This window comes from Ranitomeya imitator, chromosome 3 (genome assembly GCF_032444005.1).
Source record: "Ranitomeya imitator isolate aRanImi1 chromosome 3, aRanImi1.pri, whole genome shotgun sequence".
NCBI lineage: Eukaryota > Metazoa > Chordata > Amphibia > Anura > Dendrobatidae > Ranitomeya > Ranitomeya imitator.
The window spans coordinates 473,064,261-473,208,259 of NC_091284.1; the positions used below are offsets into that span (position 1 = coordinate 473,064,261).

General features: G+C 45.7%; 1 protein-coding gene and 1 long non-coding RNA gene across 3 annotated transcripts; one reads left to right on the forward strand and one right to left on the reverse strand.

Annotated features, from left to right (window-relative positions):
• The first annotated feature begins 17,329 nt into the window (after positions 1-17,329).
• Positions 17,330-114,326, forward strand: NUP88 (nucleoporin 88). Of its 2 annotated transcripts, XM_069757486.1 has the most exons (17): positions 17,331-17,591; positions 18,789-18,958; positions 22,474-22,599; positions 28,815-28,901; positions 28,987-29,157; positions 31,024-31,210; positions 42,569-42,719; positions 44,510-44,608; positions 44,706-44,796; positions 81,075-81,179; positions 84,542-84,700; positions 93,472-93,597; positions 93,675-93,740; positions 98,812-98,892; positions 99,279-99,405; positions 99,491-99,609; positions 114,022-114,326. In XM_069757486.1, the coding sequence occupies exons 1-17, from the start codon at positions 17,373-17,375 to the stop codon at positions 114,083-114,085; spliced, it is 2,148 nt and encodes a 715-aa protein (XP_069613587.1). In that variant the 5' UTR covers positions 17,331-17,372; the 3' UTR covers positions 114,086-114,326. The 2 variants fall into 2 exon arrangements, with proteins under 2 accessions (XP_069613588.1, XP_069613587.1); XM_069757487.1 differs by lacking the exon at positions 93,472-93,597 and having other exon boundaries at positions 17,330-17,591.
• On the reverse strand, positions 48,195-55,521 carry LOC138670288 (uncharacterized). Its single transcript, XR_011319318.1, has 2 exons — positions 54,765-55,521; positions 48,195-52,422 (listed from the first exon to the last, which is right to left on the reverse strand). It is a non-coding gene; the product is annotated as an uncharacterized lncRNA (long non-coding RNA).
• Positions 114,327-143,999: the final 29,673 nt, after the last annotated feature.

A 143,999-nucleotide genomic window follows, 5' to 3' on the forward strand; every position in this document is an offset into this window, starting at 1 on the left:
CCAACTCTCCCTCAACCAACATCGGGGCAGGAGGGTCAACCGAGGGAACAACGGGCACCACATATCTCCGCAACAAAGATCTATGGAAAACATTATGAATGGCAAAAGAGGCTGGAAGAGCAAAACGAAAAGACACTGGATTAATAATTTCAGAAATTTTATAAGGACCAATAAACCGAGGCTTAAACTTAGGGGAAGAAACCTTCATAGGAACATGACGAGAGGACAACCAAACCAAATCTCCCACACGAAGCCGGGGACCAACACACCGACGGCGGTTAGCAAAACGTTGAGCCCTTTCCTGAGACAACGTCAAATTGTCCACCACATGAGTCCAAATCTGCTGCAGCCTGTCCACCACAGAATCAACACCAGGACAATCAGAAGGCTCAACCTGCCCAGAAGAAAAACAAGGATGAAAACCAAAATTACAAAAGAAAGGTGAAACCAAAGTAGCCGAACTAGCCCGATTATTAAGGGCAAACTCGGCCAACGGCAAGAAAGACACCCAATCATCCTGATCAGCAGACACAAAGCATCTCAAATAGGTCTCCAAGGTCTGATTAGTTCGCTCAGTTTGGCCATTAGTCTGAGGATGAAACGCCGAAGAAAAAGACAAATCAATGCCCATCCTAGCACAAAACTGAGACAAACTGAGAACCTCTGTCAGACACAATATTTTCCGGAATGCCATGCAAACGAACCACATGCTGAAAAAATAATGGAACCAGATCTGAGGAGGAAGGCAACTTAGGCAAAGGTACCAGATGGACCATTTTAGAGAACCGGTCACAAACAACCCAGATAACAGACATTTGCTGGGAAACAGGAAGATCCGAAATAAAATCCATGGAAATATGCGTCCAGGGCCTCTCAGGGACCAGCAAAGGCAAAAGCAACCCACTAGCGCGGGAACAGCAAGGCTTGGCCCGGGCGCAAGTCCCACAGGACTGCACAAAAGCACGCACATCCAAAAGGACCTAGCAACCAAATCTCTGGTACCAAAAATCCCAGGATGACCAGCCAACACTGAACAATGAACCTCAGAAATTACCTTACTTGTCCATCTATCAGGAACAAACAGCTTCCCCACTGGACAGCGGTCAGGCCTATCAGCCTGAAATTCCTGAAGCACCCGCCGCAAATCAGGGGAGATAGCAGAAAGAATCACCCCCTCCTTAAGAATGCCAACCGGCTCAAGGACCCCAGGAGAATCAGGCGAAAAACTCCTAGAGAGGGCATCAGCCTTAATATTCTTAGATCCTGGAAGATACGAGACCACAAAATCAAAACGGGAGAAAAACAGGGACCATCGAGCCTGTCTAGGATTCAGCCGCTTGGCCGACTCGAGCTAAATCAGATTCTTATGATCGGTCAGGACCACAACGCGGTGTTTAGCTCCCTCAAGCCAATGTCGCCACTCCTCCAACGCCCACTTCATAGCCAACAACTCCCGATTGCCGACATCATAATTGCGTTCCGCAGGCGAAAACTTTCTGGGAAAAAAAGCACACGGTTTCATCAAAGAACCATCAGACTCCCTCTGAGACAAAACGGCCCCTGCCCCAATCTCAGAAGCGTCGACCTCAACCTGAAAAGGAAGAGAAACATCCGGCTGACGCAACACAGGGGCAGAAGTAAATCGGCGTTTAAGCTCCTGAAAGGCCTCAACAGCCTCAGAGGACCAATTCGTCACATCAGCGCCTTTCTTCGTCAAATCAGTAAGGGGCTTAACCACACTGGAAAAGTTGGCAATGAAACGGCGATAGAAATTAGCAAAGCCCCAAAATTTTTGAAGGCCCTTCACAGATGTGGGTTGGATCCAGTCATGAATAGCTTGGACCTTAACAGGATCCATTTCTATAGACAAGGGAGAAAAAATAAAACCCAAAAAAGAGACCTTCTGAACTCCGAATAGGCACTTAGACCCCTTCACAAACAAAGCATTATCACGAAGGATCTGGGACACCATCCTGACCTGCTTCACATGAGACTCCCAATCATTGGAAAAAATCAAAATATCATCCAAATATACGACCATGAATTTATCAAGATAATTACGGAAAATATCATGCATGAAAGACTGGAACACAGATGGAGCATTAGAGAGCCCAAATGGCATCACAAGGTATTCATAATGGCCTTCGGGCGTATTAAATGCAGTTTTCCATTCGTCACCCTGTTTAATACGAACAAGATTATATGCCCCTCGGAGGTCAATCTTAGTAAACCAACTAGCCCCCTTAATCTGAGCAAACAAATCAGTAAGCAAAGGCAAGGGGTATTGGAATTTGACCGTGATCTTATTAAGAAGACGATAATCAATACAAGGTCTCAAGGAGCCATCCTTCTTAGCAACAAAAAAGAAACCCGCTCCCAATGGTGACGAAGAGGGCCGAATATGCCCCTTCTCCAAAGATTCCTTAACATAACTCCGCATGGCGGCATGCTCTGGCACAGACAGATTGAAAAGTCGGCCCTTAGGAAACTTGCAACCAGGAATCAAGTTAATAGCACAATCACAGTCCCTGTGCGGAGGAAGGGAACTGGACTTGGGCTCATCACATACATCCTGGAAATCCGACAAAAACTCAGGGACCTCAGAAGAGGGGGAAGAGGAAATTGACATCAAAGGAACGTCACTATGTACCCCTCGACAACCCCAACTAGTCACCGAAATATTTTTCCAATCCAGCACCGGATTATGTTCCTGTAACCATGGAAAACCCAGTACAACAACATCATGCAGGTTATGCAACATCAGAAAACGGCAATCTTCCTGATGCGCTGGAGCCATGTACATAGTCATCTGTGTCCAGTACTGAGGTTTATCCTTGGCCAAGAGTGTAGCATCAATACCCCTCAAAGGAATAGGGCTCTGCAAAGGCTGCAAGGAAAAACCACAGCGCCTGGCGAATTCAAAGTCCATTAAGTTCAGGGCAGCGCCTGAATCCACAAATGCCATGACAGAAAAGGACGACAATGAGCAAATCAGGGTCACAGATAAGAGAAATTTAGGCTGTATACTACTAATGGTAACAGACCTAGCGACTCTCTTAGTACGCTTAGGGCAATCAGAGATAACATGAGCCGAATCACCACAGTAAAAACACAGCCTATTCTGACGTCTGAATTCCTGCCGTTCGGTTCTAGTCAAAATCCTATCACATTGCATAGGTTCAGGACTCTGCTCAGAGGATACTGCCATATGGTGCACAGCTTTGCGCTCGAAGAAGCCGATCAATCTGAATGGCTAGAGACATAGATTCGCTCAAACCGGCAGGCGTAGGAAAGCCCACCATAACATCTTTAAGAGCTTCAGAAAGACCTTTTCTGAAAATAGCAGCCAGAGCCTGTTCATTCCATTTAGTGAGCACAGACCATTTTCTAAATTTCTGGCAGTATAACTCTGCCACTTCCTGACCTTGACACAAGGCCAACAGGGTTTTTTCTGCATAATCCACAGAATTAGGTTCGTCATACAATAATCTGAGCGCTTGAAAAAATGCATCTACATTCAATAATGCCGGATCCCCTGTTTCAAGAGAAAAAGCCCAGTCTTGAGGGTCACCATTCAGCAAGGATATGATGATTTTTACTTGCTGAATGGGATCACCAGAACAACGGGGTTTCAAAGCAAAAAACAATTTGCAGTTATTTTTAAAGTTCAAAAACTTGGATCTGTCTCCAAAAAACAAATCAGGAGTAGGAATTCTAGGCTCTAAAGCCGGAATCTGGACAACATAGTCCTGGATACTCTGTACTCTTGCAGCAAGTTGATCCACACGAGAAAACAAACCCTGAACATCCATGCCAAAGCATATATCCTGAACCACCCAGATATCAAGAGGAAAAAAAAGACAAACTAGAGCACAGAAAAAAAAATGGTTCAGAACTTTCTTTTCCTTCTTTTGAGATGCATTTAATTCATTTGCGGCCACTTGTACTGTTATGATACGGTGGTCTAGGAGCAACATGGAACGAGCTCTGAAGGAAGTGGTAACTGTACTGACCGCAGTCCCTAAGCTCAACACAACACTAGAAGTAGCCGTGGAATGCTCCTAACTCTCCCTAGGCATCTCGTCACAGCCTAAGAGCTAACTACCCCTAAAGATAGAAGCAGGAAAGCTATCTTGCCTCAGAGAAAATCCACAAAGGATAGATTAGCCCCCCACAAATAATGACTGTGAGTGGAGAGGGAAAAGACATACACAGAATGAAACCAGGATGAGCACAGGAGGCCAGTCTAGCTAAATAGATAGGACAGGATGGAATACTGTTCGGTCAGTAAAAACACTACAAAAAATCCACACAGAGTTTACAAAAAAATCTCCACACCTGACTAAAGGTGTGGAGGGTAAATCTGCTTCCCAGAGCTTCCAGCAAGACAGAATTAATTCATACTGATAAGCTGGACAAACATAGAAAGCACTGAATGGATAAGTCCAAAATCTATGGACAGAAAAGAGCAAGCAAAAACTTAGCTTTGCTGAACTGGTCAGGATAACAGGGAAATCCAAAGAGATGTGAATCCAACCAGGAACCATTTACAAGTGGCACTGGATAAAGGAAAGAGCCAGGCCTAAATAGTCGACAAGAAGAGACGATAAGTGGAGGCAGCTGAAGACAGCTAACTCCAAGGAGCAGCCATACCACTTGAAACCACAAGAGGGAGCCCAAGAGCAGAACTCACAAAAGTGCCACTTACAACCACCGGAGGGAGCCCAAGAGTGGAATTCACAACACTTTCTCTGGAGTTTGTGTAAACTGTACTAACCGCAAATCCTGAATTTAACACCGCAACAATTTGTGGGGTGTGCCTAACAAATCCTAGACACCTCGACACAGCCGGAGGACTAAATACCCCTATAGATGGAAATAGGAATTCTACCTTGCCTCAGAGCAGAACCCCAAAAGATAGGCAGCCCCCCACAAATATTGACTGTGAGTAGTAGAGGAAAAGACACACGCAGGCAGGAAACAGGATTTAGCAAAAGAGGCCACTCTAGCTAAAATAGGAAAGGATAGGACAGAATACTAAGCGGTCAGTATTAAAATCCTTCCAAAAATATCCACAGCAGAAAATACAAACAATTCCACCATCTAACTAAAGATGTGGAGCGTATATCTGCAACTCCAGAGAATCCAACAAGACTGAGAAAACACTGACACAGTCTAAGCTGGACAAGAGAAAACAAATGAATAGCACAGAATTATTAAGCACACAGCACGTGTGCTGTAAGGATCCGGTGACCTTGGAGCAGCATGAAAACTTTCACTGGAGTAGGTGGTAACTATACTGACCGCAAATCCTGATCTTAACACCGCAACTAGAAGTAGCCGTGTGGTGTACCTAACAAATCCTAGACACTTCGTCACAGCCGGAGGACTAAATACCCCTATAGATGGAAATAGGAATACTACCTTGCCTCAGAGCAGAACCTCAAAGGATAGGCAGCCCCCCACAAATATTGGCTGTGAGTAGGAGAGGAAAGACAAACACAGACAGAAAACAGGATTTAGCACAAGAGGCCACTCTAGCTAAAATAGGAAAGGATAGGACAGAGTTCTGTGCGGTCAGTATTAAAACCCTTCCAAAACTATCCACAGCAGATAATACAAAAAATTCCTCCATCTAACTAAAGACGTGGAACGTATATCTGCAACTCCAGAGACTCCTACACACAGAGCAGGAATACAATCAAAAAACAAGCACACAGCTTGTGTGCCACAGAAAAAGAAACAGACACTTATCTTTGCTGAATTGGCAGTTAAGCAGGAGAAGCCAGAAAGGGATCCAACACTTCCCAAGAAACATTGACAACTGGCAAGGACTAATGAGTCCTGCAAACCTAAATACCCCAGTCAGAATTGCAATCAGCAGATACACCTGTCCAAGACTGCAGCCCAGGGACAACTGCATTACCACCTACAACCACCGGAGGGAGCCCAAAAGCAGAATTCACAACAGTGTGCCACAGAAACAAAAACCATACACTTATCTTTGCTGAATTGGCAGCAAGGCAGGAGGAACCAGACAGAGATCCAAACCCTCCCAGAACCATGGACAACTGGCAAGGACTAATGAATCCTGCACACCTAAATACCCCAGTCAGAACTGCAATCAGCAGAAACACCTGACCAGGACTGCAACTCAGGTACAACTGCATTACTGTTAGGTTGAACAAATAATAATAAAATGTTCACTTCACTTAAGTTGCCTACTCCTGGCCTAATGGATATTGATCAGGTGCGCACCAAAGAAATAAACATATAACAACACACAGTCATATGTAAGTTTTCCATGATCAATCTATGGCCCAGCTCCAAGGGAAAAAGGAGCTTTATTCAGTCAGAACACATGGTTACATATCCCCTGTAAGGGGGGCTCGGTTAGCTTTAAAATGGTAGTGATCGGATGCATTTCATTGGTTAGTGGGTTGGGCAATGAGCAAGTCCTTGGGAGGATCCATGAGGTCATCAGGGTGGGTTGGTCCATGAGGTCATCAAGGTGGGCATCACTGTGGGTGGATCCATGAGGTCATCAGGGTGGGCATCATCTTGGATACCAGCCAGGCAGCCACATGGCTCTCTGATACAGGAAATGGCAGCCATCTTTAGTGTCTTACTTTCATCTAAAAAAACTTATGTAAGATCAAACAATACATGTTATGGGTCGCTTCTCTCAACCTCTTATGTCTTGAGGTTAATTAAGTATTTGATCTTATGGCTCTCCTCAACATTACCACCTACAACCACTGGAGGGAACCCAAAAGCAGAATTCACAACAGTACCTCCCCCTTGAGGAGGGGTCACCGAACCCTCACCAGTGCCCCCAGGACGATCAGGACGAGCCAGATGAAAGGCACGGACCAAATCAGCAGCATGGACATCAGAGGCAAAAACCCAAGAATTATCCTCCTGGCCATAACCCTTTCATTTGACAAGGTACTGAAGCCTCCGCCTCGAAAAACGAGAATCCAAAATCTTCTCAACCACATACTCCAACTCCCCATCAATTAACACAGGGGCCGGAGCATCAACAGAAGGAATAACGGGCACCACATATTTCCGCAATAAAGATCTATGGAAGACATTATGGATGGCAAAAGAAGCCGGAAGCGCCAATCGAAAAGACACCGGATTAATAATCTCAGAAATCCTATAAGGACCAATAAACTGAGGCTTAAACTTAGGGGAAGAAACCTTTATAGGAACATGACGGGAAGACAACTAGACCAGATCCCCAACCCGAAGCCGGGAACCAACACACCGATGACGGTTAGCAAAACGTTGAGCCTCCTCCTGAGACAACACCAAATTGTCCACCACATGAGCCCAAATCTGCTGCAACCTGTCAACCACAGAATCCACACCAGGACAGTCAGAAGGCTCAACCTGCCCAGAAGAAAAACGAGGATGAAAACCAAAATTACAAAAGAAAGGCGAAACCAAAGTAGCCGAACTAGCCCGATTATTAAGGGCAAACTCGGCCAATGGCAAGAAGGCCACCCAATCATCCTGATCAGCAGACACAAAGCATCTCAAATAAGTCTCCAAAGTCTGATTAGTTCGCTCGGTCTGGCCATTTGTCTGAGGATGAAATGCAGAAGAAAAAGACAAATCAATGCCCAGCCTAGCACAAAAGGCCCGCCAAAACCTAGAAACAAACTGGGAACCTCTGTCGGACACAATATTCTCCGGAATACCATGCACACGAACCACATGCTGAAAAAACAACGGAACCAAATCTGAAGAGGAAGGCAATTTAGGCAAAGGCGCCAAATGAACCATCTTAGAGAACCGGTCACAAACAACCCAGATAACAGACATCTTCTGGGAAACCGGAAGATCAGAAATAAAATCCATAGAAATATGCGTCCAGGGCTTCTCAGGGACTGGCAATGGCAAAAGCAACCCACTAGCACGGGAACAACAAGGCTTGGCCTGCGCACAAGTCCCACAGGACTGCACAAAAGAACGCACATCACGTGACAAAGAAGGCCACCAAAAGGACCTAGCAACCAAATCTCTGGTACCAAAAATACCAGGATGACCAGCCAACACAGAACAGTGAACCTCAGAAATCACTCTACTAGTCCATCTGTCCGGAACAAACAGTTTCCCCACTGGACAGTGGTCAGGTCTGTCAGCCTGAAATTCCTGAAGAACCCGTCGTAAATCAGGGGAAATGGCAGAAAGGACCACCCCTTCTTTCAGAATGCCGACCGGTTTAAGGACCTCAGGAGAATAAGACAAAAAACTCCTAGAGAGGGCATCAGCCTTAATATTCTTAGAACCCGGAAGATACGAAACTACGAAATCAAAACGGGAAAAAACCAAGGACCATCGAGCCTGTCTAGGATTCAGCCGTTTGGCAGATTCGAGGTAAATCAGATTCTTATGATCGGTCAAGACCACAATACGGTGCTTAGCTCCCTCAAGCCAATGTCGCCACTCCTCAAATGCCCACTTCATAGCCAACAACTCCCGATTGCCGACATCATAATTGCGTTCAGCAGGCGAAAACATATGGGAAAAGAAGGCACACGGTTTCATCAAGGAACCAACAGGCTCCCTCTGAGACAAAACGGCCCCTGCCCCAATCTCAGAAGCGTCAATCTCAACCTGAAACGGAAGAGAAACATCCGGTTGGAACAACACCGGAGCAGAAGTAAATCGGCGTTTAAGCTCCTGAAAGGCAGCGACAGCCGCAGAGGACCAATTCGCCACATCAGCGCCTTTCTTCGTCAAATCGGTCAAGGGCTTAACCACGCTAGAGAAGTTAGCAATGAAACGGCGATAAAAATTTGCAAAACCCAAAAATTTCTGAAGGCCCTTCACGGATGTGGGTTGAATCCAATCATGAATGGCCTGAACCTTAACCGGATCCATCTCCATAGGTGAGGGAGAAAAAATGAAGCCCAAAAAAGAAACCTTCTGAACCCCAAAGAGACACTTAGACCCCTTCACAAACAAAGCATTGTCACGAAGGATCTGAAATAACATCCTGACCTGTTGCACATGAGACTCCCAATCATCGGAAAAAATCAAAATATCGTCCAAATATACAATCAAGAATTTATCAAGATAAGTCCGGAAGATATCATGCATGAAGGACTGAAAAACAGATGGAGCATTAGTGAGCCCGAATGGCATCACAAGATATTCAAAATGACCTTCGGGCGTATTAAACGCAGTTTTCCATTCATCACCCTGCTTAATACAAACAAGATTATATGCCCCCCGAAGGTCAATCTTAGTAAACCAACTAGCCCCATTAATCCTAGCAAACAAATCAGAAAGCAAAGGTAAAGGATATTGAAACTTGACCGTGATCTTATTCAAGAGGCGATAATCAATACAGGGTCTCAAGGAGCCATCCTTCTTAGCAACAAAAAAAAATCCCGCTCCCAACGGTGAAGAAGATGGCCAAATATGCCCTTTCGCCAAAGACTCCTTAATATAATTCCGCATGGCGGTATGTTCAGGCACAGACAGGTTGAAAAGTCGGCCCTTAGGAAACTTACAGTCTGGAATCAAGTCAATAGCACAATCACAGTCCCTGTGCGGTGGAAGGGAACTGGACTTGGGCTCATCGAATACATCCTGAAAATCAGACAAAAACTTAGGAATTTCAGAAGAGGAAGAAGAGGAGATTGACATCAAAGGAACATCATTATGAATCCCCCGACAACCCCAACTAGTCACAGACATAGACTTCCAGTCCAACACAGGATTATGTACCTGCAACCACGGAAAACCCAGCACGATAGCATCATGCAAATTATGCAACACCAGAAATCGACAATCTTCCTGATGGGCTGGCGCCATGCGCATGGTCACCTGTGTCCAAAACTGGGGCTTATTTTTTGCCACAGGTGTAGCATCAATGTCCCTTAAAGGAATAGGGTTCTGCAAAGGCTGCAAGGGAAAACCACAACGCCTGGCAAACTCAAAGTACATTAAGTTCAAGGCGGCGCCTGAATCCACAAACGCCATGACAGAAAATGATGACAATGAGCAGATCAAGGACACAGATAACAGAAATTTAGGTTGTACAGTACTGATGGTAAATGAACTGGCGATCCTCTTTGTCCGCTTAGGGCAGACAGAAATGACATGAGAAGCGTCGCCACAATAATAACACTACCTATTCTGACGTCTGAAACCTTGTCGTTCCGTTCTAGACAGAATCCTATCACACTGCATTGGCTCAGGAATTTGCTCTGAGGACAACGCCACAGCGCGCACAGTTCTGCGCTCCCGCAAGCGCCGATCAATCTGAATGGCCAGAGACATAGAATCACTCAGACCGAAAGGCGTGGGAAACCCCACCATAACATCTTTAACGGATTCAGAAAGACCCTTTCTTAAAATTGCCGCCAAAGCATCATCATTCCATTTAGTCAACACAGACCATTTTCTAAATTTCTGACAATACATTTCTGCCGCCTCTTGACCCTGAGACAGGGCCAACAAGGTCTTCTCTGCTTGATCCACAGAATTAGGTTCATCATATAATAAACCTAAAGCCTGAAAAAAGGAGTCTACATTAAGCAAAGCCGGATTCCCAGATTCCAGGGAAAATGCCCAATCCTGTGGATCGCCACGCAGCAGGGAGATGATAATTTTAACCTGCTGAATGGAATCACCGGAGGATCGAGGTCTCAGAGCAAAAAACAGTTTACAGTTGTTTTTAAAACTCAAAAATTTGGACCTGTCACCAAAAAACAAATCAGGAGTAGGAATCTTCGGCTCTAAAACAGGAGTCTAAAAATATCTCGCTGAGGATCTGTTTATACCAAGGAAGGTGATGGGCACAAGGGGGCATTCTTTGCGTCTGGAGGAGAGAAGGTTTTTCCACCAACATAGAAGAGGATTCTTTACTGTTAGGGCAGTGAGAATCTGGAATTGCTTGCCTGAGGAGGTGGTGATGGTGAACTCAGTCGAGGGGTTCAAGAGAGGCCTGGATGTCTTTCTGGAGCAGAATAATATTGTATCATACAATTAGGTTCTGTAGAAGGACGTAGATCTGGGGATTTATTATGATGGAATATAGGCTGAACTGGATGGACAAATGTCTTTTTTCGGCCTTACTAACTATGTTACTATGTTACTATGAACAATATAATCAGAAATACCCTGTACCCTAGCAGCAAGCTGGTCCACACGAGAAGCTAATTCCTGAATAACCATGCTAGCACAATACTCCTCAGCCACCCAGAGAAAAAGAGGGAAGAGAAGACAAAACAGAGTGCAGAAAAAAAAATGGCTCAACACCTTTCTTCCCTTCTTCTGAGATGCATTTAACTCATTATCGGCCAGTTGTAGTGTTATGATCCGGTGACCTTGGAGCCGCATGGAACTTTCTCTGGAGTTGGTGTAAACTGTACTGACCGCAAATCCTGAACTTAACACCGCAACTAGAAGTAGCCGTGGGGTGTGCCTAACAAATCCTAGACACCTCGACACAGCCGGAGGACTAAATACCCCTATAGATGGAAATAGGAATTCTACCTTGCCTCAGAGCAGAACCCCAAAGGATAGGCAGCCCCCCACAAATATTGTCTGTGAGTAGTAGAGGAAAAGACACACGCAGGCAGGAAACAGGATTTAGCAAAAGAGGCCACTCTAGCTAAAATAGGAAAGGATAGGACAGGATACTAAGCTGTCAGTATTAAAATCCTTCCAAAAATATCCATAGCAGAAAATACAAAAAATTCCACCATCTAACTAAAGATGTGGAGCGTATATCTGCAACTCCAGAGAATCCAACAAGACTGAGAAAACACTGACACAGTCTAAGCTGGACAAGAGAAAGCAAATGAATAGCACAGAATTATTAAGCACACAGCATGTGTGCCACAGAAACAAAAACCAGACACTTATCTTTGCTGAATTGGCAGCAAGGCAGGAGGAACCAGACAAAGATCCAAAACCTCCCAGAACCATGGACAACTGGCAAGGACTAATGAATCCTGCACATCCAAATACCCCAGTCAGAACTGCAATCAGCAGAAACACCTGACCAGGACTGCAACTCAGGGACAACTGCATTACCACCTACAACCACTGGAGGGAAGCCAAAAGCAGAATTCACAACACTTCACCATTCACTACAGACCCGGCAAACAAAACGGTAACGCCGATGGACTAAGTCGACAAACGAAACTTGTGCCGACCCCATAAACTTTGGTCATCCCCAAACCGATCCGTTAAGGATCAGACTGTGTATGCCGATTGCGTCGCTGAAAAGGGGAGCCGTGTTACGGAACCACTCAGCACCCAGAATATGTTGTGCACTTATATGTATGATCCATTCAGTCCCACCATCCAACACAAGAGACGCTCTCACAAATCACTTAACCATCTGCTCACTCTTTCGATCCTCCTCCTCCTAGTTGCTGGAGACATCTCTCCAAACCCCGGCCCCCCATGTTATAGCCAGTCAAACCTCCCAATTGCTACACCCAGAAACCCCTCTAACCTTATTAATATTCCCTGCATGCCTTCTGTCTCTTTGAATTGTGCCCTTTGGAATTCTCGCTCTGTGTGTAATAAACTCTCCTTCATCCATGACTTCTTCCTTTCTAATTCTCTTAACCTCCTGGCTCTTACTGAAACCTGGATCCAGCAGTCAGACACCACCGCTGCTGCTGCTCTTTCATATGGTGCACTACACTTTTCTCATACCCCAAGATCGGACAACAGAGCAGGTGGAGGCGTTGGTCTGCTCCTTTCACCAAAATGTACTTTCCAAGTTATCCCCCAAGTACCCTCACTTGTCTTCCCTTCCTTTGAGGTCCATGTGGTCAGACTCTACGTCCCCTTCTCCATGCGAGTGGTGGTGGTGTATCGTCCTCCCGGCCCCTCTCATCAGTTCCTGGATCACTTTGCCACCTGGCTTCCACACTTTCTTTCCTGTGACACCCCCACCCTTATCATGGGTGATTTCAACATCCCTATTGCCTCTCCCCATCTGCTTCTCACCTTTTGGCTCTAACCTCCTCTTTCGGCCTCTCGCAGCATACTAACTCGCCAACACATGAAGATGGAAACTCCCTTGACTTGGTCTTCTCCCGGCTTTGCTCAGTGGATGATTTCACAAACTCCCCTCTCCCACTCTCTGACCACAACCTTCTTTCATTCTCTATCAAGAACTGCCATCCCGCTCAGGTCACCCCCACTTTCCACACTTATAGAAACATACAGGCCATTAACACCCAGGAACTTATGAAGAACTTGCAGTCCTCATTGGCCCCAATCTCCTCCATCTCATGTCCTGATTCTGCTCTGAAGCATTACAATGAAACCCTGCAAAGTGCCCTGGATGAAGCTGCTCCTCCTATACATAAAACAACTCGGCACAGACGGCAACAACCGTGGCACACGCTGCAAACACGTTTCCTGCAGCGGTGCTCCAGGTGCGCAGAACGTCTGTGGAGAAAATCTAATCTACCCGAAGATTTCATCCATTATAAGTTCATGCTAAAGACATACAATTCTGCCCTTCACCTCTCCAAACAAACCTACTTCAACACCCTCATCACCTCCCTGTCCAATAACCCTAAACGTCTCTTTGACACGTTCCAGTCCCTACTCAACCCAAGAGCGCAGGCCCCAACCACGGATCTCCGTGCTGACAATCTGGCCAATTACTTCAAAGAAAAAATTGACCATATTCGACAGGAAATCATCTCCCAATCTCTTCATACCATGCACTGTCCTCCCTCCCCCACTGCATCTAGTTCACTCTCTGACTTTGAACCAGTTACAGAAGAAGAAGTAAGCAGGCTCCTTGCATCTTCTCGCCCGACCACTTGCACCAGTGACCCCATTCCGTCACATTTCCTCCAGTCCCTTTCCCCGGCTGTCACCTCTCACCTAACAAAAATATTCAACCTTTCCCTCACTTCCGGTATTTTTCCCTCCTCATTTAAGCATGCCATCATACATCCATTACTTAAAAAACCATCCCTCGACCAAAACTGTGCCGCTAATTATAGACCTGTCTCTAATCTTCCCTTCATCTCTAAACTCCTCGAACGCCTGGTCCACTCCCGTCTTACCCGCTATCTCTCAGATAACTCTCTTCTCGACCCTCTTCAATCTGGTTTCCGCTCTTTACACTCTACTGAAACTGCCCTCACTAAAGTCTCTAATGACCTACTAACAGCTAAATCTAATGGTCACTACTCCATGCTAATTCTCTTGGATCTCTCTGCAGCATTTGATACTGTGGATCATCAGCTCCTCCTCACTATGCTCCGCTCCATCGGCCTCAAGGACACCGTTCTCTCCTGGTTCTCCTCCTATCTCTCTGACCGATCCTTCACTGTATGTTTCGCTGGTTCCTCCTCCTCTCACCTTCCCCTTACTGTTGGGGTTCCTCAAGGATCAGTCCTAGGCCCCCTCCTCTTCTCTTTGTATACTGCCCCTATTGGACAAACAATCAGTAGATTTGGCTTCCAGTACCATCTCTATGCTGACGACACCCAACTATACACTTCTTCTCCTGATCTCACGCCTGCCTTATTAGAAAACACCAGTGATTGTCTTACCGCTGTCTCTAGCATCATGTCCTCCCTCTATCTGAAACTAAACCTGTCAAAAACTGAACTCCTCGTGTTCTCTCCCTCTACTAACCTACCTTTGCCTGACATTGCCATCTCCGTTTGCGGTTCCACCATTACTCCAAAGCAACATGCCCGCTGCCTTGGGGTCATCCTTGATTCTGACCTTTCATTCACCCCCCACATCCGATCACTGGCTCGCTCTTCTTACCTGCATCTCAAAAACATTTCTAGAATTCGCCCTTTTCTTACTTTCGACTCTGCAAAAACTCTTACTGTTTCACTTATTCATTCTCGTCTGGACTATTGTAACTCTCTACTAATCGGCCTTCCTCTTACCAAACTCTCCCCGCTCCAATCTGTCCTGAATGCTGCTGCCAGGATCATATTCCTCACCAACCGTTACACCGATGCCTCTACCTTGTGCCAGTCATTACACTGGTTACCCATCCACTCAAGAATCCAGTACAAAACTACTACCCTCATCCACAAAGCACTCCATGGCTCAGCACCACCCTACATCTCCTCTCTGGTCTCAGTCTACCACCCTACCCGTGCCCTCCGCTCCGCTGATGACCTCAGGTTAGCATCCTCAATAATCAGAACCTCCCACTCCCGTCTCCAAGACTTTACACGTGCTGCGCCGATTCTTTGGAATGCACTACCTAGGATAATACGATTAATCCCCAATCCCCACAGTTTTAAGCGTGCCCTAAAAACTCATTTGTTCAGACTGGCCTACCGCCTCAATGCATTAACCTAACGATCCCTGTGTGGCCTATACTAAAAAAAAAAAAAAAAAATTAATTAACTGGTTCATGCAGCTTTACATGAACACCCAAGCCTTACACTATGGCTGGTCCGAATAACTATAGCAATTGTTACCATCCACCTCTCGTGTCTCCCCTTTTCCTCATAGTTTGTAAGCTTACGAGCAGGGCCCTCACTCCTCTTGGTATCTGTTTTGAACTGTATTTCTGTTATGCTGTAATGTCTATTGTATGTACAAGTCCCCTCTATAATTTGTAAAGCGCTGCGGAATATGTTGGCGCTATATAAATAAAATTATTATTATTATTATAATAGGTTCCATGTGAAATGCATGTCCCTAATGCATCAGCCCACAGGCTGCGCCCCTGGGCAGAGGGGACACGATATTCCCCTTTTGTCCACCCCCACCTTTGTAATTCCCACAGTAAATATCGGCAGGCTCCAGCCACCTGCGGCTACTGTAATGTATGTCTGGCCTGCCGCTTTTCTATTGGCCTGCCCCCTGTATCTGTGTGATATATTCTGTGTCCTGTGAGTAAAGCTTTGTCAGACTGGAAATACGTGGAGAAGCAGTGATCTTTTATATGCGCCCATGTAATCAAGGAATTCCAGCCAGCGTCCTTCATTCAGACTCCAGCCAAAGCAGAGTGGACCTCCGAAAACACGGGGTGCTACTGAAAGAGGTACCCCAGATTGGTAGACCCCGTTACACCCACTTTGATGCCAGTTCTCATGCGCAGAACCAATTTGGCCCAGGCTATAAGGACCTGGGTTTGATGCAGGGCTTCACTCTGTGTATTCTTAGTGTGACATCAGTGGCCCAAAGTCATTTAACCTCTTAAAAATATCAGTTACTTATTCAAATCTGAGTAAATGGGCTGTTTGCCCGATTTGATGCCAGTTCTGGTGCCCAGAACCCATTTGGGCCAGGTTAGAGGGACCTGAGTTTGTTGCAGGGTATCACTGCGTAGTCATAGTGTGAGATCAGTGGCTCAAAGTAATTTAACTCTTCGGTGCCCACTTTGATGCCAATTTTGGTGCCAGTTTTATAATTTTTATAGCTGTTTTTAAGTGTATTCCCATCAGGGCACCTCGTTGCATTGTATGTTATTATTGTGATGATTATTTTTTTTTTTTGTTAAACCTATAAAAAACAGAAAAGAACAAACTGCCGAATAAGAAAGTGACAAATAAGAAACCAACTTCAGCCTTGTAAATAAAACTGTAACTATAACCCTGCAGGTGTCTGTATCATTTGTGGGAACATCCTAGAGGCGCTCTAGTTTCCAGCAACTCCAAATTTCACCAGACAGGAACTTTAATTAGGGTATGCTGGGAATTGTAGTTCCGCAGGAGCTACCACCCCTGGTATGGTGTTATCTATAAGCAGGAACAGACGTGCGCTCCGGCTGCTGTTGGCGGCATTATTTGGGCGGGCAGGTTTATACTGGCGCGGCTCCATAGTCGCTTAGTAACCAGCGACACACGGTCACTGATGTGTATTAAAGTAACTAGAATGTGAGGCGGGACCGAAGCTGTCAGCGCACAGAGGCCTCCGCACCAATCACACAGCGGCCTCCCGCACCAATCACACAGCGGCCTCCCGCACCAATCACACGGCGGCCTCCAGCACCAATCACACAGCGGCCTCCCGCACCAATCACACGGCGGCCTCCAGCACCAATCACATGGCGGCCTCTCGCACCAATCACACGGCGGCCTCTCGCACCAATCACACGGAGGCCTCCAGCACCAATCACATGGCGGCCTCCCGCACCAATCACACGGCGGCCTCCAGCACCAATCACATGGCGGCCTCCCGCACCAATCACACGGCGGCCTCCAGCACCAATGATCACACGGCGGCCTCCCGCACCAATCACACCGCACCAATCACACGGCGGCTTCCAGTACCTCACCAATCACACGGCGGCCTCCCGCACCAATCACACGGCGGCCTCCCTCACCAGAACAGGCCGCGGTCGTCGGAAATTGACATCACAGCCGGGGCGGGCAGCTTGAAACATGGCGGCGGTGGGGAGCAGTGCGGAGGGATGGCAGAACGTGTTGAGTGAACACAAGCTTTTCTCCCAGCTGAAGGCACAGACTGGCAGCAGGAGCTGTGCACAGCTGAAGAACCTGCTGTGCTGTGTGGACGGTGACCTGCTGGTCTGGAACCAGGAGGACTGCGCCTTCCACTCTATCAGACTGCGGAGCCTCAGTGGGGACAGCGTCTGTGAGCAGGTGAGGACCCCTTAGGGTAGGTGCACACGGTCGGTAAACTCAGCGGCCAGATGTTACTGCATAGTGGATGGGATTTGAAGAAATCCCATGTCCATTATGCATGCACTGGCACTCGCGGGTTCCCTGCGGAGACGGACATGCGGCGCGTCTTTCCAGACCGCATCATGTCTGTTTATCTTGCGGAGACGCTCAGTCTCTGCAAGTTAATTATCACCCATCCAATGTATTGTGCGCGGTGATTCTGCACGGTTCAATGAACACATGCGGAATCACCTGCGTTCAGTTGCCGGCAGCGGACATGTGCTGTGTCCAAAGCGCTGCCAATTACTGACTGTGTGGAGGAGGACACATGTCCGATGAATGGAGACAAACGCTCCACAAATTTGTCCAAAAGAACTAAGAAGTGCGGGGGTCCGGAACAGCACGGACAGGGCACAGCGTCCCTAGAGGCACTGTGGGTCCAGCAGGGACGTGGGCCCAACGTGGGCAGCGGATGCGGTTTTCAGACGCATCCGCTGCCCATTATGAGTTGTGGGGAGGAGGGGGCGGAGTTTCGGCCACGCATGCATGGTTGAAAATGGCGAACGCTTCACACAAAAAAAAGTTACATTGAACGTTTTTTTGTGACGACGGTCCGCCAATTACCAATGCATCCAGTGCACGACGTATGGAACGTGTGTCAATACGTCGCGATGCGTCGGTAAGTCTATGTGCAAAAAACGCATCCTGCAGGCAACTTTGCAGGTCGCGTTTTTTACACAGAACGACGCATTGCAACATCTTTATAAAGACGGAAGTGTGAAAGTAGCCTAAAGAGACCGATTAACGCTGAGAAGGGGAGGGAAAATCTGGAGGGAGCCCCTCGGACACTTCTCCCTATGCCTGGCTTTTTTGTAAGGAGTGATCCTGTCTAGATTTAGCAGGGTTCAGGCAGCAGGAATCTGTCAGGTTCGCATTAGTTGCTGCAATTCAAAACTGTATTATGACAACCCTTGTGTCACTTGGTCACATTAGTATTTGGAGGTGTCAGCAGCTACGGGACCGGGCCTGAATGCTAGGTGTTGGGCAACAGTGGGTTGGGCATGGATCTTTCTGCTTGTTGATCCAATAAGACTTCGTGAATATAAACATTCATGTACTTTTCTGCAGTTTAGAGGTAGTAAAGCTTCAGTTATTTGTGATTTCTTAATTTTTCAGCAACTGCTGTGTATCAACCCTCCACTGTTCAATGTCACTGAAGTTCTGCTGAATCCTACTCAACAACATATTGCTTTGATTGGAAGCAAGGGCTTGATGGTACTGGATGTCCCTAAACGCTGGGGTAAAAACTCTGAGTTTGAAGGAGGCCAAAAGACAGTGAATTGCAGGTATGTGAAAATATTATGAATTGCTTAAAAGGGGTTGTCCTGTCTTGCACTCTGTGACTTCAGACTTGAGAATCCTCACTTTGTGCGCGCTGTGAGGATTTTCGAGTGGCGGTCATGCGACTTCAAGTATGTAATATGCGTACTCCCGGCCACATTCTGACTAGATGCCCACTCAATACACTTGTATACACTTGCACAATTTTTGAAGTTTTGCAAAAATGTAGTTATTTAATCCCTTAACGACAGCTAATACACCTTTTAACGGCGACAGTTAAGGTTACTTATTCCTCATTGCCGCTTTTCACCGGCGCTGAGAAATAATGGTATAGCTCCCCCCAGCATCGAAAATTCACCGAATAACAGCGATCACAAAAAAAAGTTCAACTTAGAATTTCTCTCTCCTCTGATTATAATCTAGCATATCAGGGAAAAGAGAAATTGGGTCCATCGATTTTTTTTTTTTTTTTTTTTTTTTTTTTTCCCCCCTTTCCTTTCCTTCTTCTCCCCTTCCCCCCCCCCCCCCCCCCCCCCCGGTATACCTGCCATCCCTAAACCCTCCTGCTCCGTTCCCCAGCCCTCCGTGTCATCTTCCTGGAAAAAAAACTGACAGGTGCATTCACAGGGGAAGTATTGGAGGCTCATACAGACCACCTCAGGGCCTGCTGTTTGCACATAGTCTAGCAATACAGATTTGGCGGGAAAGTACCATAAGTGTATCTTAAAGTTTTTCTGACCAGTTTGGAGAAACTTGGATATGGGACAATCCTGAATTTTTACATCTCCAGAATTTGCAAGACCCAGGCTTCTGGAGCCAATACGGTATAACAATGCTCAATCAGATCTTTGAAAATCAAATTTTATTATCATTCGAACAATTTCATATAAAATTTGGAATCCCTCATAGGGATTCTTATAGATACCTACAGCTGAGACATACTATAACGTATCAATTCCCACTTCCTAGAATGCGAATATCTAGATATCCACTAATAGTAATATTGTCAACTCGGGCACCTACTGGTGTGATTTCCTCTCTGTATACCTTTTTATTAAATTCCAAGATTGCCTCTACTCACTTGGCCGTGGAAGCGAAATGGATGTACCTTACCCCATCTATTACTGATAACCAGTGGACTGAAGCACTGGAAGCGCATACGATGGTGTCTCCAGCGTCAAATAATAAATTTATTCAATTATATGTACTCCACCAATCCTATTTAACCCTGAGTAGATTACATAAATTCAGTTGAAGAGTAATTGATGAATGTCATAAATGTGGGGAGGAGGGAGCGGATTTTTGGCATCTAATTTGGGATTGTAGTCTCATAAGAAGATATTGGAAGGATACTTGGGATACCTGTTGAATGTAGTCCGGAGTTGGGTGTGGTGGATGAAGAAATGAGGACTCATTATAATAGAATATTTCTCGGAGAGGCTCTATTCATGGCTAGGAAAGCGATTGCGCTCAGATTGACCGAAGGAGACTTTCCCCCCCATCAATCAGTGGAAAAAATTAGTAAATGGTATTATTCCATATGAGAACATACTATATAGGAACAGAGGTTGTCCCCCAAAATTTCATAAAATATGGGAAAGATGGTGCGATTCACCCTTGACACACCTGGCCCCTGATGCTGTGATTTCCTCAACTGCGAGATATAACCCCTAAGATTTTTCTTTTTCAGTGTATGAATGGGACGCTCTATGTGGACTTGGGAATATTTTACTTATTATCTGAATTGTTACATACCCTAAACCTTGATAAAGAACTTTCGGCTTGATGGTGCAATGCTGCTGAGAATACATTATGTTTAATGTTTTATTGTTCTCATTTTACTTGTTTTGTCATTGAAAGTATGAATCTATCTCTGACATTGTGGAAGGTGATTTTCTAGACTACTTTGATCTTGCAATGCAATGTCATATGTGTGCTGTATTATTTTGCAGTATCTTTCAATAAAGAGTTAAAAAAAAAAAAAAGTTAAGAGCACAGTGGCCTCCATATTCCTTAAATGGAAGAAGTTTGGGACCACCAGAAGTCTTCCTAGACCTGGCCGTCCAGCCAAACTGAGCAATTGTGGGAGAAGAGAGTAAAGAAAAACCCCAACATCACTGTGGCTGAGCTCCAGAGATGCAGTAGGGAGATGGGAGAAAGTTCCACAAAGTTAACTATCACTGCGCTCCTCCACCAATTGGGCCTTTATGGCAGAGTGGCCTGATGGAAGCCTCTCCTCAGTGCAAGACATATGAAAGCCCACGTATAGTTTGCTAAAAAAACACATGAAGGACTCCCAGACGATGAGAAATACGGTTCTCTGGTCTGATGAGAAGAAGAAAGACCTTTTTGTTGATAATTCTAAGTATGTGTGAAGAAAACCAGGCACTGCTCATGACGTGCCCAATACAATTCCAATTGGTGGCAGCATCATGCTATGGGGGTGTTTTTCAGCTGCAGGGACAGGACAACTGGTTGTCATTGAAGGAAACATGAATGCGGCCAAGTACAGAGATATCCAGGATGAAAACGTCTTTCAGAGTGGTGTGGACCTCAGACTTGGCCGAAGGTTCACCTTCCAACAAGACAATGACCCTAAGCACATGGCTAAAATAACAAAGTAGTGGCTTCAGAACAACTCTGTGACCATTCTTGACTGGCCCAGCCAGAGCCCTGACCTAAACCCAATTGAGCATCTCTGGAGAGACATGAAAGTGGCTGTCCACCAACGTTCACCATCCAACCTGACGGAACTGGAGAGGATCTGCAAGGAAGAATGGCAGAGGGTCCCCAAATCCAGATGTGAAAAACTTGTTGCATCATTCTCAAGAAGACTCATGACTGTACTAGCTCAAAAGGTGTTTCTACTCCATACTGAGCAAAGGGTCTGAATACTTATGACCATGTGATATTTCAGTTGTGTGTTTTTTTTTTTTTTGTTTTTTTTTCAGTCAAGATGGGGTGCAGAGTGTACATTAATGAGAAAAAAATTGACTTATTTGAATTTTCCAAATGGCTGCAATGAAACAGTGAAAGTATGAATAATTTCCGTGCCCACTGTATAATGCCCCCATTGATTTTAAAGTTTGTAAAGAAGTATCTTTGTAAATACCTCTTGTTGCCATGTGTCGGTGAGCAGTGCTATCGCTGACCGCTCGGTCCTCATCACGTGACTCCGTTGGCATCCACCGCTGGTGTCACACAAACTTCTGAATTTCCTTGATTTACCCAGGCATGACCCAGTTGCACGCACCGCCCCAATTGCCTGGGCTGTGAGCGATCGGAGTGGTGCGTGCAACTGGGTCATGCCTGGGTAAATCAAGGAAATTTGGAAGTTGACTTGACATCAGTGGCGAATCCCAATGGCGCCACATATGCTGACTGATCGGTCAGCGATAGCGCCACTCAGATAAACATATGGCAACAAGAGATACTTCTTTACAAGGTTTAAATCGATGGGGGCATTGTATATTGTAGTGGACTATCTTTTTTTAAATATTTGTTTTTATTTTCCATTTAGAACGATCCCTATTGCGGAGAGAATTTTCACTAGTTCCACCTCTTTGGTCCTGAAGCGGGCAGCATGGTACCCTAGTGAGACTCAAAATCCACATCTGATTCTGCTAACATCTGATAATACAATAAGGTAAAGTATTGCATCAGATCCCTTTTTCGCTTACTGTTCTGATCTACTGTTTTGGTGTAAAAGATACGGTTTCGCTTCACATGCCACCAAAAATTAAATTAATAGTTAACCAAAAGAAACCTTTAATTGGATGAAGATAAGAAAAGGAATGGGCGCGTCAGCTTGCTGACAAAAGGTGTCTGCTGACTTGGGTAATTCCCATGCGTTGACTTGTTATAGTGGCACTTGGAAACAATCTTGGGGATTGGGGACGAATCTGTGTCCAGCTGGTCAAATCATAGGCTAAAAACTTGCATCTTTATTATTGTGAAAAATCTATCGTGTCTCTGATCAGACGCAAGGAATATATTAGCAAACCTATGCTTTTTTTGTTCTTACATGGCCACCCACATTGCATGACTAGAAAATGTAAAATCTTGAGCAAAATAAAAAAAAACAAATCTACTTTTAGTAGGTTTTCTTAGGGCTGTAATGTGATTGTCGTCCCAGCTGGTATATGTGGTGATTGATCCCTACATAAGTAAACTGTGAGTAAAGAGTAATGCTGAAATGCGTTGGTTTACTAGTATTTCTGTGTATGTGAAGACAATGTATTATAAAATGTTAATCCGATAGTGTTTTTTTTTTTTTTTTTTCTCTTTAATTCTACAATCTTCCCAGCTGGGCATTTGGACTTTTCTTTATCGCTCCATTGGGAGACACAGGTAACAATGTTGGGTGTATGCTGCTGTCGCTAGGAGGCCGACACTATGCAAAAAAAAGGAAAATGGCTCCTCCACAGTATACACCCACCGACAGGCTCAAAGTACCTCAGTTTGTGCTTAGTGTCTGTAGGAGGTGGACCTGGATCTGTTCCCAGATCCGCAGCTAATTCTTTTTTCCTTACAGGTATTGTTGTTTTATTAACATATTCCCTTTGTCTTTCAGATACAGCTTCAGGGAAACAGGGTGTAATTTCTCACCCTGCCTTCCCATATTATGTGGCTGAGCGAGCAGTGTGGTGTCACCCACATTGCAACTCTCAGGCTTGCAGGCAGGACACTATTCCCTGTCACCTTCACAGGTGCTCCAGGGCTGATTACGGTGGCTAGTCCTTGCCATTTCCCTCCTCACCCCTCTCCTCGGAGAGGGCTGAGGAGAAGACTGAGGTCACCAGCGGTGGCCTCCCCCTTCTTGTAAGGGGTTGATGCCGTCTTCTGCACCGTCCGGAGATGGTGCGGGAAGGAGGATCCCGGTTTCCAGTGACCCTCGCCCTCCCTGCGGTATCCTGATGTGATTCTTGTCCGTGAAGAGGGATTTGGGACTCACCTTTTACAGGGATGTCCTTTTCTCTGTCCCTAGCAGCTACCATCTTGCCTCACTCTCTACCCACGGAATGCTGCACAGAACATGACGTCACTGAACAACAACGGTCATCTTTTCTTCAAGTACTTCGTTAACGCCCGCATTAAGCGCGTGTATTTTTTGCACACTTTTCTCTCTATCAAGGGGCCTCCTCTCCCTGCCCGGTGCACTCCTCTGGTGGCACAGTCAATAGGAGGGGCCCCTACTCCCACAAGACCGGGCTGGGACCTTCTTTAATGCCAATTTCCGGTCCTGTCATTGTGGGTGCCGAGGCTGCACATAATTGCATGTCCTTTGCTAATTTAGCCCCCGACTTTGGGGCCCCCACTACCTGACACTTTCAGACGTGACCACTTTTTCATACCGGACTAGGACCACTTTTTAATGCCAATTCTGGTCCTGTCACTGCGGGTGCGGAGGCTTTGCATAATTACATGTCCTCCGTTAATTTAGCCCCGGTGTTGGGACCTTCTCCTGGACTCTGTGTAGTCACGCCTGCTTACCGGGCCCCGGCCAATATGGGGTCGCCTTCCGCATACCCACGCCATCTCCTGGCCTAATGAGTGTTTTTCTCTATCCCTCTCTCCTGAGACCCGCCCCCCCCGCAGGGGGGCCGTAGTGTGTCTGTCTGCAGGTCGAGCGAAGATTCGAAACCGTATGAAGAATCGTGCAGCCACCATCATTTTCCAAAAGGCACAACAGGCGTCCATCATTAACCTACTGGTTCTGGGGACACTGCAGCCTGAACAATGACAGCTGTCTGTCATCAGGTAGGACCAGCTCAGACTGGTTATTTTCTCTCTTCACAAGGGCTTGGCTCTCCTCAGCTGTAGCTCTAGTCTATCACTTATGCGCAATCTCAGGGAGGCCCATTCTTGTCCCTTCAATCCGCGATGCTTGTGCCATCCGTAAAAGAGCAGTGGCATTCAGAGAATCCCTCTAACGCCCGGGATGAGAGCACTCCCCTCTCTCCGGAGTGGGCTGTTGCCAGGTCCCAGTCGGTCTCGGATCTGACCAAACTCTCAGTCCCTGGACCAGGTCCTGGAGCGTCCTCCATGTTTGTCTTCTGCCACCAGTGCTCCGAACACCTCTCACGGTGATTCGCACGAACCTGACCGTGACCTTCACAGGGACAAATCGGGTACAAAGCAAAGAACCGGCTGGTCCCTTTACTTTCTCCTGGACTGATTCCTTCCTTCCATGCCCCTCCTCGGAGGCGGTTTTTGGGTCGGATATCCCAGTCTGAGTCCGATACGGATCAGACCTGAAAGTTGCAAGATATGCTCAATAACCTCATCTTGGCAAATTACCAAATTTCTGAACCTACGGGAGCACGAGGCACCTGTTCAGGAGCACTCCGCTACTCTCAAATGGGTTAAAATGTCTTCCCCGGAGTTTTACCTGATCACAGGGAACTTGTCATGACTATGTCTAAACACCGGGAAAACCCAGAAAAGCACTTCCCAAGTAGGAAGAAGCTACACATCCTCTACCCCCTTAGCCCGACCTTCTTGATAAATGGGCAGAATCCCTAAGGTGGATCTGCCGGCTTCCTCACATTCCTGTTTGGGTTTAGCATCAGAGGTTCCTATGTTGTGCGATCCAGGAGGGTCCTTATCAGTTCATGGCTCTTCCCTTCGTCCTAGCCTCTGCTTCCAGACTATTAACGTAATGGCAGTGGTTGGGGACATCCTTCTCTCCAAGGGGTTTTTTCATATTTTCCTGCTTGAACAATCTTCTGATCAATGAGCCGTCCCGCCGAGACTGCAACCAGAGTCTTCAGTTTAGGGCTCCTTTTCACTTGCGAGACATACGTGCGAGTCTCGCATGTTAAAACCAAGCTCTGGCACCGGCACTCCAGAGCGGAGCGTGCAGCCGCATAGGAATACATGGAGCCGCACGCTCCGCTCTCAAGTGCCGGCGCCAGAGCTTGGTTTTAACATGCGAGACTCGCACGTATGTCCGCATGTGAGATTGAGTCCTTGCTCTACGTATCCGGGTCCATCTGAGCTGGATTATAAACAGAGAAAAGTTCTCTCTCACCTTCGCTCAGCACCTGGCATTTCTAGGTATGGGTTCGACCCGACCCAAGCCCGTATCTTCCTCCCAAAGGAGAAGGTTTTCATCCCTCTGCTAGGGGTTCTGTACTCTAAAGCGATCAGCTCCTACGGTCCTGCATAAGAGTTCTAGGGGAAATGGACTGTCGCCTCGGAAACCATTCCTTTTGCCCATTTCCATGCCCGTCCTTCAGCTGGCTCTCTGGTCGACTCCATGGATGATCCTGTGCTTCTTCCTTTCTGACTGAGGCAGTCCCTCACCTTGTGACGCCGTCGGCACCAGTCCTATCAAGGAAGTTCCTCCTTCCTCTCTAGTGGCAGGTTTTCACCAACAACGCCAGTCTCCTCCTTTTGCGGAGCTGCTTTTTCTTCATCACACAGCGCAGGGCCACCGGAACGCCCAAGAGGCGCCCAACTTGGCAGCGGATTTTCTCCCTGTCATTTTCCTGGAGATCAGGGCAATTTTCTCTGCTCTTCGCCACTGGCATTCTCTTTCCGAGCCAGCCGGTCTACATACAGTCAGACAATGCCACGGCCGAGGCTTATATAAACCGTTAAGGCGGTACTCACATCAAACTAGTTAAGGCAGTGGTAACAAGGATTCTGCGAGGGACAGAACCTAATGTTTCCACCATATCAGCCATGCACATTCCGAGGGTTGAAAACTTGGCAGCGGATTTTCTGGGTCTCGTTTCGGGCAGGCGATGGCTCAGCCCCGCTGTCCTCATCCATATATGCTGAAGTGGGGCTCTCCGGACGTCGTCCTCATGGCGCCTTGGATAAACCACGAGGTTCCTTGGTTCGTAGCCAGATCCCGGGACCCACTAGCCACCTGTTGAGATGCTCTAGTAAAATCGTGGTCATTCCATCTGCCCTATCTTTTTCCATCTCTCCCCTAGCGATAGTTATAAACTGGCAGTTATTTCTGTCTAAAGTTCTAGAGCAAGGCAACGGACCATAATACCATACCTTGGGACATAGTGTTCCTTATGTGCTGCTGTGTCCGTGAGACGCGCTGGCCTCGACGTGCTTTTCACCGCCTACGGCTTCGTCAGCCAGTTAATAACTATCGCTATTGCTGTATTACATTGGGTCCCTATTAGATACCAGAGATCCTTCACAGTGGGATACCAACTGGATTTCAGCTATTTTAACCCAGCTGATGACGTTAACCTGATCATATAATGGCATGTTTCCAATTGGAGATTACTATTTGGTCTATTGTCCTGGATACTATGTGTGGCTGTGCCCATTGAGACACATTAATGTAATTTTCTCACCTTTTGGCACCACATACTGTCATCTCTATGGTGCCAATAATCTTTTAGCTGTAGTTTACCAATTTATACCCTTTTTTGTATCCGTCTCATTTTTGATACATGTTTAATAAAAGTATGCTGTTTCATTATAATAACCCCTCTTTACTTTCTTTGGGAATCCTTGGTATAGATTTCTTATATTTACAGTGTTGATCACTGTCACTGCATAGTGTAATTATTACATGGACCCAAATTTAGTTTTGCTCTTGTTGAGCACTCTTTCGGTACACATGATTGGCCTAAGGAGTTAAATTCCGTTTTGGCCATGGAAATCTTTGTAGGTTGTATGGCTCCTCCTTATTGTCTTCCGATAGACCCATGTGATTTTAATCTTGTCTCTGGCGCGCCGCAGCACGCCCCTGTTTCGCCCATTCAACACATCACATTTTTTTTTCTCCTGTCTTGACAGTTGTCGTCTTTGTTAAATTATGTCCATCAGGAGTTTCCAAGTTAGCGGCATTGACCTGCTTTTTCCCGCTCATGATCCTATATCATAACAAGGTGGTTCTCAGGCCTGGTCCTTCCTTTCTTCCCGAGGTCGCCTTTTCCTTTCTCATTATCGAAAACATTCTGTCCTTCTGAGTCTCTCCAGTCCATCCCCTGGAGAAGTTCCTCTACAAGCTGAATTCCGTCACAGCCCTCCAAGTCAATCTGATGCCTTGCACGTCATCTCTGAAGGTTGCCTTAATGGGCTTCTAGCTTCTCCGTTGCCGTGAGGCAGTCCGCGTTCGGGACAAGCAGCCTCTTCCGACGGTGTAAGCTCCTTCGGGGGTGAAGGCTCACTCTGCCCTGCAGCGGAGGCCTCCTAGGCTGTTCGTTACCAGGATTTGGCTTTCCAGACTGTAAGGCCATAACCTGGTCATCTTTGCACTCTTTTGCGAGGTTTTTTTTTTACAGGGGTTCGTACCATGCCTCGTCTGATGCAGACCTGGGAAGGAAGGTGCTGCAGGCGGCGGTTTTTGCACCGACCGACCTGAGCCCATTTATTCCTTGAATCTTCCTGTTTCCCACCCTAGGGACTGCTTTGGGACGTCCCATGGTTAACTGTGTCCCCCAATGAAGTGATAAAGAAAGAGGGATTTTTGGTTATCACTGTAAAATCTTTCTTGGAGCCTTCATTGGAGGACACGGCACCCTCCCTAACTGTTTGTACCATTACTGTGCCTTCGTTGTTGGATCGGTCCATATGTTGAGTTTTGGTTGCTTCTCCTACTGCTTTAACACTGAGGTACTTTGTGCCTGTCGGTGGGTATATACTGCTGAGGAAAAGCTATTTTTCCTTTTTTTTTTTTTTTTTTTGTTTACATAGTGTCAGCTTCCTAGTGACAGCAGCATACACCCATGGTTACCTGTGTCCCCCAATGAAGGCTCCAAGAAAGAGATTTTACGGTGAATACCAAAAATCCCTCTTTTCTTTTTTGCAGACATTAATCAGAGGCGTGTGTGTAAATAAGGCCACAATGAAATTAACTTTAGAATATTGCTTTTTTTCCAGGATATACAAACTTCATGATCATTTAACTCCAGAAAAAGTGATCCCACTTTCAAATACAGATGAGGAGACCGCAATCCCTCAGAATAGGTATGTATGTACCATTGTCACCTTGTATAAAATCAGTATATTAGTGTTATCTGTTTAACCTGGCTGTTTTACCGATTGGTTATAGGCGCTCATACAGGGCATCACTTGGTGAGATTGCTGTTGCGTTTGATTTTGGCCCGTTGGTTACCGTGTCAAGGGGTGTTGGTCTGCACAGTAAGGAAAACACTGCCTATCCCCTCTACATACTATATGAGAATGGAGAGACGTTCCTCATGTACATTCAGTTACAGGGCAGGTGAGATGTATTGCTCTGTTTTTATCCACACTATACTAGTGGCACATCGTAAGTACAGAGTTAGTATGGCTGTTACAGAGGCTAAGTCCCCCTACAACACTGTATAACAGATTTGAAATGCATTTTGGGGGTGATGGACTCCCTTTAAGATCTTGGCTGAACCAGGCCTAAATATTTTTATACAGTTAGGTCCATACATATTTGGACATATACAACATTTTTCTAATTTTTGTTATAGACATTACCACAATGAATTTTAAGCAAAACAATTCAGATGCAGTTGAAGTTCAGACTTTCAGCTTTCATTTGAGGGTATCCACATTAAAATTGGATGAAGGGTTTCAGCTCCTTAACATGTGCCACCCTGTTTTTAAAGAGACCAAAAGTAATTGGACAGATTAAATAATTTTAAATAAAATGTTCATTTCTAGTACTTGGTTGAAAACCCTTTGTTGGCAATGACTGCCTGAAGTCTTGAACTCATGGACATCACCAGACAGTGTTTCCTCCTTTTTGATGCTCTGCCAGGCCTCCACTGCGGTGGTTTTCAGTTGCTGTTTGTTTGTGGGCCTTTCTGTCTGAAGTTTAGTCTTTAACAAGTGAAATGCATGCTCAATTGGGTTGAGATCAGGTGACTGACTTGGCCATTCAAGAATATTCCACTTCTTTGCTTTAATAAACTCCTGGGTTGCTTTGGCTTTATGTTTTGGGTCATTGTCCATCTGTAGTATGAAACGACGACCAATCAGTTTGGCTGGATCTGAGCACCAGTATGGCTCTGAATACCTCAGAATTCATTTGGCTGCTTCTGTCCTGTGTCACATCATCAATAAACACAAGTGACCCAGTGCCACTGGCAGCCATGCATGCCCAAGCCATCACACTGCCTCTGCCATGTTTTACAGATGATGTGGTATGCTTTGGATCATGAGCTGTACCACGCCTTTGCCATACTTTTCTCTTTCCATCATTCTGGTAGAGGTTGTTCTTGGTTTCATCTGTCCAAAGAATGTTCTTCCAGAACTGTGCTGGCTTTTTTAGATGTTTTTTAGCAAAGTCCAGTCGAGCCTTTTTATTCTTGATGCTTATGAGTGGCTTGCACCGTGCAGTGAACCCTCTGTATTTACTTTCCTGCAGTCTTCTCTTTATGGTAGATTTGGATATTGATACGCCGACCTCCTGGAGAGTGTTGTTCACTTGGTTGGCTGTTGTGAAGGGGTTTCTCTTCACCATGGAGATTATTCTGCGATCATCCACCTCTGTTGTATTCCGTGGGCGCCCAGGTCTTTTTGCATTGATGAGTTCACCAGTGCTTTCATTCTTTCTCAGGATGTACCAAACTGTAGATTTTGCCACTTCTAATATTGTAGCAATTTCTCGGATGGGTTTTTTCTGTTTTCGCAGCTTAAGGATGGCTTGTTTCACCTGCATGGAGAGCTCCTTTAACCGCATGTTTACTTCATAGCAAAACCTTCCAAATGCAAGCACCACACCTCAAACCAACTCCAGGCCTTTTATCTGCTTAATTGAGAATGACATAACGAAGGGATTGCCCACACCTGTCCATGAAATAGCCCTGGAGTCAATTGTCCAATTACTTTTGGTCCCTCTAAAAACAGGGTGGCACATGTTAAGGAGCTGAAACTCCTAAACCCTTCATCCAATTTTAATGTGGATACCCTCAAATGAAAGCTGAAAGTCTGAACTTCAACTGCATCTGAATTATTTTGTTTAAAATTCATTGTGGTAATGTCTGTAACCAAAATTAGAAAAATGTTGTCTCTGTCCAAATATATATATGGACCTAACTGTATATGGAGAGTTGTCAGCTTGGCTGATTCTTACAGCCTGTTTTTGTTCTTGCAGTAACAGCAATGTTGGCAGGCTGCTTGGCCCCCTGCTTATGCACCCTGCTGCCGAGGATAACTACGGATTTGATGCTTGCTCGGTGCTTTGCTTGTCCTGTGTCCCAAACATCCTTGTGATTGCAACTGAATCTGGACTCTTATATCACTGTGTGGTGTTGGAAGGTGAAGAGGATGATGAGCAGACTGTAAGTAATCCATCATCTGTTCATGGTGGCCTGCGTTGCGGTACTGTAGCTTTAAAGGTAATCTGTATAGCACTGGGCCATATATGACCTGTTAATATGGGCGTACAGGTAATAGAAATGTTAAACTAGTCCTACTTGTATGGCTCATATTAACAGCCTTGTTGTTGATAAATGTTATATTCTTTCTGTATGTTAATGATTTCTTCCAGGCTCCAGGGTGTGTTGGGCCTGGAAGAAATCCCTGCCTCCTGTCCTTATAATACTACTCCCCTCCCATGCATGTCAGTTATGACCCCGTAATCTTGCGTCTGTGCCCCCTCAAAAGTCCATACCTCTTCCTCTCTTCTATGGGCTGTGCATTCAGGGATCTTCTGCGCAGGCTCTGTCGAGTCACTGTGACCTCCAGCATGCACGCCGAAAAGGTGCTCTCCTCATTTCCTCCCTGCACAATCATCTCTAGGAACCATGTGTGGATAGCGATGACTATGTAGGGAGTAAGTGTGGAGAGTACCTTTTATAGGTGCACACTCCAGAGGTCACTGGAGCGGAAGTCGCCGACACCTGCACAGAAGATCCCTGAATGTAGCACCCACATAAGGGAGGAAGAATGGACCCATGGAAGTGTCAGGTTTTTACCTGCTCGCCTTGAACAATGATATCATGTTGAATAATGGACTTTCAATTCATAAGATATTGGTGAGTGATGCATTTCTATTCCTACTTCGTGAATTCATGCTATACTTTGAGCTGAGCACCACCCATATGCAGTCATGGCCTAAAGTATTGACACCCCTGCAATTCTGTCAGATAATACTCATTTTCCTCCTGAAAATGATTGCAAACACAAATTATTTGGTATTCATTTAATTTGTCTTAAATGAAAAAACACAAAAAAGAATTGTCCTAAAGCCAAATTGGATACAATTCCACACCAAACTTAAAAAAAGGGGATGGACAAAAGTATTGGCACTGTTTGAAAAATCATGTGATGCTTCTCTAATTTGGGTAATTAACAGCACCTGTAACTTACCTGTGGCCCCTAACAGGTGTTGGCAATAACTAAATCAAACTTGCAGCCAGTTGACATGGATTAAAGTTGACTCAACCTCTGTCCTGTGTCCTTGGGTGTACCACATTGAGCATGGAGAAAAGAAAGAAGAGCAAATAACTGTCTGAGGACTTGAGAAACCAAATTGTGAGGAAGCATGAGCAATCTCAAGGCTACAAGTCCATCTCCAAAGACCTGAATGTTCCTGTGTCTACCGTGCGCAGTGCCATCAAGAAGTTTAAAGCCCATGCCACTGTGGCTAACCTCCCTAGATGTGGACGGAAAAGAGAAATTGACAAGAGATTTCAACGCAAGATTGTGCAGATGTTGGATAAAGAACCTCGATTAACATCCAAACAAGTTCAAGCTGCCCTGCAGTTCGACGGTACAACAGTGTCAACCCGTACTATCCGTCGGCGTCTGAATGAAAAGGGACTGTATCGTAGAAGACCCAGAAAGACCCCACTTCTTACCCCGAGACATAAAAAAGCCAGGCTGGAGTTTGCCAAAACTTACCTGAGAAAGCCTAAAACGTTTTGGAAGAATGTTCTCTGGTCAGATGAGACAAAAGTAGAGCTTTTTGGGCAAAGGCATCAAAATAGAGTTTACAGGAGAAAAAAAGAGGCATTCAAAGAAAAGAACACGGTCCCTACAGCCAAACATGGTGGAGGTTCCATGATGTTTTGGGGCTGCTTTGCTGCCTCTGGCACTGGACTGCTTGACCGTGTGCATGGCATTATGAAGTCTGAAGACTACCAACAAATTTTGCAGCATAATGTAGGGCCCAGTATGAGAAAGCTGGGTCTCCCTCAGAGGTCATGGGTCTTCCAGCAGGACAATGACCCAAAACACACTTCAAAAGCACTAGAAAATGGTTTGAGAGAAAGCACTGGAGACTTCTAAGGTGGCCAGCAATGAGTCCAGACCTGAATCCCATAGATCACCTGTGGAGAAATCTAAAAATGGCAGTTTGGAGAAGGCAGCCTTCAAATATCAGGGACCTAGAGCAGTTTGCCAAAGAAGAATGGTCTAAAATTCCAGCAGAGCATTGTAAGAAACTCATTGATGGTTATCGGAAGCGGTTGGTCGCAGTTATTTTGGCTAAAGGTTGTGCAACCAAGTATTAGGCTGAGGGTGCCAATACTTTTGTCTGGCCCATTTTTTGGAGTTTTATGTGAAATGATAAATGTTTTGCTTCATTCTCGTGTTTTTTTTCATTTAAGACAAATTAAATGAAGATAATACCAAATAATTTGTGTTTGCAATCATTTTCAGGAAGAAAATGAGTATTATCTGACAGAATTGCAGGAGTGTCAATACTTTTGGCCATGACTGTATATCCTATAAGAATTTGTATATTGACGGCCATCCATACAAATATTTGCAGATCAAAAAGTTGGTGCCTCTTTACTCTTCTATGCACTTTAATGAAATGGTCATGCCGAGGCACCTGACCCACAAGTGACCCCTCAAGGAATGTATCTAGATGTGTGATGAGCAGGGCTGTGGATGGTACAAAATGGACCGACTGACTACTAAAATGTATAATAAATTGTGTCCTCTACTACAATGCAGGATGTGCAGTAAATGTTTTCTTAATAATTTGAGAAAATTATGAAATGACCTATAAATATCTGTTCTGTTCATGACCTAAGGATCTCTGCTTTTAGTGGAGATGAATCTGTGCTGCACTTTATGTACATGCTCAGTAGTGAGGCAGTGCTGTGGGGTCAGTTAGAGAAATTGACGAGTTTGAGTCTGTGGTTTGGCTTACCGACTCCACAACCCTTTGGAGTGGTTATTTTTCCCACAAAAATGTTTTAGCCCCAGTTTTTGTTTTTTTCATTTTCACAATGATAGCAGGAGAAATTGAACAACAAATTTCGGGGTCAATTTTCTGCTGAGTACACAGATCCATCATATGTGGTCACAAACTAATTTTGAGGCACAGTGCAAAGCTCAGAAGGGAAGAAGCACCATATTGGAGTTCAGGTTTTGCTGGAATGGTTTGAGGGTGCCACATCACATTGGTAGAGCCTAACTAATATGACAGTTTTATAGGTCGGGTTGTTCCGGATGACACCAAATATGTACTTTCTCCTTCGCCTCATTGGGGGACCCAGGACCATGGGACACAGGACCATGGGTTATGCTGCTGTCACTAGGAGGCTGACACTAAGCTGAGACAAAAAAAGGTTAGCTCCTCCCCTGCAGTATACACCCTCATGCTGGCTTGCAGAGACCCAGTTCAAGCTTAGTGTCCGTAGGAGGCACACTGATTTTTAATCTCACGGATTTTTTCTTTTTTATCTATTCCGGACGAAGGGGGCGACGGATTCTTCCAAGGTCCGATCTCCCCCGAACCAGCAACAGGCGAGCACGGGAGTTTCACCTCACCGTATCCTCTCCTGCGACGTGGGAGCCACTGCCTGAGCTGACCTTTTTTGGCGACGGTTTTTTCCCTAAAAGGGCGCCGATCTCCCCTCTTTATACAGACGAGCACTGGTGTTTTACCTCCAGTATCCTCCTCTGCAGCCAGGCTTTTTGTATTGCCGGACGTCTGCCCTGTCCACCAGGTTTTACCCTCGGCTGTACAGAGGCTCTTTCCCCGTGGCGTCCGTGCAGACCACACTGCATCACCAATGCTCTGCGTGACTCAGGTGGTGGACGGTTCCTCTCCACCCCCCGTCGGGGGCTGGTGGATAGAGGCTTCCCAACCCCTGCACCGTCCCTATTCCAAGGCACCCTCTCACCTCCTCGGGGTAAGTGTCTCGTGGGGGGATGAGGGGGGGTCGCCGGCGGTCCGGAGGACTCCTCTTAAGTAGCGGCACATCGGCGGGCTGAAGCCGCACATTCCCCTTTTTTTTTCTCGGCACTTGCGGCCGCGCGCCGGGCCGGGGCCGCAAATTTAGCCCCCGGCTTCGGCCTAGCCGCTGGTCGCTGCCGATAGGCTCCGCCCACTCCTGCGCGTCATCGGCGGCGCCGCCCCCCGGTCCTGGCGCCTCTCGCAGCCCCCGAGATCTCTCTCCTGATCTCGGCGGCCATCTTGGTCCCTCACTACACGCCGCAGCTCCAGCTCTGCCGCATCTCCTGTGTGTCACAGCGCCCACGTGCAGCCAGTTTTCTCTACTCAGAGGGGAATCCTTCGCAGTTCGTCTTCTCAGGACAGCGGGACACAGGACCGGGGTAAGGAGACATCGTTAGCTCTCCTCTGCAGCGCCGCCCTCTGCTTCCCAGGCACGGTCATAGTTTATAGTCCCTGTGGTTTTTTTGCATTAGAATCATGTCACAGTCAAGGTCTAAAAAATCCTCTAAGGTGCATACGACCTTTTTTTTTTTCTGCGTGTACCACCTGCCAGGCCCCACTTCCTAGGCCTCAAAGTTCTCCCCTCTGCTCTGCCTGCGATGCTCCATGTGCCCAGGAGCCCTCCACCGACTCTGGCGTACCTAGTCCCCCCCCCCCCCCCCGTGGGTCGCTTCACTTTCGCAGTCCCTGGATTTTTTAGCCAACGCCATCAAATCCATTCAAAATCCTCCCGGGGAACGGGGTAATCCGTTACAGGTGTTAAGAGATCCCTCCATAGCAGGGGAATCATCGGTCAGCAGGGGCCGCTCTCTCCACAAAGAAGCACGGCCATCCCGAAAACGGATCCGGACTACCTCTCCTGAGCGCTCACCTCGCCACTCAGACTCTGACAGCTCCACCTCTCGCTCACCCTCTTTGGGGGCTCACAGCGTTCACGACTCTGAACATGAGTCCGAGGTATCATTGGACCCGGAGGCTCCGGAGTTCAGAGCTACGGTTGACTCCCTCATTGTAGCAGTCAATCACGCACTTAAGGTGGATGACGACTCTAATTCCGCTCCTGAACACGCGGTCTCTTTTACCAGAACCAAACGTTCCCACAAATCTTTTGCCTCTCATCCAGCCTTTCTGGATATAGTCAGGCGTCACAGGGAGCGTCCAGATAAGCGTTTCACGGGTAAGAAGGACCTGGTATCGAAGTATCCCTTCTCAGCGGATCTCGTGAAAGACTGTCCCGGATGGCGCTTCAATTAAGAGTCCCACTGAACGCCAGCTAGACTCTCTCTAGCTCGGTCAGTGTATGAAGCCTCTGGCTCTTCCCTGTCCCCCTCCTTCGCCGCGGCTTGGGTGACCAAGGCAATGGTTTCCTGGGCGGATGCTCTAGCGAAATCCATTAATGAGCAGGACCTCCCGTCTGAGATGGCGGACCTAGCTAAGCAGTTAGCCATGGCCAGTGATTACGTGATGTTCGCATCCCTCGACGCGGCGAATTGCGCAGCATCGGCGGCTTCCAACGCCATCGCTATCAGAAGGGCTCTGTGGCTCAGAGAGTGGCGCGCAGATTCTTCCTCTAAAAAATCTCTGATCTCTCTCCCTTTTCAAAGCGGGCGTCTTTTCGGCGAAAAGCTTGACCAGCTTATTTCCGACGCCACAGGGGGAAAGAGCAAGTTCCTTCCCCAACAGAGGCCCAAGACGGCTTTCCAGCGCCAGCCTTACTTTCGTTTTCGTACCAGCCCAGCCTGGTCCAATCCCACCGGTCTTCCCAGATCGGACTGTTCCGCTCGCGCAGACAGAGACTCTCGTCCCTCCTTCAGGCCGAATCCTTCCTGGCGCGGGAAACCGAGGCAGCCCAGAACCCGAGGTTCCAGACCTCCCAGATTCCCGTCTCAATGACTCGGGAACGGCGCCAGTCGATACCATCAGAGTAGGCGGACGTCTACTCCTTTTTCAGCAAGCCTGGCTCTCCGTCGTTCACGACGAATGGGTCAGGGATCTGGTATCGTCTGGCTACAAAATAGAGTTCTCCTCTCCTCCTCCAACTCTGTTTTTCCCCTCTCGTCTCCCCAGTTCGGGAGCTCAGTCTCGCGCCCTCCTTTGCGCCATTCACTCCCTCCGCCAGAGCGGGGTCATTGTTCCGGTCCCGGAACACGAGAGGTTCAAAGGTTTCTACTCAAACCTCTTCGTCGTGCCAAAGAAGGACGGAAAAGTGCGTCCCATTTTGGATCTGAAGCTCCTGAACAAGTGCGTAAGAGTCCGGCACTTCAGGATGGAATCGCTCAGATCGGTCATCTCTTCTATGGAAAGAGGGGAATTCTTGGCCTCGATAGACATCAAGGATGCCTATCTTCACATCCCGATTTTTCCCGCCTCATCAGAGGTTCCTCCGCTTTGCCGTTCTGGAGGATCACTTCCAGTTCACGGCCTTACCCTTCGGTCTCGCCACGGCGCCCAGGGTATTTACCAAGGTCATGGCGGCTGTCATGGCCATCCTTCATTCTCGAGGAGTCGCCGTGTTACCTTACTTAGACGATCTCCTCATAAAGGGCCCGTCTTTTCATGCCTGCGAGTCAAGCGTCCACATTACCCTGGATTCTCTTTCGCGCCTGGGTTGGTTGATCAACTTGGACAAGTCCTCGCCCGTTCCTGCCCGTCGGATCTCCTTTCTGGGAATGATCCTGGACACTTCAAGGGGGCTGGTATTGCTTCCTCGGTCCAAGGCCCAAGCGCTCCAACAGGGAGCCCGTACGCTCTGCCATCCTCGCCCGCGAACCATTCGATTCGCCATGAAAATCCTGGGAAAGATGGTTGCAGCAATCGAAGCGGTTCCCTTTGCTCAACTCCATCTCCGTCCCTTGCAACAGGCTTTGCTGGACAATTGGGACAGGAGTCTCTCAACTCTCGACCGCCCTTGTCCCCTGTCCCCACGGGTCAGACAATCTCTCGTATGGTGGACCCTGGGCCCATCTCTTCTCCAGGGGAAGTCCTTCCTTCCGATCCGCTGGTTAGTGGTAACCACCGAAGCCAGTCTTCTTGGCTGGGGGGCGGTGTTTCTTCACCACTCTGCTCAGGGCTGTTGGACTGTTCGGGAGTCCAGACTCCCCATCAACATCCTAGAGATTTGTGCTATCAGACTTGCACTGAGTCGCCTTCACGCTCTGCTCGCGGGTCACCCAATACGAGTCCAATTGGACAACGTCACGGCGGTGGCTTACATCAACCACCAGGGGGGTACCCGCAGCAGGGCGGTGATGCGGGAAGTCTCTCTCATCCTTCGTTGGGCCGAAACCAACCACTCCATCTCCGCGGTGCACATTCCGGGAGTCGAGAACTGGGCGGCGGACTTCCTGAGCTGCCAGGGCCTTGCCTCGGGGGAGTGGGAACTCCACCCAGAGGTTTTTCACCAGATCTGTCTTCGTTGGGGGACCCCGGACGTGGATCTGATGGCGTCCAGATTGAACGCCAAAGTCCACAACTTCATTGCACGCTCTCGGGATCCCCAGGCCATAGGAGTGGACGCGCTGATTTCTCCGTGGCATCAGTTTCAGCTCCCATACGTGTTCCTCCCCTTCCCTTACTGCCGAAGGTGATCCGAAAGATCAAGACTGAGGGAGTTCCGGTCATTCTGGTCGCCCCAGACTGGCCTCGCCGCGCTTGGTACGCGGAACTTGTTCAGCTCGTAGCCGACGTTCCCTTGCGGTTGCCAGACCACCCAGACCTGCTTCGCCAAGGACCGATCTACCATCAGAGCTCAGGGGCCCTACGTCTAACGGCGTGGCTGTTGAAACCTGGATTCTAACTCGTGCCGGTTTCTCTCAGCAGGTCATTCCCACCATGTTAAGTGCTCGCAAGGCGTCTTCCGCCTCCATCTACCACCGCGTCTGGAAGACCTTCTTCTCATGGTGCAGGCTTCGAGGGCACCCTCCGCTCGTTTTCTCTATCCCTTGTATCCTGAATTTTCTTCAGTCTGGTCTGGATTCCGGTTTGGCCCTGAGTTCTCTCAAAGGTCAGATCTCAGCGTTATCCGTGCTGTTCCAGCGTAGGATCGCCTCCAACCTTCAGGTCAAGACTTTCATCCAGGGAGTCTCCCATGTGGTTCCTCCCTACAGGATGCCGTTGGAGACCTGGGATCTCAACTTGGTCCTGGGGGTTCTTCAGGAACCTCCGTTCGAACCCCTTCAAGACGTTCCGCTCTCTGTCCTCTCTTGGAAGGTTGCCTTCCTGGTAGCGGTGACGTCCATCAGAAGGGTTTCAGAGCTTGCCGCTTTATCCTGCCGGGCACCTTTCCTTGCCTTTCATCAGGACAAGGTAGTCCTACGCCCTTCCCCGGCGTTTCTTCCGAAGGTGGTCTCATCGTTCCACCTTAACGAGGACATCATTCTTCCCTCCTTTTGCCCGCAGCCCAAACATAGGGTCGAGAAGGCTCTTCATACTCTGGACGTGGTACGGGCCCTCAGGAGGTACATTTCCAGAACGGCGCATTTCAGAAAATCGGACGCCTTTTTCGTGCTCCCGGAGGGTCACAGAAAGGGTTTGGCTGCGTCAAAATCCACGATAGCCAGATGGATCCGATCTGCTATCCAGGAATCCTATTGGGGCAGTCCAATCCCGGCGGGGATTAGAGCACACTCCACTCGGTCGATGGGTGCTTCCTGGGCCATCCGGCACCAGGCAACAGCGGAGCAGGTTTGCAAGGCCGCAACGTGGTCCAGCCTGCATACTTTCACAAAGCATTACAATGTCAACATTCACTCCTCTGCGGACGCGGCCCTTGGCAGGCGTATCCTGCAGGCGGCCGTTGCGCATTTGTAGTCAGATGGTACACGGAGTTATTTGGTTGTATTATTTCCCTCCCAGGGACTGCTTTGGGACGTCCCATGGTCCTGTGTCCCCCAATGAGGCGAAGGAGAAATAGGGATTTTTGTGTGTACTCACCGTAAAATCCTTTTCTCCGAGCCACTCATTGGGGGACACAGCACCCACCCTGGTAGCCTTACGGCTCGTTACCTTTTTTGGTCTTTGACTGTTTGTTTGACATGTTATATTCTAACGTTACTTGTTATACTGTTGGTATTATCCTACTGCTTTTGCACTGAACTGGGTCTCTGGAAGCCAGCATGAGGGTGTATACTGCAGGGGAGGAGCTAACCTTTTTTTGTCTCAGCTTAGTGTCAGCCTCCTAGTGACAGCAGCATAACCCATGGTCCTGTGTCCCCATGGTCCCGTGTCCCATGGTCCTGTGACCCCCAATGAGTGGCTCGGAGAAAAGGATTTTACGGTGAGTACACACAAAAATCCCTATTATTTTTTTTTTGTTTTTTTTGTTTTTGTTTTTGTTTTTTTTTGTTGTGTAGTCACAAAAACTTTATGTATGCATGTTTGATGTTTTTTGAGTACAAAATATTTACTGTATTTTTTTTGGATTATAAGACGCACCCCAAATTTTGAAGAGAAAAATAGGAATTTTTATTTATTTATTTTTTTAATAAAATGGTGGTTGTTCTTATAATCCATGCGTCTTATTGCTTACCGGGGGTGGTGGCTGCGGGGTTCCAGGGTCACTGCTGGAGGAGGCAGGAGTGGGGTGATGCTGCAGGCTGGGATGAGGGGGGTGTCCGGCACTGCTGTGGTGGCTCTGCCCAGATCTCCATCTGCTCATGCACTGGCCCCTGGCGGCCATTTTCCCAGAGTCCACCGCACAGGAAACCATGGAATTGTGGGAGGCTCTGGCCTTTCACAAAATGTCGGCAGAGCCCCGCGCAGCAACATCGGACACCTCCACAGCACCGCCGGGCACCCCTTCATCCCAGCCTTCGACCTGCAGCAACAGTACGGTGTATCTGCATTATAAGACGCACCCCCATTCCACACACCCCCACTTATAATCTGAAAAATACGGGATATACTTTTGCACAACTTTTTTTTCTTAGACTCTCTGTGGGACTTTCAGCAGTTTGATACCTGGTAACTTGCAACGTCCGTTAGACCATGCTCTGCTGGGCTTGCCATAGCTTCGTTGTGTTACCATGGCAAGGATTCAGGCCCTCGTGATGCCGCGGGGGGCACCACTCCTGGCAGTGGGAGCCGAGTGTTGGCTGTAATGATTGCTGAACACCTGGTTGCAGTCTTGCACAGCTCCTGTGTGCACGCGATCGCCATGGCATATATATACTTCTTTGATCGGGAAGTCCTTCCCTTCAGTGACCTATACAAGTACTTAATATGTCGTGATCGGTTTATAGAAAGGAATACCCACTGCTCTCTCATCAATGTCATTATATTCAAGATACTTTGTTGATTAGTACACTGTAAAGACGCATGAGCCAGTTGAAGACAGATTAGCGACAAAATAAGGAAGACTCTTTGACCCGTCCCTGATCTTTATCACAAGGTCGCAATATATCTGAATCACTGAAATACAGCATATAAGGCATGACCTTGTTATATAGGGATAACTTAAGAGTCCATCCATCTGGGGAATAGTAGAGGGTAGTGCAGGCACATCTTGTGCCATTGCAGTGTGCGAGCGGTTTAAACATCTGTTCTAAAACCTCACTACATAGTAGCAGAGCAGCATGCAATTGTGTGGCTGTAGGAGCTGAGTCCCCATTGTGAAGACAGAATCGTTTTATTACGGTCTCTGCCTTCTCAATCTCTATCTACACAGTGCAAAAGTGACGTGTGCACAGTAATAGAAAGCGCTGACAGTGCTTCCTCCTTTATCACGTGACCACTTCGTATATCTAGGAGACCTATACAGCCGGGAGGTATTTGCCACAGTTACAAGGGAAATAAGAGGTATTTAAATGCCCCGAAAGACTTTGTATGACCGTATGGTGGCAGTGTGTAAAATATATGAAAAAACCTGGTTAAAAATAAATTTGTGACCTTGTAGGTCAAAATTGCTGTTACTATCTCCACCCCATAAGTGTCTGATAATAAATCTTTTTTTATAGAATGGGGAATACCTTTTTAAATGCATTTCGGCACTTCTTTTTGGCCATAAAAAATGGGAAAATTGGACACTTATTTCCTTTTTCGACGAATATCGCCTAAATCGGAGGTCCCCAACTCCAGTCCTCAAGGCCCACCAACAGGTCATGTTTTCAGGATTTCCTTTGTATTGCACAGGTGATGCAATTATTACCTGGGCAAGACTAAGGAAATCCTGAAAACATGACCTGTTGGTGGGCCTTGAGGACTGGAGTTGGGATCCTCTGGCCTAAATGATGGCAAAAAAGAGGGACATAAAAAGGAAACCTCATGTATCTCTACCCCTCCTCCTCCTCCAACAAAATGCAAAGTAACTTAAATAACCAAACTAGAAAAAAAATGTTGGTTCTTTAATCCCCATGTATGAAAAAAACCCAAAATGTGCCTGGTCAGGAATGGTGCAAATGGTCTCGGCTTGAACTAGTTAAGTAGATGAAACAAGGTACGTGTTTTCCGTATAACTTTGCTGTATAGCTTTCCTGTGGCGTCACTAGCTCATGTTTCATTAATCTAGTCTGGCAAGTCTTGGAACTACAGCTCTGACCTGATCCCGTCCCTCTATGTCTTTGAGTGTGTTGAGCTTGAACTAGCGCTGAAACTGACAACCGAGGAAGAGGAAGAATCCATCAACAATGATTTCTCGTGTCCAATTAAGCTACACAGAGGTAATTTACTACAAAGTGGTCTTGAATTGTTGACAAAGAATGTCAGAATCTGGACTTGACTGAATGAAACTTATAAGACCTGGTCAATCACTAAAACAAGAAGGTACTGCACTTGGCTGAGCACTTTAGCCTGTTTTGAAATTGAAGGGAGCCTCCGCATCTACCATCGCACCTCTCGCCCACTGATCAAAACCGACTAGATGTCAAAAGATTTTTAAAATAACTACCTCTCATAATAAAGTGTGTCGTGGGTGTCGTTTGCTACCCCAGCATGTACAGTTAGAATGGTTTTCTTGCTGGCATGACTATTACACACAGAAGATTAGTGGTAGTATTCGCATTAGGTTTGGCTTACCGACTCCACAGCCCTGGAGCAAATACTGTCCACTTTTGACCTGGTGACAGGTCCTCTTTAATGGAGTATTTGCATCAATCAGCGCATTTAAAAAAAAAAAAAAAAAAAAGCCACTGAATATACCGTACCATAGTTTCACAAGACTGGCATATTGTAGTAAAATGGCAACACTCGCACATATTCTCATAAATAATAGATGTACAGGGTAAAATAGGAGGAAATGTGTTTGTATTCACTGGTAGCCCCCAAAATTGAGTAAAAGAAACTTAAAGGGGTATTCCTATCTCAATATGTAGTAGATGTAATAATAAATATTAACAAATCCCTTCAATTAAAATGTATAGTTCTACTGATTCACTATGTCGCTTACCCCATGTGCAGGCACTGCAGGAGCTAAGATATCCATGGTTACGACCACTAGCAACTAACGAACTGTCACTATGTGAATAGGTATCCATGGTTACTACCAACTTACTGCAATGCCCTGCACATGGAGTAAACGACATGGCCAATCTGAAGAACTATACTACATTTCTATTTGGAGGTATTTGCTAATATTATTATTACACCTACTACATATTGGAATAGGATCTTAAAGGGACACTGTCACCTGAATTTGGAGGGAACAATCTTCAGCCATGGAGGCGGGGTTTTTGGGTGTTTGATTTACCCTTTCCTTACCCGCCGGCTGCAATATTGGATTGAAGTTCATTCTCTGTTTTCCATAGTACACGCCTGCGCAAGGCAATCTTGCCTTGTGCAGGCGTGTACTACAGAGGACAGAAAATGAACTTCAATCCAATATTGCAGCCAGCGGGTAAGGAAAGGGTGAATCAAAAACCCCAAAACCCCGCCTCCATGGCTGAAGATTGTTCCCTCCAAATTCAGGTGACAGTGTCCCTTTTAAAGATGGGAATATCCCTTTAACTTTCTAAAGTGCGACATTTCCCATGTCAAATCAAGGCCTCATTCGCATACATGATAATAAGTCTGAGCCAAAATGCTGAAACAAAAATGTTTCTAGTCTTGGAAGTCCAGAAATGGGCATTAAGGGGTTAAAGGTGTTGAGGAGAATGTGTATTTATAATGCTAACCTTTTTCTAATGTTCTTAGACCCTGGTTTATCATTACCAAACTCCAGTTCCCCCTTTCCCTAATGTATTTTGGCATAATTTTTCCTCGCTCCGTTTTATGAAGTGTCTTTTTGTGCCAAAAAGTCGCAAAAATTGTTCAAAACAGGAAAAAAAAGACCATTTTTGACTTTGTGACAAATTCAGGCTCCTTTTTTTTTTTTTTTTTAAGCATTTGGCGCCAAAAATGGCAACTAATACCACAAGACAAGGAAGAAAGTGACCTAAAAACACTCCCACAAATGATAAACCGCGGCCTAAGTTACATTGTCGGTGCCACTAATGCTCTCTGTTCTTAATTCTAGACCCAGTTTGTTTGTCAAGATATCATTGCACTCATGTGGCTGGCATTCACAGCGTTGGCCTGGCTTGGCTCAGTAAACTGGAGAAGTTTCTCAGTGCAGGTGTATATAGGTTTTTTTTTTTTTTTTTATAGAATTGATATTCATTGCTTAAGTAGTTGGTATTTTTTTTTTACACTCTTTCTAAATGTATTTGCAGGGGAAGAGGATAAAGATAGTTTGCAAGAATTGGCTGCCGAACAGAAGTGCTTTGTGGAGCATATTCTATGTACTAAGCCCCTGCCATGCAAGTACGTAATTGGGCAGCACTGTGTCTGCCGCTCAACCGTGTGCATTTTGCGTATGAAGGTTTTATTACAACTTAAAGGGCAATACAAGATTTATAGAACTACCGCTACCTAATGTGGCATGTAACGTTAATTCTCCTGCTCTTCCAGCTTCTCTAGGCTCCATTTATTTTGTCACCTGCTAACGTGGCACGATATAACTTCTAACTGTATGGTGATCATGTGTTTGTCTATGTACCTGTTAGTTCTTCATGGTACCTATTATTCCGTATTACGAGCCAGGGAAGAGGGTAAATGCAGGGGATACAGAACAGGATATCTTTTGGATTATGCCTCTTGTCTTGTTTTTTTATTTTATAATTTTGTTTAATTGAAGATTGTACAATATAATAAGGTTACATCATAGAACAAACAATATTTCCTATTGCTCATAGTGTCTGGCAAATCTAATTCTGCCCTTAACATACCATGGGTCTAATATCTTAACCAAAAGCACCATATGTCAGATACTTTATCACAAAAGAATACTCCTCATCGCCGGGGCACTAAGGGGAATACAACCAAGGCTTCCATACATTATCACAGTTTTAGGACAGTGTCTATTTTTCTATACCACCCTCTCATAGGAAGCTGCAGTGTTGCCATATTGACCCAGTGTGAAATCTGTGGGGTCTTGTAGTCATCCATCTCATGGCTGTAGCCTTGCAAGCTAAAAGTTGTTTTCCTGAGAAGAGTGTGGTGTTAGTGAGGCCGGGTCTCCTCATCTGGGATTCCTAATGTACGCATCTTAGGGCAGGGGGTGTATGATCACGATGAGGTCAGGTGTATAAAATCTGCGTCCTTTTCCTCACACCTAAGGCAATCTGCAGTGGTAGATCTTCCCATTTTATATAACTGCTAGGTGGCAGGTAGCACTGATAGTCCAAATGTATATAGTCCATCTTATTATTAGTTTTTGGTGAAACATTGTGGGGAGGTCAAGACCTTTCTCCTGCCTTCCTCTGATAGGGAGAGTATTGCTGTCCTCCATTTGGCCTCTGCCAACAATGGCGATGTGGATCATCTACTGCTTTGTAATTGGGTGTATAAAAAGGAGATAACTTGCCTTGGGTTCCTGGCTCCTTGGAATACCTATCAGGGGGTATTGGGATATGAGAGAATTTCCAATGTCTGGGAACTGGGTCTTTAAAGCATGCCTTAGTTGCAGATAGCTTTAAAAAAAAAAAAAAAAAAAGTGTGTTTGGACACTTGATAAAGCTGTTGACATTGATCAAAGGAAACAAAAACGCTCAATATACCTGTTCCAGAGTCTTGACCCCTTAGGACTTGGCTGCTGTGTCCTTGAATTGAAAAATCTTTTTGGCTTTTTGACTGTCCACACTTGAACTGCAAGTCTGTGAATTGGCAGCATGAGTACTATTCCGGTGCCTCCAAGACATCCCCCTCCCCCCATAGATTCTGAAGACTCAAACAGTGCGCAAGGTGGTGGTCAGAATTGGGCAAATGATTATCTGCTCTCCAGAGTGTTGTAGGAAAGTGAAGCTGGCTAGCTGAGCAGTGTAAGACGTCCAGGAGTGCCATACCTGGCTCATCACTGGGTCTCTGAAGAGCTGTCAGTTTGAGTTTGTCTGCTTGAGCCCCATATGAATCATCTAGAAGGGAGTTGATCATGGGAAAAGATAAAACGCCTTTTGTGGGACTATGGAGGCTGAGTGGTCCAGAACATATAAGATTTTAGGGAGGCCTATCCTTTTAAAGGGAACCTGTCACCCCGAAAATCGCGGGTGAGGTAAGCCCACCGGCATCAGGGGCTTATCTGCAGCATTCTGTAATGCTGTAGATAAGCCCCCGATGTTACCTGAAATAGGAGAAAAAGACGTTATATTATACTCACCCAGGGGCGGTCCCGCTGCTGGTCAGGTCAGATGGGCGTCTCCGGTCCGCTGCGGCGCCTCCCATCTTCATTCCAAGACGTCCTCTTCTGATCTTCAGCCACGACTCCGGCGCAGGCGTGCTTTGCTCTGCCCTCTTGAGGGCAGAGGATAGTACTGCAGTGCGCAGGCGCCGGAAAGGTCAGAGGCCCGGCGCCTGTGCACTGCAGTACTTTGTCTGCCCTCAACAGGGCAGAGCAAAGTACGCCTGCGCCGGAGCCGTGGCTGAAGATCAGAAGAGGACGTCTTGTAATGAAGATGGGAGGCGCCGCAGCGGACCAGACACACCCATCTGACCTGACCAGCAGCGGGACCGCCCCTGGGTGAGTATAATCTAACGTCTTTTTCTCCTTTTTCAGGTAACATCGGGGGCTTATCTACAGCATTACAGAATGCTGTAGATAAGCCCCTGATGCTTGTGGGCTTACCTCACCCGTGATTTTCGGGGTGACAGGTTCCCTTTAATTTCATTGATTCTAACAGCTGACAGAGGGTTTCCGATATCCTACTTTATTTCCCGCAGGTATGACAATAGAGGGGATGTATTTAAATCATGAAGTTGCATGTCATTTCTTGCTATGTGTATACATAAATGTATAACCCTTTACTGACGTTGCCAATTTTGGCACTAATGACCAGGCCAAATTTTAGAAATCTGACCAGTGTCCTTTTATGAGGTTATAGCTCTGGAACGCTTCAGTGCATCCCACTGATTCTGAGATTTTTTTTTTTTTTTTTTTTTTTCATAACGTGTTGTACTTTGATAGTGGTAACATTTGTTCGATATGACTTGTGTTTATTTGTGAAAATATTGGAAGTTTGACTACATTAAGCAATTATCAAACTTATAATTTTTATGCCCTTAAACTGATCCCAGTGATTCTGAGACTTTTTTTTTTTTTTTTTCTTTTCTGGACATGTACTTCGAGTTAGTGATAAATTTTTTTTTTATTTTTTTTTTCAATAAATTGCGTTTAATTATGAAAATATTGATGAAAATATTGTAAATTTGACACCACTTGAAAAATGTCCCCATTTTCAAACTTTAAATTTGTATGCCCTTAAATCAGATAGTTATACCACACAAAATAAATGAATAAATAACATTTCCTATAGGTCTACTTTACATCTGCTTCATTTTTTTTTTAAACATAATTTTTTCTTTTTTTTTCCCCCAGATTTTGTAGGGGTTAAAAATTTAGCAGCAATTTCTAGTTGTTTCTACAAATTTACAAGAAACTGTTTCTTTTAGGGAAGTTTTCACTTTTAAATGGACTCTGAGGGGGGCCTGTATATTGGAAACTCCACAAGTGTGATTCCATTTTAAAAACCACACCCCTCAAATACTTCAATGGTATTTTCAGGATTTTTTTTTTTTTTTTTTTTTTTTTTTTGAAATTCTTTATTTAAGTTTTCAATTAACAGTAATAAAACAGTTAACATTTGCTCTCATGTCAAGAAATACGGGTATTTGTCATATTATAATATGTCTAAGGATATTCAAGGCAGATGGATTAAACGTATACATTCCCTAGAAAGTGAAGACAGTTGAGCTTACAGAACTTAGAACAAAATTTCAGGACTGCAAAGAACTAGCCCTAGAAACAGTACGAGTTATGATAAAAAATTTGTAAGGCTAGAGGGTGAGACGGAAGGACTAATTTACCGTGGATATAATTGAATTCAGATGAGGTGAAGGAGGAGTGGACGGCAAAGAAAATGGCTGGAACATGCAAAAAATAGAGTCAGGACGGTCATCGCGTCTTGCTAAAGAAAAGATAAGTAGGAAGGGCCAAACAGAACTCTTGGTAGGGGACTAGTAGATGAATTCCTCAAGGGGGATCCTCCGCCCCAAGTCCAAGAGTAGGGGACAAAAACACCTCCCACGGAAGCCAAGAATCCTTGAATTTCTCGTGAGAGCGTGCCTCCCAGCTAGATAATTCCTCCAAACGATATAAGTCTTGGACTTTGAGGATCCATTCTTCCAGCGTTGGGGGAGATGTTTTTCTCCAGTGTATTGAGATTAAGTGTTTTGCGGCCGCTAATAAAATGGGTAGTAAGTCGTGTTTCTTTGGGTTAAAAGAGGAAGAAGGAAGAGAGAGCAACACCTCCTGGGGAGTTAGATCCCGATCCATCAGGCCCATATCTTGTAAAGATATATTTACATCTGCCCAAAATTGTTTCAATTCCGGACAGAGCCAGAAAATATGCGCTAAGGACCCCACACATCGAGAACATCTCCAACACTGCGGGGAATCCACCAATCCCAAATGAAACAGTCTTTCTGGGGTATGATACCACCTGGAAAGGATCTTAAATGCATTTTCCTGCAATAGGATGCATCTAGAGAACCCATGGGAATTGGCTAGTACCCGCTGAGTTTCATGAGGGGAAAGCGTCAGACCCAACTCCATCTCCCAGGAAGAAAGATATAAGGGTTTAAATTGAGTTGAACTTTTAAGGAGGTTCACGTATAGTTTAGAAACCAGTTTAGTGATTGGAGTTTTCAACCTCACTAGCAAGTCAAGCCAGAGCCAATCCGTAGATTGGTTTATCTTAGTTCTAAACGCGGTCATTATACGGTGTATATGATATTTCTGGAGAAAATTAGTAGGTTGTTTTATGGCACTGATCGGCCAATTATCAATGCAAGGTATTCGGTTTGAAAGGAACTGAGAAATTGGGGCGTCTGGTAGGGATGTCCAGAGTCCATAAATGTCTTGATAGGTAGGGTCCACCAACCATGGGATGATCTTAATTGGAATATTGTCTAGAAAATGGCAATACGGAAGCTGGTTTGGTATAAGGGAACGTTTTATGGATAGGGTGTTAGACAGGATCTCATTAGATTTTATGCGTGTGCAATTAAAAGACGACCAAAGATAGAGATCAGCTTCATCCCCTAGTATAGCAAGTTCTAGATATGTATTGAGATTTTCTGGATTGGGTTTTACCAGGTTAAACCATCTAGCAATATGTATGGCTTTGTAATATGTTTTGATATCTGGAAGGCCAAGACCGCCGCTACCTCTAGGAAGAGAAAGAATTTTAAAAGGGAGTCTGGCTCTTTTGTATTTCCATATAAACTGGGAGAACAGTTGGTTGGCTGAATGGAAGAATGAGTTGGGAAGGGATATGGGAACCATGTTCATGGTATAAAATATTTTAGGGAAAATATAAGATTTAATGACATTTATTCTGCCCATCCAAGATAAATAAGGTATGTTGTAGTTTTTTAGATCCGTTTGAAGCCTTGTCAGGAGGGGAGTATAATTACATCTATATAGGGAGGAAGGATCAGCCGTTAGATAAACTCCAAGATATTTTAGTTTCTCTGATGGCCAGTTAAAGGGGGTGTTTTCTTTTAAATCCAGTATATCTGAGTTTTTTGCTGAGATATTTAATGCTTCAGATTTATTTGCATTTATTTTAAAGTTAGATATCTCACCAAAATCGGCAAACAGGGACATTAACTTCGGGAAAGATGTTTTGGGATTGGAGGTTAAGATTAAGAGGTCGTCGGCAAAAGCAGCTACTTTGACCTCAAGTTTACCCATCTTAAGGCCTATGATCTCACTATCCTGTCTAATCTTTTCCATCAGGGTTTCCATGACCATGATAAAGAGGGAGGGAGAGAGAGGACAGCCCTGTCTGGTACCGTTAGTTATATTAAATGGTTCGGAAAAAATACCGTTCACACCGACCCTAGCAGACGGATCTACGTAGAGGGACATTACAGCATCTATAAAGGCTTGTGGGAAGGCAAACTTTTGAAGCGTACAGACCATGTATCTCCAGCTAATTCTGTCAAATGCTTTTTCAGCATCAGTTGACAGAATAGTCAATGGAGTCTTAGTCTTCTTTGCATATGAAATAGCATGGAGGATTTTAGTAGAATTATGTTTGCCTTCGCGACCCTTCACGAAACCCACCTGGTCAGGCCGAATAATTCTGCACAAGACACCATTCAACCTCGAAGCCAACACCTTAGCCCACAGTTTCAGGTCAGTGTTGAGCAATGAGATAGGGCGGTAATTGCTACACAGGCTGTCGTCTTTCCCCTCCTTAGGTATAATAGCAATGTAGGCCTCAAGTGCCTGGCGAGGTGGGAGCTTCCCTTCTAGAAAGGAATTAAACAGATCAACTAGGTGGGGAAGAAGAATATCAGAGAACTTTTTGTAATAGCCCACCGGGAAACCGTCGGGGCCAGGTGCCTTCCCATTCGGGATGGTTTTTAGGATGTCTTCTAATTCTTTAAGTGTAATTTTGGCCGTGAGTGCGTTACCTTCTTCAGGGGAGATTTTTGGAAGGGGGAGAGAGGCCAAAAAAGTTTGGATTTTAGTCATGGCTGTCGGACAATTTTTCATATCATCAGAAAGGGGCAGATTATAGAGGGACTCATAGTACTGCCGGAAGGTCTCAGCAATCTCTTTTGAGTCCACCACTCTCCTGCCCGTCGACGCAACAATTTTTTTAATGAATTTTTTCTCTTTTTGCTTCTTTAGCAATTGTGTGGTGAGTTTCCCACTTTTATTGCCATGCAAATAAAAGCGGTGTCTGCAATGCATAAACAATTTTGCTGACTTTACATTTAATAAGTCTTTGAGCTTGTTACGAAGAAAAACAAGATCCTGGTGAGACTCAGGTGATTTAGTACTTTTATGTGTACGCTCTGCAGTGGTTATTTGGTGGAGGAGAGATTGGATTTCTTTTTCTCTTTGTTTTTTAATGTACGAGCTAAGTGAGATGAGTTCACCCCTGAGAACGGCTTTATGTGTTTCCCATATAATGGGAGTGAGATGACCCGTATTTATGTTTTCACTGAAGAAATGAGAGATGATGGCTCTAAGTTTGTCTGTATGTCTCGGGCTATCAATCAACGATTCATTAAGTCTCCAGGTCATAGCGGGCCTAGGTAACGTGGTGATGAGAATCTCAATGAAGACAGGGGCGTGATCTGATAAAGTGATTGTGCCAATTTTAGAAGATTTTACTAGATGTAAGGCTCGAGATTGTACTAGAAAGTAATCAATGCGATGATAAGAGTTGTGTGGTGACGAGAAAAATGTGTAATCTTTCGATGTGGGGTAGAAGCTTCGCCAGGGGTCTATTAGTTGTAGAGAGTTTAGCTTATTTAGGAGTTTTTGTCTCGATTTTTGAGGAATGGAAGAGGAACCACTAGAGGTGTCTAGGTTAGGTTGTAGAGTCAGGTTTAGGTCCCCTCCCACAATCAATAAACCTTCCTTAAAAAGCTGTAGAGTGTCCAATGTTTTGAGAATCCATTGTGTCTGGTTTATATTTGGGGCGTATAAATTTGCTAAGGTTATTTTTGTGTTTGCTAATAGCCCTTTTATAAAAACAAATCTGCCTTCCGAATCAGTCAGACTATCCTCTAGTGTGAATGGGAGACCTTTTTTAAGCGCTATACTTACTCCCCTAGAGGCGGAGGAGGAACAGCTGTTGTACCAAGTTGGGAAAGGGGAGAAAGACATATTAGGGGTTCTTCCCATTTTAAAGTGAGTTTCTTGCAAGAAGGCTATTTGTGTAGATTGTTTTTTTAACAGTGTTAGTATCTGACTGCGTTTTGCAGGGGAATTTAAACCTTTCACATTAAAGGACGCTACCGTGACCGTACCCGCGTCAGTTCGATTAGTTGCCATCCACTCCTTCCTCAGAATCCCCCGTCACACCATAGAGCCTGAGAAAAAAATAAAACATGGTAGTTAACAAACTATATACAAAATACAGCTCGCTTATCGCAGGGGGGGGGTACAAGAACCCAGACATAAGCGAGAGAAGGTCCAAGTGGCGACCTCTACAACTTGTCTTAAAAGGCAAGAGAAAAGAGAAAAAATATTTGAACATAGCAGTGTAGCTATTATCAAAGTACCGAACAAACAATAGTATTAAGGGACAGAAACATAATACAATTAACAATATGGAGTTTTTCTCCAAGTCCAGAGAAATTACAAAAAATTCTATCGACTCCAGACAATGTGAACAGATGAGAAAAAACATTGGCAACAGGAGAAAAAGAATCATAAGGAGAACTTGGTTTGATGAAAGATAAAAAAGAAAAAAGACTCAGGAGTCAGGTCATAAATTTCGCCCCTATCAAGGAGAAGAGAAAATCAAACCAGCATAACCGGTCTGCTTCATGTTGGGAGAACTTTAGGGGCAGTTTTCTTCGGTTTAGGAGAAACGTGTTTCTTTTTAACTGACCATTCTTGTAGTTTTGTCAGTTTAGGGAAATTCCATCCTGTGTCAACTGGCATCCAGGAGGGGATGTCTATCGGCGAAATGTCAAGAGTCGACCAGGCTTCATCAAGGTCTGACGGGGATCGTATTGTGATCTGGCGGTTGCCCACCGTGATGGCCAGACCGAAGGGGTAGAGCCACCTATACATCAGGCCGCGTGACCTCAGTTCGGATAGGAGTGGTTTGAGAATTCTCCGTTTAGCCAGAGTGGAAGGGGCGAGATCCTGGAAGAGTTGTAAATGAGCATCCTCATATAAGAGATTGTCTTTTTCCCTAGCGCCAGTTAGGACCGCTGTGGTATCCACGAAGCTCAATAGGCCGCAGATGATGTCTCTTGGCGGTTCTCCCTGTTTAGGCCTGGGTTTGAGGGCGCGATGAACTCTCTCAATGACAATGGATTCCGCTCTTTCTTTCCCTAGGAGGTCAGAGAAAATTTCCCTGGTGACCTTATCCAGTGATTCCCGAGCAAAGGATTCAGGAACGCCTCTCAGCCTGATGTTTTTTCTTCTGCTGCGGTTTTCCTGGTCCTCCGCAGCTAGGAGGGCAGTGTTAAGTTGGTGCTGTTGTTGTAGGAGTTGGTCACGTAGGGACAAGATGGCATCAGTCGCTTCCATGTTGGCGGATTCTAGGGTTTCCACTCTCTGGCCCATATGCTGTAGATCTGCACGCAACCCAGAAATTTCTTCCAAAAGTGGCTGCATGGTTTGTGCAAGTAGTTTTTTCATGAAGGCTCTAGAGATTGGGGCTGAGTCCTCCAAAGTGGATTCGCAGTCAGAGCCCTCCCCACTGGAATCTGAGTCTTCCAAGACATCTGAAGAGATAGCTCTCTTATATGATTTTTTTGAGGGAGTCTGCGGCATATCTGTCCCCTTTTTAAGATATTTATCTAAATTTCCATGCGCTTTACGAGTTTGAGTGTCAGCGAGCGGTTTAGCTGAAAGTTTATCACGCTCTTTGTTTGTTTTACCCATAGTAAAGCTTCTGATGGCGTGATATGCAATGGTCACCACTTGGACATTCGAGTGAAAAGTGTTAGTTCATTGTTGAGAAACGGTTCTCTATTGTTTGAGCATAATTTTGCGCTTTATGGTTGACCGGCTTCGGCCGGGGATAGAGTGCACAGATGAGAAAAAGCTAAATAGAATTGTAAAAGAAAAATGAAAAACTTAAATTGAAATAACAACCAGCAGTTCCTGTAAGTCACCAGAAGATGGCAGCGGTGGAGTGTCTTTTTGTTACTAGCTCTCTGTTGATATAAGTAAGATGTAGCAGAGCTGAAAAGGAGTTTGTTAATAAAAATGAAGCAAAAAATTTGGTTGGAGCAGTAGCTCATGTAAATCGCCAGAAGATATCAGTATAGCACTCCTTTATCCTGTTAGTTTTCTGCCTGTTGATATAGGTAGGGTGCAAGAAAGTTGTGATGGATATTATGCTTTAAAGATAAAAGCAAGTTGACTCTCAGACGATTTGGGGATATAATAGTTCAAAGTAATCTGCCCCACAATGGATGGGGAAGGAGGAACAGGAGGTACCCTCAGCGCAGATAACGGCAGCTTCACAATCCTTCCCAGCACTGCTCACCAAAGGGGGGTTAATATCACCCTCTATTGCCTTCTCCGGCGTACTGAGAAGCCCTGGGCATGCAGCAGGTTTACAGCTAATGCAGAGCACACTGTTCTGTAGTGTGTAACTGATGTCTCTGGGTATGGGGCAGCAGGGGGGAGCAGGAGATGGGCCCCTGAGGAGAGGGAGATAGTTTAGAGCAGGCCGTTATCCCCCTACCTTCATCAAATGCAGGGCTTCTTCACCATATCAGCCAATATGGCGCTGGCACGAAAAGTTCCCGCGCCTCCCAGGAGCGCAGACGTCTTCAATCACCGCCGGGACAGAGGGACCACCGACCGCCGGCCACACTTCGTTCTCCTCTCTCACGTCCCAGCGTCCAGGGGTCAGGGGTGAGAGCCGAGTCAGGGCGCAGCTACAGACCCCGCAGGTATCTGATCACAGGCCGGAGCAGCAGGAGGTAGGCAATTATGATCGCTGAGCCGGAGCAAGGGGGATGGGAGCAGCCCTCAGCAGCAGTGCTTCCGTGCAGCAGCTCTCTCCAGTGTAGGCTGGAAGTAACAGCCGTTCAGCCTCAGCGTCGCTTCGTCGGCTGATCTTCTCTGCCAGATTACAGCAGAGCCGTGGTGTACTCAGCAGGCTGGGAATTTTAGTTATTTAAGCGTTCGGGCACTCCAGCTGTAGATGCAGGGGGAGGTGGAGAAACCCCCGCTGCAGCGAGTCGGCTATTTCACCGCACTTGATGGTCCACTCGGCCCGTCCAGCCAGCCTCAGGCTCACATGTAGGCCTCGGGGTCTAAGCCCGATATAAGATCAGTTTGAGGGCTCAAAAGGGTGTAAAAGTCTCCTGGACCAGAAAGGAGCTGATTAAATATCTCAAGTCCAGTGGATGGGTTGTTGATAAGTGCGGATTAAGTTAGATATAAATAGCCAGCAGAGGAGCTTAATGGAAGCACGTCCTGCTCCTTGAGCTGCTGGCCACGCCCCCCCTTTTTTTTTTTTTTTAACCTTTCAGGTGCTACACGGGAATTAATGCAAGGTGGAATGGAAAAGAAAGTTTCTTCTAAAATGTTGCTTTAGCCCCAATTTTTTCACTTGTGCAAGAGGTAACACTAAAAAGTGGACCACACCGTTTATTACTCGCTGTTTTCCGAGTGCGGCTATACTCCACGTGTAGATAAAAAGTTCTGTTTGGACACACTGCAGGACTCAGAACGGAAGGAACAATATTTTGAATTTTGGAACACATTTGGCTAAATGAAATTGTGGACACCATGTTGCATTTGCATGGCCTCTAAGGCGCCTAAACAGCAGTAATCCAACCACAAGCAACCCCATTTTGCAAACCACACCTCTCAAGGATTTTATCCAGGGGTATTGTGAACATTTTGAACCCACAAGTACTATACAGAATTTGATAACATTAGTTCGTCATATTGAAAATGTTGTTTTGGGTTTTTTTTTTCCCACAAAAATCTTGCTTTAGCCCCAAATGTTCCACTTTTGCAACCAGTAACATGAAAGTGTAGCACATACGGTAGTTTGTTACCCTCTTTCTTGAGCATGGCGATACCCCATATGTAACCTGCTTTTATTTTTCCCAATTTTAAATTAGAAAAAAAAAGCTTGTCCCCTCCCCCCCCCACCCCTAATTTGGTAACCAGCAACGGTAAAGGAGACCGCTGTGAGCTGAGGTTAGTAATGGAGAGGTGTCTAAGGCTACTTTCACACTAGCGTCGGAATCTCCCCGTCGCAATGCGTCGGGCAGAGATTCCGACGCTAGCGTTTAACGCACTGCACAACGGAGGCAGCGGATGCATTTCTCCGGCGCATCCGCTGCCCCATTGTGAGGTGGGGGCGGAGTTCTGGCCGCGCGCGCGGTCGGAAAAAGCGGTCCGTCAGGAGCAAAAAACGTTACATGTAGCGTTTTTTGCTCCTGACGGTCCGCCAAAGCACGATGCATCCGTCGCACGACGGATGCGACGTGTGGCAATCCGTCGCAATGCGTTTTTTTCTGCAAAACGACGCATTGTGACGGATTGCAGTTAACGCTATTGTGAAAGTAGCCTAAGAGTTGTCTCAGACACCGCCCACCAATGTGTTTAAAAAAAAAAAAAAAAAAAAAAAACATGCAAGTCTGCCATAGTCAAGAGAATCTGAAGTAGTCAACTTGTGGATTACAGCGACCTGCGTGACTTTTTTTTTTTTTTTTTTTTTTAAATTGCTGAACGAGGGGAAATGTTTTCAAATAAAGTGTCTTTTTCTGTGTTTTTTACTTTTGATTACTGGGTTAGTAGTGGGGGTATTTAAGACACCTCTTAGACACCTTCCCGTTATTAACCCCAGAGGTTGATGACTGCATTTTATTTTTTCTTTAGACAAATCACAGCTGTCGTCAAACCCAACTATCATTACCCCGATTGCCATCACTACAGGGCAGTCTAAAAGAGCCGTACAAAGCCTGGGAAGTTTCACTTCTGGGGTCGCTGCAGGCTGGTATTTGACAGCTGGGAGGGGCCCAATAACGATGGACCTTGACATCCGCTTGCAGCCGTCTACTTTACCTCTGCTGGTTATCAAAAATAGCTGGGACCCTACATTTTTTTTAATTTTTTTTTTTTTTTATTGCAAAGCTAAACACCGTTCAGTGCCTCATGAAAGGCACTAAATGGTGCAAGTGTGTTATATGTTAGGGGGCTTGTGAAATTATATATCTAAAGGACTTCTATCTATCGAGTCAATCATCTATCTCTATATTCTCACTTTTCTGGCTGTGAATTTACTGGACTTGGTTGATGAAATTTCAGATTTACTTTTTGAGATTGGACGGTAAACGCATAGCTTGTGTGTCATCTGATTCAATCCCTCACCCATAGACTTGCATTGGCAAGTCTCTTCCAATACACGCAGTCAAACGCAGCATGCTGCAATTTCTCCTAACGTGGATAAAACCCGAGAGAAAAATATGCAGGTGAGCACAGCCTCATTGATTTACACTGGTCAGAGTGAAATGAGATGTTTACTCGTATTAGGGCTCATACTCACTTGCGAGAAACTCTGATTAGTCTTGCATGTTAATAACCCGGCACTCAGGAGCGGAGCGTGCGGCTGCATGTATTGCTGTGCGGCCGCACGCTCCGATCTGCGTGCCGGCAGCAGCGCCAGGTATTAAACATGCAAGACTCATCCGAGTTTCTCGCAAGTGAGTATGTGCCCTTACACTCCTCGTACGTCCGTGTTCTGATTTGTCTTTTTTTTGGTGTGGAATGTATAGTGGTTCAGAGTGCGATATAAGTGATTAGATGACTTTATTCTTTGGGTTGGTGCAATTACAGTGATACCAGATTTATATAGTTTTTAAGTTTTGATGCTTTCACACAGTAAAAATATATATAATTTTTTTTTCTTTATCGCCTCTCATTGGGGGACACAGGAACCATGGGTGTATGCTGCTGACACTATGCAAATAAAAAGTTAGCTCCTGCTCTGCAGTGTACACCCCACCGACTGGCATTATACTCTTCAGTTTAGCTTAGTGTCAGTAGGAGGTGGACACGGGTCTTTCATTAGACCCGTATCTACCTCAATGTGCGTTTTTTTTTTTTTTTTTTTTCAGGTTTTCCGGAAGGGATACAGGGTGAACAGTCACACCTGTATTCCCACAAGCGGACTATGAGTACGGCGTGTACTGCCACCCCGTATCCTCATAGATCCCCCTCCAGGACCAAGAGCCTAGCACACAAGCGTGCTCAGAAGTCCGGTCCTGGCCCCGTCCCCCACCCACTCGCCCACCAGAGCCTGTCAGTCGGAGGAGACAAGGATGTCCATCAGCAGCTCCTGTGGACGTCTGATACCTTCCCAAGGTTAGTAGCAGACGACGTGGGATTTTACTAGGTGAGTATTCCTAAAGGGGTTCCCAGGACTCAGCGCGGGTTCATCGCTGCATTTGCAGCACTTTCCCCGTTCCCTGCGCGGTGGCTCTTTCTGACGCGGCGTTTTTTTCTGCCAGACGCGCTACCTTTCCTTGCCCCACCGCGTTCCTCCAGCGGTCGCCGTTCTTCCTTCAGGCCCTGGCTTCCCGGGACCTGCTTGCGGCACACACCTGCCTGCAGCCTTTCCCTCTGCGGTCGCCGGCTCCTAAGTTAGGCCCCAGCTTTTCCGGGGCCTATTCCGGCGACACTTCACCGGCGTCAGCGTTCTCCCTTTCATGCGGCGGCTGCCACACCGCTCTAGCCGAGCAGCGTCTGCGCCGCGGGGGTTCTTTCTCGGCGGTCACCGGCTTCTAATTTAGGCCCCGGCTTTTCCCGGGGTCTACTTACGGTGCCGCGCTCCGCCCACTTCCTTTTTCATCGGGCGGGCTTTCTCCCGCCCGACAATCTGCCGTGCTTTTCCCCACCCACCGGTGCCATCTCGGCTGGCTCCGCCCCTTCCTCCACACCGCTGCCGGACACTCGGGGCACGAGTTTTCTCCATCGTGCCATGCACCTACGCCGGAGAACTCCGCAGAGCGATCTTTTCTGGGGGCACAGCACACCATCTGCACCGGAGATCCACAGCATCTTCCTCCAGGTCTGCAGCATCCTGGTATCTGTGCTTTTCGTCTGCCGTGAGTAGCTCTGCACTGCACACTGACACCCCCCTCTGCCCCACTGTCCCCTAACCCGCTTGCATTTTCTTCAGGGACCTCTTCAAAATGTCTAACTCTAAGGGGGGCCGCTCTCGTCCTCCTACTTCTTCCTCTTCTGCCTTAGTCAAGTACTTTGCATGTTCGTCCTGTAACAGCAAACTTCCCTCAGGTCAGTCCTCTCCGCTCTGTCAGGCCTGCAGCAACCCGATTGTTCCCACCGCCCAGGATCCCCCGGCCGATCCGCCCGAGAGTGATACCCCCATCCCAGGCTGGGCTTCCTCTCTGTCCCAATCGATGGCCGATCTAAGTCGGGTGTCTCAAACTTTGGTGTCCGTGCTTGATCGGTTACCCCTGCAGACCCCGCAGTAGCCAGCGGGTCGCAGGAAGCTCAGTCCGAGCCCTCCATTGCTAGCCGCAAAAGGTCCAGACAGGAACGCCGGTCTGAGTCCTCTTCTCGCTCCATCTCGCCACCCGATCCTCCTCCCCTGAGTCAGGCGAGGCGTTCTCTGATGCGCCTTCGGAGCATGTTTCGGAGCTGGATTCGAACCAGATTGCTACCATGAGGGATATGGTTCAGAATCTCATTGGAGCGATAAATCTAACCTGTGGCATCAAGGAGTCCTCTACGGAACCCGCAGATCAGGCGGTTTCGTTTAGACGGGCTAAACCACCTTCCAAGTTTTTCGCTCCTCACCCGGAATTCGAGGAGATTATGACCAGAGAAGGAGAGAACCCGACCAGACGCTTTCAGAGAGGAAAGCGACTTGGCATTTTATATCCTTTTTCTCCAGAGCTCACCGCTAATTGGACGGCTTCTCTTTCGGTGGATCCTCCGGTTTCCAGACTATCCACCAACACGGTCCTCCCACTGTCCGGCGGAGCATCTCTGAAGGATTCTAACGATAGTCATAGAATCTTTCGCGAAGTCAGCCTTTGAAGCGGCCTCAGCCAGTCTTTGCCTGGCCTTTGCTTCCACTTGGGTTTCAAAATCCATATCCAAATGGGCCAAACAGCTCCGTCAGGGCATTCTGGACGGGGTTCCTTCCGGACAGCTGGCGGAACTTGCCAACCAGATTTCTCACGTGGGTGAATATCTGGTCTCCGCCTCCCTGAACGCCGCGTCTTGTGCGGCTCAGGCGTCCAGCAACGCAGTTGCCATCCGCCGGACCGTTTGGCTTAAGGCCTGGCAGGCGGATTTGTCCTCTAAAAAGTCCCTTACCAGCCTGCCTTTTCAGGGGTCTCGTCTTTTTGGTTCTAAGCTGGACCAAATCATTAAGGACGCTACTGGGGGCACAAGCTCCCTTCTTCCCCAGGCCAAGCCTCGTTGCCCGCCTCCTAGACGTCAATTTCGGTCTTTTCGTCGCTTTGTGGCATCAAACTCCTCCCAGCAGCAACAGAGGCCACAGGCACGTCAAGAGAAGAAGGCGGTATCCTTTAGGCCCACTCCTTCCTGGCGTCCTCGCTACTCCCAGGGTAGATCCTCCAGGACTGGAAGAACCACCTCGGCCTGACTCTCGGCTAGTCGACAACCCACCTCCCCAGCTGGGCGGCCATCTCCTCTTCAGGGACATCTGGATCTCCTCAGTAGAGGACGCATGGGTCAGGGAAGTTGTATCCTTGGGATACAAGATAGAGTTCGTTTCACGACCCCGGGATCGTTTTTTTTTTTAAATTTTTTTTTTTTTTTTTTTAATCCCGACCTCCAAGAGATCCTGCTCTAGTTCCGGGTTTCTTCGCAGCCATCACTTCTCTTCTCAAAGCCGGGGTAATTGTTCCCGTCCCAGAAAAAGAGCGGTTCACAGGTTTCTATTCCAACCTTTTTGTAGTACCGAAAAAAGACGGCATGGTGCGTCGCATTCTGGACCTCAAATTGCTGAACAGGAGAGTTCGTCTGAAGCACTTCAGGATGGAATCCCTTCGTTCAGTAATTGCTTCCATGGAGGCTCAGGAATTTCTGTGTTCCATAGATATTCAGGACGCCTACCTCCATGTTCCGATATTCCCGGGACATCACCGATACCTGCGCTTTGCAGTGCTTCAGGATCATTTTCAGTTTGTCGCCCTGCCGTTTGGTCTTGCAACCGCCCCAAGAGTTTTCACGAAGATCATGGCGGCGCTGATGGCCATCTTGAGGGTCAGAGGCCTGGTTCTGTTTCCATACCTCGACGACATCCTCATCAAGGCTCCGTCCTTTTCTCAGGCCCACGAAAGCCTGTCCATCGTTCTCGACACCCTAGCCCGTTTCGGGTGGCTGGTCAACCGGAAGAAGTCCTGCCTTATTCCTTCTCAGCGCATCATCTTTCTGGGCATGCTCTTCGACACTCGTCAGACGAAGGTCTTTCTTCCCGAAGACAAGAGATCCATCCTTCGTCGGGACATACGCGTGCTCCAGGGCCCTCGGTCTCCCTCCTTCCGATCGGCCATGAAGGTTTTGGGGAGGATGGTAGCAACATTGAAAGCGATTCCCTTCGCCCAATTTCACTCGTGACCTCTTCAGCAAGCCATCCTGTCTCAGTGGAACAGGTCTGTCTTCTCCCTGTACCGCCCGATCCGACTCTCTCCCCGGGTCAAACGGTCTCTCAACTGGTGGCTCACGTCACCTCTCGTCTCCCAGGGCAGGTCCTTCCTTCCAGTCCACTGGCAGGTGGTGACAACGGATGCCAGCCTGCTCGGCTGGGGTGCGGTGTTTCGCCACCTGACTGTACAGGGCCGCTGGTCGGCGCAGGAGGCAACCTTGCTGATCCATATCCTCGAGATTCGGGCCATTTTTCTGTCCCTTCGTCACTGGGAAAGGATTCTCAGGGGTCTTCCTATCCGAATCCAGACGGACAATGCCACAGCGGTGGCATATGTCGACCATCAAGGGGGGGACTTGGAGCGCCTTGGCCGAGGTATCCAAGATCCTCCTCTGGGCAGATTCAACGGTTCCGGTGATATCCGCTGTGCATATCCCTGGCGTGGACAATTGGGTCGCCGACTTCCTCAGCCGTGAGGGAATAGTCCTTGCATCCGGAGGTCTTCCATCAGGTTTGTCTTAGATGGGGGACTCCGGACGTGGATCTCACAGCATTTCAAATGAACAGGAAGGTTCCGCAGTTCATCTCCAGGTCTCGCGATCCTCTCGCAGTGGGCGTCGACGCTCTGGCCATTCCTTGGTCACAGTTCGTGCTGCCCTACCTGTTCCCACCCCTTTCATTACTTCCCAAACTGTTGAAAAAGATCAAAGAGGAAGGGGTGCCGGTCATTCTGATCGCCCCGGATTGGCCCAGGAGAGCTTGGTTCGCGGAGCTCGTCAATCTTCTCGCGGACGCTCCCTGGCGCCTTCCAGACAGGCCCGATCTGCTGTCTCTGGGTCCGATCTGCCACCCGAATTCTCGGTCGCTCAGTTTAACGGCGTGGCTGAGACTGCAGTTCTAAGAGCGTCCGGCCTTTCGGACCGGGTGATTCACACCATGATTCAGGCTAGTAAGCCTTCGTCTTCCAGGGTCTACTATCGTACCTGGAAGGCTTACTTCTGTTGGTGCGAGTTGAACCGTGTTTCATCTATGTCCTTTTCCCTGCCTTCCATTTTGGCCTTCCTTCAGGCAGTACTGGATTCGTGCCTGGCTCTTAGTTCCCTGAAGGGCCAGGTCTCTTCGCTTTCCATCCTTTTTCAGAAGACTTTAGCTTCCCGACCACAGGTTAAGACCTTTCTTCAAGGAGTGGCCCACATTGTTCCTCCGTACAGGGCCCCTGTGGATTCATGGGATTTAAACCTGGTACTGGACGTTCTGAGGGTTTCTCCCTTTGAGCCCCTCAGGGAGATTCCCCTGTCAGTCCTATCTTGGAAGGTGGCCTTTCTTGTGGCCATCACTTCTATCTGCCGCATTTCCGAGTTGGCGGCTCTTTCTTGCCATCCTCCGTTCTTGGTCATCCACCAGGACAAGGTGGTCCTCAGGCCTCCGCCTTCTTTTCTTCCTAAGGTGGTTTCCACCTTCCACCTCAACGAGGACATCGTTCTACCTTCCTTTTGTCCAGCTCCGACTCGTCCTTTGGAGCGATCGTTGAACAAGCTGGACCTCATCAGGGCAGTGAGGATCTACCTGGATAGAACGTCCACTTTCCGGAAGACGGATTCTCTTTTCGTCATTCCTGATGGCCCGCGCAGAGGCCAACCGGCTTCTAAGGCGACTATTGCTCGCTGGATCAGAACGGCAAATCTTAACCCGGCAAGCCTCCAGAACAGAGTGCCCCCTCCTGGGATTAAGGCTCACTCTACCCGGGCAGTCGGCGCCTCCTGGGTGGTGCACCACAGGGCTTCCGCTCTACAGCTTTGCAAAGCGGCAACTTGGTCTTCCATCCACACGTTCGCCAAATTTTACAAGGTCCATACCTACGATTCGGCAGACGCCAGCCTAGGCAGAAGGATCTTGCAGGCGGCAGTGGTGAGTCCTCTGACCTGATGGAAGTCTGTTTTTCCCGCCCTTGGGACTGCTTTGGGACGTCCCATGGTTCCTGTGTCCCCCAATGACAGGCGATAAAGAAAACAAGATTTTTGGTTGCTTACCGTAAAATCTGTTTCTTGGAGCCTCCATTGGGGGACACAGCTCCCTCCCAATGTTTCTCCGTTTCTGTTCTATGTTCTGACTGTTCTCACGTTTACAGTTCTCAACTTTGTGGTTATGGTTTTTCAACCTTGTTATTTATCTCCTACTGCTTTCTTCACTAACTGAAGAGTATAATGCCAGTCGGTGGGGTGTACACTGCAGAGGAGGAGCTAACTTTTTTTATTTGCATAGTATCAGCCTCCTAGTGGCAGCAGCATACACCCATGGTTCCTGTGTCCCCCAATGGAGGCTCCAAGAAACAGATTTTACGGTAAGCAACCAAAAATCCTGTTTTTTTTTCGTTTGTTTTTTTTTTAGAAGTTATTTTGTCGCCATATTCTGAGGGGGTGTAAAAAAAATTTTTTTTTCTGGTAAAGAGTGCTTATTTCTCCATCGCAACATTGGGGGACACAGGACCGTGGGTGTATGATGCTGCCACTAGGAGGCTGACACTAAGTAAATACAAAAAGGGTTAGCTCCTCCTCTGCAGTATACACCACCCACTGGCTCCAGATAATACCAGTTCTTGCTTAGTGTCCGTAGGAGGCACACTGCGTCTGTTTTTCTCCAGACGTTCTTACTTTTAATTTTATTTTTAACTTTGCGCAAGAGGATGATGGGGCGACGGACCCTTTTAAGGGGGCCGATCTCCCCCAAAACATCCAACAGGCGATCATGGCGAGTTTTACTCTCCTCTCCTGCGACATGGGATGTACGGCCGAGAACTAGCCCTGTGAAATCCTAGGAGAGCGAACCCTTAGGATACACAGAGGCCACCTTCCAATGGGCACAGTCCGGCCGCCCTCCCTCTGCACCACCACTGAAGAACAGCGGTGCTTAATGGAGCTCCTCAGTACCTCTCCACCTCCTCACCAAGAGGGTGGCAGATCGAGTTTTACTGCACATCCATCCGCCCCCCCCCCCCCTGACCCCCCCATACCTCGCCTGAACAGGAACAGCGGTGAGTCTGGCAGGGGGGGGAAGGAGGTTGGGGGGGGGGGGGGGGCACCACGGGCTTGGCCGCATCTTGCGGCCGGGCACCGCTAATTTATTCCCCGGCTTTGGCCCCAGCTAGGCCACGTCTACGCCCACAGCGTGTGTCACGTGTGAGGCCCTGCCAACCGGTTTAGCGCTTTTCGCACACTGCGAGAAGCGCTCCACATACTCTCGGCGGCCATCTTGGATACGAGAAGCTTCTGGACGCCAGGCTGCACCTCTCCTCCCGGTCACAGCACGGCGACAGGACCTGGGTAGGTGCGCTGCACACTAACACAGGCCCTCCTCCTCCTGCACACAGTGCTCCGCTTTTTTAGCTGCACAAGTGCCCCACATCAGCCCTGCACGGAGGTTAGGAGCACAGCATGTCTCTGCTTAAACCCTCCAAAAAATCTGCAATAACACATACGGTGTTCTTCACTTCTTGCACCTCCTGTCAGGCTGCACCACCAAGCGGGCATACTGTTCCACTCTGTAATGCTTGTGACCCTAAATGCGCTCAGGAGCCCCCCGCCGCAAATGAGCCCCCAGTGACCAGTCCCCCTGAGTGGGCTTTGTCACTTTCGCAATCTATGGCTTCTTTAACTACACTGTGTTCCAAATTATTATGCAAATGATATTTTTCTCGGATTTTCCTAAATGGTCGGTGCAAATGAGTCAGTCTAATAAGTCATAACCCGTTAGATTATACATCGAATTTTATTGAAGAAACCTCCCAATGATCTACTATATAATTGTCTAAGGGTCACTTCCGTCTTTCTGTCCTTCCGTCTGTCTGTCACGGATATTCATTGGTCGCGGCCTCTGTCTGTCAAGGAAATCCAAGTCGCTGATTGGTCGTGGCTTTTTTTCTGCGACCAATCAGCGACGGGCACAGTCCGGAAGAAAATGGCTGCTCCTTACTCCTCCCGCAGTCACTGTCCGGCACCCGCATACTCCCCTCCAGCCATCGCTAACACAAGGTTAATGCCGGCGGTAACGGACCGCGTTATGCCGTGGGTAACGCACTGTTACTGCCGCTATTAACCCTGTGTGTCCTCAACTTTCAACTATTGATGCTGCCTATGCGCCATCAATAGTAAAAAATCTAATGTTAAAAATAATTTTAAAAAACCTGCTATACTCACCCTCCGTTGTCCACCGAGCCGCTCGCGGCTGCCGCCATCTTCCGTTCTCGGCGATGCATTGCGAAATTACCCAGACGACTTGGCGGCCTCGCGAGACCACTAAGTCATCTGGGTAATTTCGCAATGCATCCTGGGAACGGAAGATGGCGGCAGCCGCGCGCTCATCGCCTGCGCCAGATCCGAAGGTGACTGTTACAACTACAATGGGCGCTCGGATCCGAAGGAGAGTTTTTTTTTTTTTTACCTGTGACATACGTGGCTGGGCAATATACTACGTGGCTCTGTGCTGTATGCTACGTGGCTGGGCAATATGCTACGTGGCTGGGCAATATGCTACGTGGCTGGGCAATATGCTACGTGGCTGGGCAATATGCTACGTGGCTGGGCAATATGCTACGTGGCTGGGCAATATGCTACGTGGCTGGGCAATATGCTACGTGGCTCTGTGCTGTATACTATGTCACTGGGCAATATACTACGTGGCTGGGCAATATACTACGTGGCTCTGTGCAGTATACTACGTCGCTGTATATGCTACGTGGCTGGGCAATATGCTACGTGGCTGGGCAATATGCTACGTGGCTGGGCAATATGCTACGTGGCTGGGCAATATGCTACGTGGCTGGGCAATATGCTACGTGGCTGGGCAATATGCTACGTGGCTGGGCAATATGCTACGTGGCTGGGCAATATGCTACGTGGCTGGGCAATATGCTACGTGGCTGGGCAATATGCTACGTGGCTGGGCAATATGCTACGTGGCTGGGCAATATGCTACGTGGCTGGGCAATATGCTACGTGGCTGGGCAATATGCTACGTGACTGGCCAATATGCTACGTGGCTCTGTGCTGTATACTATGTCACTGGGCAATATACTACGTGGCTGGGCAATATACTACGTGGCTCTGTGCAGTATACTACGTCGCTGTGCAGTATACTACGTGGCTGGGCAATATACTACGTGGACATGCATATTCTAGAATACCCGATGCGTTAGAATCGGGCCACCATCTAGTAACAGTATAATCTCCAAAATAAAAACTCAAAATACACTGTTCCAAATTATTAGGCACAGAAGAATTTCTATACATTTGATATGTTTTAAAGAACTGAAAATGCTCATTTGTGGAATTTGCAGCATTAGGAGGTCACATTTACTGAACAAAAAAGCTATTTAACTCCAAAACCTCCTAACAGGCCAAATTACATGTTGACATAGGACCCATTCTTTGATATCACCTTCACAATTCTTGCATCCATCGAACTTGTGGGTTTTTGGAGAGTTTCTGCTTGTGTTTCTTTGCATGAAGTCAGAATCGCCTCCCAGAGCTGCTGTTTTGATGTGAATGGCCTCCCACCCTCATAGATCTTTTGCTTGATGATACTCCAAAGGTTCTCTGTATGGTTGAGGTCAGGTGAAGATGGTGGCCACACCATGAGTTTATCTCCTTTTATGCCCTTAGCAGCCAATGACTCAGAGGTATTCTTTGCAGCATGAGATGGTGCATTGTCATGCATGAAGGTGATTTTGCTCCTGAAGGCACGTTTCTGCTTTTTAGACCATGAAAGAAAGTTGTCAGTCAGAAACTCTAAATACTTTGCAGAGGTCATTTTCACACCTTCAGGAACCTTAGAGTCCTACCAGCTGTTTCCCTGTGATTCTGGCCCAAAATGTGACTCTTCCACCTCCTTGCTGACGTAGCAGCCTTGTTGGGACATGGTGGCAATCCACCAACCATCCACTACTCCATCCATCTGGACCATCCAGGGTTGCTTGACACTAATCAGTAAACAAGACTATTTGGAAATTAGTCTTCATGAATGTCTGGGCCCACTTTAACCATTTCTGCTTGTGAACACTGTTTAAGGGTGGCTGAATATTAGGTTTATGCACCACAACAAGCCTTTGAAGGATCCTACACCTTGAGGTTCGAGGGACTCAAGAGGCACCAGCAGTTTCAAATAACTGTTTGCTGCTTTGTAATGGTATTTTGGCAGCTGCTCTCTTATACCCATGAATTTGTTTGTCAGAAACCTTCCTCAATATTCCTTTATCTGCATGAACTCTGTCTGGGCTCTGTTTCAGTCACAAATCTCTTCACAGTATGATGACCACTCTTAAGTTTTCGTGGAATATCTGTTTTCATACGTTGTCCAAGGCATTGCACTATTTAATGCTTTTCAGCAGCAGATAGATCCCATATTACTTGAAACCTGTGGCCTGCTTAATGTGGAGCATAATTTTTTTAAGTAGTTTTCCTTTAATTAGAATCACCTGGAAAACTAATTATCCAGACCCCGATTTTGTAACCGGAAGACACCAGATCCCTGACCCACTCATCATGAACGACTGCAAGCCAGACATGACGAAACAAGAGAAGGCGTCCGCCTACTTTGCTGGTGTCGTCCAGAAGAAATTGTGAGTCATTTAGAAGATGGTTGCCCTCTGTTGGCTTTCAACATCCCTACCATCCTGGATTTCCTCCAATTCGGTCTGGACTCGGGCTTTCGCCGAGTTCACATAAAAGGCAGGTCTCTGCCTTGTCAGTCCTTTTTCAACGAAAAATTGCTTCCAAACCCAGGTCGGAGCATTCTTTCAGGGAGTCTCTCATGTGGTGCCTCCCTATAGAGCACCTCTACAGGCTTGGGACCTTAATCTGGTCCTAGGTGTCCTGCATGAATCTCCCTTCGAGCCGTTGCAGGACATCTCTCCTTTCATGGAAGGTGGCTTTTCACGTCGCTATTACGTCGATCAGACGAGTCTCTGAATTGGCTGCCCTTGCCTGTTGGATGCCGTTCCTTACATTCCACCGAGACAAGGTGATTCTCAGACCATCCCCTACCTTCTTCCCAAAGGTGGTGTCTTCCTTCCACCTTAACGAGGATATCGTACTTCCGTCATTTTGTCCTCCGACGCACCACGTGGAGAAGGCTCTTCACTCTCTGGATCTTGTGAGAGCTCTCAGGAAGTGCGTGTCTAGGATGGCACCTTTTCGACAGACTGAAGTTCTGTTCGTGCTCCCGGCAGGACACCGGAAGGGACTGCCCGCTTCTAAGTCGACAATCGCCAGATGGATTCGGTCGACTATTCAAGAGGCTTATCGCGTCAGAGGCAAACCTATCTCAGCGGGTCTCGGGGCACACTCCACTCGGTTGGTGTGTGCTTCCTGGTCCATTCTGAATCAAGCGTCTGCAGAGCAAGTTTGCAAAGCTTCGACCTGTTCTAGCCTGCACACCTTCTCAAAGAATTACAATGTCCATACTCTGCCATCTTTAGATGCAAGCCTGGGTAGGCGTATTCTGCAGGCAGTGGTGGTGCACATGTAGACAGCAGGTGCTATGAGTTTACACTGTTATTTCCCGCCCAGGGCCTCTTTTGGATGTCCCACGGTCCTTTGTCCCCCAATGTGGCGATGGAGAAATAGGGATTTTTGTGTACTTACCGTAAAATCCTTTTCTCCAAGCCACTCATTGGGGGACACAGCACCCACCCCTGTCTTGGCTTGTTGCCTATGATGAGTGTTTTAGTCTCTGACATGTTGTACCTACGGTTAATTTTTGTTAATCTCCTACTGCTTTGCTACTGAACTGGTATCATCTGGACCCAGTGGGCGGTGTATACTGCAGAGGAGGAGCGAACCCTTTTTTTTATTTGCATAGTGTCAGCCTCCTAGTGGCAGCAGCATACACCCACGGTCCTGTGTCCCCAACGAGTGGCTCGGAGTAAAGGATTTTACGGTGACTACACAAAAATTCCTATTTTTGGCGCGACAAGTTGGAGATTTTTTTTTTTTTTTTTGCACCATTTTGAAGCACAACGTTTTTTGATTTATTTTTTTTATTTTTTTTATTCAGATTTTTTTAAGGCACAAAATGAACAAAAAACAGCAATTCAGTAATTTTTGTTTTGCATGTTCACTTGCAGTAAATGATAAAACTGACTTGTTCGGTGGGTCGGTGCGATTACAGCAATATTTACCATAATTTTTTTTATTAACCCCTTACCGGCATCGGACGTACTATACCGTCCGATGCCGGCTCCCCTGCTTTGATGCAGGGCTCCGCGGTGAGCCCGCACCAAAGCCGGGACATGTCAGCTGTTTTGAACAGCTGACATGTGCCCGTAATAGGCGCGGGCAGAATCGCGATCTGCCCGCACCTATTAACTAGTTAAATGCCGCTGTCAAACGCAGACAGCGGCATTTAACTACCGCTTCCGGCCGGGCGGCCGGAAATGACGTCATCGCCGACCCCCGTCACATGTCCGGGGGTCGGCGATGCGTCTCCATTGTAGCCATAGAGGTCCTTGAGACCTCTATGGTTACTGATTGCCCGTCGCTGTGAGCGCCACCCTGTGGTCGGCGCTCACAGCACACGTGCAATTCTGCTACATAGCAGCGATCAGCAGATCGCTGCTATGTAGCAGAGCCGATCGGCTTGTGCCTGCTTCTAGCCTCTCATGGAGGCTATTGAAGCATGGCAAAAGTTAAAAAAAAAAGTTTAAAAAAATGTGAAAAAAATAAAAAAAACATAAAAGTTTAAATCACCCCCCTTTCGCCCCAATCAAAATAAATCAATAAAAAAAATATCAAATCTACGCATATTTGGTATCGCCGCGCTCAGAATTGCCCGATCTATCAAATAAAAAAAAGTATTAACCTGATCGCTAAACAGCGTAGCGGGAAAAAAACTCGAAACGCCAGAATTACGTTTTTTTGGTCGCCGCGACATTGCATTAAAATGCAATAACGGGCGATCAAAAGAACGTATCTGCACCGAAATGCTATCATTAAAAACGTCATCTCGGCACGCAAAAAATAAGCCCTCAACCGACCCCAGATCACGAAAAATGGAGACGCTACGAGTATCGGAAAATGGCGCAAATTTTTTTTTTTTTTTTTTAGCAAAGTTTGGAATTTTTTTTCACCACTTAGATAAAAAATAACCTAGTCATGTTTGGTGTCTATGAACTCGTAATGACCTGGAGAATCATAATGGCAGGTCATTTTTAGCATTTAGTGAACCTAGCAAAAAAGCCAAACAAAAAACCAATGTGGGATTGCACTTTTTTTGCAATTTCACCGCACTTGGAATTTTTTTCCCGTTTTCTAGTACACGACATGTTAAAACCAATGATGTCGTTCAAAAGTACAACTCGTCCCGCAAAAAATAAGCCCTCACATGGCCAAATTGACGGAAAAATAAAAAAGTTATGGCTCTGGGAAGGAGGGGAGCGAAAAACGAACACTGAAAAACGAAAAATCCCCTGGTCATGAAGGGGTTAAAAAGACACACTTTTTCCAAAAAATGTGGGTGGAAAATCTGTGTAATTTACTGGTGGTGGAAGATATCTGCGGTGCAGCAGGATCACAGGAGGCAGGGTCGCTGCTCTAGTTAGCTGGCAGGAGAGGAATATTTATGCAACCTGCAAATTTCATCCCCAACATCCCATCCCATATTGCCTAGAGGTAATAACATGGATTTCTGCCAGTTTATTTTTACATGAGAAACTCGCCCAATTAATCAAATCTCTTGTCTTATTAAATGTGCATAATACCATTTAGGCTAAGTGCACACGCTGCAGATTCCATTGCAGAATTTTCCGCAGCGGATTTGCTAAATCCGCCGTGAAAAACCGCTGCGGTTTTTACTGCGGATTTACCGCTGTTTCTTTTGCGGTTTCCTCTGCGGGTTTTCACCTGCAGATTTCTACTGGAGTAGTGGCAAACCCGCAGCGGAATCCGCAGAAAGAATTGACATGCTGCGGAAAATAACCGGCTGCGTTTCCGCGCGTTTTTTTTCCGCAGCATGTGCACTGCGGATTTCATTTCCCATTGCTTTACATGGTACTGTAAATGCATGGGAAACTGGTGCGGATCCGCAGCTGTGGAAACGCTGCGGATCCGCAGCAAAATCCGCAGCGTGTACATACCCTTATAGGTATGAAATTTTAACGGTTTTACTTTACATAACATCAGGTGGAAATAGACTTGTAAACTCTTCAAAATGCAGACCCTACAATCAGCTGGTTGAGGTGGCTGCTTTTGTTGGCATCCTCTGCAACTAATTTGCTAGGAAAAGCTGCGGGTAGGCAAAATCTTATATTGCAACCATTTAGATGTGTGGCTGTCTAATACATGGATGACTTCGGTCTGTCGCAAAGGGAGCCGATCTCGTACAGTATCTGTTCTTACTGATATTAACCCCTTAATCCCATATGACGTACTATCCCGTCAAGGTGACCCGAGACTTAATTCCCAGGGACAGGATAGTACGTCATAGCGATCGGCTGTGCTCATGGGGGGGGGGGGGGGGCGCGTCCGGGTGTCAGCTATGTGCCAGGAGCGGTCACGGACCACTCCTGGCACATTAACCCCAGGCACACTGCAATCAAACATGATTGCAGCGTTATGGGGGCATAGAGAAGCATTCCCTGAGACCATCTGTACAAGGCGATGTGCTCACCTTGTACCGATCGTCTCCTCCCTGCAGGGCCCGGATCCAAAATGGCCGCGGGGCTGCATCCGGGTCCGGCAGGGAGGTGGCTTACCAAACGCCTGCTCAGACCAGGCGCTGGTAAGCCCGGAGCAGTGCACGTCAGATCGCTGATCTGACATGGTACATTGCAAAGTGTCAGATCAGCGATCTGACCTTATAACATGATGCCCCCCCCCCCCCCCCCCCGGGGCAATGTTTATAAAGTAAAAAAATAAATAAATATATATTTAGATGTGTAAAAAAAAAAAAAAAAAACTAAATAAAGAGAATATGTATATATTACACTAGATGGTGTCCCGATTCTAACGCATCGGGTATTGTAGAATATGCATGTCCACGTAGTATTTTTCCCAGTCACGTAGTATAATGCTCCATGCAGTTATGGCCCCATAGATGCCCCATATAATGCTCCATGCAGTTATGGCCCCATAGATGCCCCATATAATGCTCCATGCAGTTCTTTATGGCCCCATAGATGCTCCATATAGCATTGTGCCACATGTAATGCTGCTGCAATTAAAAAAAATAAAATAAAAAATCACACTCGCCTCTCGTCGCTGCTCCTCAGCGTCCCTTCTCTCCGAACTGACTGTTCAGGCAGAGGGCGGCGCGCACACTAATACATCATCGCGCCCTCTGACGGAGCGGCGCCCGGCGGATGGAACGCGGACAGGTGAATATGACATACTCACCTGCTCCTGGCGCTGTCCCTGCCTGTTCCATGGTACCGCAGCTTCTTCGCGCCTGCGCGAGGAGGACCTGCCATGACGTAACGGTCACATGACCGTGACGTCATGGCAGGTCCTTCTCGCGCAGGACCTGTGATAACGTCACGGTCACATGACCGTGACGTCATGGAAGGTCCTTGTCTCATGCCATCCTTAGCACCGGAATGTCGTGAAGAGCGGGAAAGGCGCCGGAGGGCGAGTATGATGACTTTTTTTATTTTTATTTTTTTATTATTTTTAACATTAGATCTCTTTACTATTGATGCTGCATAGACAGCATCAATAGTAAAAACTTGGTCACACAGGGTTAATAGCGGCGGTAACTGAGTGAGTTACCCGCGGCATAACGCGGTCCGTTACCGCCGGAATTAACCCAAAGTGAGCGGTGACTGGAGGGGAATATGCAGGCGCCGGGCAGTGACTGCGGGGAGCAAGGAGCGGCCATTTTCTTCCGGACTGTGCCCGTCGCTGATTGGTCGCGGCTGTTTTGCCGCGACCAATCAGCGACTTGGATTCCATGACAGACCGAGGCTGCGACCAATGAATATCTGTGACAGAAAGACAAAGACGGAAGTGACCCATAGACAATTATATAGTAGATATACAAATATAGACACTAGTTGGTGGCCCGATTCTAACGCATCGGGTATTCTAGAATATGTATGTATATAGCAGCCACATAGTGTATATAGCACAGGCCACGACATATTCTTGAATACCCGATGCGTTAATACAGGCCACGCAGTATATAACAGTGGCCACGCAGTATATATCGCAGCCCACACAGTATATAGCAGCCATGTATTATGTAACGCAGCTCACGCAGTATGTAACAGCCCACGTAGTATATAGCAATGTGGGCACTATATGCGTGGTTAAAAAAGACTTAAAATAAAAAAAAAAAACATATACTCACGAAGGCCAATTGAAGTCCTGGCGCCTGTGTGCGGTGCACGCGGCAGCTTCCGGTCCCAGGGTTGGTATGAGCGCAGGACCTGTGATGATGTCGCGATCACATGACCGTGACGTCATGGAAGGTCCTTCTCGCATAGCATCCTTGGCACCAGAACTTGCCACTTGCACTGCCGAGGACACCGCGCCATGTCGGAGGGTAAGAATAACCTTTTTTTATTATTTGTAACATTAGATCTTTATGCATACGCAGCATCAATAGTAAAAAGTTGGTCACACAGGGTTAATAGCTGTGTTAATAGAGTGCGTTACACCGCGGCATAACGCGGTCCATTAACGCTCCATTAACCCTGTGTGAGGGCTGACTGGAGGGGAGTATGGAGCGGGCACTGACTGCGGGGAGCAAGGAGCGGCCATTTTGCCGCCGGACTGTGCCCGTCGCTGATTGGTCGTGGGTGTTTTGCCGCAACCAATCAACGACTTGGATTTCCATGACAGAGGCCGCGGCCAATGAATATCCGTGACAGACGGAAGTGACCCTTAGACAATTATATAGTAGATATATATCTACTATATAATTGTCTAAGGGTCACTTCTGTCTCTGTCTTTCTGTCACAGATATTCATTGGTCGCGGCCTCTGTCATGGAAATCCAAGTCGCTGATTGGTCGCGGCAAAACAGCCGCGACCAATCGGCGACGGGCACAGGCTGAAGAAAATCGCCGCTCCATACTCCCCGCAGTCAGTGTCCCTGGCGCCAGCTCCATACTCCCAGCTCCATACTCCCAGCTCCGGTCACCGCTCACACATGGTTAATGGCAGCGGTAACGGACCCTATGTGACCAAGTTTTTACTATTGATGCTGCCTATGCAGCATCAATAGTAAAAAGATGTAATGTTAAAAATAATAAAAAAACAAAAAAACCTGCTATTCTCACCTTCCGTCGTTGGACGATGCGCTCGCGCCGGCCGCCATCTTCCGTTCCCAGAGATGCATTGCAAACTTACCCAGAAGACTTGGCGGTCTCGCGACACCGCTAAGTCACCTGGGTAATTTCGCAATGCATCCTGGCAACGAAAGATGGCGGCCGCATCACACAGCTTCGCTGGATCCCAGGGGTGAGTAACTATTTTTTTTTGTTTTAATTTTTTTTAACAGGGATATGGTGCACACACTGCTAAATACTGCGGCAGTGTTATATACCTACGTGACTGGCCAATATACTACGTCGCTGGGCAATATACTACGTCGCTGGGCAATATACTACGTTAGTATTGCCACGTCCGTATCAACCCGACCTATAAAAGTGTCCCACTAGTTAACCCCTGCAGTGAACACCGTAAAAAAGGGGGCAAAAAACAACGCTTTATTATCATACCGCCTAACAAATATGGAATAGCACGCGATCAAAAAGACAGATATAAATAACCATGGTACCGCTGAAAACGTCATCTTGTCCCGCAAAAAATGAGCCGCCATACAGCATCATCAGCGAAAAAATGAAAGTTACTGTCCTCAGAATAAAGCGATGCAAAAATAATTTTTTCTATAAAATAGTTTTTATCGTATAAACGTGCCAAAACATAAAAAAAGATACAATGCCTACAAGTAGTATTCAACCCCCTGCAGATTTAGCAGGTTTAATAAGATGCAAATAAGTTAGAGCCTTCAAACTTCAAACAAGAGCAGGATTTATTAATAGATGCATAAATCTTACAAACCAAAAAGTTTTGTTGCTCAGTTAAATTTTTATAAATTTTAAACATAAAAGTGTGGGTCAATTATTATTCAACCCCTAGGTTTAATATTTTGTGGAATAACCTTTGTTTGCAATTACAGCTAATAATCATCTTTTATAAGACCTGATCAGGCCGGCACAGGTCTCTGGAGTTATCTTGGCCCACTCCTCCATGCAGATCTTCTCCAAGTTATCTAGGTTCTTTGGGTGTCTCATGTGGACTTTAATCTTGAGCTCCTTCCACAAGTTTTCAATTGGGTTAAGGTCAGGAGACTGACTAGGCCACTGCAACACCTTGATTTTTTGCCTCTTGAACCAGGCCTTGGTTTTCTTGGCTGTGTGCTTTGGGTCGTTGTCTTGTTGGAAGATGAAATGATGACCCATCTTAAGATCCTTGATGGAGGAGCTGAGGTTCTTGGCCAAAATCTCCAGGTAGGCCGTGCTATCCATCTTCCCATGGATGCGGACCAGATGGCCAGGCCCCTTGGCTGAGAAACAGCCCCACAGCATGATGCTGCCACCACCATGCTTGACTGTAGGGATGGTATTCTTGGGGTCGTATGCAGTGCCATCCAGTCTCCAAACGTCACGTGTGTGGTTGGCACCAAAGATCTCGATCTTGGTCTCATCAGACCAGAGAACCTTGAACCAGTCAGTCTCGGAGCCCTCCAAGTGATCATGAGCAAACTGTAGACGAGCCTTGACATGACTCTTTGAAAGTAAAGGTACCTTACGGGCTCGTCTGGAACCGAGACCATTGCGGTGGAGTACGTTACTTATGGTATTGACTGAAACCAATGTCCCCACTGCCATGAGATCTTCCCGGAGCTCCTTCCTTGTTGTCCTTGGGTTAGCCTTGACTCTTCGGACAAGCCTGGCCTCGGCACGGGAGGAAACTTTCAAAGGCTGTCCAGGCTGTGGAAGGCTAACAGTAGTTGCATAAGATTTCCACTTCCGGATGATGCTCCCAACAGTGGAGACAGGTAGGCCCAACTCCTTGGAAAGGGTTTTGTAACCCTTGCCAGCCTTGTGACCCTCCACGATCTTGTCTCTGATGGCCTTGGAATGCTCCTTTGTCTTTCCCATGTTGACCATGTATGAGTGCTGTTCACAAGTTTGGGAAGGGCCTTAAATAGTCAGAAAAGGCTGGAAAAAGAGATAATTAATCCAAACATGTGAAGCTCATTGTTCTTTGTGCCTGAACTACTTCTTAATACTTTAGGGGAACCAAACAGAATTCTGGTGGGTTGAGGGGTTGAATAATAAATGACCCTCTGAAAAGACTTTTCACAATTTAAAAAAAAAATAAAGAAATAACATTCTTTTTTGCTGCAGTGCATTTCACACTTCCAGGCTGATCTACAGTCCAAATGTCACAATGCCAAGTTAATTCCAAATGTGTAAACCTGCTAAATCTGCAGAGGGTTGAATACTACTTGTAGGCACTGTATAAACGAGGTATCGCTGGAATCGTACTGACCCAAAGAATAAAACTGCTTTATCCATTTTACCAAACGCGGAACGGTATAAACGCCCCCCCCCCACCCCAACAGAAATTCATGAATAGCTGTTTTTTTGGTCATACTGCCTCTCAAAAATCGGAATAAGAAGCGATCAAAAAATGTCTCGTGCCCGAAAATGTTACCAATAAAAACGTCAACTCGTCACATTGCCAAAATATGGAAAAATTATAGCTCTCAAAATGTGGTAACCCCAAAAAAATATTTTTTGCAATAAAAAGCGTCTTTTACTGTGTGACAGCTACCAATCAGGGCCGGCTTCAGGTTTTTGAGGGCCCTGGGCGAAAGAGTCTCAGTGGGCCCCCCCTTTAACACATACCACGATTCATGATCGCATATAAACACAGCCATGTAGTATGTAACACAGCCCAAGTAGTATATAGCACAGCCACGTAGCATATAATACAGCCATGTAATGTATAACAACCCACATAGCATATAACATAGCCACATAGTATATAGCACAGCCCATATAGTATATAGCACAGCCACATAGTATATGCTACGTGGGCCGTGTTATATAACAGCCCACGTAGTATATAACACGGCCCACGTAGTATATAGAACAGCCATGTAGTATATAGACACTTGCCCCATATAGTACTGCGCAAATGTTATGGCCCCATAGATGCTCCATACAGACACTTGCCCCATATAGTGCTGCACAAACGTTATGGCCCCATAGATGCTCCATACAGACACTTGCCCCATTTGCTGTTGCTGCGATAAAAAAAAAATAAAAAATCATACTCACCTCTCCGTTGCTCAGGCCCCCGGCACTTTGAATATTCACCTGTCCTCGTTCCAGCCGCCGCTCCATCTTCTTCAGCGTCTTCTGCACTGACGCTCAGGCAGAGGGCGCGCACTAACCACGTAACCGCGCCCTCTGACCTCAGTGACACTGCAGAGGACGTGGAAGACGGAGCGGCTGGAACGAGGAGCAGGTGAATATCGCGCAGCGCTCCCCTCCCCGTTATACTCACCTGCTCCTGGCGCTGTGCAGTCCCTGCTTCCCAGCGCCGGCAGCTTCTTCCTGTATTGAGCTGTCACTGTTACCGCTCATTACAGTAATGAATATGCGGCTCCACCCTTATGAAAGGTGGAGCCGCATATTCACTACTGTAATGAGTGGTACCATGTGACCGCTCAGTACAGGAAGAAGCTGGGGACCTGCAGGGACCGCGCCAGCCGCCAGGAGTAGGTGAGTATAATTAGACAGCCCCCGGCCGCTCCCCCTCCCCTGCCGAGTCAGCTCCGTGATGTGCCGCTAGCTGAGGGCCTCTGGGGGAGTGGTGGTCCTAGGCACTGGCAGCTGCCTGCCCTTAACGCCGGCCTTGAATGGGGGGCCCCCCTGTCTCGTCAGGGCCCCAGCACTTGCCCGGGTACGCCGGGTGCTGACGAAGGCCCTGCTACCAATCATAAAATTCCTCTAATAAAAAAAAAAAAAACCCGCTATAAAAGTAAATCAACCCCCCCCCTTAATCACCCCCTTAGGGAAAAATAAAAAAAATTTTAAAATGTATTTATTTCCATTTTCCGGTTGGGGTGGGGGCTAGGGTTAGGCTAGGGTTTGGATTACATTTACGGTTGGGATTAGGGATCTCAGGGTTCGGGGTGTGGTTAGAGTTATGGTTGGGATTAGAGGTGTGTTTGGGTTAGGGTTTCAGTTAGAATTGGGGGTTTCCACTGTTTAGGCACATCAGGGCTCTCCAAACGCGACATGGCGTCCAATCTAAATTCCAGCCAATTCTGTGTTGAACCAGTAAAACAGTGCTTCTTCCCTTTCGAGCTCTCCCGTGCGGCCAAACAGGGGTTTACCCCAACATATGGGGTATCAGCGTACTCGGGACAAATTAGACAACAACTTCTGGGGTCCAATTTCTCTTGTTACCCTTGGGAAAATAAAAATTTGAGGGGCTAAAAAACCATTTTGGGGAAATAAAAATGATTTTTTATTTTCACGGCTCTGCGTTATAAATTGTAGTGAAATACTTGGGATTCAAAGCTCTCACAACACATCTAGATTAGTTCCTTGGGGGGGTCTAGGTTCCAATATGGGGGAACTTGTGGGGGGTTTCTACTGTTCAGGTAAATCAGGGGCTCTGCAAATGCAACGTGACGCCTGCAGACCACTCCATCTATGTCTGCATTCCAAATGGCGCTCCTTCCCTTCCGAGCTCTGCCATGCGCCCAAACAGTGGTTACCCCCCACATATGGGGTATCGGCGTACTCAGGACAAATTGCACAACAACTTTTGGGGTCCAATTTCTCATGTTTCCCCTGGGAAAATACAAAACTGGGGGCTAAAAAATTAATTTTGTGGGGAAAATTTTTTTATTTTTATTTTCACGGCTCTGCGTTATAAACTGTAGTGAAACACTTGGGTTCAAAGCTCTCACAACACATCTAGATAAGATCCCTAGGGGGTCTACTTTCCAAAATGGTGTCACTTGTGGGGGGTTTCAATGTATAGGCACATCAGGGGCTCTCCAAACGCAACATGGTGTCCCATCTCAATTCCAGCCAATTTTGCATTGAAAAGTCAAATGGCGCTCCTTCCCTTCCGAGCTCTGCCATGCGCCCAAACAGTGGTTTACCCCCACATATGGGGTATCGGGTTACTCAGAACAAATTGTACAACAACTTTTGGGGTCCATTTTCTCCTGTTACCCTTGGTAAAATAAAACAAATTGGAGCTGAAGTAAATTTTTTGTGAAAAAAGTTAAATGTTCATTTTTGTTTAAACATTCCAAAAATTCTTGTGAAACATCTGAAGGGTTAATAGACTTCTTGAATGTGGTTTTGAGCACCTTGAGGGGTGCAGTTTTTAGAATGGTGTCACACTTGGTTATTTTCTATCATATAGACCCCTCAGAATAACTTCAAATTTGATGTGGTCCCTAAAAAAAAAAAAAAAAAAAAAAAAATTTGCTGGTCAACTTTTAACCCTTAACTCCCTAACAAAAAAAAAATTTGTTTCCAAGATTGTACTGATGTAAAGTAGACGTGGGAAATGTTACTTAAGTATTTTGTGACAGATCTCTGTGATTTAAGGGCATAAAAATTCAAAGATGGAAAATAAATTTTCCCCAAATTTCCGTTTTTTTTCACAAATAAACACAGGTAATATCAAAGAAATTTTACCACTATCATGAAGTACAATATGTCTCGAGAAAACAATGTCAGAATCACCGGGATCCGTTGAAGTTTTCCAGAGTAAGGCTAGGTTCACATTGCGTTAGGGCAGTCCGTTTAGCGCATAGCGCAACGGACTGCGCTAACGCAATATCCCAAAAGGGATCGCGTTTGCCGATCCCGCTTGCGCAGATTCCCGATCTGTGCTAGCGAGGAATGTACCGCGAACGCTGCAAGCAGCATTCGAGGTCCGTCACTCAAATGACACCACATCGCTAGCGCACACCCAATGTGGGCGTGCGCTAATGATGAGTTCGCCATTACAAGCAATGGCGGTGTTAACGGACTACGTTACACCGCATTATGCCGCGGTGTAACGTAGTCAGTTTAACGGGTTCACATAACGCAATGTGAACCTAGCCTTATAACCTCATAAAGGGACAGTGGTCAGAATTATAAAAATTGGCCCGGTCATTAACGTGCAAACCACCCTCGGGGCTTAAGGGGATAAAGGGGTTTCCTGCACTGTGTACCTTGTCTGACAAATGGGTAACCTAACTAGGCAAACGTGGTCGTTATGCCCTAATTTTATAGAAAATCTGAGGGGAAAAGCAACAGACCAATATATTCTATAAATTTATTTTCTTTTCTTTTTCTTAGGCTCCCTGCACCCATTCAAGGATTTTGGATGGTTTATGACCTTTCTCTTGGGACAACTATGATTTGCCTTACTAGTGGCTATGAATGCATCACAAGACAATTATTGTATGTGTAAAATTTATATTCTACAAATGTAAATTGAATTTTTTTTTATTGACCTTTTACAGGAAAAAAATAAAAAGTAATTAGCCATTTTAGAATTGTTCACTATCATTTATAAGTTAGCAACCAATCTTATACTATAGTAATAGACATTTTTCAAGTATATAAAGAGTACATTTTTACAAACAGACTCAGACAAAAGGAAAGTGGGGGCTATGATATGGAATGCTATGACCTAGTTACAGTGGGTACGGAAAGTATTCAAGCCCCTTTAAATTTTTCACTTTGTTTCATTGCAGCCATTTGGTAAATTCATTTTTTTTTTCTATTGTTAATATACACTCTGCACCTCATCTTAACTGAAAAAAAAAACCCAGAAATGTAGTAATTTTTGCAAATTTAAAAAAACAAACAAATATCTCATGGTCATAAGTGTTCAGACCCTTTGCTCAGTATTGAGTAGAAGCACCTTTTGAGCTAGTACAGCCATGAGTCGTCTTGGTAATGATGCAACAAGTTTTTCACACATGGATTTGGGAATCCTCTGCCATTCTTCCTTGCAGATCCTCTCCAATTCCGTCAGGTTGGATGGTGGAAAGCTATTTTTATGTCTCTCCAGAGATGCTCAATTGGGTTTAGGTCAGAGCTCTGGCTGGGCAGGTTAAAGGTACTGTCACACTAGACGATATCGCTAGCGATCCGTGACGTTGCAGCGTCCTCGCTAGCGATATCGTCCAGTGTGACAGGCAGCAGCGATCAGGCCCCTGCTGGGAGATCGCTGGTTGGGGAAGAAAGTCCAGAACTTTATTTCGTCGCTGGACTCCCCGTAGACATCGCTGAATCGGCGTGTGTGACACCGATTCAGCGATGTCTTCGCTGGTAACCAGGGTAAACATCGGGTAACTAAGCGCAGGGCCGCGCTTAGTAACCCGATGTTTACCCTGGTTACCATCCTAAAAGTAAAAAAACAAACGCTACATACTTACCTACAGCCGTCTGTCCTCCAGCGCTGTGCTCTGCACTCCTCCTGCTCTGGCTGTGAGCGTCGGTCAGCCGGAATGCAGAGCGGTGACGTCACCGCTCTGCTTTCTGGCTGCCCGGCGCTCACAGCCAGACCAGAGAAGCAGAGCGCCGAGGACAGACGGCTGTAGGTAAGTATGTAGCGTTTGTTTTTTTACTTTTTAGGATGGTAACCAGGGTAAACATCGGGTTACTAAGCGCGGCCCTGCGCTTAGTTACCCGATGTTTACCCTGGTTACCGGGGACCTCGGGATCGTTGGTCGCTGGAGAGCGGTCTGTGTGACAGCTCTCCAGCGACCAAACAGCGACGCTGCAGCGATCCGGATCATTGTCTGTATCGCTGCAGCGTCGCTATGTGTGACGGTACCTTTAGAATGGTCACAAAGTTGTTCTGAAGCCAATCCTTTGTTATTTTAGCTGTGTGCTTAGGGTCGTCTTGCTAGAAGGTGAACGGTCAGCCAAGTCTGAGGTCCAGAGCACTCTGGAAGAGGTTTTCATCCAGGATATCTCTGTACTTGGCCTCATTCATGTTTCGTTCTATGGCAACCAGTCATCCTGTCCTTGCAGCTGAAAAACACCGTCATAGCATGATGCTGCCACCACCATGTTTCACTGTTGGGATTGTATTGGGCAGGTGATGAGCAGTGTTTGGTTTTCTCCACACATACCGCTTAGAATTATCACCAAAAAGGTCTATCTTCGACTCATCAGACCAGAGAATCGTATTTCTCATAGTCTGGGAGTCCTTCATGTGTTTTTTTTTTTTAATATAAACAAACTCTATGCGGGCTTTCATATCTCTTGTACTGAGAAGGTTTCCGTCGGGCCACTGTACCATAAAGGCCCGACTGGTGGAGGGCTGCAGTGATAGATGACTTTGTGGAGCTTTCTCCCATCTCCCTACTGCATCTGTGGATCTGAGCCAGAGTGATCTTGGGGTTCTTCTTTACCCCTCACCAAGGCTCTTCTCCCATGATTGCTCAGTTTGGCTGGACGGTCAGGTCTAGGAAGACTTCTGCTGGTCCCAAACTAATTCCATTTAAGGATTATGGAGGCCACTGTACTCTTAGGAACCTTGAGTGCTGCAGAAATTCTTTTGTAATCTTGGCTAGATCTGTGACTTGCCACAACTGTCTGAGCTCCTTGGCCAGTTCCGTTGACCTCATGATTCTCATTTTGTCTGACATGCACTGTGAGCTGTGAGGTCTTATATAGACAGGTGTGTGCCTTTCCAAATCAAGTCCAATCAGTTTAATTTAACACAGCTGGACTCAAATGGAGGAGTAGAACCATCTCAAGGAGGATCACAAGGAAATGGATAGTATGTGACTTTTAATAAGTGTCTGAGAAAAGGGTCTGAATACTTATGACTGTGGTATTTCTGTTTTTCTTTTTTAAAGTTTGGAAAAATGTCTACATTTCTGGGGCTTTTTCAGTCAAGATGGGGTGCAGAGTGTACATTAATGTGAAAAAAATAATCTTTTTGGATTTACCAAATGGCTGCAATGAAACAGAGTGAAAAATTTAAAGGGGTCGGAATACCTTCCGTACCCACTGTATATCCTTTTCATAGAGGTCATATATTTAGCATGGACCAAAAGAAATCCCAAGGAGACTAAACCAGGTTAAAGCTCTCTACAGTATTGTCATTAAGGACTGCCCGGTATTCAAAGTTCCTGATCTCCTTGATACGAGAATATAGATCTTGTTGGGAAGGTGGAGAGGTTTGCTTCCAGTGGTAGGAAATCAAACAGCGTTCTGCTGTTAACATATGTAGAAGCAGTCTAATGGATCTCTTGGATGTAGACATGGGGACAATATTTCATAGAAAGAGCTGAGGACTCCATGGGAGATCCACTCCAAAAACTTGCTTAGCAAGGAGTATATTATACCAAATTTTGAGGGCTTATCCTTGACCGTTTTTCCTTATATGGGGCTAAGGACTTACCGACAGGTAGTTACTAACAACCCGCCTGTTCTGACTCAGAGCGGTCATGGACCACTCTTTGTCCCAGTCACATCAACTGAGCAGCTCTTTACCTTCCAGTCTGCTCTGTCGATGGGGTGTGGCTGCTGATGTTCTGCTGATTGACAGCCAGTTTCCCGCAGTTGGGTACCTGGGAGCTAGCTGTCACTCAGCATGTCAACCGCAGTGAGTGAACCAGAACAGGTTGTCGCAGAACAGGTAGGTTGTGCCAGTAGGTTTTTAGTCCATATCAAAAACACCTGTCTGTATAACCCCCTTTAATGGCTCTTGCCTTTCTGGCTACTTTTGATTTACTTAATAATGAATTGCCTGTTGTCATTATTTTATTATTTTTTTTTTTTCTCATTTCTTTGTTCAGAACTACTATCCGATCACCATCACCAGCTCTTCTGTGCTCCAAGGTTGACAGCCACATTACAGATACTGTTTCAAATGTCTTGGAAGATATGAAAGGCCCGTTTGAAAATCACATTAGAAACATTCTTCTTCGGACCTCTGCAAATCCTTTACTGCTAAAGTGAGCAAATATGGGGTGTGAAGTCTTTTAAACACTATAGTGTACAGGCTGCTAGTGATTGGCTAATCATGACCACCTGTTTTTGTGTGAACACGTATCCTGTTCTCACTTTCCTAAATTGTCGTAATTGGTCACGTATGTGTGCATTTATTATCTAAATATAAGGGATCTAGGGAAGGAGGGGGACATGGCCTAGCGGGCATGCAGTGAGGAGGTAACTCCTGAGAGCTTCCGCTGTATTCATCCGGTAAATTCCATCCTGGTGCATTTTCAGGCAGAGCTACTTACCCAATGCCTGAAGATATAATTAGCCCGTGGGCACTATTTTCAGGCTGCGGGAGTGAAATGACAGGAGGCAGGAATATTTGCATCAAGAATGATGCAGCATCATCGGAAATTCAAGATGGCCTGAGACTTACTGATGTTGGAGTAGAAACTGCTACCGTACTAGAGCAATACGCTCGCTCATAAAGCGACACCGCAGAGGTCAGTGACAGACAAGTGGTGGACAGTGAAACGTCCCCAAAAGGGTCCTGGCATCATTAACCCTTAGGAACACTGCGTGTCCCTGGTCAAAATTCCCTGGGGGACTCTTTATTGGATGTTCTAAATGCTGGTAATAAATGCAATACCACACTGGCTACACTAACCGCTCCGGTAGGTTATATCTGAGACCATATCGATAGTCTGGCATAATGTACATAAAGTGGCAGAACGTACCACCACAGTGAAGGGGAGAGTAAGTGAGGTGGAAGATGCCCTCCCTCTGGTTCAGAGACACATCCAGAGCCACACTCAGTTGCCACCTTACTGGCCAAAATTGATGATCTTGAAAATCTACAGAGGCGTAATAATATCAGGCTGGTGGAAATCCCTGAGAAGGTGAAAAGGAGAGATGCAGATTTTCTCCTTCGCCTCATTGGCGGCCACAGACCGTGGGTGTATGCTGCTGCCACTAGGAGGCTGACACTAAGTGATACAAAGAAAGTGACCTCCTCCCCTGCAGTATACACCCTCCTGCTGGCTCTCAGCTAACCAGTTGTTGCTTAGTGTCTGTAGGAGGCACACGGACAGGTCTGCTATTCAGACCCAAAACTTTTTATTATTTTACTTTTCAATTTTTACTCTTTACCTTTTTGATTTTTAATCTTTCCACGCACGAAGGCAGCGTCAGATTCTTTTAAGGTTCCGATCTCCCTGAACCATCAACAGGCGAGCACGGAGAGTGAAGTCTCTTCGTATCCTCTCCTGCTACGTGGAATGCCAAGCCTGAGCTGATGCTTAGGGGCGACGGGTCCCTTCAAGGGCACTGATCTTCCTTCACAGCTCCTATTTTTGTGCGGCTACATAACCCCTGATGAACCCCCGCTATATCCATGGGGGGAAACGCGTCGGGCATTGTTTGGGGAGACTGTTGTCTAGCGCTTGATGTGGTATTTGAATCTATCCAGCGGTGCTACAAGCCTACTACAAGCCTGCAGATGAGTATTAATGTTGCAGGGATGGTATTGTCTATGTGATGATGGGGATGATTGTGTCCCTATATAAGAAACATTGCTTTTCTGGGGGCCCCAGGCTTGTGGGTTTTGTTGGACATATTTTATTGCATTGTGCACTTTAAACAGCAAGAGTATTGTCTACTGCTCTATATATATGTCCTGAGCACCTGCCTACTGTTATCAATACTGAATATTGATTAAGCGCTTTTTTTCTTTTAGTTTTGCTTTCTTGGGCTTTAGGAGGTAATATTCTAATCGTTAATATTGTTAAGACTTTATCATTTCTAGAGTGGGATGTATGTATCCTTATATTATATAGATGGTGGCCTGTGTGGCTCATATTTGGTGATTAATAGGTGACCATTCACATACATTTTAGCATTATGGCATCTTCTATTTACCTACTCCTTTACCCTGGAAGCTAAATATATGTTTCATCTTGGACAATATTGATATTGTTGCATCTCATTCACCTACTTTTTGTATTTTTTGCGGGGCATACTCTGTTCTACCTACAGATGCCTGATATATAATTACTTTTGTGTATCTATGCAAGATTTGATATTTTTTTCATTCTACATTTCAATATTTTTTCTTTTCCTTTTTTTGGTACACTTTTTTTTTTTTTTTTTTATATATATATATATATATATTTTTGGGTGTTGGTGTTTTTGGGACATTTCTTTCTATCCCCAATTAGGGATTTTTTTAGGGACCCTAGGAGTGTGGGGCGCCTACCACTTCACATTAGGGTGCCTACCCCCACTGTTAGGTAGTATTTTCCCCGTAGGGATGTTCTAGGACTTTTTAGGATACCTAATCTAGGGGATTCTAGGGATTTTTGAGGGTAAATCGACGTTAAGTGGGGGCGCCTACCGCAGTAAATTAGGGTGCCAACCGCCACTGCCAGGTAGGGCTAAGTGCAGTGACTCCCTAGGACCTAACAGGTACATAACTTGTTGTTCTTTATTATTTTTGATTGTTTATGAAAAGAGACTTTTTAATTGTCTTTCAATAAAAGTTATATTTTAGGGATCCTTGTGTTTGTTTAGGTTTTGTACACCGATCTCCCTTCACCATCTACAGACGAGCACATGGAGTATCACCTCCGCGTATCCTCTTCTGCAGCCAGGCCTAATGCCGGACAACTGGCCCTGGGTACAGAGGCCCCTCTTTTTGGTGTCCGAGCAGCCCCCACTGCACCACCACTGTTAAAGCGGATAGCTCAAGGAAGCGGACGGTCCCTCCCCACCTCCCTATTATTATTATTATTATTATTATTATTATTATTATTATTATTATTATGCATTTTTATAGCGCCATTTATTCCATGGCGCTTTACATGTGAATACGGGGCAGATATAGACAAATACATTAAACATGAGCAGATAACAAGGCACACGAGTACATAAGGAGGGAGGACCCTGCCCGCGAGGGCTCACAGTCTGCAGGGGGTGGGTGAGGATACACTAGGAGAGGGAAGAGCTGGCTGTGCGGCTGTTCAGTAGGTTGAGGATCACTGCAGGCTGTAGGCTTGTCGGAAGAGATGAGTCTTCAGGTTCTTTTTGAAGGTTTCTATGGTAGGCGCGAGTCTGATGTATTGGGGTAGAGAGTTCCAGAGTATGGGGGAAGCACGGGCGAAGTCTTGGATGCGGTTATGGGAAGAAGAGATGAGAGGGGAGTAGAGAAGGAGGTCTTGGGAGGATCGGAGGTTGCGTGTAGGTAGGTACCGGGAGACCATGTCACAGATGTATGGAGGAGACAGGTTGTGGATGGCTTTGTATGTCAGTGTGACGGTTTTGAACTGGAGTCTCTGGGCGATAGGAAGCCAGTGAAGGGCTTGACACAGGGGAGAGGCTGGGGAATAGTTGGGGGACAGGTGGATTAGTCGGGCAGCAGAGTGTAGGATGGATTGGAGTGGTGCCAGAGTGCTAGAGGGGAGTCCAGAGAGTAGGAGGTTGCAGTAGTCGAGGCGGGAGATGATAAGGGCATGCACTAGCGTTTTCGCAGTGTTGCGGTCAAGGAAAGCACGGATCCGGGAAATATTTTTGAGTTTGAGACGACAGGAGGAGGCAATGATGTGGGATGGGAGCGGGTCAAGCGTGCAGGTGGTGAGGTGTGATCTTGACAGGAGGGTGGAGAGCTGATCTTCTGTCATGGTGGAGAAGCTGGTTTTTGAGGAGCAGGGCTGAGCAGCTAAGAGGGGTAGTGGGCGCTGTGGGTCAAAGCTTTCTCTGATCGTATCGATCTTCTGTTTAAAGAAAGAGGCGAAGTCATCAGCAGAAATGAGGGGGGAGGGAGGAGGTGCGGGGGGACGGAGTAGAGAATTGAAAGTGTTGAAAAGCTGTTTAGGGTTGTGGGACAGGGAGGGTATGAGGGATGAGAAGTAAGTTTGTTTTGCGGCAGTGAGCGCAGACCTGAAGCTGGCGAGGGACTGCTTGTATGCAGTGAAGTGGTCGGCAGAGTGGGATCGCTTCCATCTCCGCTCAGCAATCCTGGAAGCCCGTCTCAATTCTTTGGTCAGGCTGGTCAGCCAGGGCTGCCTGTTAATTGTACGAGTTTTACTATGCATGAGTGGGGCGGCCGAATCGAGTGTTGCTGTTATTGTGGTGTTATAAAAAGTGGCAGCAGCATCTGTGTCGTGAAGGGAAGCTATGTCTGTGAGAGGGAGAAGGGACTCAGAGAGTGATTGTAAGTTGAGATGTTTGAGATTTCTGCGAGGGTGAGTGAGTTTGTGGAGTGGGGGTTGCACCCTAGGAGAGGAGAGGGATGAGAATGTCAGTAGGTTGTGGTCAGACAGGGGGAGGGGGGGGGGGCTTGATGGATTGAGGTTTACCCCTTTATACCTGCACCGTCCACGCTGCAATACCTGACCTGCAGCAGAACAGAGTGCGTGAGCTTTCCGCGGCGGCTCCGCGCCGGGACGCGCACCGATGGTGAGCGTTTTTCGGCCTAGGTTAAAATTTAGTTCCCAGCTTTGGCCTTGTACAGGCCAAAGCTCCGCCCCTGAACCGCACCCCTATGATGCGATCCTGTGGCTCAGTCTACTTTTCTGGCTCTTCTCGTTGAAAGAGTTGCCCATGAAATCTCATTGGCCATCTTCCTACACCCTGTCGCAAGCTGACAGGGCTTCTGGATGCTCAGGAACCCTCCTGCTTGCTCGGATAGTGATGTGGAGGGTGATTCTGGTGGCTGGGGCACAAGACCTTGGTAGGAGCGCTGCCATTAACTCTCTCCCTTTCAGTATCCTATCCTCTGTGAGAACCCGGATTAAGGGGGCACATAGGAGTATATCATGTCCCAGCCTCGGGCATCTAAAAAGTTCCATAAGACTCTGTCTTTTTTTACTTCATGTAACTCCTGCCAGTCTGCGTTTCCAAAAGCTCAGAGTTCGCCACTCTGCAATGCCTGTGACCCCAAATGCGCTCAGGAGTTCCCCACTGACACTTAGCCCTGAGTGGGTCTCGTCTGTTTAAATCTGACTTCTCTGGCCAATGCGCTTGAATCCTTCAGTGTTCCTTCTGGGGATTGTGGCGTTCGCACGTCTGACGCAGAGGGACCCTCCCCTACATGGGAACAGTCGGCAAGCAGGGGCCGCACACAAACCAGAAACATACAAGCATCTAGGAAACAGATACTTAGTATGTCTCCCGTACAGTCACGTACCATGGCGTTCGTGAGCTCCATTTCTCGTTCTCCCTCTCCAGACGTTTGTAGCGAACTCGATTCTGAGTATGAATTGGATGTCTCCTTAGATCTGGATTTGTCAGGCTTTCAGAGGACCTTTGGTTCTCTGATAGAGGCCATCAACCAAACTCTGAAGGTTGATGAAGACTCAAGCTCTGTGCTGGAGCACTGTGTGCTTCAAAAAAGCTGAGAGTCCTCATAGAACATTCGCCATTCACCTGGAGTTTCGGGATATAGTTAATTGGCACAGGGAGCGGCCAGATAAGCGCTTTACAGGACAAAAAACCGCTTGAGGCGAAGTACCCTTTGTCAGCTGCTCTGAGAAAAGATTGGGCTGAGTCTTCTGTAGTAGACCTGCCAGTCTCTCGCCTGGCATCCAAAACCCTTCTATCCCTGCGTACTCTGGCGACTGCCAGATCGTCCAGATCTGCTCTCCCAAGGGCTGATTTACCACCAGAACTCAGCGGCCATGTGTTTAACAGCTTGGCCGTTGAATCCTGGATTCTGACCCAGGCTGGTTTTTTTCACAATAGGTTGCATCCACAATGATGAGTTCTCGTAAGCCTGCATCTGTACGCATTTATCATCTTACCTGGAAGACCTTTTTTGCTTGGTGCAAAGCTCGTGGATGTCTCCACCCTCGTCTTCTCTATTCCCATCATTTTAGTATTCCTAAAGACCGGTCTGGATTCAGGCCTCGTGCTCAGCTCGCTCAAGGGCCAGATATCTGCCTTATCGGTCTTATTCCAACGTAGGATTGCGACAAAACCTGAGGTGAAGACGTTCATTCAGGGGGTTACTCCTACTGCTTTTGCACTGAAATGGTTCTCTAGAAGCCAGTATGAGGGCATATACTGCAGAGGAGGAGCTAACTTTCTTTGTATTAACTTAGTGTTAGCCTCCTAGTGGCAACAGCATACACCCATGGTCCTGTGTCCCCTTATGAGGGGCTCAGAGAAAAGGATTTTACGGTGAGTACACAAGTCCCTGTGTTTGTTTGTTTTTTGTTTTTGTTTTTTTTTTTTTTTTTTAAATAATGGCCGGTGACTATATTTGGCAAGGAAATCCTTACTACTTTGTTTGCTGTTGAAAGGGTCCCTACAAGATCTGACCCAGTGGGTAGATCTCTGACACATGCGAATAAAGATTTTACACCAGAAGTACCAAAACACCATCTTGAGGAAAGTCGGAGAAAAGCAGGACATTTCGCTTGGAGGACAGAAGATATCCTTTTTTTTTTCTGTGCACAAAAGATCCCTGTTTGTGTGTATAGAGAAGGTTGAGGGTTCTTGTAGTTCAGAACTCTATGATCTACCCTGAAAAACTGGTGGTTGCCCACAGTTCTACCTCCCCATTTTTTGTTGTCTCCAAAGGACACTTTGAGATGGCTGGCACTCAAGGCAAGATGCAACTTGAGGCTGTGGGAGCGAATAGATGTGATTTAACTTAGTCTGTGCGCAAGATGTCCACTCTGACTTTTAATACAGCGGGTGCTGAAATGGAGTCATCATAATTAAAGATTTGTTTATTTTTCTCATTGCCACAGCATGCACCGAAATGGTTTTGAATAGTTTTATGTCCCATCGCTTACTGGTAAGGATTACACTGGTTGGGGGGGGAAAGGGAGGTTGGTGGCTGTGTAAGGGGTGGTCTTGAATATCTGATATGCAATAAGTCTGCGGAGTTTGTCTTGCATTAAGCACGTATTGAATGTGGTCTTAGCCCAATATCAAATAGGAATTTAGGTATTCTATAAACTTGATGTATCGCATATAACTGGGAGAGTATGAGATTTATTCAGGATAATTGGGGGATCCTGTATAGTGTGTCCTGCCAATGTGCTTCATTTTAACATTTTAAACAAACTTTCAACGCGGGTAACCCGGAATTTTTCAGATATTTTCTATTGAGGCATGCTGTAAGAGCCCAGGAATCTCAGATTTGACCATTTTGCATAATGGCATACTTGACTCGGTAACTGCTAAAACTACAAATGGCCTTATCTCTCATGTATATTTTTTTGTTATTAATCATTCTGGGAGACTCTAGAGCTACAATAAAACCTAAATGGGAGGGAGATGTGGGTTTAATTACTTTTCCTTGTAACTCCAGGATACCTTGCCACTCCAGTTCAGTATCGATAAATACGACTCAAAGAAGATCTCAATTATTTCTTATACATACAGTATACAGTACCCCTAAAATATTATATAGGATGGGCCTGAGGCCATATGATTGTAAACGTTGCTGGGAAGATGGGGCAGATTTAGTCCATATGTTCAGTATTTTAAAATACATGCCTGTTAGTAAGGCTCTTGGCTGAGCAAGGCTGATTTGATTGCGATGCCTTATATTATAATGAACATATCCCTATGTTCAAAGTTTCAGCAAATCATTACGAACACATTTTTAAACACTTAAAATATAAATTGTGATAAAGGGTATATATACCTTATATACTCGAGCATAAGCTGAGAACTTCAGCCCATTATTTTATTTATTTTTTTTAATGACTAGAAGTGCCCCTAGAATCGGCAGTGGCGGCTGTCACATCATACTCACCTGCTCCCGGCACTGTCTCTGCACTTCACCCTGCTTTTCCGATGGTCTCCGGCGCCCGCAGCTCTCTCCTGTGTTTAGCGGTCACGTGGTACCTCTCATTAAAGTAATGAATATGGACGCGACTCCACTATCATAGGCGTGGAGCGCATATTCATTACTTTAATGAGCGGCACCATGTAACGGCTAAACACCGGAACAAGCTGCCGGTGCCAGAGACAATCGGAGAAGCAGAGACTGCGCCAGGAGGAGGTGAGTATAACGAGGGATGGTGAGCCATGTAATATTCACCCGTTCCACCGCTGGGCTCTGTTTTCTGCATCCTCTGGCTGTGATGATCAGGACAGAGGGCGCGATGACTTTAGTGCGCGCCCTCTGCCTGAACAGTCACAGCAGAGACTCAGAAGACACAGCAGCACGCGGCAGTGGAGTAGGGACAGGTGAATATCGCAAGTGCCAGTGTCTTGAGCCAGCGGCCACTCCCGCACCTGGCCCTCAAAGCGCGCCGGTGTCCCCACCTGCTCAGGACACCGGCACCAGACCCCCAGCGACAAGAGGCGAGTATGTCATCTATTTTTTTATATTTTTTTTTTATCGCAGCAGCATATGGGGCATATTATTTTGTGGAGCATCTTATGCGGCATCAACCTTTGTGAATTATTAGATGGGGCATATTATTCTATTGAGCATCTTATGGGGCCACCAACCTTTTTGCAGCATTATATGGGGCATAATATTCTGTGGAGCATCTTATGGGGCCCATCATGAACTGTGGCGTATTATATGAGCTCCTGATTCAATATGGATATTCAAAAACACTTAACCTACTGATGACTCTAATTTTACTTTTATTGGTATCTATTTTTATTTTTGAAATTTAGCAGTAGCTGCTGCATTTCCCACCCTAGGCTTATACTCGAGTCAATTAGTTTTCCCAGTTTTTTTTGTGGCAAAATTAGGGGTATCTGCTTATATTCCGGTCGGCTTATACTAGAGTATATACGGTATATTCTTTTTATACCCTAGTTCTTCAACTAAAGATTCTTCACCACCACCTGAGGAATGTCTTCAATTGTTAAGTCGAGCAACCCAAGTTTTCCGTGAGGAGTATATCCTCAAACAGGACATGGCTAGAGAGGAGATTCAGAGAAGGTAGTGTGTTGTGCGTGATATACTGATATTTGTGATATGATTGTTACACATAAAGATTCTGGCTTTTCTTCCCTTAGAGTGAAATTGTTGATTACCCAAAAAGAAAAGCAACGTAAAGATCTACAGTACCGTAAAGAAGAAAGGTGAACTAAAAAATCTGTCAAAATGTTCTGGGAAAACTAGTAGACATTAGACTGCCTCTTTGCTGGTTCTACGATTAACACTTCCCACACCATTCTACAGTCTACATCTGGAAAGTGTTTTCTTGTTTTCATTTTGTATCTTTTTTTTTTTTTTTTAACTTTCCCATTCTGCACACCCATACTCTCCTAATCTAGCACACTTTTTTTGTGCACAGTGTTTCACATGTAAAGGGAAGAAGCCAAAAAAATGAAACAGGTAAATGCTGCTGTCAGACAGCAATTCTGACTTCCCAAGATTTTAACTATATATTGAAATACTATGGTATTGCAGGAAATAGTATATGCAATCGGACAATCACAGGTTCAAGTATAAAAATATATTTTTAACCCCTTAACGACCGCCGATACGCCTTTTAACGGCGGCAGTTAAGGGTACTTAAACCACAGCGCCGTTAATAATTAACGGCGCTGTGGAAAAAGTAAATGGCGCCCCCCAGAGTCCGATTTTCTCCGGGGTCTCAGCTGAGACCCCAGAAAACATGATTCGGATCGGTTTTTACCGACCCCCGCTTTTGCGATCGCCGGTAATTAACCGTTTACCGGCGATCGCAAAAAAAAAAAGAAAAAGAGAAAAATAAAGTCGATTTCCCTTTTAATTTCTCTGTCTTCCGATGTGATCGCACATCAGAGGACAGAGAAAAGGGCTCCCAAATAGCCCCCCGATACTCACCTGTCTCCCCCGGTGCTCCTCGTGGCTCCCGATGGGCGCCGCCATCTTTCTCCGGCAAAAAAATGGTGGGCGCATGCACAGTGTGCCCGTCGGCCGGCACCGGGAGGATCTATGGTGTCTCGGCTGCCGGGGGTAGCCGAGACCCCAAAGAACATGATCGGGGTCTGTTATACCGACCCCTGTTTTGCAATCGCCAGTAATTAACTGTTTACCGGCGACCGCAAAAAAAAAGTGTAATTCTCTGTCCTCTGATGTGATTGCACATCAGAGGACAGAGAAATAGGGGGAATCGGGGACCCTATTATACTCACCGGTGTCCCTGGGTCCTCCTGCTTCTTCTCCTGGCCGCCGGCGTCTTCTTTGGGAAACAAAATGGCGGGCGCAGTGCGCCCGCCATCTGTCGCCATCTGCCGGCCGGCAGGAGAAAGCACTTGGGGCTAAAATTAGGGTTAGGGTTGGGGCTAAATTTAGGGTTGGGGCTAAATTTAGGGTTAGGCTTCTTTCACACTTACGTCGGTACGGGGCCGTCACAATGCGTCGGCCCGAGATACCGACGCACGTTGTGGAAATTGTGCACAACGTGGGCAGCGGATGTAGTTTTTCAACGCATCCGCTGCCCAATATATGTCCTGGGGAGGAGGGGGCGGAGTTACGGCCACGCATGCGCAGACGGAAATGGCGGACGCGACGTACAAAAAAAGTTACATTGAACATTTTTTTGTGCCGACGGTCCGCCAAAACACAACTGATCCAGTGCACGACGGACGCGACGTGTGGCCATCCGTCGCGATCCGTCGGCAATACAAGTCTATGGGCAAAAACCGCATCCTGCGGGCACATTTGCAGGATCCATTTTTTGTCCAAAACTACGGATTGCGACGGATGGCAAACGACGCAAGTGTGAAAGTAGCCTTAGGGTTGGGGCTAAAGTTAGGGCTAGGGTTAGGGTTGGAGCTAAAGTTAGGGTTAGGGTTGGGGCTAAATTTAGGGTTAGGGCTAGGGTTGGGGCTAATGTTAGGGTTAGAGTTGGGAGTAGGGTTTGGATTAGGGTTGGTATTAGGGTTAGGGTTGGCATTAGGGTTACGCTTGGGATTAGGGTTAGGTTTGGGATTAGGTTTGAGGTTCGGGTTGAGATTAGGATTAGGGGTGTGTTGTATTTAGGGTTTTGATTAGGGTTATGGTTAGGGTTGACATTAGGGTTGTTTTGGGGTAAGGGTTGTGATTATCATTAGGGTTGTGATTAGGATTATGGATCGGGTTGGGATTAGGGTTAGGGGTGGGTTAGGGTTGGAGCTAGAATTGGGGAGTTTCCACTGTTTAGGTACATCAGGGGGTCTCCAAACATGACAGCCAATTTTGCGTTCAAAAAGTCAAATGGTGCTCCCTCCTTTCTGAGCTCTGCCGTGCGCCCAAACAGTGGTTTACCCCCACATATGGGGCATCGGCATACTCGGGATAAATTTGACAACTTTTGGGGTCCAATTTCTCCTGTTACCCTTGTGAAAATAAAAACTTGGGGGCTACAATATCTTTTTTGTGGAAAAAAATGTTTTTTTTATTTTCACGACTCTGCATTAATAACTTCTGTGAAGCACTTGGGCATTCAAAGTTCTCACCACACATCTAGATAAGTTCCATGGGGGGTCTAGTTTCCAAAATGCGGTCACTTGTGGAGGGTCTCTACTGATTAGGCACATCAGGGGTTCACCAAACGCGACATGGTGTCCGATCTCAATTCCACCCAATTCTACATTGAAAAAGTAAAACGGCACTCCTTCTCTTCCAAGCTCTGCGGTGCGCCCAAACAGTGGTTTACCCTCACATATGGGGTATTGACGTATTCAGGAGAAATTGCACAACAACTTTTGTGGTCTAATTTCTCCTGTTACCCTTGTGAAAATAAGAATTTGTGGGCGAAAAGATCATTTTTGTGTAAACAAATGCGATTTTTTTTTTTTTTTTTTTTTTTTTTTAATTTTCACGGCTCTACGTTATAAACTTCTGTGAAGCACTTGGGGGTTCAAAGTGCTCACCACACATCTAGATAAGTTCCTTAATGGGTCTAGTTTCCAAAATGGTGTCACTTGTGGGGAGTTTCCACTGTTTAGGTACATCAGGGCTCGCTAAACGTGACATGGCGTCCGATCTCCATTCCAGCCAATTCTGCATTGAAAAAGTCAAACGGCGCTCCCTCACTTCCAACTTCTGCAGTGCGCCCAAAAAGTGGTTTACCCCCACATATGGGGTATTGGCGTGTTCAGGAGAAATTGCATAACAAAATTTATGGTTACATTTCTGTTTTTACAATTGTGAAAATAAAAAAAATGGTTCTGAATTAAAATGTTTGCAAAAAAAAGTTAAATGTTCATTTTTTCCTTCCACATTGTTTCAGTTCCTGTGAAGCACGTAAAGGGTTAATAAACTTCTTGAATGTGGTTTTGAGAACCTTGAGGGGTGCAGTTTTTAGAAAATAACGAAGTGTGACACCATTCTATCATATAGAGCCCTCAAAATGACTTCAAATGTGATGTGGGCCCAAAAAAAAAAATGGTGTCGTAAAAATGAGAAATTGCTGGTCAACTTTTAACCCTTATAACTCCCTAACAAAAAAAAATTTTGTTTCCAAAATTGTGCTGATGTAAAGTAGACATGTGGGAAATGTTATTTATTAACTATTTTTCGTGACATCTCTCTGATTTAAGGGCATAAAAATACAAAGTTTGAAAATTGCAAAATTTTAAAAATTTTCACCATTTTCCAGTTTTTTTCATAAATAATCGCAAGTAATATCGAAGAAATGTTACCACTAACATGAAGTACAATATGTCACGAAAAAACAGTCTCAGAATCAGCGGGATCAGTTGAAGCGTTCCAGAGTTATAACCTCATAAAGTGACACTGGTCAGAATTGTAAAAATTGGCTCGGTCACTAAGGCTACTTTCACAGTACCGTCGGATTCGGCCCGTCGCATTGCGTCGGGCCGATATTCCGACGCTAGCGTTTGATGGGCCGCACAACGGGTGCAGCGGATGCATTTCTCCAGCGCATCCGCTGCCCCATTGGGAGGTGGGGGCGGAGTTCCGGCCGCGCATGCACGGTCGGAAAAAGCGGTCCGTCGGAAGCAAAAAACGTTACATTTAACGTTTTTTGCTCCCGGCGGTCCGCCACAACACGGCGCAACCGTCACACGACGGTTGCGACGTGTGACAATACGTCGCAATGCGTCAGTAATGTTACTCTATGGGGCAAAAACGCATTCTGCAAACAACTTTGCAGGATGCGTTTTTTCCCCTAAACTACGCATTGCGACGTATTCAAAAAAACGCCAGTGTGAAAGTAGCCTAAGGGGTTAAACTCCGTAACAAGACATGTACCTTAATAAAAAAAAAATACTAAAATGTTTTGATCACTCTTTGTATACACTCCCCCAAAATGGTATCAATACAATAGTCAGCTCTCCATGCAATAAAATAATCCCTCCCACAAGCTCCATAGACAGAGAAATAAATTGCAGGTCTAAGAAAATGGCAACCAAAACTAATTTTTCAACTTCTAGATTTTTTTTTCTTTTTCAGCACTAAAAAATTATAAAAAAAAAACTATACCGCTTTGTATGAGTGTGGATCGTACTGATCTGGAAAATAATGTTGGTAGGTCATTTGTATGACACAATGAACACTGTAAAAAATAAATAAATAAAATGCAGAATTGCGTTCAGGGATTTTTTTTTTCTGCGCTGTTCTGCTTGTCACTTTTATCATACAGTGTACTGGCATAAAGAAAAAAAAAATGGTCATATTTTTTCAATTTACAATTCACCCCCCAAAAATAAAGCCCTCATATGGATAATAGAATTTTTTTTTTTTTTTAAAGTATGCCCCTTTGAACAGGTGGAGGAAAAAAACACAAAAGCAAAAATCAATAAATGCCCAGTCCTGAATATGTTAATAAACCAAGCTCAAATTGTTGTTTTTTTAAGTTTGTATACATGCAGCACATAAACATATGTTCACATTGGCCATAAAGCATACAAAACCTACAAGAAACAGAATGAGCAAAAACCCTGCTGTAACTAAATAAGTACAAAGCAAAGGTGGATTTAAATAACACAGGGTTCTTAGTAATACTGTATTTGATCAAAAATAGCCTAAAAGCCATCCCACCGTCGACAAGGTGACCCTGATCAAGATGGTCCTACGCTATCTAATATGTTATTTAAATGCACTTTTGCTTTTTACTTAGTTACAGCAGGGTTTTTGATCATTTTGTTTGTTGTAGGTTCTGAATATGTTAATATACAGGTGCTGATATATTAAATTTTTTTTTTTTTTTAAATGCAGAAAAAGTCTTAAAGAAACGGCTGAACGTCTTGCTGAGAAATATGAGGAAGCTAAAGAGAAACAAGATGATCTCCTAAGCAGGTGGGTCTGTCCATCTTTTTACTATGATCTTGGTGTTCCAGAAAGAGGTTTGATATTATTCTCTGCATGGATTAGGATACACTTCTATTAACTTGCGTATCATATTAGTGACTTGGTTTAGTGGTCATTTAAACAACATCTCCAGAAGAGTTGTCCTGGACTAAGTGGCCAATCTCACCAGAGTGACAGAGAACTAGGATTGGGGAAAGGGGAACACAAATAGAATTGGAAGGATGTCTTTGGTTTGACTTTTTGTAAACGCATCTAATTGACGGCAAGGTTTTACCTTGAAGAGGTAAATTTTTAGACCTCACAGTAAATACTTATCAACTTAAATGTAGGCATTTTCTGAAAAGCAGTTTTCTCTTGCTCATTTTTTTATGAAGGCTAAAAGCTGTGCTGCACAGCTTCAACACTCGACATCCAGTTTTGACAGAGAGCGAACGAGATATGAAGAAGGAGCTACTTTCAACACATGAACAGCTCCATCATCTTGATAATGCTATAAAACAGGTGAGCAAGCCACATTACTCAGACAAGACAGGAATCTTGGTAACTTCACAGCTCCAGTATGTTTGTGTATTTTCATTATTCACAGGTCAAAATGAAAATGGACTATCAGGAGCGAAAGATGGATAAAGTAAAAAGTCCAAGAAAGTCTAACCTAAATCTTAGCGACTACCAGCAAAAGAATATCCAGACTGTGTTAAAAGAACAGTAAGTACGAACTGATGAACATTCATAATGTGTAGGACCAGCATATGCACTGTGGCAAATTTTTATCCATCCAGTCAGCCTTTAGCTGAATACTATAGCCTGACTTACCATATTGTCCAGGGCACACTATGTTACAAATCCAGATGTTGTATTTGTAGTAGCCTGTTTGTCTATACGATCCATTTACCTAGGCTGGAGGCCTTCTAAGCGTAGGTGTGGACCCTGTAAAAATCTGGCGAACGTGTGGATGGAAGACCAGGTTGCTTTTTTTTCAGAGTTGCAGGGGAGATGCCCTATGGTGTACCGCCCAGATAGATCCGCACAGCCCTGACCTTGTCTAACCTGTTCAGTGAACGCTCCAGAGGTTGAGACGGAGCCGGGAAAAAGGAAGGGAGAACAATGTCCTCATTTAGGTGAAAGGTGGACACCACCTTGGGAAGGAAAGAAGGTAGAGGCCGCAAAACCACCTTGTCCTGGTGGAGGACCAGAAAAAGGGGGTGGGGGTGGGGGGGAGAGACAGCAAAGAGCCGCCAATTCTGAGACGCGCCTAATGGACCTTCTTCCAAGACAGGGAAGGAAGGACCGACCCTGAAAGATGAGGGGATGACTGCCACCAATTGAGAGATCGTTTGACTCTGGAGGAGAGCCGAACCGGATGAGAGAACAGACTTGTTCCACTGAGATAGGGTGGCCTGCTGAAGCAGTCTAGAACGGCATTGCACAAAAGGAATTGCTTCCAACGCTGCCACCATCCTTCCCAGACCGCCATTGCCAAACGGAAGGAAGCCAAGGGCTCTGCACGGAGCGAACTCCTTGCTGGAGGATTGATATCTTCTCCTTGGGAAGAGAAATCCTTGTCTTGCGGGTGTTGAACCACATGCCTAGAAAAATAAGGAGCTGACTTGGGTCAAGGCAAGACTTTTTCCTGTTGATTTGCCATCCGAATCCGGACAGGGTGTCATGAATGATAAACAGACTTTCTTGGGCCTGGTAAAAGGATGGAGCCTTGATGAGAATGTCATAAAGGTACGGGATGAGCACTAGACCCTTGAGCTGTAGAATGGCAAATACTGCTGCCATGACCTTTGTGAAAAGCCCTGGAGCGGATGCAAGCCCGAACGGCAGGGCGACTAACTGAAAATGGTCCTGCCGTACTGCAAAACACAAATATCTGATGCCCTGGGAAGATAGGAACATGGAGATGGGCATCCTGGATGTCTATGGAGCACAGGAACTCCTGCGGCTCCATGGAGAAAATTACTGAGCAAAGGGACTCCATCCTGAAATGTCGCAGACGTACCCTCTTGTTCAGTAACTTTAGATCCAGAATGGGTCGGACTGAGCCATCCTTTTTTGGCACAACAAATAGGGTTGAATAAAAGCCTGTGAAACATTCCTGGTCTCTGACAGTAACAATGACACCTGAACTGAGGAAGGAGGCAGTGTACACAAGGAAACCCAGAACCAGAGAAGCATCTCTTGGAGGATGGGATTCAAAGAATCGATCTCGGGGCTGCAAAACTAAATCTGTTTTGTATCCTGAGGATACAGCCTCCCTGACCCATGTGTCCTCTACCGAGGTGAGCCAGGTGTCTATGAAAAAACGGAGACTGCCACCCAGCCTGGGAGATTCCCTGGAATCTGAAGATGAATCATGCCGAGGAAGATCTACCAGGTGTAGGTATGGTGGATCTACCCTGTGCTCTACGGGAACACCAGGATGGTGTGGGTTTAAAAGAAGCCCTTTATTCAATCACCATGACAGCACTAACGAGAGAGGGGATCTGCCCTTCAGGGACAGGAAACCTACAGAGATACAAGGGTGGCACCTCTCTCCCGCATCAGTTGGTTTCCTGTCCCTGACAGGGGACCCTACAGACTTGCCTTAAGAAGAAAGGTGAAGACAGTTCCCAGGCTCGGCAGGCCGGTTCTTGAAGCGGGAGGTTCCCTTCCTCGGTCGGGTCCGGTGTGCTGGAGGTGCCGCACCACAGAGTGCTGTGGGGGTAGGCAGCAGCAGGAGAAAGCGGCCTTCAGCCTTCAGAGGGAGTGCCGACTTGAATGCTTTCATCTCCGGTGCGGGTATGTATGGCCGTGGGAGGCCCTGCTCTCTGGGACCAGGGGTGTTTGACGGTGTCCCGACATATCGCGGGTGATGGGCACTTGGCGGCGTGCTGGCGCGGCGGAAGTGACACGTCAGAAGGGGCGGGTGTTGCGGCTCGATGACGGTGTGACAGGCACGGTCCGTGCCGTGGCAATGAGCAGGTTCACAGCAGGTTACGGTCTCGCGGTGGGGGGGACGGTGTGTCGGATAGAGATGACGCTTGGGGAAATGCAGGTATGCGATGCAGTGGTCGGGAGACAGGGGTCTAAATTAGGGGGCAGTCTTGGGGGATAGGGGCCTCCCAATGGCAGATGTACCGAGCAAGGAGATTGGATTAACCTGCGGACCCCATCCGGGGGTTGAACCTGAAGGGGCCGGCTACTTAAGGGTTCCTAATGGGCCACCACATGCTTCCTATCCATATTGCAATGGAGTCTCAGGAGCAGGAACTGTTGCAGACTGAGCAGCAGTGTCAGCCTTTGGAGAAGCCCCAAACAGTGAGCACCCAGCGGCGATCTAGTGGCAGTAGTCGTCCTGGAGGTGATAGAGCTGATCAAAGATCTAAGGCCGGAAAATCCTCAAGCCGTAATGATGTTACAACGGCTGAGAGGGTCCCCCCCCCCCCCAATCTACGGTACCACCCAGTTACTATAGGGGTAAGTGATCGCCGAGAAAGTTCACTTAGTGATGTGTGGCTCCCCTTATATTCCCTCTCTCCATGTCTATCAGGGAAAAAAAACGGTCCTCTAAATCTAAACATAAAGAATGTGCTGTGTGGAGTTCCTCTCCCGGATGACCACATAAGGAAATTATGCGGACCGTGTATTACATAGTAACATATAGTAACATAGTTAGTAAGGCCGAAAAAAGACATTTGTCCATCCAGTTCAGCCTATATTCCATCATAATAAATCCCCAGATCTCCGTCCTTCTACAGAACCTAGTAATTGTATGATACAATATTGTTTTGCTCCAGGAAGACATCCAGGCCTCTCTTGAACCCCTCGACTGAGTTCGCCATCACCACCTCCTCAGGCAAGCAATTCCAGATTCTCACTGCCCTAACAGTAAAGAATCCTCTTCTATGTTGGTGGAAAAACCTTCTCTCCTCCAGACGCAAAGAATGCCCCCTTGTGCCCGTCACCTTCCTTGGTATAAAGAGATCCTCAGCGAGATATTTGTATTGTCCCCTTATATACTTATACATGGTTATTAGATCGCCCCTCAGTCGTCTTTTTTCTAGACTAAATAATCCTAATTTCGCTAATCTATCTGGGTATTGTAGTTCTCCCATCCCCTTTATTAATTTTGTTGCCCTCCTTTGTACTCTCTCTAGTTCCATTATATCCTTCCTGAGCACCGGTGCCCAAAACTGGACACAGTACTCCATGTGCGGTCTAACTAGGGATTTGTACAGAGGCAGTATAATGCTCTCATCATGTGTATCCAGACCTCTTTTAATGCACCCCATGATCCTGTTTGCCTTGGCAGCTGCTGCCTGGCACTGGCTGCTCCAGGTAAGTTTATCATTAACTAGGATCCCCAAGTCCTTCTCCCTGTCAGATTTACCCAGTGGTTTCCCGTTCAGTGTGTAATGGTGATATTGATTCCCTCTTCCCATGTGTATAACCTTACATTTATCATTGTTAAACCTCATCTGCCACCTTTCAGCCCAAGTTTCCAACTTATCCAGATCCATCTGTAGCAGAATACTATCTTCTCTTGTATTAATTGATTTACATAGTTTTGTATCATCTGCAAATATCGATATTTTACTGTGTAAACCTTCTACCAGATCATTAATGAATATGTTGAAGAGAACAGGTCCCAATACTGACCCCTGCGGTACCCCACTGGTCACAGCGACCCAGTTAGAGACTATACCATTTATAACCACCCTCTGCTTTCTATCACTAAGCCAGTTACTAACCCATTTACACACATTTTCCCCCAGACCAAGCATTCTCATTTTGTGTACCAACCTCTTGTGCGGCACGGTATCAAACGCTTTGGAAAAATCGAGATATACCACGTCCAATGACTCACCGTGGTCCAGCCTATAGCTTACCTCTTCATAAAAACTGATTAGATTGGTTTGACAGGAGCGATTTCTCATAAACCCATGCTGATATGGAGTTAAACAGTTATTCTCATTGAGATAATCCAGAATAACATCCCTCAGAAACCCTTCAAATATTTTACCAACAATAGAGGTTAGACTTACTGGCCTATAATTTCCAGGTTCACTTTTAGAGCCCTTTTTGAATATTGGCACCACATTTGCTATGCTATCATTTAATAGCAGAGGAGACACCAGACTTCACTATCAGCCTAAGGCAGATGGTCCGACAGGAGGTCAGGGGTTTAGCAAAATCCCTATCTCATAGTAGAGGATCTAGAGATAGAGATCCTAGATCCCCAAGTTCATTTGAGGACAGTGACTCAGGGGAGCTAATATCGGAGGCTTCTCCATCATCATCATCATCGTCATCTTCAGAGACTGAGTCCGGTCATTCATGCTTTTCCTTTGACCGGATAGACCGACTCGTCAAAGCAGTGAATAACATTATAGGTATTGAAGAAACCACGTCAGAGAAATTTATGCAGGATGTCATGTTTAAAGGGCTAGATCGAAAATCTCGTAGATGTTTTCCTGTAGTTGACAAAGTAAGCTCCCTCATTACTCGAGAGTGGAAAAAGCCTGAAAGGAAGGGTTCTCTTCCACCATCATTTAAGAGAAAATAACCGTTTGAGGAGACCGCATCTGCGACATGGGATAAAGCCCCAAAACTTGCTGTGGCTAAGGCTTCCAAGAAATTCTCGCTGCCGTTTGAGGATTTGAGAACTTTAAAGGGCCCGCTAGACAGGAGAGCCGATGTTTCTTAATGGAGCTTGGGCCGTCAATTGCAGCCACCTGTACAGCACGCTCTATGATGGTTTGGCTGGACAGCTTAGAGGATCAACTTTAACCCCTTTCTGCCAGCTGACGGAATAGTACGTCAGCTGGCAGATCCCCTGCTTTGAGGTGGGCTCCGGCGGTGAGCCCACCTCAAAGCCGCGACATGTCAGCTGTTTTGTACAGCTGACATGTGCGCGCAATGAGCGCGAGCGGAATCGCGATCCGCCCGCGCCCATTAACTAGTTAAATGCCGCCGTCAAGCGCTGACAGCGGCATTTAACTAGCGCTCTCGGCCGCGCGGCCGGAGTTGCTCGCACTGCGGACCCCCGTCACATGATCGGGGGTCAGCAGTGCATCGCCATAACAACCAGAAGGTCTCCTTGAGACCTCTATGGTTGTTGATGGCCGATTGCTTTGAGCGCCACCCTGTGGTCGGCGTTCAAAGCAACCCTGCATTTCTGCTACATAGAGGTGATCTGTACTTCACCTCTATGTAGCAGAGCCGATCGAGTTATGCATGCTTCTAGCCTCCCACAGAGGCTATTGAAGCATGCCAAAATTTAAAAAAAAAAGTGATTAAAAATATAAAAAAAATAAAAAATATATAAAAGTTCAAATCACCCCCCTTTCGCCCCAATCAAAATAAAACAATTAAAAAAAAATCAAACATACACATATTTGGTATCGCCGCGTTCAGAATCGCCCGATCTATCAATAAAAACAAAGGATTAACCTGACCGCTAAATGACGTTGCGAGAAAAAAATCAAAACGCCAAAATTACGTTTTTTTGGTCGCCGCGACATTGCATCAAAATGCAATAACGGGCGATCAAAAGAACGTATCTACACCAAAATGGTATCATTAAAAACGCCAGCTCGGCACGCAAAAAATAAGCCCTCACCTGACCCAAGATCACGAAAATTGGAGACGCTACGGGTATCGGAAAATCGCGCATTTTTTTTTTTTTAAGCAAAATTTGGAATTTTTTTTCACCACTTAGATAAAAAAATAACCTAGACATGTTTGGTGTCTATGAACTCGTAATGACCTGGAGAATCATAATGGCAGGTTAATTTTAGCATTTAGTGAACCTAGCAAAAAAGCCAAACAAAAAACAAGTGTGAGATTGCACTTTTTTTGCAATTTCATCACACTTGGAATTTTTTTCCCGTTTTCTGTTACATGGCATGGTAAAATCAATGGTATCGTTCAAAAGTACATCTCGTCCTGCAAAAAATAAGCCCTCACATGGCCATATTGACGGAAAAACAAAAAAGTTATGGCTCTGGGAAGGAGGGGAGCAAAAAACGAAAATGAAAAAGCTCCGGGGGTGAAGGGGTTAAAAATAATTATAAACATAAGGATGAATGACCTCGGGGAGATCAAAACATCCAACACCGCGGAGACACCATCACGTGTTTCTCAACGCAGTGATCCAGAACACTGCCCCCATCCCTTATGGGAAATATGCACATGCATGTAGAAAAGCCGCAGAGTCACCATCACGTGATGCAATAAATAGCCAGGTCTTTCACCGGGAAGGAACAACCAGTGATTCAGTACTCCACACTGATGAGGGGCAAATACCCCGAAACAGCTGTCTTGTGGATGGATACCATGTTTTGGCATAGGTGGTTTTCCTTTTGGATGCTGCCCTTCCCGTGGTTGTTCCTTCCCGGTGAAAGACATGGCTATTTATTGCTTGCGTTGAGAAACACATGATGGTGACTCCGCGGCTTTTCTACATGCAACTTAAAAATAAGACTCCGAGAAATAAAATCTTATCTTCCCTTCCTATGATTCAGGGGGCAGCAGCTTATCTTGCTGATGCGTGTGCAGATTCGGTGAAATTGGCGGCCAGATTGGCGGCACTTTCTAATTCGGCCCGTAGAGCCATCTGGCTGAAAATGTTGGCAGGGGGACATGCAAGCCAGATCAAAGCTGTGCAGCATTCCATGTGAAGGGGTGCATCTATTCGGTCCAGTTCTGGATGAACTATTAGAAAAAGCGGGGGATAGTAAAAAACGATTCCCTTACCTAGGAAGACCCACCTACAGGCGAGGCACTAACAGAAGATGGTTTGACCGTACAAGGTCAAATAGAGAGAAGCCCAGATATGACACCAATAGGAAAAAAGGTAGAGGCTACATGTTCAACTCCTTTCGGGACAACAGAAAGCCACAATGACTGCCGGACCGGGTGGGAGGCAGGCTTCTGGCCTTCTATCCGGCTTGGCTTAATATTTCAAGTAGCCCATGGGTCCTGAACACTATTAAATCAGGACTAAAGTTTGATTTCCAGAACATTCCTAATGATAAATTTCTGGTAACACCTGTACGTTCTTCACCTGCAGAACAACTGGCATTAGAATACAACAGAAGGGTGTATTGGTGGAGGTTCCTGAAGCGCAAAGGGATTTTATTCCACCCTCTTCTTGATTAAAAAGCCAGACAATTCCTTTCGCACCATCATCAACCTTTTAAAGGCCTGAATAAATTCTTATGGGTCCAATCGTTTAAAATGAAGTCTGTGAAAACCGCAATAAAGCTATTGTTTGACAGGTGTTTCATGGTCGTCTTAGATCTTAAAGACTCCTATTATCATGTCCCTATACATGCAGACCACCAGCGGTATTTAAGGGTAGCAGTCTTACTAGGTGGGATGGTTAAACACTTCCAATACAGGGCACTCCCCTTTGGTGTTGCAGTTGCTCCTCGGGTGTTCACGAAGATAATGGTGGAGGTCAAGGCACATCTTCATGAACAGGATATTCTAGTGGTTCCATATCTGGATGACCTATTGATAATAGGGAACTCAGAATCACACTGCTCGGCCCAACTAGCAAAAGTAATTGCAGCCTTACAAAGGTTGGGTTGGATTATTAATTTTAAAAATTCACGTTTACAGCCTCTAAGGGTTCAAGAATTCCTGGGTCTCATTTTGGACTCAAGGTTACAGGAATGCCGTCTTCCGGATACAAAGGTAGAAAAAATTCAACGGCAAATACTCAAGGTTGTTGATAATCCATCGGTAACATTAAGAGGAGCGTTGTCACTGTTACGCTCTCACGTCGTGTATCCCGGCAGTTCTTTGGGCCCAGTACCACACCAGAGTCCTACAATGGGATGTATTGTGCAATACTCGTCTGTTAGAGGGCCACCTGGATAGTACCTTTTCCTTGTCTGATGTCTCTATTCAGTCCTTACGTTGGTGGTTACACACACAATTTACGCACTAGGGTTCCATGGATAAACCATATATCGCATGTAGTTACCACAGATGCTAGCCCCAGGGGATGGGGAGCACATATGGGTGATATGTGGGTCCAGGGAGTTTGGTCACATTCCGAACAAAGTTTGTCCTCTAACCTTAAAGAGTTATTGGCAGTAGAGCGAGCTCTTGAGTTATTTCCTTATGTCCTTACAGGACTATCACGTCAGGCTATTCTCAGACAATTGGGTAACTGTAGCTCATATTAATCATCAGGGGGGAACCCGATCCAGATCTTTAATGGAAGTGGTGGGTCGTATCTTGCAGATAGCCGAAACTCATCTACTGTCACTCACATCTCTTCATATAAAGGGAAAACACAACATCATGGCCGATTACCTAAGTCGCAGAAAGCTCGGGCAAGGAGATTGGGTTCTCAATCAGACCGTCTTCGACCAGATCACACTTCTTTGGGGGTGCCCAGATATGGACCTCTTCGCCAACAAAGAGAACAAAGAGTCATCGGTTTTGCTCACTAAACCCCAGAGACAATCCATACGCGGTGAATGCCCTCCTAATTCCATGGCATTTCAATATGGCCTATGCCTTTCCCCCATTGAACTTGATCCCGATTGTTCTGAGGAAGATTCGGGAGGACAGGGCTCGGGTAATCCTAATAGCGCCGTTCTGGCCCAGGAGGCCGTGGTTTCCGTGGCTGAGGAAAATGTCCATTTCTCAGCCTTGGATACTCCCAGACCTACTCTCCCAGGGTCCAATTCTTCATCCACGAGTGTACAATTTACATCTGACGGCGTGGAATTTGAGGGGTCATTACTAAAGAAAAGGGGATTTTCACAAGGAATAATTAATACTTTAACAAATGTTTGTCATGGAAACCTTCCTGCTTTTTAATAGTCTGGAGAAATTTCTTGACTGTTTCAGGATCAGAGATGGGTCAAAAAGTCAGTATTAGGCCAGTCTCACACGTCCAGATAATTCCGGTACCGGAATTATCCGTGTCCATGTGCTTACGTAGCACATCAGTGTGGTACACGTGCAGCAGCCGTGTGCCGCCTGTGTGCCGACTGAGGACCACACGGACCGTGCAGGAGACAGCGCTACAGTTGAGCGCTGTCCCCTGCGTGCGGTGCTGAAGCCGGTATTCATCCCTTCTTCCCAGCAGCGTTCGCTGGAAAGAAGGAATGAATCTTTTTTTTTTTTTTTTTTTTTTTTTTTCTTTCCCCTTAAAAATAAAGTTTTTGCGTCAACTCAAACCCCCCCCCCCCCCCCCCGCTTGCCTCCCGGGAAATACTCACCCAGCTCCAGCGATGTCTCCTCTCAGCGGCTGCCTGAGCGGTCCCGTGGTCCCGCTCATTACAGTGAGGAATATGCGCATGTTCCTCACTGTAATGAGCGGGACCACGTGACCACTCACACAGCACAGGCTGCAGCCGCTGAGAGGAGACATCGCTGGAGCTGGTTGTCGGTGAGTATTTCCTGGCAACCGGGGGGGAAGGGGGGGGGGGGCGGGCACACAGGGGATGGGAGGTGGGAGGGGACGCAAAAACTTTTATTTTTAAGGGGAAAGAAAAAAAAAAAGATTATTCATTCCTTTCCAGCGAACGCTGCTGGGAAGAAGGGATGAATTCCGGCTTCAGCACCACACGTGGGGAGGGGGGGGGGGGGGACAGCGCTTATAGTAGCGCTGTCTCCTGCACGGCACACGGACTGCACACGGACAACATCCGTGTGCGGTACGTGTTTTACACGAAGCCATTGACTTTAATGGGTCCGTGTGATCTGTGCGCTCCCACGAACACTGACATGTCTCCGTGTTTTCCAAACGGACACACGGTCCGTGAAAACACGCTGACATGTGCAGAGACACATTGATTTTAATGTGTCTACGTGAGTCAGTGTCTCCAGAATCTTTGTAAGTTTCCTCACATACCGGAGTTCCTACAGAAAGGTCTAGAGATGGGGCTAGCTACAAGTACCCTTAGAGTCCATGTGTCAGCTTTAGGGGCATTATACAATTGTAATTTAGCTAACACATATTGGATTGCTAGATTTATCAAGGCAGCGGCTAGATCAAGACTCATGGTTAAGAAAAAATTAGCCCCGTGGGACTTAAACTTGGTACTTACAGTTTTGACGGAAGCCCCCTTTAAGCGTATAGAATCTGCTCCTATAAAAGCCCTGTCCTTGAAAACAGATCTTTTGGTCGCTCTAACATCTGCGAGGAGAGTGATTTACAGGCCCTCTAGACAGCCTCCATACATTCAGTTTAGAGAAGATGGGGTAGTATTAAGAACTGATCCCCTTTATCTTCCGAAGGTAGTGTCAAAGTTCCACAGACTTCAGGAAATAAATCTCCCCACTTTTTGTCCTAATCCTAAAAATCAAAAAACTCAAACTCCATTCATTAGATGTCAAAAGATGTCTACTTAAGTATATATCTTTAACAGACCCCTGGAAAAAAGAGAGTTCTTATTCATATCCTTTCAGGGAGTCAGGAAAGGGTTTAGGGTGTCCAAAAACACCTTAGGTAGATGGATTAGGGAAGTGATTTCTTTGGCTTATTCAGCAGGTGGCCTTGAAGTCCCGGAAGGCATAAGAGCTCATTCCACTCGGGCCATGGCGACTTCCTGGCAGAAAGGTCGGAGGTGTCGATTGAGGATATATGTAAGGCGGCCACATGGTCATCTCCATCTACTTTCTTTATGCATTATAGATTAGATCTGGGTGGCTCCAACGATCTCACGTTTGGTAGAAGGGTGCTGGAAGCAGTAGTCCCTCCCGAAGACTCTTTTCTCTGTAATTCTCTTGTTAGTGCTGTGATGGCGACTGAATAAATACTCAAGCTACTTACCGGTAGCGGTGTTTTTCAGGAGCCCATGACAGCACTCCTATATTCCCTCCCTTTATGCTGACATGGCTTATCACCACTTATAGATACAAATTTTTTTAAGTTTAATCACAGGGTGAAATGTGTAAATTATTTATGTGCTACTAACCAAAGAGGTCCTCTCATGCCCTGTAATCCAACTGATGAGGGGGAGAGGTGCCGCCCTTTTATCTCTGTAGGTTTCCTGTCCCTGAAGGGCGCATCCCCTCTCTCGTTGGTGCTGTCATGGGCTCCAGAAAAACACCGCTACTTTTAAGTAGCTTGAGTATTTTCCTATCCTGGCAAGCCTGAGGATTTTCCCCCGCCAAGAGAAGCCACAGTCGCAGAGAAACAGCGAAAGGACCGAAACCTATGCTTCAGAGGAGGCTGGCAAGGTTTGGACTGAGGAAGGAGGGAGCTCGTCCTACAGGTGGCCTCCAACTTGGAGCCAAATAGACGGAAACCTTGAAAAGGCAAGCTGGTAAGGGACTTTTTTGAAGATAAGTCCACTGCCATGCCTTAAGCCAAATACTCTCTCGGATGGCCACAATATTGCTGAATGCCTGAACCGCTCATGAAGCGGTATCCCGAGAGATGGATACCATGTACTCCCTGCATGAGAAATCTGGTCCTTGAGGTCAGCCAATTCCTCCGGTTGGGCTCCAAAATGAACACCCTGACAGAGCTGTTTAGCCCAGGCAGCCATGGTCTTTGACACCCAGGTGGTGGCAAAGGCAGGGCACAAAGTAGAAGCGGACTTGGCAAAAAACTATGATCCTATCATTGGAGTCCTTGAGGGATGCTCCATTCGTAAGTGGGAGGACCATGTTGTTGGATAGTCTGGAAACTGGAGGGTCCACAGTTGGAGAAGCGGTCCAGTTTTCAGTGAGCTCAGGGGCGAAGGGATATAGGATGCTGAGGGGTTTCCCTTTTTGGGAGGCCTGGTCAGAATCCAGGTCCGAGTCATCCTCTGACAGCACATCCGAAGCCGCCTCGCCTGACTCGGGAGAGGAAGGCTGGGAAATACCAGTGGGACAGACAGAGCGGGAGGAGGACGTGAAATGATGCTCCTGCCTGGATCTCTTGTGGCCTATGTTGGGTAGGAAACGACGGAGGAATGAAGGGGCAACCTATCAAGAACGGACACAAAGGTCTGCGAAACCTTGCTGGCGTCTGTCACTGATTGTGACAGAGAGGTAGCCCACAATGGGAGAAGGGCACCGCACTCCTTTGGCAGTAGGGGACTCCTGGGTAGCAGGCATGGGGGCGCTGCTGCAGCCCTGACAGAGGTAGGAGGACTGGCTTGAAGGAAGCTTGCAAGTACATGAAGAGCAGACTAAGTGCCTAACGAGCAGAGGAAGAGGCAGGAGGATGAGAGCTCTCTCCTTTTAGGATTAGGCATAAGGAACAGACAGCACTCACTAATGCCAGAAGGTTAGGGGACAGAAGTATAAGAGCTGAGGAAAGTGTCAGTCTGCAGAGCAGAGATACAGGAAGGTGTAGGTCCTGAAAAAAACTGATACCAGGCTATAGTCTGGGAGACAAGTAGAGCGATTACTGGAGAAGATGATGCAGGGGGGTGTAGACTGAAAAAGCCCGCTTCACTCACTGAGGACAAGAGGAGCGGAGCTAACCGCCAGAGCAAAGAAGCAGAAGAAGACCCATGGAAGGAGGGTGCGGAGGTGTCAATAGGCAGGGAAAATCCCGCCTGAAGATACTGAGGAGAAGGGGGAGGGGGGCGTGGCGGGGCCTAGATAAAGAACAGTGACCGAAGAGGCATGGGAGGCAGTGCGGAGGCCTAAAAATATATTGGTAAGGTAGCCTGTACCACTAGTCCAGCTGGAAATAGGTGAAGAGAGGGAAATAAAATGCACCGCTGTTAAGAATGAGGATTGCCAAAGCATTTAGTGACAGGGAATCAGAGGACCTTGATGTGCTGCGCCGTCTCTGTGCCTGTCCATTCCTAGCTTCATCTTTTATCATTCATTACCTGAATCTTCTTTCCTGGGCCTTCTCCTCGTCGCCTCTGGAGAGACCTGTTGGAGAGAAGAAAAAAAATGTACCTCTCCATCCATGAGACCTTTCATAGATGTCCAAGCCTCTCAGAGATATGGGACATCCATGACTCCTGACACCGACAGACTCTTTTGGGCGAGTGGGTAGGAGACGGGGCCAGGACCAATGTTTGGATCACGTGAACACTCGTGCTAGGGGCTGGGGTCCTGCCAGCTAGATATGAGAATATGGGGTGGCAGTTCATGCCGTACTCCGTCTCTATGTGAGTACAGTGTAAATGTTCACACTGTATCCCTCCAGAGGTAAGGAGAAGATCCATGAGCAAGAGAGAGCAGCATACACCCATGGTTCCTGTGTCCCCCAATGAAGTGATAAAGAAAAAAAAAACATTACACACCTGGGAAACATCGGAATTGTTCATCCTTCCCCTCCCACACTTTAGTTTGGTATTGCCATAATTGCACTGACCTGGGCAATCATGTTACCAGGTCATTTTTATCACTTGATGAACACTGCAAAAACATAACCCTAAAAATGATTGCAGAATTGCATTTTTTTTCACCTAACAAATTTATTTTCTTTGTTTTTTCAGTTTATTTTATGGTGAAATGAATGATACCATTCAACACTACAACTCTTCTTGACTTTCTGAACATGTTACTTTATTTTTACCTCTCCAAGGTTTCTTAACACTGAAGCAGTTTAAAAGAAGTGACAACATTTTAACGCCGCTTTGACATTGCTGTACATTGTTCATTTTTATTTTTTTTGCAGTAGTTGTTCCGGCCCAATCCTCCTCCAAAAGACATTGTGTGAACATAGTCTAAAGGGATTTTCCTATAGCTAGTAACTAAAGCTCATTCAGGCCAGAGTTGTATATATAAAAAAAAAAAATAGCCCCGTCCTCTCCTCTCTGAGGAGCGTAGGTAATCGGTGGCCACAGCGTATCTAACTCCTCATTCTATCAAAGATTCTTGATTTTATTTATTTATTTTTCCAAACATCTGAATAAGGTTTGCAGAAATCTACCCACATACATTTCATTTTTATTCCGTATGGAACATACTGTCAGTCGTACCAATGTCTGCAGCCAATCTGCCACATGTGAATGTACTCTAATATACACTGCAGTACTCACTCCACAGCCATCTAAAGTTACATTATATTTACGAGAGAGTCTGCAAATATAAGCCCAGTTAAAGCAGAATTAGGATGTGGTGCTCACAGGAGCACGTGTTAGTATTTTATTCTTTTTCCTAGTGCTGTACTTACTTTTGTATTTTTTTTTTCTAACATAGGTATGAACATATTCAAAAAATGGTGAAACAAATAAATGCTGTCAAAAACCATGTGACCTTTTAGCACCAGAGGATTTTCATATTATTTAATCCCAAGGCTCTCTTTTTTATTGAAAAAGTGGCAATAAGAAAATATATGGACTGCAAGTTTGTGAATTTCTGGATCCATTATTGTACATATCGTGCTTAAAGTTATTGAATTATCTCCATTTTAACACGTTTGTTCAAGCTGAAGGAATTTTGTACAAAAACTGCGAATGTATTTGTTTTTTCAAGTCTTTCTAATATAGAACTTTAAATAGTTATTGGCTAAAGTGAAGAAGTGCTTTGTCTAATACATATGCTATCAATATTACCATTTGCGCTTACAACCAACTCTCCGTGCGGGCATATTATACAAAGGGCCTGTTATAATACTCATAAGTAGCACTTGAGTAATACTATTACATTAAGGTCATGTTCTATTAGTTTATGGTAGTCTTGAAATGTGGATGACATATTTTATTAATAGTGGCCTCCAACTTTTGGTACTCCATCTGTAACTGCTCTGGTGAAATATACGCATTGTAATAGCGTAACTGTTAGTTACCACTTATAGATACTTTAATACTCATATTTGCTGTATGATCTGTTATGTTTTATAACTAAAAAAAATGAAAATGGTAGGCAGCTAGAAGAGTTTTGGCCTAAAGATTACTGAAATGTACAGTGCCTTGCAAAAGTATTCGGCTCCCTGGAACTTTCCCACATATCATGCTTCAGACATAAAGATACTAAATTAAATTTTTGGTGAAGAATCAACAAGAAGTGGAACACAATTGTGAAGTTGAACAAAATTTATTGGTTATTTTACATTTTTGGGGAAATTCCAAAACTGAAAAGTGGGGCGTGTATTATTTTTCGGCCCCTTTAACTTAATACTTTGTTGCGCCACCTTTTGCTGCGATTACAGCTGCAAGTCGCTTGGGGTATGTTTCTATCAGTTTTGTACATCGAGAGGCTGGGCAAAAATTTCATTCTTCCTTGGCAAACCGCTCGAGCTCAGTGAGGTTTGATGGAGATCGTTTGTGAACAGCAGTTTTCAGCTCTTTCCACAGATTCTCGATTGGATTGAGGTCTGGACTTTGACTTGGCCATTCTAACACCTGGATACGTTTATTTGTGAACCATTCCATTGTAGATTTTGCTTTAGGTTTGGGATCATTGTTTTGTTGGAAGACAAATCTCCGTCCCAGTCTCAGGTCTTTTGCAGACTCCCAACAGGTTCCCTGTCCCTGCTGAAGAAAAGCAGGCCCAAACCATGATGCTGCCACCACCATGTTTGACAGTGGGGTGGTGTGTTCAGGGTGATGAGCTGTTGCCTTTATGCCAAACATATCGTTTGGCATAGTTGCCAAAAAGTTTGATTTTGGTGTCATTCGACCAGAGCACCTTCTTCCACATGTTTATGTCTCTCAGGTGGCTTGTTGCAAACATTAAACACTTTTTATGGATATCTTTGAGAAATGGCTTTCTTCTTGCCACTCTTCCATAAAGGCCAGATTTGTGCAGTGTACGACTGATAGGACACCAATGGACAGACTTTCCCACCTCAGCTGTAGATCTCTGCAGTTTATCCAGAGTGATCATGGGCCTCTTGGCTGCATCTCTGGTCAGTCTTCTCCTTGTTTGAGATGAAAGTTTAGATCAATGTTTCTCAACTCCAGTCCTCAAGACCCACCAACAGGTCACGTTTTACAGGATATCCTTAGTATTGCCCAGGTGATAATTTCATCACCTGCTCAAACATTAATTCCATCACCTATGCAATGTTAAGGAAATCCTGAAAACATGACCTGTTAGTGGGTCTTGAGGACTGGAGTTGAGAAGCACTGGTTTAGAGGGACGGCTGGGTCTTGGTAGATTTGAAATGGTATGATACTCCTTCCATTTCAATATGATCACTTGCACAGTGCTCCTTGGGATGTTTAACCCCATTTCTGCCAGCTGATGGGATAGTACGTCAGCTGGAAGACTCCCCCCGCTTTGAGGTGGGCTCCGGCAGTGAGCCCACTTCAAAGCCTCGAAATGTCAGCTGTTATCAACAGCTGACATCTGGCTGCAATCTTAAACTCTGACAGCGGCATTTAACAAGCGCCACCGGCTGCGCAGCCCGAAGCGCTTGTACCGCTGACCCGTCACATCAGGGGTCAGCGGTGCATTGACATAACAACCTGAGGTCTCCTTGAGACCTCCATAGTTGTTGATGGCAGATGGCTTTGAGCACCACCCTGTGGTCAGCGCGCAAAGCAATGCTGCATTTCTGCTACATAGAGGTGATCCGTTCTTCACCTCTATGTAGCAGAGGCGATCGTGTAGAGACAGCTTCCAGCCTCCTGTGGAGGCTATTGAAGCATGGCAAAAAAGTGTTTAAAAATATAAAAAAAAAGTAAAAGTTCAAATCAAACCCCTTTTGCCCTAATCAAAAAAAAAAAATCAATAAATAAAAATAAGATTGACCTGATTGCTAAACGGTGTAGTGAGAAAAAATCAAAACGCCAAAATTTACGTTTTCTTTGGTTGGCGCGACATTGCATTAGAATGCAATAATGGGCGATCAAAAAAAGTATCTGCACAAAAGTGGTACTGTTAAGACGTCAGCTCGGCACGCAAAAAAATAAGCCTTCACGCAACCTGTTGTGGATTCTGTTTTTGGGCTCCCTCTGGTGGTTACAGATGGTACTGGGTGACTTGTGTTCTCTGCGGTCTCTGGTGTCCACCTGTTCTATCAGGATATGGGAGTTTCCTATTTAACCTGGCTTTCTTATCATTTCCTCGCCGGCTATCAATGTAATCAGTGTGTCTTGTTACCTCTGCTTCCCGCTTCTGTAATCTTCAGGACAAGCTAAGTTTTTGATTTTCCTGTTCCACGTTTTGCTTAATTTTTGTCTTAGTCCAGCTTGCAGATATGTGATTCCTTTTTGCTGGTTGCTCTAGTGGGCTGATATTACTCCTCATGTTCCATGAGTTGGCACATGAGTTCAAGTAATTTCAGGATGGTTTTTTGTAGGGTTTTTCGCTGACCGCGCAGTTCACTTTTGTATCCTCTGCTATCTAGCTCTAGCGGGCCTCATTTTGCTGAATCTGTTTTCATAACTACGTATGTGCTTTCCTCTCATTTCACCGTCATTACATGTGGGGGGCTGCTATTTCTGTGGGGTGTTTCTCTGGAGGCAAGAGAGGTCTGTGTTTCTTCTAATAGGGGAAGTTAGTCCTTCGGCTGGCGCGAGACGTCTAGGAATCATCGTAGGCACGTTCCCCGGCTACAGCTAGTTGTGTGTTTAGGTTCAGGATCGCGGTCAGCTCAGTTTCCATCACCCTAGAGCTTGTTTTGTTTTTTGTGCTTGTCCTTTTGTGATCCCCTGCCATTGGGATCATGACAGTATAGCCGGACCAAAAAGTGGTAATCGTATTGGCTGAAGTAGGAGGAAAAATAGTCTGAGGGAGTTTTTTTTCCCCCCCCCCCCTCAGAGTTTGCTGCCTAGCCTTTATTGCAGCCTGGCTGCGTCTTACCTCCTCTTAATCCTTGAATGGCTCTGACCTCAGCTGTTTATCATGGACGTCCAGAGTTTGGCTTCCAGCCTGAATAATCTTGCTGCTAAGGTTCAAAATATACAAGATTTTGTTGTACATGCTCCTATGTCTGAACCTAGAATTCCTATCCCAGAGTTTTTTTCTGGAGATAGATCTAGTTTTCTGAATTTTAGGAACAATTGCAAGTTGTTTCTTTCTTTGAAATCTCGCTCTTCTGGAGACCCTGCTCAGCAAGTCAAGATTGTTATATCTTTCCTGCGGGGTGACCCTCAGAATTGGGCATTTGCATTGGCACCAGGGGATCCTGCGTTGCTCAATGTAGATGCGTTTTTTCTGGCATTGGGTTTGCTCTATGAGGAACCTAACCTAGAGATTCAGGCTGAAAAAGCCTTATTGGCTCTCTCTCAGGGGCAAGATGAAGCAGAAATATATTGTCAGAAATTTCGGAAATGGTCGGTGCTTACTCAGTGGAATGAGTGCGCCCTGGCTGCAAGATTCAGAGATGGCCTTTCTGAGGCCATTAAAGATGTTATGGTGGGGTTCCCTGCGCCTACAGGTCTGAATGAGTCTATGACTATGGCTATTCAGATTGATCGGCGTTTACGGGAGCGCAAACCTGTGCACCATTTGGCGGTGTCTTCTGAACAGGCACCTGAGACAATACAATGTGATAGAATTCAGTCCAGAAGTGAACGGCAAAACTATAGGCGGAAAAATGGGTTGTGTTTTTATTGTGGTGATTCAGCTCATGTTATATCAGCATGCTCTAAACGCACAAAAAAGGTTAAGTCTGTTGCCATTAGTACTTTACAGTCTAAGTTCATTCTGTCTGTGACTCTGATTTGTTCATTATCAGCCATTTCCGTCGATGCCTATGTGGATTCAGGCGCTGCCCTGAGTCTTATGGATTGGTCTTTTGCCAACCGCTGTGGGTTTAGTCTGGAGCCTCTGGAAGTCCCTATTCCTTTGAAAGGAATTGACTCTACACCTTTGGCTATGAACAAACCTCAGTACTGGACACAAGTGACCATGCGTATGACTCCCGTTCATCAGGAGGTGATTCGCTTTCTGGTACTGTATAATTTACATGATGTCTTAGTGCTTGGTCTGCCATGGTTACAAACTCATAACCCAGTCTTGGACTGGAAAATGATGTCTGTGTTAAGCTGGGGATGTCAGGGGGTTCATGATGATGCACCTCCGATTTCTATCGCTTCATCTACTCCTTCTGAGGTTCCGGTATTTTTGTCTGTTTATCGGGATGTTTTTGAGGAGCCTAAGCTCAATTCGCTTCCTCCTCACAGGGATTGCGATTGTGCTATAGATTTTATTCCTGGCAGTAAATTTCCTAAAGGACGTTTGTTCAATCTGTCAGTGCCAGAGCATACTGCTATGCGGGATTATGTTAAGGAGTCCTTGGAAAAGGGACATATCCGTCCATCTTCGTCCCCTTTGGGAGCAGGTTTTTTTTTTCGTGGCCAAAAAAGATGGTTCCTTGAGGCCTTGTATAGATTACCGTCTTTTGAATAAGATTACAGTCAAATATCAGTATCCTTTGCCATTGTTGACTGATTTGTTCGCTCGCATTAAGGGGGCTAAATGGTTCACTAAGATTGATCTTCGGGGTGCATATAATCTTGTGCGGATAAGGCAGGGTGATGAGTGGAAAACCGCATTTAATACGCCTGAGGGCCATTTTGAGTATTTGGTGATGCCTTTTGGACTTTCTAATGCTCCTTCTGTCTTCCAGTCCTTTATGCACGATATTTTCCGTGAATATCTGGATAAATTTATGATTGTGTATTTGGATGATGTTTTGGTTTTTTCTGATGACTGGGAGTCCCATGTTCAGCAGGTCAGGAAGGTGTTTCAGGTCCTGCGGGCCAATTTTTTGTTTGTAAAAGTTTCAAAGTGTCTCTTTGGAGTCCAGAAGATTTCTTTTTTGGGGTATATTTTTTCCCCTTCTACTATTGAGATGGATCCCGTCAAGGTTCAGGCTATTTGTGACTGGACGCAGCCTACATCTCTTAAGAGTCTACAGAAGTTCTTGGGCTTTGCTAATTTTTATCGTCGTTTCATAACTAATTTTTCTAGTGTTGTTAAGCCTTTGACGGATTTGACTAAGAAGGGTGCTGATGTTGCTGATTGGTCTCCTGCGGCTGTGGAGGCCTTTCAGGAACTTAAGCGCCGGTTTTCTTCTGCTCCTGTGTTACGTCAGCCAGATGTTTCGCTTCCTTTTCAGGTTGAGGTTGATGCTTCCGAGATTGGAGCGGGGGCGGTTTTGTCGCAGAGAAGCTCCGATTGCTCAGTGATGAAGCCATGTGCATTCTTTTCTAGAAAGTTTTCGCCCACTGAGCGGAATTATGATGTTGGTAATCGGGAGCTTTTGGCCATGAAGTGGGCATTTGAGGAGTGGCGTCATTGGCTTGAGGGTGCTAGACATCGTGTGGTGGTCTTGACTGATCACAAAAATCTGATTTACCTTGAGTCTGCCAAGCGTCTGAATCCTAGACAGGCTCGTTGGTCACTGTTTTTCTCCCGTTTCGATTTTGTGGTTTCATACCTGCCAGGTTCAAAGAATGTGAAGGCGGATGCTCTTTCTAGGAGTTTTGTGCCTGACTCCCCTGGAAATTCTGAGCCCACTGGTATCCTTAGGGATGGGGTGATTTTGTCAGCTGTCTCCCCAGACTTGCGACGTGCTTTGCAGGAGTTTCAGGCGGATAAACCTGATCGTTGTCCGCCTGAAAGACTGTTTGTTCCGGATAATTGGACCAGTAGAGTCATCTCCGAGGTCCATTCTTCTGCGTTGGCAGGTCATCCTGGAATATTTGGTACTAGAGACTTGGTGGCCAGGTCTTTTTGGTGGCCTTCATTGTCGAGGGATGTGCGTTCTTTTGTGCAGTCTTGTGAAGTTTGCGCTCGGGCTAAGCCTTGCTGTTCTCGTGCCAGTGGATTGTTGTCACCTTTGCCTATCCCGAAGAGGCCTTGGACGCACATTTCCATGGACTTTATTTCGGATCTCCCTGTCTCTCAAAAAATGTCCGTCATCTGGGTTGTGTGTGACCGCTTTTCTAAGATGGTTCATCTTGTACCCTTGCCTAAGTTACCTTCCTCCTCTGAGTTGGTCCCTCTGTTTTTTCAGAACGTGGTTCGTTTGCATGGGATTCCGGAGAACATCGTTTCTGACAGGGGATCCCAGTTTGTGTCTAGATTTTGGCGGACGTTCTGTGCTAAGATGGGCATTGATTTGTCCTTTTCGTCTGCATTCCATCCTCAGACGAATGGCCAGACGGAACGAACTAATCAGACCTTGGAAACTTATTTAAGGTGTTTTGTTTCTGCTGATCAAGATGACTGGGTTACCTTTTTGCCGCTTGCCGAATTTGCCCTTAATAATCGGGCTAGTTCTGCTACTTTGGTTTCTCCTTTCTTTTGTAATTCGGGGTTTCATCCTCGTTTTTCCTCTGGTCAGGTGGAGCCTTCTGATTGTCCTGGAGTGGACATGGTGGTGGATAGGTTGCATCAGATTTGGAGTCATGTGGTGGACAATTTGAAGTTGTCCCAGGAGAGGGCTCAGCAGTTTGCTAATCGCCGTCGCCGCGTGGGTCCTCGACTTCGTGTTGGGGACTTGGTGTGGTTGTCTTCTCGTTTTGTTCCTATGAAGGTCTCTTCTCCTAAGTTCAAGCCTCGGTTCATCGGTCCCTATAGGATCTTGGAAATTCTTAACCCTGTGTCGTTTCGTTTGGATCTCCCGGCATCGTTTGCTATTCATAATGTGTTCCATCGGTCGTTGTTGCGGAGGTATGAGGTTCCTGTTGTTCCTTCGCTTGAACCTCCTGTTCCGGTGCTGGTGGAGGGAGAATTGGAGTATGTTGTGGAGAAGATCTTGGATTCTCGTGTTTCCAGACGGAAACTCCAATATTTGGTCAAGTGGAAGGGTTATGTTCAGGAGGATAATTCTTGGGTGGTTGCCTCTGATGTTCATGCTGCTGATTTGGTCCGTGCATTTCATAGGGCTCATCCTGGTCGCCCTGGTGGTTCTCGTGAGGGTTCGGTGACCCCTCCTCCAGGGGGGGGGGTACTGTTGTGGATTCTGTTTTTGGGCTCCCTCTGGTGGTTACAGATGGTACTGGGTGACTTGTGTTCTCTGCGGTCTCTGGTGTCCACCTGTTCTATCAGGATATGGGAGTTTCCTATTTAACCTGGCTTTCTTGTCATTTCCTCGCCGGCTATCAATGTAATCAGTGTGTCTTGTTACCTCTGCTTCCCGCTTCTGTAATCTTCAGGACAAGCTAAGTTTTTGATTTTCCTGTTCCACGTTTTGCTTAATTTTTGTCTTAGTCCAGCTTGCAGATATGTGATTCCTTTTTGCTGGTTGCTCTAGTGGGCTGATATTACTCCTCATGTTCCATGAGTTGGCACATGAGTTCAAGTAATTTCAGGATGGTTTTTTGTAGGGTTTTTCGCTGACCGCGCAGTTCACTTTTGTATCCTCTGCTATCTAGCTCTAGCGGGCCTCATTTTGCTGAATCTGTTTTCATAACTACGTATGTGCTTTCCTCTCATTTCACCGTCATTACATGTGGGGGGCTGCTATTTCTGTGGGGTGTTTCTCTGGAGGCAAGAGAGGTCTGTGTTTCTTCTAATAGGGGAAGTTAGTCCTTCGGCTGGCGCGAGACGTCTAGGAATCATCGTAGGCACGTTCCCCGGCTACAGCTAGTTGTGTGTTTAGGTTCAGGATCGTGATCAGCTCAGTTTCCATCACCCTAGAGCTTGTTTTGTTTTTTGTGCTTGTCCTTTTGTGATCCCCTGCCATTGGGATCATGACAGCAACCCCAGCAAAGCAAAGTTTGGATATTTTTTTTCACCACTTACATAAAAAAGAACCTAGACATGTTTGGTGTCTATGAACTCGTAATGACCTGGAGAATCTTAGTGGCTGGTCAGTCTTAGCATTTAGTGAACCTAGCAAAAAAGCTAAACAAAAAATTAGTGTGGGATTGCACTTTTTTTGCAATTTCATCGCACTTGGATTTTTTTTCCCGTTTTCTGTTACACAGTAAAACAAATGGTATCGTTCAAAAGTACAACTCGTCCCGCAAAAAATAAGCCCTCACATGGCCATATTGATGGAACAATAAAAATGGTATGGCTTTGGAAAGAAGGGGAGCGAAAAACAAAAAGCTCTGGGGGTTAAAGTTTTGGAAATCATTTTGTATCCAAATCCAGCTTTAAACTTCTTCACAACAGAATCATGGACCTGCCTGTTGTGTTCCTTGGTTTTCATGATTCTCTCTGTACTTCAAACAGAACCCTGTGACTATCACAGAGCAGGTGCATTTATACGGAGACTTGATTACACACAGGTGGATTATATATATCATCATTAGGCATTTAGGACAACATTGGATCATTCAGAGATCCACAATGAACTTCTGGAGTGAGTTTGCTGCACTGAAAGTAAAGGGGCTGAATAATATTGCACGCCCCACATTTCAGTTTTGGAATTTTCACAAAAATGTAAAATAACCAATCAATTTCATTCAACTTCACAATTCTGTTCCGCTTGTTGATTCTTCAGCAAAATTCACATTTGGTATCTCATGGCAGCTGTACATTTTTTTTTATTTTTATTTTTTTATATGAACAGTCTGCAAACAGGATAAGAATCAGTATCATACATAGCATATAAAGACAAAGAAGGGCATAACAATATCCAGAAAGTGTATTTTGAAAGAATCAAAAGATGGGGTTATTCAGTATAACAATCAATCCCCCCCCCCCCTTCCACGGGCACGTTTGAAAGCCTGCAGGTTTATTTAGGTAAGCCTAATAGGTGTGTTACCAGATATAAGCTCTCCCATATACCAATCGGTGAATTGAAAGAAACCTTGTAATGCTTGACGAACTGATAGTGGCTGCAGATCAATAAAGGAGGACCATGAAAGTCATAAAAAACATTTTTTTCCTCACATGAAGAATGGACTCAATCCAATCCATTTTAAACAAATGTTACCTTCGAAGAAATTAGATTTAGTGAAGGGGTTGCGTCCTGCGCCCACAGATGCAGAATACTCTTGCGGGTAGCCTCTGCCCAAATAGTTAAAACACGTCATTGCTGAGCAGAGAGTCCGCGTAGTTGATCCCGTGGGAAAATATTAACGCCCATTCCTGAGATAATGTAAAGCAAATGTTGAAGGTGTTGGTGAGATGGCGAAGCAGCATGTCCCAAACCTCCTGTATCTTTGGACCATCTCAGAGACAATGAAAGATGTCAGCTGGAGAGTGTAAACATTTGCGACAAGAGGGATTAGCCGATAGAGACATCTTAAGGTACCTTCACACTCAGCGACGCTGCAGCGATACCGACAACGATGTCGATCGCTGCAGCGTCGCTGTTTGGTCGCTGGAGAGCTGTCACACAGACAGCTCTCCAGCGACCAACGATGCCGGTAACCAGGGTAAACATCGGGTTACTAAGCGCAGGGCCGCGCTTAGTAACCCGATGTTTACCCTGGTTACCAGCGTAAAAGTAAAAAAAAAAACAAACACTACATACTTACCTTCCGCTGTCTGTCCTCGGCACTGTGCTTTCCTGCACTGACTGTGAGCACAGCGGCCGGAAAGCACAGCGGTGACGTCACCGCTGTGCTTTCCGGCTGGCCGGCGCTCGCAGCCAGTGCAGAGAAGCACAGCGCCGGGGACAGACAGCGGAAGGTAAGTATGTAGTGTTTGTGTTTTTTTAACTTTTACGCTGGTAACCAAGGTAAACATCGGGTTACTAAGCACGGCCCTGCGCTTAGTAACCCGATTTTTACCCTGGTTACCAGTGAAGACATCGCTGAGTCGGCATCACACACGCCGATTCAGCGATGTCTGCAGGGAGTCCAGCGACAAAATAAAGTGCTGGACTTTCTGCAGCGACCACCGACATCACAGCAGGATCCTGATCGCTGCTGCGTGTCAAACTGAACGATATCGCTATCCAGGACGCTGCAACGTCACGGATCGCTAGCGATATCGTTCAGTGTGACGGTGCCTTTAGATTTGATCTCTGAGGAACTGTAAGCCCTATGGAAAATCATGAGGGCCATAGTTGAGTAGATGTCATATGACAGAGTTTAAACGTAGAGTGGCTTTCAAAAGATCAGTCAGTCTATAATTAGATAGTTGTGATACCCATCTGGCCGTGCCTGGTGAAGAATCTGACCATGAAATAGAAGGTTTAATTGATTTATAGATAAGACTCAGCGAATAAACTCCTGTACTAGCGCCAAGGGAGATCAGATGGAGAGGACAGGTTCTGACACTGTCTGGTATGCCTCGGAAGACAGAGTCAACGTAATGCTTAAAGGGAACCTGTCAACCCCAAAATGGAAGATGAGCTAAGCCCACCTGCATCAGGGCCTTATCTACAGCATTCTGGAATGCTGTAGATAAGCCCCCGATATATCCTGAAAGATGAGAAAAAGAGGTTATATTATACTTACCTGAGGGTGCGGTTCAGTCCGATGGGCGTCTGGTCCGGGGCCTCCCATCTTCATACGATGACGTCCTCTTCTTGTCTTCACGCTGTGCCTCCTGCGCAGGCGTTCTTTGTCTGCCCTGTTGAGGGCAGAGCAAAGTACTGCAGTGCGCAGGCGCTGGGCCTCTTTGACCTTTCCCGGTGGCTACGCACTGCAGTACTTTGCTCTGCCCTCAACAGTGCAGACAAAGTACGCCGGAGCCGCAGCGTGAAGACAAGAAGAGGACGTCATTGTAAGAAGATGGGAGGCCCCGGACTGCGATGCCCATCGGACTGGACCACCCCTGGGTGAGTATAATCTAACCTTTTTCTCATCTTTCAGGATACATTGGCAGCTTATGTACAGCATTCCAGAATGCTGTAGATAAGCCCCTGATGCCAGTGGGCTTAACTCATCTTCCATTTTTTGGGGTGACAGGTTCCCTTTAATCTGATTTGGCAATGAAAATATTACCCACTAAGATTGGATATTTGGAGAAAATACCCTCCAGAGAAAGAGGACATTGAGTAGTTGTGAGAAGATTGCAGACCAGTCTGCACCCTCTCTCCCCCAGCACTCGGTAAATTGGCGGTGGTCTGCCTTGTTAAAAGAAAGGGTTACCTTGAAAGGGAAGGAAAACTGAGGTATAAGGGTCTAGTCCGCTGATCCTTCTAGCATGACGCCATGCCAATACCACTGACCATAAGAGGATTATCCCTGATTGCAGTGGTAACTCTTAATTTGTTGTAAATAGAGCAAGGCTGGAAGACTGATCGGTACAGACATTGCTTTATCTAATGGGGTGTTGGTAAATTTAATATGGGCCCAAATCCAATCCAGAGAATGTCTGAAAATGGCTGCAATGCTATAGTCTTAAATTTGGAAATTTGAGGCCCAAAGATTTAGCCTGTTGCAATTTAAAAATACTGATCCTAGATCTCCCACTCGAACCTCATATACAGGTCCTTCTCAAAAAATTAGCATATAGTGTTAAATTTCATTATTTACCATAATGTAATGATTACAATTAAACTTTCATATATTATAGATTCATTATCCACCAACTGAAATTTGTCAGGTCTTTTATTGTTTTAATACTGATGATTTTGGCATACAACTCCTGATAACCCAAAAAACCTGTCTCAATAAATTAGCATATTTCACCCATCCAATCAAATAAAAGTGTTTTTTAATAACAAACAAAAAAACCATCAAATAATAATGTTCAGTTATGCACTCAATACTTGGTCAGGAATCCTTTGGCAGAAATGACTGCTTCAATGCGGCGTGGCATGGAGGCAATCAGCCTGTGACACTGCTGAGATGTTATGGAGGCCCAGGATGCTTCAATAGCGGCCTTAAGCTCATCCAGAGTGTTGGGTCTTGCATCTCTCAACTTTCTCTTCACAATATCCCACAGATTCTCTATGGGGTTCAGGTCAGGAGAGTTGGCAGGCCAATTGAGCACAGTAATACCATGGTCAGTAAACCATTTACCAGTGGTTTTGGCACTGTGAGCAGGTGCCAGGTCGTGCTGAAAAATGAAATCTTCATCTCCATAAAGCATTTCAGCCGATGGAAGCATGAAGTGCTCCAAAATCTCCTGATGGCTAGCTGCATTGACCCTGCCCTTGATGAAACACAGTGGACCAACACCAGCAGCTGACATGGCACCCCACACCATCACTGACTGTGGGTACTTGACACTGGAATTCAGGCATTTTGGCATTTCCTTCTCCCCAGTCTTCCTCCAGACTCTGGCACCTTGATTTCCGAATGACATGCAAAATTTGCTTTCATCAGAAAAAAGTACTTGGGACCACTTAGCTACAGTCCAGTGCTGCTTCTCTGTAGCCCAGGTCAGGCGCCTCTGCCGCTGTTTATGGTTCAAAAGTGGCTTTACCTGGGGAATGCGGCACCTGTAGCCCATTTCCTGCACACGCCTGTGCACGGTGGCTCTGGATGTTTCCACACCAGACTCAGTCCACTGCTTCCTCAGGTTCCCCAAGGTCTGGAATCTGTCCTTCTCCACAATCTTCCTCAGGGTCCGGTCTCCTCTTCTCGTTGTACAGCGTTTTCTGCCACATTGTTTCCTTCCAACAGACTTACCATTGAGGTGCCTTGATACAGCACTCTGGGAACAGCCTATTTGTTGAGAAATTTCTTTCTGGGACTTACCCTCTTGCTTGAGGGTGTCAATGATGGCCTTCTTGACATCTGTCAGGTCGCTAGTCTTACCCATGATGGGGGTTTTGAGTAATGAACCAGGCAGGGAGTTTATAAAAGCCTCAGGTATCTTTTGCATGTGTTTAGAGTTAATTAGTTGATTCAGAAGATTAGGGTAATAGGTCGTTTAGAGAACCTTTTCTTGATATGCTAATTTATTGAGACAGGTTTTTTGGGTTATCAGGAGTTGTATGCCAAAATCATCAGTATTAAAACAATAAAAGACCTGAAAAATTTCAGTTGGTGGATAATGAATCTATAATATATGAAAGTTTAATTGTAATCATTACATTATGGTAAATAATGAAATTTAACACTATATGCTAATTTTTTGAGAAGGACCTGTAAATTGTCGAAAAATCTTAGTTAGGAGTTGATCATCAGCTTTAGATAATAGAATAGGTAGCGTTTGTAAAGGGAAGAGTATTTTAGCGAAGGAAACCATTTTAATAATGTGAGCTTTACCCGCGAAAGATAATTTAAAAGACGTCCAAGATTGTGTTTACCAAGTAATGGCAGATATTAAGGGTCGGATATTAAGTTGGCAAATAGTGTGTGGGTTGGAGAGTAGAAGAATACAAAGATATGGTAAAGAACCATGCCCCCACAGAAAAGGAAAGGGCCACCTTTGTCGAGCACCCCTGAAGATCGCTAAAGCCTTGGATTTGTTAATATTTATGCGGTATCCCGAGATTTCTTAAAACTCGTGAAAAGCCTCCATTATGAAAGGAATGGACTCCTTTGGATTGGCTATCATGAGTAATATGTCGTCGGCGAATGCCAAGGACTTGTGTAAGGTGGCCTATTCCAATTCCATCAAAGGAAGGAATCATCTCCAGATATCTACCATATTTTTCGCTTTGTAAGACGCACTTTATTTCCCCCAAATTTGGGGGGGAAATGGGGGTGCGTCTTACAAAGCGAATATACCGTTACAGACTGGGATGAGGGGTGTCCGCCGCCACAGTTATCCGCTGCTGCGGTTGTCCACTGCTGCCCAGGGTGATGCTGGAGGCTCCGATGCTGCGGGGGGCTCTGGCGACATTTTGTGAAAGGCCAGAGCCCCCCGGCAGTTCGTCCATGCTTTCCTGTGTGATGGACTCCAGGAAAATGGCCGCCGGAATCTCGGGAGATCTTTGTCCCAAGATCCCCATCTGTGCATGCGCCGCCTCCCGGCAGCCATTTTCCCAAAGTCCACCGCACAGGAAAGCATGGACGAACTGCCGGGGGCTCTGGCCTTTCACAAAATGTCGGCAGAGACCCCCCGCCCCCCCCCCCCGCAGCACCGGAGACACCCCCGCAGCACAGGAGATACCCCCACAGCACAGGAGCCCCTTTGTAGCACAGGAGCCCCCCTTGCAGACCCCCTCATCCCAGCCTGCAGCAATGTTCCACTCCTGCCTCCAGCAACGACCCTGGGACCCTGATCCAGCACAGCCACAACCCCTGGTAAGCAATAAGACACATGGTTTCTAAGAATCCCCACCAATTTATTAAAGTTTTTTTCCCTATTTTTCTTAAAATTTGGGGTGCATCTTATAATCTGAAGCGTCTTACAAAGCGAAAAATACGGTAAGTAGAGGGTCTAGGGCAATATTGAACAATAAGGGGGATAAAGGACATCCCTGCCTCGTATCTCTGAAAATTGAGAAAGGGGATGACTGAATACCATGAAGCCAAATTGAGGACTGAGGAGTGGTGTAAATCGTCCGGATAAAATTGAAAAAAGAAAATCCAAACATTCTGTATTTAAGAGTTCGGATGAGGTGGGACCAAGATATCTGGTCAAAAGCCTTATCGGCGTCAAGGCTAACTAAGATGTTTCTTTTAGCTTTTGGTTTGATGAAAATGAGTAACAGCGGCTAATGCCGTTCTAATATTGTAGGTGATAGTTTGGCCATGGACAAAGCCCGTTTGGAATGTGGTGAGGATATTGGGAAGTATAGATTGTAATCTGTTGGCCATAATTTTGGTGAGCAATTTGAAATCTACGTTTAAAAGTGAGATTGGGCAGTGCGAGGCAGGGAGAAGGAGGTCTTTCATTACTACCAAAGCGAGGTAAAGGCTCGCTTCATTGAAGTGATCAGGAAGGGAACTTGAATCTATAATATGATTAAAAAGAGAGGTACGGTGGGGTAGGCGTAATGGTCGCAATATGTTATAGAATTCTGCTGAGTAACTATCCGGGCCAGGGGCTTTAAGCAATTTAAGAGACTGGATGACAAATCTAACTTCCCCAGTAGAGAGAAGTTTATTTAAAATTTCTCTTTGAGATGCAAATTGAGATTCTGGTTTGGCTCTTATCCTAAGTCATGTGACAAGGCTCGTTAAAGGGTCGACACTGACTGTTAGGATTGCTACTTCCAATAGGTGGCACTAGAGTTCTAGTCCTCTTCCCCTCTGAAGAGACAATTTCCTCTTTGAGGGATGAAAAGTTTTGGTGGATCAACCTTGTGAAGGAAATTATAGCCTTCTTCCTGAGAATTGTTGGGTGGGCCATAGAGATCTGCATACATTAGGATGTTTGATGTTGGTGATTTTAGTAGCCGTTTTGAAGGGTTTCGTTAGTGATGTCAAAAGGCACCCAGGTTTATTGCCCCAAGAAAGAAGCTGTTACGTTGGTAGGCAAGCTGGTTATGCACTTGATCATGCAGTAAGGTGTCTAGATTGTTTAGCAGTGAGGTAAGCCTCCTTGGATGAGGAGGTATTGTGTAGCCATAAATCTCTATAGGTTTGAGTGAGCTGGTCAAGAAGAGGCTGCAAGGAGGACAACAGTTTCTTCTTTTTTTGAGACACATGAGATATATGTCCTCTGAGCACTGTTTTAGCGGTAACCCAGAATAAACTGATGTCTTCTATGTGTTCCAAGTTATCATCCATGTATGTCTCCCACCAGTCAGTCAAACATTTTTTTTAAATCATCCGATGTATAAAGATATGAGGGAAAATGCCAACGAAAGGAGAGCGTTTTCCTTGTGGGAAGGTCTAGGGTAAGTAGGACAGGAAAGTGATCTGAAATAACCATTGGAAGAATCTCAACCGATTTTTAGAGATGAAAAAAGAAGGGTAGATGTTAGCCAGTAATCAATGCGAGTGTACGTCGTGAACCCTAGAGTAAAACGTATTCTTTTTCCGTAGGATGGCAGCATCTCCAGGAATCCAATACGTCAAGCCTATCTAATAAGATGGGAACCATTCCAACTGAGGAGAGGGATGCAGGCGGTGGGGTAGACCTATCTAAACAAAATATCATGAAGAGCATTTAAATCCCCACCTAAAATATTAGTAGGATGCCAGCTATGGATGACTTCTACAAGCTTAGAAAAAAAGGAAGGGCTAGCCGCATTAGGTGCATAAATATTAATAAGGATCCTTGCTGAGCAGAGGGAATACTGCCTTATCGGCAAATATTGTCCCTCCTTGTCTCTTACCACATCTTGAATGGAGTATTCAAGGTCTCTATGGAACAGGACTGCAATCCCACGTTTCTTCCTTGAAAAAGAAGCCTCTATGCAGTCTGGGTAATGCTTGATACGGAGCCGAGGATGTTTTCCACGAATTCAGTAAGTTTCTTGTAAAAACACAATGTGTGGGCGTAAACGAGTAACATGGTCTAAATTTTTCCTGTGTTTTACTGGAGTATTGAGCCCAGCCACGTTCCAAGATAACAATTTGAGAGAGTCTACATTAATGTGAGGCGCTACAGTAGTAGAGTCAGCCATATTAGCCTATGCCACATTGAGGCCATGAAAGAGTAATAGAGAAGAAACAACTGGGCAAAGGTCTGTCCCAGCAAGCAAAATCTAACACCCCCAAAAAATAACAATAAATCATGCCTAGGGAGGAAGAGTCCACCCCCCAACAAACCCACAAGCAATAGAGAAACTACAATAAACATTATATAACAGTATCTCGACTACGACCTCCCATAATCATAATGCAGTAAAAAATAACAAACAGCGTGGATTAAGTAGAAATCGAAAGATTAGTCATGCAGGTATATCTAAACAGACATGTAACATGGCTATCAACTGGGAAAAAATTAGAAAAACCATGAAATTGAAATCAAGTGGCCGGAGAAGAGGCTCGGGAGGAGCGCTACACCCCCTCCATGGCTTCATAAGGGTAAAAAAAAAACAGTCTTTACTCGGAGTTCCACCCTCAGATGTGCCGGGTAGAGAAGGGCAAAACGGGAGCCTATGTCATGTCAAGTTTACAAACTGGGGCAAAGGCGCTGCGCTTGGCCGCCACCACGGCAGAATAATCTTGAAACATAAGAAGAGTGTGTCCCTCATTTTTCACAGCAGACATAGCCCGAAACATAAGCATTTTGTACTGAAAATTAAGTACCGTATATACTCGAGTATAAGCTGACCCCCCTAATTTTGCCACAGAAAACTGGGAAAACTTAATTACTCGAGTATAAGCCTAGGAAATGCAGCAGCTACTGGTAAATTTCAAAAATAAAAATAGATACCAATAAAAGTAAAATGAATAGAGACAGCAGTAGGTTAAGTGTTTTTGAATATCCATATTGAATCAGGAGCCCCATATAATGCTCCATACAGTTCATGAATGGCCCCATATGATGCCCCATACAAAATACGCCCCATATAACACTCCATACAGTTCATTATAGCTCCATATACATCTGTGCCACATATAATGATGCATTACAAGTTCATTATGGCCCCATAAGATGCTCTATACAAAACTGTGCCACATATAATGCTCCATCCAGTTCATTATGGCCCCATAAGATGCTCCATACAAAACTGTGCCACATATAATGCTCCATACAGTTAATTATGGCCCCATAAAATGCTCCATATAAAAATATGTCCCATGTAATGCTGCTGCAATAAAAAATAAAAAAAATGACATACACTAACACGTCATCGCGCCCTCTGACCTCAACAGTCAGCAAGAGGATGGGGAAGACGGAGCGTCGGTGGAATGCGGACAGGTGAATATGAAATACTCGCCTGCTCCCGGCGTGGTCCCTGGCAGCTTCTGCCGGACAGATGATCTCCGGTGCCCGCAGCTGCTTCCTCTGTTCAGCGGTCACTGGTACCGCTCATTACAGTAATGAATATGCGGCTCCACCCTATGGGAGTGGAGTCCATATTCATTACTTTAATGAGCGGGACCACGTGACCGCTGAACAGAGGAAGAGCTGTGGGCGCCCGGAGACCATGAGACGTGCAGGGGGAGCGCCAGGAGCAGGTGAGTATGCTACAGTCGTCTCTCCCCCTCACCTGCTGACCCTGCCGCCGACCATGACTCGAGTATAAGCCGAGAGGGTAACTTTCAGCCCAAAAAATTAGGCTGAAAATCTCGTCTTATACTCGAGTATATATGGTAACTTATAAATAACAGGGCGAGGGCGGGCATTGTATTCTGGAGTTGGAGGTCCAAGTCTGTAGGCTCGTTCGACTATCATAGAGCCAGGTCAGTCAGGCAAATTATGTGCTCTTGGGAGCCAGGAGGAAGTGAAGTGGTGGAGATCCTTTACTGACTCAGAAACGCCAATGACGCGGAGATTGTTTTGGCGGCAGCTGTAAATATTTTAATCTGAAAATTGTGGTTTGGAGAAAATATAATTTAAAACTGTTTCCATGGTTGAGGTGATTACAATGACCAATCGTAAAGGTAGATCATCCCCCTTCTAATACTCCACCCCCACCCAACAGCTTATCCAAAGAGAGAGGAGAGGGATATTGGAAAAGTTTTAACCCCTTCGCACCATGCGCCGTACTAGTACAGCACTGCGGCAACTGCAATTGTGCCAGCCGCAGTACTAGTATGGCGCACCGATCACCGCGGTCTTGCACTGAGCACCGTGGTGATCGGGTGCGGGTGACAGCTGACACCCCGCAGCAATGCCCACTATCGGCACTAGCGCCGATCGCGGGCAACTAACCCCTCTGATGCTGCTGTCAGTAGTGACAGCGGCATAGAGGGGGATCGCGCAGGGATGGGGGGCTCCCTGCGCTCTCCCACCGGAGCAACGCGATGTGATCGCGTTGCTCCAGTGATCCGGAAGGAGTCCCCGGATCCAAGATGGCCGCGGGACTACTTCCGGGTCACGAAGTGAGGTGGCTAGCCGGCGCATGCTCAGAGCAGGCGCCGGAAAGCCTCCTGCACTGCCTGTCAGATCGCCGATCTGACACAGTGCTATGCAAAGTGTCAGATCAGCGATCTGATGAAATATAGTGATGTCCCACCCTGGGACAATGCTTGAAAGGTAAAAAAAAAAATAGAATGTATATAAAAAAATTAAAAAAAAATCCCCAAATAAAGATAAAAAAAATAAAAAATTCCCAATAAATCCATTTATTTATGTTAATAAAAAAAAAAAATAAAAGTACACATATTTGGTATCGCCGCGGCCATAACGACCCACTCTATAAAACTATCCCACTAGTTAACCCCTTCAGTGAACACCACACAAAAAAAAATAAATGAGGCAAAAAACCAACGCTTTATTATCATACCGGCGAACAAAAAGTGGAATAACACGTGATCAAAAAAACGGATATAAATAAACATGGTACCGCTGAAAACGTCATCTTGTCCTTCCAAAAAAAAAGCTACCATACAGCATCATCAGCAGAAAAATAAAAAAGTTATAGCTCTCAGAATAAAGCGATGCAAAAACAATTATTTTTTATATAAAATAGTTTTTGTGTAAAAGTGCCAAAACATAAAAAAAAATGAATAAATGAGGTATTGCTGTAATCGTGCTGACCTGCAGAATAAAGCTGCTTTATCAATTTTACCACACGTGGAACGGTATAAATGCCCCCCCTAAAGGAAATTCAGGAATTGCTGGTTTTTGTTCATTCTGCCTCCCAAAAATAGGAATAAAAAGCTATCAAAAAATGTCATGTGCCCGAAAATGGTACCAATGAAAACGTCAACTCGTCCTGCAAACAACAAGACCTCACTTGACTCTGTGGGCCAAAATATGGATAAATTATAGCTCTCAAAATGTGGTGTTGCAAAAACTATTTTTTGCAATAAAAAGCGTCTGTTAGTGTGACGGTTGCCAATCATAAAAATCCGCCAAAAAATGATATAAAAGTAAATCAAACCCCCCTTCATCACCCCCTTAGTTAGGGAAAAATAAAAAAATTTAAAAAAATGTATTTATTTCCATTTTCCCATTAGGGCTGGGGTTAAAGTTATGGTTAGGGTTGTGTCTAAAGTTAGGGTTGGGGCTAAAGTTAGGGTTTGGATTACATTTACGGTTGGGATTAGGGTTAAGGTTGTGGTTAGGGTTATGGTTGGGATTAGGGTTAGGGGTGTGTTTGGGTTAGGGTTTCAGTTAGAATTGGGGGGGTTTCCACTGTTTAGGCACATCAGGGGCTCTCCAAACGCGACATGGCGTCCGATCTCAATTCCAGCCACTTCTGCGTTGAAAAACTAAAACAGTGCTCCTTCCGAGCTCTCCCGTGCGCCCAAACAGGAGTTTACCCCCACATATGGAGTATCGGCGTACTCAGGACAAATTTGTCAACAACTTTTGGGGTCCAATTTCTCCTGTTACCATTGGGAAAATACAAAACCGGGGGCTACAAAATAATTTTTGTGGAAAAAAATATTTTTTTTATTTTCATGGCTCTGCGTTATAAACTGTAGTGAAACACTTGGGGGGTTCAAAGTTCTCACAACACATCTAGATAAGTTCCTTGGGGGGTCTAGTTTCCAATATGGGGTCACTTGTGGGGGGTTTGCACTGTTTAGGCACAGCAGGAGCTCTCCAAACGCGACATGGGTTCCGATCTCAATTCCAGCAAATTTTGCATTGAAAAGTTAAACGGCGCTCCTTCCCTTCTGAGCTCTGCCATGCGCCCAAACAGTGGTTTACCCCCACACACGGGGTATCGGCGTACTCAGGACAAATTGTACAATGACTTTTGTGGTCCAATTTCTCCTGTTACCCTTGTTAAAATAAAACAAATTGGATCTGAAGTAAAAATTTTGTGAAAAAAGTTAAATGTTCAATTTTTTTAAAACATTCCAAAAATTCCTGTGACGCACCTGAAGGGTTAATAAACTTTTTGAATGTGGTTTTGAGTACATTGAGGGGTGCAGTTTTTAGAATGGTGTCACTTTTGGGCATTTTGTGTCATATAGACCTCTCAAAGTCACTTCAAGTGTGAGGTGGTCCCTAAAAAAAAAAAAAAAGTTTGGAAATTGTTGTAAAAATGAGAAATCGTTGGTCAACTTTTAACCCTTATAACTCCCTAACAAAAAAAAATTATGTTTCCAAAATTGTGCTGATGTAAAGAAGACATGTGGGAAATGTTGTTTATTAACTGTATTATGTGATATAACTCTCTAATTTAAGGGCATAAAAACTAAAAGTTTGAAAATTGCTAAATTTTCCCCAAATTTCCATTTTTTTCACAAATAAATGCAAGTCATATCGAAGAAGTTTTACTACTATCATAAAGTACAATATGTCACAAGAAAACACTCAGAATCACCAGGATCCGTTGAAGCGATTCAGAGTTATGACCTCATAAAGTGACAGTGGTCAGAATTGTAAAAAATTGGCCCTGTCACTTAGGTGAAAACAGGCTTCGGGGTGAAGGGGTTAAAGAAGATAAGTGTAGATGAGCAGCTTTCCTAATCTGAACTCTTCACCCAATTATTGTACCATAGGGCCCCAGTATTGGAAAAACTGCACATGCGTTTCCTTCACACAGCCTAACATGACTATGCTTCCTAGATGATGAGACCTGGGTCAGGATTCTCCTGTACAGTTTGTATTTTATTAAACAAAAAAAGAAAAATTACAATATCTGTGGGGCAATAACCGTATTTGAGAGTTTTTGGATAGACCAAATATCACCAAATAAGCTACCTAAATAATCAAACATTGTATCTTTATTAAGTGTAACATGATAAAACACAGAGTTTAAAAACTAGAGTAAAGGGAGTGTATTTTACAAAGTGGTAATCATTCATATATACATTTCAATAGATACAATGCGTCACAAAAATTAGTATTAATGTATTGTATATTTCATGAAGAGAGACAGTGCAAAAAATGGGAGGTGAAAATAAAAATTCCTTTACAGAATAATGGATTTATAAAAGGTTAAATAACCAAGCACATGTAGCAGATGATAACCTAATAACCTAGTGGTTATGTAGAACAGTAGTATGCTACTAAAGAGATCCTTAAATGAGCCCTAGTGGATATATATATATATATATATATATGTGTATATATATGTATATGTATATGTATATGTATATGTGTATATATATATATATATATATATATATATATATATATATGTATATGTATATGTGTATATATATATATATATATATATATATATATATATATATATATATATATATATATATATATATATATATATATATATATATATATGTGTGTGTGTGTATATATATATATATATATATATATATATGTGTGTGTGTGTGTATATATATATATATATATATATATATATATATATATATATATGTGTGTGTGTGTGTGTATATATATATATATATATATATATATATATATATATGTGTGTGTGTGTGTATATATATATATATATATATATATATATATATATATATATATATGTGTGTGTGTATATATATATATATATTTCGCCTAAGGTCCACCTCCGTTTGTAACAGAAATCCCAGGTCGCTGACTGGTCGCGGCCAGCTGGGTGTGACCAATACAGTCTGGCCACAAATTGGCCCCTCCCTACTCCCCTCCACTCAGTGCCTACATAGCGTTTTAGCAGTCCGTTAATGCTGCCATTAACCCTGTAAGTGTGCCAAACTTTTTACTATTGATGCTGCCTGCGCAGCATCAATAGTAAAAACATATAATGTTAAAAATAAAAAAAAAATCATTACATTCTCACCTTCCGCTGTCCGCACCAGCCTTTCCCGCTCCTCACGATGCTCTGGTCCCAAGAATGCCTTGCGGCAATGACCGGAGATGACGTAACGGTCTCGCGAGACCCATACATCACGAGTTATTGCCGCAAGGCACTACTGGGAAAGGAGCGTCGCGAGGAGTATCGCTAAAGGCCTGGGCTGGATCCGGGGGCTGCTGGAATGTGAGTATATAACGAAGTTTTATTTTGATTCTTTTTAACAGCGATATGGTGCCCACATTGCTATATACTACGTGGGCTGTGCTATATACTACGAGGGCTGTGTTATATACTGCGTAGGCTGCAATACACTACGTGGCTGTGTTATATGCTACGTGCTCTGTGAGACTCTTTCGCCTGGGGTCCTCAAAAACCTGGAGCTGACCCTGGCTTCACTGATCATTCGCGGCCGGCCGGGCTCGACCAATCACCAACAGATGCAGTCTCGCCGCAAATTGACGCAGGATTTGAACCACGCTTCGCTAATTGGTCGCGCCTGGCCAGCCGAATCCTGTGTATTCATTGCATTATTCTGAAATCTTCATAAATAAACTACATACATATTCTAGAATACCCGATGCTTTAGAATCGGGCCACCATCTAGTCTAGATATAAATGCACAACAACCAGTACACTATATTCATGGAAGACAAGGTAAGTAGAATAATGTAGGGTATAAAGTGCAAATTAATGCTAAATAGAGTGTTGAATGAATGCTGTGCAATTGATAAGAACTACCAATGTGTTGTATATTTAAGGAAAGAACACAGCAAAATAAACAAATAAGTTCCTATTCAAAATAATGTATAAATACCACGGTTACTAGAAAGGCACATATATCAGATGCTAGGGTTGTGGAGAGAACTAGAATGCTAATAAAGGGATCTCCCAAAATAGGCTCTAAAGTTTTAGTATAATCTGAATATACATACACAAGACAACCAATACACCGTATTCATGGAAGTCTAAGTAGAGTAATAGTTAATGAAGGATATAAAGTGCAAACAAGTGCTGAATAAAGTATTCAATGAATACTGTACAACTGGTGGTGCAACAAAGAGCAAACACTTAAAGATTTGAGAATAATACTAACACAATCATATGCATATAGATTGGCAAAACAACTGTAATAGGGAATCATAACCAACTGTTTTCAAACGGCTTCCTCAGAAAGGGGGAACTTTTTTTTTTTTTTTTTTTACAATATCTGACAAAAAGATAATTTTCTAAGTAGCACTTGAAAATAATACCGTCCTATTTTTACCAAGTAACAAATACTATACTAAGATTATTTCTGGTATTATTTCCCTTACAGTAGTAGTGTCCAGCTATTAGGTACCGGTACCTTCCATTCACATCATACAGCATACATACCGAACCAAAAAAATGCAGCTGCATAGATGGTGCAGATAGAGCATGGTGGTTAGACTTAGAAACCTTAAGGAATAGCGATAAGCAACGGAGAGACGGAGCTATTGTGTTACATTCTTATTCATTATTATAATGTGAAAAAAGTATAATGTATAAAGAATACAAAAAAAAAGGAAAAGTCCCGGCCTGTCTCCCATGCTGATGCTTGCCTGGCCTTAAGCTGCTTAGCAATTGCAAACGGACGAGAACGAGCACATTAGACTTAAATGGCCATTGAATACAGATATCAAAGCGTAACCCTATGCCTTTCTGACTGAATATTCTGAAAATATATTGGGCCAAATAACCCACAAGTATTTTTTTTTTTTAAATTGATGCAATGGTTAGTTTATTATCCTTTCTGTATGAGATTCCCCAAATATGGGGGGAATGACAGACACATACAACGGCCCGAATGTGAAATGGTCCAGAGCAAAGAACCAGTAGAAAGCTGTAATTAGAAACAGCCAGTTGGTCAATCACAAAACCCGAGGTAAGAAATGATAACCTATACAGTACTGTGATTGTAAAATGAAAAATGGAGGCTGGCTTGCTGGAAAACATCACCGAAACGGTGTGAGATTTAGCAAGGCGAACTGTTATAAAGTGTTCCAGAAACAGGGAATCCATAGGTCCTACAGAGTGAATCCAATACATGGTATAAGGGTTGTCCCGGAAATTTTCCCACGGTAATAGTAACCAGGCACCGTGTGTCCAAGACAAGGCTATAAAAAACAGCCAGTTGGTCAGTCAAAAACAGGATAAAGAAGATGTAATATAGACAGTGAGGGACCCATACAGTACTGTGATAGTATATCAAACGAGATTGGAGGCTGAATTACTGGAGAGAGACACCGAAACTGTATAAAGCTTAACACAGCAAGCTATTATAGGAATCATTCAGAGCCAAAGTCCATAGGTCCTGCAGAGAGGGTCAAAATCATGATGTCACATGAAGATTGTCCAAAGAGTTTTTCACGCTAAAGGTACCGTCACACTAGACGATATCGCTAGCGATCCGTGACGTTGCAGCGTCCTGGCTAGCGATATCGTCCAGTGTGACACGCAGCAGCGATCAGGCCCATGCTGTGATGTCGCTGGTCGGGGAAGAAAGGCCAGAACTTTATTTCGTCGCTGGCTCTCCCGCTGACATCGCTGAATCGGTGTGTGTGACACCGATTCAGCGATGTCTTCGCTTGTAACCAGGGTAAACATCGGGTTACTAAGCGCAGGGCCGCGCTTAGTAACCCGATGTTTACCCTGGTTACCATCGTTAAAGTAAAAAAACAAACACTACATACTTACCTACCGCTGTCTGTCCTCGGCACTCTGCTTCTCTGGTCTGGCTGTGAGCGCCGGGCAGCCGGAAAGCAGAGTGGTGACGTCACCGCTCTGCTTTCCGGCCCCTGTGCTCACAGCCAGACCAGAGAAGCAGAGCGCCGAGGACAGACAGCGGTAGGTAAGTATGTAGTGTTTGTTTTTTTACTTTAACGATGGTAACCAGGGTAAACATTGGGTTACTAAGCGCGGCCCTGCGCTTAGTAACCTGATGTTTACCCTGGTTACCGGCATCGTTGGTCGCTGGAGAGCTGTCTGTGTGACAGCTCTCCAGCGACCAAACAGCGACGCTGCAGCGATCCGGATCGTTGTCGGTATCGCTGCAGCGTCGCTTAGTGTGACGGTACCTTAAAGGGACACTGTCACCTGAATTTGGAGGGAACAATCTTCAGCCATGGAGGCGGGGTTTTGGGGTTTTTGATTCACCCTTTCCTTACCCGCTGGCTGCATGCTGGCTGCAATATTGGGTTGAAGTTCATTCTCTGTCCTCCGTAGTACACGCCTGCACAAGGCAATCTTACACAGCGCAGGTGTGTACTATGGAGGACAGAGAATGAACTTCAATCCAATATTGCAGCCAGCGGGTAAGGAAAGGGTGAATCAAACGCCCAAAAACCCCGCCTCCATGGCTAAAGATTGTTCCCTCCAAATTCAGGTGACAGTGTCCCTTTAAGAATAGCCTGGAGCTGTATGTCCAATTTGGTAAAAAGCTAAGTTTTCTGATGTACACCACATCAGAGCTTGTCTTCAACTCAAGCCAAAAAACTCAGATGGTACAAAAAAATCTATAAAAAGAAAGACATGAAAAAAAAGTCAAAGAAAGCACAGTAAGTAATGAAAAATAATAATAATGAATACTAACTACAATGCGTCCAATTAGGACTGCCCATAAAAACCAGAGAAAAGGAGCTCTTCATTAAGTCCATTGGGTGACAAACTATTCAAATTATAAATCCAGCGTGAGTTCTTTTGTTTGATCACCCCCACGGAGGCTGCCCACAACCTGATCCATAATCATAACACGCAAATTGCAGTGTCTGCTATCGTGATGTGACAAGCTCTGATGCGGTGTACATCAGAAAACTTAGCTTTTGGCCAAGTTTTTTTTTTTTTGAAGCTCACGTGGCAACGAAATGTACCCAAGAAGATGGAATACCATATGGATGAGCGACATAATACTGATACATTTTTAAACAAATTTTTTGAGGGTTATATATCACTGAAATCTACCCAAGAACACGTAATACTGTATGAATGGGCAATATACCGTAATACCAATTAAATTTGTGAACAAGGTGTTTTTTAGGGTAATATAACAGCGAAATGTATGCCAGTAGCCGAAATAGTGTAAGGGTGAGAAATTTAATACAGCAAAAAATTTTAATTCTTTTTTTGTAGTCTTAAATATCATAAAAACTGTACCCAAGAACACAGGAATACTGTTTTGGTGGGAAATGTAACTCAGCTAAAAAAAAATTAACACTTTTTGGGAATGTTACATTTCATAGAAATATACACAAGACTACATAATGCTCTATGGCTGAAAAATGTACTATTTTTTTTGGAGTATTATATATGACAAAAATGTACCCCAGGCCACAGAATAGTGTATGGGTAAGAAATGTAACCGAGCCAAATTTTCTTGTATTGTATATAGCAGCAAAATGTGACCGAAAGCACATAATAACCTATGGATGAGTAATTTAATCCAGAAATCTTATTCAATGCTTTTTGTGAGTTTTGCATACCACCATAATACAATAATAACTGTTAAACTGTATGGATGACTCACTGAAGCCATAAACATTTTTAGAATGTAAGTATTTTGAAGATGTAGTTGATATACTTATACAGTCCTAAAGGCTCTGCAGAGAGTGCAAAGCCAGGCAAAAATAAGGAGGCCTCATTGAAATATTAAAAATTCAAGACCGTTTATGTGCTGCTGTCATCTGGTGGTGTGGAGAAGTGTGTGCTAATCCAGGCCTTGTTTATTTTTGAGAGTGAATCTGTACTCTCAGATGACAGGCGAAAGCGCCTGTCTGTTATGGACACCCCACTCCCCTGTTGGCATTAAAAACCCACTCTGACAAGATGCAAGTGGCAGGGCAGCGAAACACCTTTCAGAGGGACGGTTCATGCCAGGTGTCCAGCTGTGAGACCCAATAGCTGAAAGTCGCAGAGGAAGTAGTGAGTATGCTGGTTTGGTCTTCCAGGCCCAGGGGGGAGGGCTGGTATCATGAAATTGGCCCGCTCCTTTGACAGTGAATCCCTGCCTCTGCTGTCTTCTTGGCCCCTAGCGTTGTCTGATAGGAATTTTTTCAACATTTTCCACAATGGCCTTCTGGTATAGCACCATTTTAGAAGACATCTCCACCTCAGAAAGAAGAGCTGAAAAATTCTCCTTGTAGCATGGGTCTAGCAGGGTGAACATCCAGTACCCTTTTTTTTTGTCTAAGATGTATGTAACGCAAGGGTCACTGGAAAGGCAGCGGTATATAGTCAGCCATATGTGCCAAGCTTTATACAGCCAACACTTCCCTGTCTCCACCATGATGACTACTCTTCATCTCCCCCCTCCCCCCTTTCTTTCTCATTCTCATCCTCAGAGCATCCATGTAGGAGAGACGGGACAAAGGCTGTGTGGCTACCAGCCTCTATTGCATTAGTCACCAGCTCCTGTTTCTCCTATTCCTCCTCCTCAGTTTCCATCTCCTCATTGTCCCCCCAATCTTCGCTGAGCAGATGAGAAGAGCATGGGCTGGCTACAGTCTATTATGTCTTCTCCATCCCCACATTGTCCGCATGCAAAGCTTCAAATTTAATTGTGAGCAGTGACTGTTTAAGTAGGCACAGAAGCGGGATAGTTGCGCTGACTATGGCATCAGCGCTGCTCACCATCTTTGTGGAGTCTTGAAAGTCTTGGAGATCCAAACATGTCAGACATCCATGTCCACTTTCAGTTATGTGCGGAGACTGATCAGAATGCCGATGGGTGTGTTAGAGCTGGTACTCAACCACTGGACTCTTCAGCTTGCAAAACCTTGCCAGCATTGCAGTGTGGAGTTCTAGCGCGTGGTGAGCTGGCACTTGCAGCGGCGGCTGTAGCTGACTTGTGGAAATGTTTGCTGACGCAGTGTACGTTGACCAGAAGCTCAGGCAAATCTGGGTAGATTTTCTGAAACCACTGAACTACCAAGTTGAGCACATGTGCCAAGCTTCACAGCTGCCGCCAGTTTACGCCATTATCACACACAACTGCCTGGTTGGAGGTTCAGCAGCAAAAAAAACATCTGGCTGGTCTGTTATTCTTGTAAGTAACTGGTGTGACTTGTTTCCTAGACAAATTAGTTTCAGCAGAGCCTGTTGCCGCTTCGCTGCGGCAGTGCTACAGTGCTTTCGACTGATGTGCATGACATGCTTTGAGATAGCACATCAGGGATGGATGATGAGGAGGAGTAGGAACAGCTGTGGGAGGTGTAGGAAACCCTTACCAAAGTAGGGCCAGCAATACTTGGCGGCGGGAGCACATGTGCGTTGCTAGAATGTGACTCGGCCCCAGCCTCTACAATATGCAGTCAGGGAAATGTAGCGTTCCGAGCCACAAGCACTTGTCCACGTGTCTGTTTTAAGTGTGCAATAGTAATACCAGTAAGTGCATTGGTAAGGACACGGGCAATATTGCTGGTACAAGCCAGGGATGCCAATCTGGCAGAAAAAGTGGTAGCCGGGGACCGAGTAACAAGGGACGAATGCCATGAGTCAGCAGAAACTCTCAATGTCAACAAGTCAAAACGGCAACATTTCCATGGCAGGCAGCCTGGGAATGAATTTGTTTAGCCTGTGGCTGGTTGGCTGCAAATTTTCTCTTTCAGTCCAATGCCTGGGGTAAGGACAGCTGAACGCTGAGCTGGGACAAGGATTTGTAATTACCTGATTATGGTGTTGTGAATTCCGCTCTTGGGCTCCCTCCGGTGGTTGTAAGTGGCACTTTTGTGAG

What these genes read in the sequence shown, in the direction of transcription:
- NUP88 (XM_069757486.1), top strand. Translation starts at nt 17,373, where the DNA reads ATGGCGGCGGTGGGGAGCAGTGCGGAGGGATGGCAGAACGTGTTGAGT. An exon ending in CAAAAGACAGTGAATTGCAG is followed by an intron (nt 18,959 to 22,473) that starts GTATGTGAAAAT and finishes TTTTCCATTTAG; the next exon opens with AACGATCCCTATTGCGGAGA. An exon ending in TCCAATTAAGCTACACAGAG is followed by an intron (nt 42,720 to 44,509) that starts GTAATTTACTAC and finishes TCTTAATTCTAG; the next exon opens with ACCCAGTTTGTTTGTCAAGA.